General features: G+C 31.9%; 3 protein-coding genes and 1 long non-coding RNA gene across 10 annotated transcripts; 2 read left to right on the top strand and 2 right to left on the bottom strand.

Moving 5' to 3' along the window:
- The first annotated feature begins 40,750 nt into the window (after positions 1-40,750).
- On the top strand, positions 40,751-43,841 carry LOC130444133 (uncharacterized). The gene is made up of 3 exons (XR_008909914.1): positions 40,751-40,872; positions 42,931-43,089; positions 43,677-43,841. It is a non-coding gene; the product is annotated as an uncharacterized LOC130444133 (long non-coding RNA).
- Positions 43,842-53,680: 9,839 nt separating this feature from the next.
- Positions 53,681-64,127, bottom strand: LOC130443922 (V-type proton ATPase subunit B). The gene is made up of 6 exons (XM_056778821.1): positions 63,941-64,127; positions 62,771-63,058; positions 62,325-62,628; positions 62,014-62,215; positions 61,616-61,954; positions 53,681-54,707 (listed from the first exon to the last, which is right to left on the bottom strand). Exons 1-6 carry the CDS (start codon positions 64,023-64,025, stop codon positions 54,441-54,443), a joined length of 1,485 nt encoding a protein of 494 aa, XP_056634799.1. The 5' UTR covers positions 64,026-64,127; the 3' UTR covers positions 53,681-54,440.
- Positions 64,128-64,534: 407 nt separating this feature from the next.
- On the top strand, positions 64,535-122,403 carry LOC130443697 (glycerol-3-phosphate acyltransferase 1, mitochondrial). 7 transcript variants are annotated; one of them, XM_056778449.1, is made up of 14 exons: positions 64,535-64,687; positions 69,120-69,241; positions 69,298-69,365; positions 89,008-89,173; positions 104,800-104,910; positions 110,192-110,520; positions 110,639-110,872; positions 112,701-112,927; positions 112,989-113,185; positions 113,241-113,397; positions 117,258-117,442; positions 117,633-117,968; positions 118,249-118,543; positions 119,748-122,403. In XM_056778449.1, exons 4-14 carry the CDS (start codon positions 89,018-89,020, stop codon positions 119,915-119,917), a joined length of 2,397 nt encoding a protein of 798 aa, XP_056634427.1. In that variant the 5' UTR covers positions 64,535-64,687; positions 69,120-69,241; positions 69,298-69,365; positions 89,008-89,017; the 3' UTR covers positions 119,918-122,403. The 7 variants fall into 7 exon arrangements, with proteins under 7 accessions (XP_056634427.1, XP_056634429.1, XP_056634428.1 ...); XM_056778448.1 differs by lacking the exons at positions 64,535-64,687; positions 69,120-69,241; positions 69,298-69,365 and adding an exon at positions 71,761-72,168 and having other exon boundaries at positions 119,748-119,958; positions 122,115-122,403; XM_056778446.1 differs by lacking the exons at positions 64,535-64,687; positions 69,120-69,241; positions 69,298-69,365 and adding an exon at positions 82,483-82,673 and having other exon boundaries at positions 119,748-119,958; positions 122,115-122,403.
- Positions 122,404-124,423: 2,020 nt separating this feature from the next.
- Positions 124,424-125,775, bottom strand: LOC130443699 (uroporphyrinogen-III synthase-like). Its single transcript, XM_056778452.1, has 3 exons — positions 125,132-125,775; positions 124,783-125,048; positions 124,424-124,676 (listed from the first exon to the last, which is right to left on the bottom strand). Exons 1-3 carry the CDS (start codon positions 125,526-125,528, stop codon positions 124,548-124,550), a joined length of 792 nt encoding a protein of 263 aa, XP_056634430.1. The 5' UTR covers positions 125,529-125,775; the 3' UTR covers positions 124,424-124,547.
- Positions 125,776-144,179: the final 18,404 nt, after the last annotated feature.

Genomic DNA, 144,179 nt, shown 5'->3' with positions numbered 1-144,179 from the left:
TAATTCACCACACGAATAGAAAGAGTGTAAATAAAACATTAAAATACAGAATGGAGAGTGCAGTGAATTTTCTTGTTGAGTTAAATGCAATAATTGAGGGTAAACGAGTAGACATGTTTCTTAAGAAAAGTACTCTAAAATACTTTCTGAAGTGGTTTCTGTTAAAGCTAAGTTTGGATTACATACGATTAAAGTGTCATTTTAAATTAAATATTTGAACAATATTCCTGATATACCTATTTATATTTTACATAATAACATTCTTTAGTTCTATCTCTATCTCGACCTTCTTTTTCTAATGTTGGCACCTCGGAACTACTTGGGAAAAGATGGGTAAGGTGGGTCCATAACCTTTGATAGGTCGAGGTACTTCCATAAACAAGAGCTTGAACTTTAACTGTTCATTTTTGTTTCGGAAAAACTTTCATAATTTTTATATTTTAGTCAATGCAGAAAAAAAGAAGCTCAACCATGCACGAGAAGTTGGGGAAGGAACGAAAGTCCTAGAATGAATATGAGCGGATCTTATTACAATCCTGATTTAAGGTAAGGTAAAGTTAGAATATGACCATTGTTATATTTCATTTATTAAATGAAATATAAATGAATTTTATTAGTTTACAAATTCTCTCAGTTTACGTATTTACGTAACCCCTATAACAAATCAAAGTTTCGTTATCATCATTTGCATTGAATAAAATATTTTTATTTAACTTTAATTCTCACTTTTCCTTATTATTAACAATTTAAATTAATTGAGAGTGATGGTTTTTTGCGGCCAATGTAATAACAATAATGATGGTAGGAAAGTTAGAAGATTAAGTTTTGCATGTACAATGTCAAAGGATTATTTTGAATATGTTTGAGTGCCTAACTGTGGGAATTTGAACCAACAGCTCTGCTTTTATTCTCAAAAAATCTTTTAATCTATTGTCATAGAATTATAACATTATCGTGTATCATAATACAATTTCAATATTTTGAAAATAAAATGCTATTGAAGGAGGAAGAAGTCCGTGGTATTTTTTTCACATTCACCTCATTATTTACTTCTTAAAGTTAGTATAGTACTACTATAGAGTAAAATAATGATGATACGTACTGCCCTGAAACATATAATATCATTCAATATGATAAGCTCTGATTTTCTTTAACTTCAACTCAAGCAAATTGTGCTTAGCCTAAATCTTCATATGAATAACTCTTTATTTTATTTCAAACTCAAATATCAATAAATTTTCTATACAAGGAATATTCTTCTATTAAGTTCAATTTCTCCACAAGATCGTCACGATCGCATTTCTATGAATTCATGGAAGTATCTTTTTATTAAGAACACATTACGGCATTTTAAGTTCGCTGTTGTTGATGGGTGTATATCGCAGTGCTTGTGTGAAACGCGATGGGTAACAACGGTAAGAAGATCGTTTTGATAATGTTGTAAAATGACGGCAGAGATATTTGAAACTATTCCTATTGGTGACACATAGTTCAATTCAATGTAAATACTGTGTTAGGATATAGTACTTAAGAGTGGTAGATTATTGAGTAGTCATTTTTTGCTCTGTCTGTACTGGTTCTTGTTTTAAATTAAAAGCGAACTTACTTTACGAGTATAAAGGCCAATTCATGAAATTCACTTTCTTTAACAAATTCTCCATCCTATTCATAAACTTGATATCACTGCCGTTGACCTATAAATTTAGTTTTTCTACGACCGTGCGTTTTAACTCACTTTCCCGCACGCATTTTAGTTTTGAAAGTGTCACTTTCCCGCACTATTGCGGGAAAGTAAAATTATGCAAATTTTGACCTTATTAGATAGTTTTTTACTTCTGAGATTATAACTATTGTTACTACAGGTAAATAAATATTTACGAAATAGTCCATCAAATAAAATTTAAACCTTTTCTAGCTTTTTGTAGCATTTTTAATTTTTTGAAAATATAAAATAATACAGATATTTTTTTATTTAACCATGTAATTGTAACTAAAACGTCAAAGTTGTTCAAAATGTCTTGAAAGTGACCAAATATGTGCAATCTTGTTCTAAATTAAACCACATTAAACCGAATCCGATACAATAATATTAATGGATTCATCCGACGAAGAACTTCCCTAAGCCATTTTGAAGGCTGCAAATGAAACTAATTCCCAGCTGTTACCTGCCAAATGACTTAAAACCGTTGCCGTCATCGTCATCTTTATGCGACCTGCAACCGATGCCATCCTCATCGACTTCATCTACCTTCCAGCTGAAACCAAATAACTCCACTAGACCGGCAATTCTTACTAGTCTACAGAATACAACAAATTGTGTTTTCAATATTAATACTCATAATAATTAGTAGTTTCAGTTAAAGTTTTGTATATTATTATGTTTGTTGGTATAAAATAATTTTATAAAAATGGGTTGGAATAATTTTTTGTATATACGGTCGTAGAAAAAATAATGTTCCTAACTCATGCGTAAAGTGTCTTTCCCGCACTTGACGGCTCGCCCGAACTCCGTTCCGCGTCGTTCGGGACAACTGCAGTCGCGTGCGGGAAAGTATCACTTTCCGCACTTGTTAGGAAAATAACTATTGACATGTGTAATTTTGGAATGCGTGCATCGAGCGCACAGATTATATACGATATCTGCAATCCCTGTATTTACCTTGAAATGGTTATTACCGTAAATAAAAGAAGAAAAATTATACAAGACTTAACAACAGAGTAACAAAGAGTTAATACTTTCTCATCAATGTAATTATAGCCATAGTCAAATAAATTATAACGGGGATTTTACATTATACCCTTAACTAGGTAAACTTGACATATTCTACAGGTAGCTCTGGGGATTTTCAACTGCTGGGATAATTCGTAGAAATTAGTATTAAAATCATCTGATTTTGTTTAGCATCCACAGAGTAGACATTAAAATCGTGAACATATTATTGGTGCACCGATATACTATATCTATTAATATTCTTGCCTCTTCGATATTGGTGTTTTGTGATTTTTCTTTTTAAATACATTTCTTACAATGGAAGTGATATCAAGTTTTAAAGGAAAACTTTTAATTATATTAGGTGGACAACGTTACCTAATTGGACGTAAAACTGAAGAGTTTATTTACTGGAAGTATGTTCAGGAAAGAAGAAGCAAGTGTAAAGATCCACTGAAAACAACTGCAGTCAAACACGATGTGCTACAAGCAACGCCGTATGAGTGTATTCCAGATGTAGCAGATCTAACCTAACCTAACCTTCACTTCGGCAGATCAAATTTTCTTGTGCGCTTGTCGAACGATCTTTTGAATTCGACAAGGTAGTGTGCGCTAGATGCACGTAAGATTTTCTAAATGTGCATATGCGCTCCTCGCACCCCACTGTATTTTTGTGTTTTCTTTATAATCCAGTATTTATGGTCGATATTATGAAAAATTACGAGTTTTTTTTGTAAGAACAAACATGACAAACGCAAACGGATGTAAACGGCTCTTTTCTATTGCTACGAACGAACGACCGGAAAAGATAAAATTCATTTATGTTGAAAGTCACCAATGGCAGACCGGTCAGCAAACAGCGACGTCAATCGACAAATATGAATGGTCTTACGCATTTCAATGTTTTTAATTTTGTAACAGCAAACGCCAACGGCAAACAGAAAGTAAAGTTTATGAATCGGATTTTTCTAGAACCTTTCTAAAATACGACTAGTTCTTCTGTTGAAAGTCTCGTGTTAAGTTCTAATGTTAAATAAACATCTTTTTTTAATTTTTTTTAAATTCACATATGATAGGAACAATTTCTAGACCTTAACGCACTATTCACACTACCATTACACCAGCACTCACAAGTAAACTGTCTGTCGCGCGTTTCTATAACCAAATTATCATCTTCAGAGACTGAAGGTAAACAGTTCATCTTTTGTTTCTCTGACTCTCTGAGCTCTCTCAGTGTTTCTTTAGTTTCCCTCAACGGTCTTCAGAGACTGAAGGTAAACAGTTTATCTTTAGTTTCTTTCAGTCTCTGAAGACGATAAGTTGGTTATCTAAACGCGTGTCAGACAGTGTAATTGTGAGTGTTGGTGTGTTGTAGTAGTAGTCTAAACCGTGTGTTCAATATGAATATAACCAACGGTTCCAACAATTCCAATTTAATTAAATTTGAAGTTGATGATTTAACTAAATTACTAATAATGAAATTCCACGTTTTAATTATACAATTTTACTTTTTAGTATGTCCAGGAATATTACCCAATATTCAAATAATAGCAATAACCCACAGAGTTTTGTTAATAAGAGTACTTCTGGTCAGACAAACGACTCTTTTTGGCCTAGGAATGAAAATAGTCCGTTTGAAAGTACTGCAATATCCGATCCGCATTATGATCTTTTCAGAGAAGGAATCAGTAGAAACGCGGATGTGTCTAGAAGGTTAGTACGATAAAGGGGTATTGGGAAACGTATTTTGAACATAATTGTACTTTCTCGGCAAAAGTTCAGGTTTAAGGCGGTGAATACAAATGTTATTGGAGTAATTCCATAGTTTGCTTTCTTCCTCACTTTATTTTCTTATTTTCATTCATCACTTTCTTTTTGCTTCCAATCAATATTCTGTTCAGTTCAATGTCATGCTTAGAGGACTATTCAGAAAATTAGGAACGTATATTTTGGTATCTCCGGAGGCGGCATATCAGTCGGCGTCCAATCATCACAATGGGATCACTTCCATAATAAATTATAATAAATGTACAATTTGAGGAGACCAAAAAAAAGTTAAGTCAGAAAAAGGTGCTTTCAGTGCATGAGAAGAATGGACATTGTAACTAACAAACAAAGAAATGGCTGTTTCACAATAATAAGTTTTCAATTAGTTTTCCACATATTTGTCAGAAAATTTGTTGCTAGAATTACCAAATCAAATAATTTTTTTGGGAACTAAAATTGCTTACAAACCATCAAAAAAGTGGATTTCTACAACAGCCAAGGTGTGAATCGTAACTGAAGACACGTGAGGTAAGATATGTCAATTATGAAATTCAAAATTAATACTCCATCCAGTGGCAAACAATTTTCTCAAAATAACGATAATAAAGAAGATTATGGTTAATATCTTTTGGGATAGACAACGTATGTCTCTAATTGATTTCCTTGAATGTGGTTCCACAAGAACTGTAAGCGGTACCGTCCTACTGTGCAACCTTAGAAGACTAGCTCAAAGTCAGAGAGTTCAAAATTTCAAGTGTGCATAACAATGTTTGATCTAGCATGGCAAATTGCACTCAATAATTTCTTGTTCTCTCTTTCTTTTATATTTATTTTTCTTTTCTTGTGCATGGATAATCCTCATATAAATACGAGTACTATTCGAGGTTCTACCGATTTTTCTCTTCTCTTCCTTTGTTTTTCAAAGTCCTTGCTTGTTTTGGTTGTGATCGTTTATCATGATCAATTCTTTTATTATATTTTACATTATACAAAATGCTTGCTCCACTCATTCATCATTATTTACTTATTAATTATATTTCACATATTCATCTCCAAATCGTTTTTGTTCAGCGTCAATATTATAAAGAGAACTATTTAAAAAAATGATGCTTGTATGTATATGCAATACAACAGTATAGGATAAAAGCATTCAGACTTGAAGCAAGACATGAAGAATGAAGAATGTTGAAACGTTAAATAAAATATCGAACACAAATTTCCAAGTAACATCAAATTCATTGGAAAAAATATGTGTGAAGTTAGTGCGAGAATATGTGTAATGAATGAAAAAATTAAATGTTTGGCATGTACTTAGTATTATTTATTATACATGCTCATTCGTTACAGTTTTTATCGTATGTATTGAATTTGACAAAATGAATGGTAAGGACTCTACTACTGAATACTTTACAAAGTTTCATTTAAAAAATCGACGAAATTTTCACTAAACGCAGTTTGATCTAAATTTTCTGTTATTTTAGTCAGTATGGTGCGCCATCAAGTACGGCAACAAGTTCTCAATTAAGGTTTGACACTACGAATCAGCCTCCTAATAGGTCAATTCTAAAATCTCCTAATATGGACGACACTATGGAAAGCGACGGAGGAAATTACTCGATTAACAGACAAATGGAGAGTTTCAGATAATAGTGATATTCCAAAGTGAGATTTAGTATTACTTAAATTTTAAATTAGATATCAAATATTTTAGCAAATAATATTTAGAAAGTCGAGAGACCGAAAGACCCAGATATTTGAGTAAAAACTTCGTAGAAAAAATAAATGATGCATTAGTCGAAAAGTAGTTATTTTTACAAATTTCGCACTTGATTAACTAACTAATTACCGGTATTATGACAAAAATTTTCAAGCGATTTAGTTAATTTTATTTCCAATTGTTGTCTAAACCATTTTATTCAATGAACAGATTTTCTCTTCACGTGAATTATTTTATCGAACAATGTGGAAAGGTATGTATGTTTGATATGGTGACGATTCACTCAGATCTGAAAGATCTACTGTGCCTTCTCCTGCACTGGATATTTTAGAATTGGTTCCGAAACTGGTACTTTTATTGTGCCAAATCCTTTACTGAATTTCAATATATCCAGCGTACATTTAGACTAGTCTTGCTTTTCTAACCTTCAACTTTGCGTGCTGCAACCGTTATCGATCGTTGGCTCTCATATTGGCTATCATATTCATTATCATATTGACTATCAAATTCACTATCAAAATGACTATCATATTGACTTTATATTAACTACCACATTGACCATCATATTAACTTCATATTGATTTCATATTGACTTCATATTTACTATCATATTGACTATCATATTGACTTCAAATTTACTATCATATTGACTATCACATTAACTATCATTGCTTCATCTACTGCTTTGACGAAGATTTTTTAACCACCATGTTGAGCGCCGACCTATGCTTCTATTAATTATTTTATCTTACTTACCAAGAAGATCGTATTTTACAGTTAACCAAAGTATTCTAATTTACATCTCTTATTAGTGTTAAGTGTTTCAAGTGATTTGTTCATATGCCAAGTGTTTGGAACCCTATAGATCCAACTTATCTTTAAACCCACATCCCAACCACCTCCAAACGTTTGAGCAGTTCGTGCATCTGCGCCGTATAAGACCACGTCGTGCCATCAAAAAACTCAGATCAAGGTTAAGATCTACCCAGCACGCTTCAAATGTCGCGCCCTGAAATTTTTTTATGCATTACAATAAGCAAGTTTGTTTTTAGATGTATCAGGTATAACGTACTGTTAAAAGTCTCAGTGCAGATTTAGTCTGTCTTAGGTATTTTTACGATCTCTTCGTCTTAGTTTTCCAGCAGCATCTTTACTTGACTTAGCTCTACAGTATTGTCCCAGTGGTATAATCTTTTTTCGTCAGTTTCTTTTAATATTTATCGGTGCTGATTCTATAAAAAGGTAATTTGGGCCCCTTCTTTGCTAGTTCGTCCTCTACTTGAGTATTCCCAACAATGTAACTATGTGATTTTTCTAATCTAGGAATTATGTCTAAATCATTTCTTTCCTACTCTATGAGAAAAGCTCTGTCATTGGAATTAGGAAAAAATGATAAACATGGAAAATTACCCAATAATATTCCTCTGTAACTAAGACAGCCGTACACTTACTTTGAAATTGTGGAGTTATCCAAAGAAAAAAAGCTATTACAGATGTAGCTAGTTTTTTTAGACATTTCTGTTCAAATCGTTAACAATACATTGTTGAACAATAGATCTGTGTATTAAGGCGTTTGCGAGGTTTGCATAACCTCATCGTCTCTCATCTAATATAATCTAATAATCCCTCGTTCTCTAGCTTTGCGGGAGCATTCCCAAACCAATTTCGAATTAATTACAGAACAGCTCAGCACTTTATTAGCCGCTTTGCTATTCGGCGTTATTATTCTCTTTTTACTTCATATATTTTTTATTGCTCTCACAACCGCATTGGATTCAAACTGTTTGCCTTTTCGTAAGTAACTGATGCTGTGATAGGTTATTCACTTTAGTTCTCAATCACATTTAAAGTTTATTAGTCGAATTTTTCAAGGAAAAATTAGACTATTACGGTAGGCATAACTAGAAGAAAAATAGGGGGCACATCATTTTTCCCATGTTTTTTGAGACCTCCTGAACACGATTATGATGGTTTTTCGAATGTCTGTAGTTTATATATATATATATATATATATATATATATATATATATATATATATATATATATATATATCTGTCTGTAGTATATATCTATATATCTGTTTAAGCTACAATTCTTATTTTCATCTCTCGAGCAATTGCTATGGGTCCAATTTGGTTCAAAAAATTCCATCTCCACCCCTCTCCATTTTATGGTCATTTTTGTTATATTTTCTTATTTTTTGGCCAGAAAAAGTTTAACTAGAACTTCGCATGCAATTAGGGGTGATGTTGAAGAATTGTCTTTCTCAAGTTCAAAGTTTTCTCCTTCAGTTCTTCTAGCACAAAACGCCCGAAATCATTTTGATCGTTGTAATTGTTGAACTGGACCGCCTCCTATTTAATGAATAATACGAGTATGATTGTTGCTAGGGTGATTTTTTTTACTTCCCATTTTCGAAATTTCTTGTCATTATGACAATTTTTTCTTTGTTGTCAATTGGAATTGAACAAGAGGGTTCGAGACCACCGGGTCTATAGAAATTATGAATTTTCATTCGAGAGAGAGAGTTAACTTGTGAAATGAAAAGTTATTGAGGAATAGCAAATTTTCCATATAAAGAAATAAGATTGAGAATTGATATCATTTCCAAGAAATTCATTTTATGGAAAGATTTGTTTGTGTATTAGTTAAATTCTTCATTCGACGAAAAATTCGACTTTCGTGATGGAGCTCTGCTGCTCACGGCTTTTTTTCATTTACTTTTGATTTTTCTAATACTTCCGTTAATTTTATGTATTGTACCATATGCTTTCTCCAAATCCATGAAATATATTTGATTGTCTTTTCTTTGGTCACAGCATTTTTCTTTGTTAAACTATTAGTGCAAATCGTGAGTTTTGAATTTGAACCAAGATTGTGTCTCTTTTGCAGTATAGTATAAGAGCTATAAATCTATATTCCGGCTTTCTATTTTTTTGTTGTGACAAAGGTAGATTTGCACCAGTCTGAGAAAATTATTTCAGTACTGTAGTCTACATTAAAAAGTTTTACTAGTACTTTTATCTTCGTCAAAATAAATATTCAAATATATTTCAATTAAAAATTTTTTTTCAGAGTGTCCAAATATCCTATAATTTTGACATCAAACGAATTGAAAAGAATTCGAGATGAAGTTGAAGCCATACACTTAAAGCTCAGGAAATGTAAAGCGAAAAACTGCCCTTCTAATAAAAGCCTACCTAAGTCTAAATGAAATAAGTTAATAAATAATTTACTTTTATTAATAAAAAGACTGGTTATGTATCAACAAAGAGTTTTATTTGAACACAATAGTATGGAGAAGAAACAAAACTCATCGATACAGTACCCCAAGATATCAATGCATATTCGAAAAAATTCAAATATATTTACCATGCGGATATTTAATGATATTGAAATTAGACAGTAGTCAGTAGTGCGAATTTTAGTAATAACATAATGTTGATTCGGATTACGTATGCAGTTTTGTAGAGCTATGAGCGAAACTTGAAAATATAATAGAAAGTTGTTCCAGAAAATTGAAACGTTTATCAACAGGTGCCTACGAGTTAACTGAAAAATTTGTTATTCAAATAGGATAAGTAATGAACTCCTTTGGAACATAATGGAAGAAAACGATTGCGAAGCGAAAATTGAGATGGATAGGTCAGACACTACGGAAACCAGCAACAAACATAACCAGATAAGCATTTAATAAAAATACAACAGGCAGAAGAAAAATAGGCATACCTTTACGAACATCTTTCCGAGAAGAGAATAAACTGCAACAGATAAACTTAACATGGAAAGAGAGTCAATAACAGAAGAAAATGGAGAGTCCTCGTCGATAAAATTGGATGAAACCCACATAACGATGCATGAGGATAGCAACCTAATCGTTTTACCACAACTGCTGGTGTGCAGGTGATATTTACTCAACTGGGACCTATTATGACATACGGTGGATGAACTAGAGCAGTTACGTCAAGAATTAGCGTATATGGATAGCAGAATTATCAGGCGCGTACATGGTAGTTAAGTAGTCTACACACTCTACAAAAACTGTCATCAAACCGAAAGTACAGACTCTATATGAATCAGAAGATGAAATTTTTATTAAACATTTACAGTTAAAATATAACTTTGTCTTTCAGTCTATATAAATAACACCACGAAACTTATGAAAACTATTGAAGATGCAATACAGCTGAATACAGGTGCTATATGGGATAACTGCAAAATTCCCACTAGAAAGATGTTATGAATCCCAGCCGGTAAACTGGTGTTGGTAACGAAGCAATGTAGTCCTAGGAATTCAAAAACAAAATATAATTTTTTAATGCTTACTAATTTATAACGAAACAATGTTTTATTCTGAATTTCATTTTCATTCATTCATGGAGAGACTTCAAGGCTTTCGAAATGTTGCTATATTCAAAAATTCAACGGATAGTTTGGATACATAAAATAACCAACACAAAAGTGCCAAGAAGGATGAGAAAGATAAAAGAGAGCGAAGGTATATAAAATAAGAGAAGCAGTTTCAAAACTATTAGAGCATAATTCAATCAATAACAAATTTCGATAAACCAATATAATAGCCAACATTCGAGACGGATAGGCACTTTAAAAAAAGGATAGAACCATAATAATGCTAGGACCAATAATTAAAAGATATGTTTTTTCATTTGGAAGAACAAATATTTTGACACATAGTGTTATTGTCAATATAAATTGTTAATCTTGAAATAAATGAGAAGAATAAAGGATTTCAAAAGGTTTCCCACTCTATAACTTATCTTTTTTTTCTTCCTATTATTGTATATAAACATATTTTTCTATGAAGTATCAAAATTTCAATCAAAGTCATCATCATTGTCTTAAATTTTCAAATTGGGTATCTTCTTTGTGAATATATTAGGTATAAACTAAATTAGCATTGATTCACAGAATTTATTATCATATCCTTAATTTTGTTTTAGAAATTACAAACCTTTACTAAACTCCAAAGCGTTATTTGCACAGAAAGCAGAAGAGCTTAGATTGCAATTGAAGGATTTGAATCGAAATAATTTGAGCCAGTAAGTATACCTAATGAAGTTGTGTTGTGTTGGGGTAATTGTAAGAAATTCGGGACTGTAATGCTAGAGAAAGTTGGGACTGTGGAAACGCTCCCTATTGGAGGTATGGGAAATATGAATTACAGTGGCCGGGTTTGGTTTTAAAATTAAAAAAAGAGGATTCTGCGATAGATTTTATAAGAAAGAAGTTTTTAGATTGAGAGTGTAGAGACGAGATCGATACACAATGAGGAAATCCAGGCAATCGAGTGAATTTTGTCTTAAGTACATAAAAATCGCATTTATATTACCCAACCTAACCCAACCTAACACAATCTAAACTTACCTTAACTAAATTAACCAAACCTAACCTAACCTAACCTTATTTATATTGAGGGTGGAGGATCGATTCAGGCTTAAAGTTTTTTTAAGTAGTTACCAATTCTTCACTCTTCTCGATGGTCATAGTACGGAAATAGTTGTTTCTCGTGACAATGAGGCATGCTATGAGCTCATAAGATGATATACCCGATTTTTTTTATTTGGTCTCAGTCTCACAAGGGAGCTATGACCGGTTAACCTTGGTTTATCCAATTCTTTCTGGTTTTTCTCAGAAAGTACTATTCGAGTTTCCACATACATGAGGGAGCTAGACTCTAATGCATCTTTCGGCATTATAAGAGCTTCCAGGATAAACATACAAATAGAGTAGAATGAGTTTCCGTTGACTAGAAGTTTTTTGTTGAGTAATTAACCTCCGGAGGTATAAAGGAGCCATTTTCAAGTCAAAGGTTACTGTTACTAATCTGAAGATAAGACGAATTTTTATAAAAGCAGTCTACTACTCTAAGCTGAGCGCATCGGACGCTCGCATCCAACCTAGCTTTCCATATAACAATGCGGCCACTTCATCGGCCGCATCAAGGCAACCTAATATCTGGACACACGATATGGTCAAGAAAAGATTATGAAGAATTTTTCATATCTTCAACGATGACGCCAAGCTCTTCCAATATTTTCGTATGTTTTAAGTAAATTAACTTTTGTTTACATTCTGAAACAACAATGAATAAGGCAGAATACAAAATGGAAGGCGTGTAACAAGTGTAACTTATTATTTTGATTTAATCTGTTCCCTCTCAGATATCATCCTTTCTTTGTTGATTTCAATATTTATTGTGTTTTAAGTTATATATGTCTTCTTATTCTTGCACAATTTCAATGAGTGGACAGGACTATTTTCATATGCATGTGTTAACGATGCGGAACGAACTGGCAGGGCGCTTCCACAATATCGGCAGTTCGTATAACCTTTTTTGTCACGTATCGCAAAAGTTACCACTCGGAGCAACAGCGTCGGTACTGCAGATGAGTGCACTATTAGTTTTAGTGATATCGTTTTGGCATGTTAAATGTTAAAACCTGTCTATTGCTATGACCATGAGACAATAATTCAAAGTTTTTGACATTGAGTGCAAATGAAAACTATTCCTAGAGAACCTTCCAAGTTGGGATGAATGTATTGGTAACCAAGTGCAGTACTTTGAAGAATACCAATTCAAACTTCATGTTACCTTTTTACCGTGTTGTTATTGAAATGAATCACCGTGTTTTAACATCACGCCTTGTAATTTTTCATACTTTTATTTGTTTTTTCAGATACTACGATGATTTATTAAATTCACAACATCTGTTTGCAAGGAAAGCTGAAAGTTTGAGGCGAATATTGAAACAATTCGATAAGAACCCATCATGTATAATTTGTAATTCTCAAGAAATTATGAATACTATGTACTGTAAATAAACAAATTTCATCCGGTGTTTGGAAATTTTTTTAATGAATACAAAGTCAAATTATCAACACAGTTTGTCTGTATTATAACAACGTCGTTATGTCCGCATCCGCTGAAATTTGCTCTCTTGGGAATGCGTTCTTCGGATTGTTTCTATTGAATTTTTTATTTCTGAGGTATAATGGTGTAACCAAGTTTCATCTAATGTGACACAATTGAATATATACAATAATCCGTTTGAATTTTTGATGTGAGCTAGCTTCAAATTAGCAGTAATTATGCATACACCAGTTCGGATGAAATATTTACTTCATTAGCTGCCTTATGTATTTTAATTAGACGATCACTGAGTACAGGGGCACGAACTTGATCAACTTTTTCTTGTGTAGTTAGAGTCAAAAACAATCCCGAAGATCATTTGTATTCATAATCATCATCATGATGTATCTCCTAGAGCAGACGCGGCAAAAATGTATGCCTGCGCCCCCTAATTGCCAATAATTTTGAGTTTCAACATAAACTTTGCAGACGATAAAAATCAACAAAATACAAAACTACTATTGATGCGGACTTTATTAGACATTTAAATAGATTCGAATCTAAACTGTTCGTTCCTTACTTCAGCTATCATAAACCGATCGTATCAGCTTTAGAGATTGGCGATTATGGTTCTGGTAATAATGATGGTGAAAAAGTCGTCGAAATTATGGATGGAAGTTGATTTATCTGAGAGATAAACTTCTTAATGTAATATAAATTGTCATGTTTGTGTACAATAGCGCAATAAATAAATATTGTATTCTACAACATAAATGATAATACTTTTATACTGATAATTAAAGCAATTAATCAAAATTATTCCCTAGCCAGTCCAAAATATCAAAAATGCACAACGTTAATATTCAAGTTTTGTGTATTAACTGGATTTCCAGATCAACTGGATACACATTTGCTTGTTTAGATAATAAAAAAAGACACATCTTTAATCTAGGGTTGTTTTCATAATACAACTTTTAAAAATAGACAACCACTAATAAATCATTCTTTGGATCAGAGCACTTTCGTGGTGATATTTATGTAACTTTTCGTTGGTTTCTTTATTTGTTCTTCACATATATGAGTATTAAAATTAATCTATATGTGAGGCAGCTGAAATCAAAAAAGTGGCGGAAACTAACAATGTCAATATCTAAAAAGTTAGTATTTCGTCAAATCTCCCCGTATAATTTAATTTTCATTTTCTGTATAATGATAGTGTACTCATCTTGTCAACATCCAAATGTAATCAAACCAGTCTTATCATGTTTTGAAACCATTAAAATAGTACAAGTGATTAGTTATTGATTTTAGAGATGTTATTAAATTTAACAAATAAGCGATATTCAATAATTTGTTTATAAAAGCTTCTTTTTCTTATTATAAAATTCAGTAATCATTTGCCGCATACATAGTATAGTTATATCGTTGAACTTTAACTTGTAAGTAGTTTCAACCACAGGAAACGTGTTAGTACGTCTCCTTGGTGAAACTACTTTTTAGTTGAGTTTCATCTACGTCTCTCAAATATTGTGCATTGTTTCAAGTAAGTATTGTAGATTTATATAATTTATCTGTTCTATATTAAACTTTATGTCACCTCGGTAGCTATAATTTTAACCAATAGTTATAGGTAGGTATTAGAATAAATGTATATGTGATTTTTGTGGATTTCAGTTGAAAAAATATTAAGTAGCTAGGCTATTGGTGATTTATAAGAATTTTACCAATTCTCTGCTACTTAGGTTTTCTTCGACCTTAGCAACATTCCTTTTGTAGGTGGAAATAAATTATTGGAAAATATTTTTTAAGAAACATAGGAATTTCAAATAAAAATTTTATCTTACTTTCAAACTAAATTTTAATAAAACGTCGCGATAAATCATAGTAAATGGTTCCATTACATTCTTATTATATTTATGAGAATCTAAATCGATCAGTATCAAAACAAGAGCAGAAAGGTATACGTTGAGTCAACAAAAACGATAATTATTATATTAAATATAAAAATACTGTTTATGGTAAGTGCCCATATTCTATGATTGCAATAGGGAAGTCTAAAAAGAGTAGAATTTTCCGGTTTGGTTGTTAACTGTCAAAAGCTGACAGTTTAAAAGATCTGTAACCATTCAAGTTTTTGGGTTACAGCGATGAGCAGTTGGAAACGAATTCATTCCTTGAAACCAACGCGGTTTCATTACTTTTCGTTCAAAAATAATTTCAATTCATCCGAAGTAACCATTAATTGATGTAAGAAAAAATGTCTATTTGTCTTTACTATGTTTTCCCCCACGACATCATTCCTTTTTGAAATTTTATTTATATTCATGAAAATTATTATCCATCCCTCATTTGCTATAAAGTTTGTGATGCTTATAATAGACGCAAACTCTTTTGCTTCTTCTTTTGACTAGAAAAGGCACTTAAAACACTTAGCCAAATGACCAGGCTTTCTTATAGGAAGCTCTATTCCTATTCTACATTAGTTCTTTTCCTTACTTAAATAGTATGAGAAGTATCGTAGTAAAACGACTTTGAACTTGTCTCAAAATTTTCCATAACATTTTTTAATTGTTCGAATTACCAAGTACTTAAAAGTGCTTACATTATGGCAAAATATTTCAGAAATAATTCAACCGAAAAAATTGGTTTATATTTTCGTTAATAGTCGAGATCTTCATATCCATTTTGATTTAAACAGCCCCGAACAAAAGTAAGTAGCCTATTTCTAACAAATAAATATTGAGAGAAAGAGAGAAATGATTTAGTTTAAAGAAATTGTTACAATTTGTAGATAAAAGCTTGTAAAAACTAAAAAATAAACAAAAAATAACTAAATAAAGATACAAATAAAATAAAATTTCAATATACAGAAGAAAACCACAATGAGTAAAAAAATTATAGGTAATAGTAATAAGTAATAATTAGTGTATAAGTCCACAGCAAAAATTAAACCAGTTTGCAGTATGCTCAGGTATTGAATATTATTATTAGAATAGAAGTCGTTTACAAAGTAAAAGGCACATTCCAGTAAATATGCTCTCAAATTATTGCAAAATTCTCGAAAAGATGTTATGGATTTGATTTCAATTGCACTTCTTTGCATTGTAAAATATTGAGCCCTTAACTAATTCTAATAGTGGAGTAGATAGGTAAAGGTCGTTCTCCGCGTTACTCAGTGGATAGCCGTGCAACAACCTCTCAGAAATTGGAGAGTCACACCACACGTATCCCAGAAAGGAAGAGCATATCGGAGATGCGACTCAATAAGGGCATAATAGTTTGTTAAGGAGGTGAATAAGTTCCGTTCTTTTGAAATTGATCTCAGCGCAAAGCAGGAGGAACTTAATTTTTTAGATAAGGCGGAAATATGTAACTCCCATTTCAAGGAATTGTTCACAACAAGCCATGCGAATTTTACAGATTCAATGGTGGTGTTATTAAATGAAAAAGGCAGTAATGTATTTTCATATGATAAAACTTCGGTTTTAGAAACTTTGAGACAGATAAAATTAGAATCGCACCATGATTTAAAAGTTGTTACAGAGGAGTGATGACCGTTTAGGCTAGAGTAGACATTATTTAAAAACCCAAATTGATGGGTAGTAAGTCTTTTATATTTAACAGAAATGATAAAGTCCTCTTTTTGACCAATCTTTCTATGATCTTAGATAATGTGGGAAGAGTGATAATCCGATGCTTGATTTTTATCCCCTCCTTTATGCAGAGGTATAATTATAGCTGTCTTAAGGCAATTGGGAAATAGCTTAATTTATTAAAGGTTTTTAAGGCTTTTATTTTGAAACAAGAAATAAAATTTCTGCTACTAATACTAATGCTTTCAAGTTATTGGAAGTTGTAGAATTGGAAGAGCTTTCGTGATACATTGTTGTTCTTAAAGTTGATATATTGAAAGAATTTTCAGTAATTGTTCAATTAATAAATTCAAAATACAATTCGTTTTTTCTTACAAAACTATCATTTTAACACAGAAACGTCAGTTTTCATTCTAGTTTCATATTGGTATGATATATGAAATGATTTCAAGATACCGGTCGTAGGAAAAATTTATTTTGTTCTTTGTGAAAATTGTGCCAATTCTCTCTTATCATATCTTCATAGATCCAAACCAATTTGATTAATAACGACCTTGCAGGAAAACCCATTACAAAATTTTAAACCGTAATTTATCAATCTATCTATTACATACATTAGGCTAAATATAAACGCGAATGAACAAGATGAAAGATAAAAACAAATTGAAGCATACTGAAGTGACGTATCGAATCTAAATTAACAGTTATTTTGATGATACTAGATTATCCAACAAACACATCTTTTACTTTGACTGAAGAATGCTTTATTAAATTATAATAATTATATAAAACATCTACTATGTAATTATTTCTATTAAGAAAATAATTTTGTTAATTCCACTGACAGAATTTAATATCATTATACACTATTCTCGGGAACGGTTCTATTTGGTGCCCTTCATAGGTATAGTAATCGTCATCAAGAAAGCAACTATTGACGTCCGTAAAATGTTGAAAGACATCATGTCTAGATCATATTTCGAGAGGTGATAAATAAAGTATATTATAGCTTATACTCAAGAGCAAGATCGAGGGGCGGCGTGGAATTGGAAAAAAGCAACAGTCGTGGCTTAGGAATATTCGAGACTGGACCGGCACAAGAAGGACCAGTAAACTTTTTCTCTTTGCAGAAAACGGTACAACTTTTGGTGATCACTAAAGTCAAGGAATATGAAATAAAATCACGGTCTAAGGCTAAGACTTTGTAAAAACGGACAATGCCTACAGAAGTACCGAGAAACCGTATTTCTAAATCAATTAACACCTGGGTAGTCGCAACACCCAGGTCAGGCTTAAAATATTTTATTTGACATATTCTAATAAATAAGTACTAAAAACCACCAACTAATAGCTAAGTGCTATAACCGTGTGTTTTGAAGTGATCCTTGAGGTGTATAAAAATTGTTAGACTTTCTGTGGATAGTATTTATTTTGCTGATAGGAGTTTGGAAGCTAGGGTCCTATATAAGAGATATTTCTAAAGGTTCTACCAAGAAGAATATTAATATGCTCAGCAAAGTTCATGAGGTTTTTACTCGTAGATCGAAAGATTATTTTTTCTCAAATTTATCAAAATTTTGTTCAGTTCCTCGATCTTTCTAGTAAGCTTGAGTAAATTTCTCTAATATTGGATAACTTTCTGGTCTTTCTGTGAAAATTTATTTCTCGAAAACTTGCTGAAAGACAATGCTACGGCACTGTTTATGAGGAGCTACAATCTATCTCGAGCGCAATTGAAAATATCTAACTAATTCGTGCTAAGCGTGGGGTGTCAGATTTAATTTTTTAAATGCAACTTCCTCATTTGCGACGTTTCCTGTCCAATTTAATATCCCGCATTTTCAAACATTGTTCTTTTTCACCGATACATGAATGGTAATCCACACATACATACAGGTCATAATTGAATCTCACCACTTGACATGCACGGTCATGTCATCTATCAATGAAATTAATAATAAAGGCTCAAGTGCTTTATTTCGTAGATACAGTGGTGTGGTGTGCAACTGTGTTAAATTAAAGTTAACAATAAACTTTATATTGAAGCGAACTCGTTGTGTGAAAAAAAAAGTACGAAATAAGTAAGTTTATAACGGCAATTCTTGTGATTGAAAGTTAAATTTATTTTTAGACCAATATTGTATTTATCATTTTTTTTTTAATTAGTTTTACCTTATTTTGTATTCAAACTAACGTTAGCTTAATAATAATAAGCATTATTTTATCACGTATAGCAGATTATTTAAAGAAAATAATTTTATTATGACTGATTTAATAATAATAATAAAAGTTACTACGAACCAATATATATAATAATATCTTTTTTTACTTGATTGACCTATACCGATGGTCCTATTTAAAGAAACGAAAAGCGGTAAAAGAAAAAAAAATCAGTTGAACGGCATCTAATTATTAAAGTAGCTGAGTTATATTATTATAGAAAATAATGTTATAATATACTTTATATTAGAGTTCTATTAAAATAGCTAACTTCATTTAAATCACTATATTTCACTCAACGAACATACATCTTATATACGACGACACTTTTTGTTATGTATGTGGAGAATTAACTTTTAGACTCCAAATACATCTTGTGTAAAGTATTAAATTGGGCTGAATAAGAATTCAGACATATACCAATTGCTATACCAATGATTTTGACCGATTCAAAGATAATGTAAGTGATTGTGATTTCTATTTCTCCCAAACAAAAGACATTACAACCAAGTCTAAATACTAAACAGTATCCAAACTTGTCATCGGCCAATAGACCCATCCTACATATTGCCGAACTGTAAGTGTCAAAACCTCCAAATCGATCAGAGTTGAGATTCTACTCCGGAACTTGTCTAAATCAGCACAATAAGGTATGTGAAGATAGTGACCCAAATTAGGAGTCATCAACTTCAAAAATTCGCACTTATTGACAAAAAGTGATTCAAATGATTTAATACATGATCTGTCTAAAAAATTAGGCAGAGCTTGTGGGGTCTAGATTTAACGGCTGTAATTCACTTTTCCTGGGCATATGATTTAGTCTATACTAATAACGTTTCTGTTTTGATGAATTTAAAAAAAATTTTGAATAAGATCCGAATCATAAGCAATTGCTCATTGACTCCTAACATAAATAAATTTACTTCAGTGCCGGTTTCTCGTGGTTCTAACATGAAAAAGACTTAGAGATATATAAGTTTCCTTCATAAAAAAATTAAATACAGTGAACACGATAAAAAATATGTGGCGATTTTGAAATCATTGCACTTTTTCTTGGACTACAGGTCGGTTACATACAATTTAGCTGAATCCTGATGCTGATCTTCTACCACCGTTATATATAAGGGTCGACCTGTTAAAAAAACTTATAAAAGCTTTGCCTAACGATGGCAGTAGATTTGTATATAAGAAAAAGAAAAAAACTGGTAATAATTGAAGATGGAATATTTATAAATTAAAAAATACGACTGATAAAGAATCAGATGAATGGGGTAAAATTGGCCTGGAAAATTTATAAATTAATAAATTACCAAGACTAATAAAGGAACTTATCATGTCATATAAAGCTTTGGGGTGTAATGTCATTAGAAATACAAATGCTGGATTCTCATCTGAAATTTCTTTCGGCAAATTTGAGTGCTGTCAGAAACGAACAAAGCAAAAGGTTCTATCAGGACATTTCCTTAATGAAGAAGCGCTATCAAGAGAAACGGAGTCCTGGTATGCTAGTAGATTATTGTTAGAGATTAAAAAAAAAAAAACTTTTCAGAAGTCAGAAGTTGAAGTATCCGAACCATGTTGATTGTTTTCATAAGAGAATATGGTATTTGCAATTTTATTTATGTTTGCAAGTGAATTATCTATACATCCATAGACAATGTCTCTTTAAATTTGTGATATCAGCAAATAACGTCGATGAAGTTCGACAAATCAATGAACCGTATAATTTTTAGGATTTTGTAGATTTTTTACAATTTTTAATCAATCTGATGTATGGAGAATGTGATGACCGTAATGAGAAATAATGACTCTATAATATTAATAGACCGGGATCCCTCGCCCTTTTTCGTAAGTGATTACTAACAAGCTAATTTTTCGTCAGTAGCTTCATTTTGACGAGACGCCCAACATTAGCTAGTACAAAAATTTCGTAAGTGGTAGCTAACAGGGGTAATGAGAACATAATTTGTTGATTTAGTGGTTATCAAAAATTCATTACTAACTGGTTTTTTTATTTATAATTCTTATAATAATAATCTAAATTAGCCGAAAAAATATTTGTCCTACAAAATGCTAGGTTTGATCAACGAGGTCCCATTTTTGCAACATGTACTATTTACGAGGTCATGAAAAATTATTACTAACCAGCTGATTTTTTTTTTGTTGGTTAGTTAATAATTATATAATTTAACGCCCACATTGTCCTACACATTAAGTGGAACGTTTTTCTAGTCCTAGACTCCTAAGTTGTCCATACCACAGGACCATTTTTTTTTATTAGTAACTGTAGGACAAAAGTATCACGTGATACATTAGTGTGTTTTTTATCCGAATAAAACAATGTCCTACAAAAAAACTGGTATGCATCCGTAGTCCTACAATAATCGTAATTTTCCTTTTTCCTATGTGCAACATGAGGTAAAGTGAAAATATATTTATTGAAATAAATCAACTTTATTATGTAATATACATGAAAAAGTAGGTATTTTTATATAAAAAAAGTAATTAATTTTCATCTGACTCATCAGAAAAACATTCATCCTCACTACTGGCATCACTCTCCTCATCTTCATCAGTATCTTCTTCATTCTGATCTTCCGTGGTATCTAAATCTGTAATAATATGAAAAAATTAATTAATGTCGCCGAAAAATTAAAAACCAAATTTCAATAATATTAATAGGGTACCTTGCAATTGAGAAGATAATTCTTCAAAGGATGGGCTTTGAGGACCATCAAACCAATAATACTCGTATTTACCATCAATTATTGTCCATCCATAATTTTCAGGTACTTTATCTGTGGGGCACCGCATGTGTGCATTACACCATACATTGCTGATGAATACCGTTCTTTTAATTTGTTGCAACAATTCTTGTTTTGTTGGTGGCAAACTGGAAGGATCATATCCTATAATATTTTTTTTTAATACTTTTTCACTTCCACCTTTTGATCTATAGCCTTTTTCAAATAGTTCATACCGTCCTCTGTTGATATCATTTTTGGTTTTTAATGAGTACACTCTACATACATACTCTTCAATAATTCGAACTATTTCATTTGACGTTGTTAATACTGTATGATCACTTCGTAGGAGTTGAATAAAAGCCTCTTGAAAATTTTTATTTTTCTTAAAAATACTGAAAGGTCTTTTTTTTCCTTTACGGAAAAAAGCGGGATTGTAATCATTTCCTGTAAAAATATGGCATATAGCAAATGAACACGATAATTGATCTCCAAGCTTGGCATAAATTTCATTTATGTTCAGGTACATTTTTTTTTATTTGTGCTTAAATTAATTATTACTTGTATTTCATCTTTTAAATACTTGAAATTAGCCAACATTATTATTGGTATATCAGAATCTGTACAATGTATCTGCACACGATAGTTACGATTAAATTGACAAACATGGTACACAATTTTGGTGTCAGCTTCTTCATGATAACAAGAAAGATTATAATCAATAATTCTTTTTATTTTATTATCACTAGACACCTCATAAGTGTAACATTGATCATAATTAAGTTTAACAGTCTTCCCTTCAATCAAGGTAAAAAATTCATCTCTTGTCCAATCTTCAATTAAAAATTCGACAAATTTTTCTTTAAAGTTGCTACTCCTCAATAATTTGCAGAAATCCGCAGGACGATTATTGTCTCTACGTATGACGTCATACTGTGTATCCTCTTCACCTCTCAGATCATGTTCAAAATCTTTGATACTGGGTTTTTTGTACTTGTCAAATATAATATGTACTTCTTTTTTATTATATGTAAGTATTTGTAATATATGTTTCGAGATTTTACCATATCTGTTTGGAACGTTTTTCAGCGTATGTAATAAATAAAATCCATCAATTAAGTGAATGTCTGCTTCTGGAGGATTTTCAATTTCGGTTTGATATTCTAGTAATTCATTAATAATCACAGATTTAGGGGTCTTGCATATCGATCCATTAGTATGACAGAGTGAAAAAGGAACAGGAGCTAGAGGATAACTTAATGCTTTTTCTATATCAATTTTATTTTCTACTGATGCATAAAGTAAACGGCCAAAAACATCTCTTTGCATTTTAATTTCTTTGACTCTCTTTAGTTATATTAGTACGCGCATGCGTACTAATATAACTAAACTCCAATAGAAAAATGTACAGAATGAATAGATTTTTATTGTTATGAATTTCAAATTCCATTGGAGGATCAGCAAAATATACCATGCAATTTGTAGGACAATGTGGGCGTTAAATTATATAATTATTAACTAACCAACAAAAAAAAAATCAGCTGGTTAGTAATAATTTTTCATGACCTCGTAAATAGTACATGTTGCAAAAATGGGACCTCGTTGATCAAACCTAGCATTTTGTAGGACAAATATTTTTTCGGCTACTTTAGATTATTATTATAAGAATTATAAATTAAAAAACCAGTTAGTAATAAATTTTTGATAACCACTAAATCAACAAATTATGTCCTCATTACCCCTGTTAGCTACCACAATCGAGCATTTTCGTAAAGGAAATTCTTGGGCGTCTCATTGAAACGAAGCTACTCACGAAGTTTCAACTTGATACTAATTATTTTTACATCTAGTATTTGTACTACAACCTAAGAGTGTCGGACTAGAAAAACGTTCCACGTAATGTGTAGGACAATGTGGGCGTTAAATTATATAATTATTAACTAACCAACAAAAAAAAAATCAGCTGGTTAGTAATAATTTTTCATGACCTCGTAAATAATACATGTTGCAAAAATGGGACCTCGTTGATCAAACCTAGCATTTTGTAGGACAAATATTTTTTCGGCTAATTTAGATTATTATTATAAGAATTATAAATAAAAAAACCAGTTAGTAATGAATTTTTGATAACCACTAAATCAACAAATTATGTTCTCATTACCCCTGTTAGCTACCACTTACGAAATTTTTGTACTAGCTAATGTTGGGCGTCTCGTCAAAATGAAGCTACTGACGAAAAATTAGCTTGTTAGTAATCACTTACGAAAAAGGGCGAGGGATCCCGGTCTATAATTTTTTGCCCAATATCAACAAATTCATCTTCGCTTCTACACGTCCTCCCCGCTAACCTAATAATGACTATGTTCATTTTTAACTAAAATAGTATTTTTCAACATCCAGTAGTTTATGCACAGAGTAGATGGTTTACCAATTTCTGAATGTGTACCAAATAAGCCAAAATTACGTCATCCGTCATGGTTTTGCACTTTTTAAGATCCATCTATTACGTGAATGAACTATCAATACTTTCGTACCTTTTTTATTGTGGTAGCAGCTGCTACTTCAGTAATTTCGTCAGGCTCATTTTCAACCTCGCTTTCACCGCTGCTTTCCATTATTTATTGCAATAATAGTAGCCAAAAACTACTCAAACTTATAAAACGAAAAAACTCAATGTACTTGTAACATTTCGAAAAAGTCTATTCTTTATTAATGAAAAGTATTTTTAGAAGAATATTGGTGTTTATATCAAGTCGATAGGATTCAATAATATTCCAAATAGGTACTACGTCATCAGCGCCGATTGTGCAGGAGTGCGCCGATTGTGCAGGAGTGCGCCGATTGTCCAGGAGTGCGGGCGGCCAGTTTCACAAAATGCTACTGGCTAGAGTGATTGGTCGCTGTTTTGACGACAAAGAGTTGATTTACAAGGAGAAGTGTTAATTTTGGGTACCTCCCGGTGACGTTCAGCGGGTTGGCAACACTGAGTTTCTGGGAGCGCTTAGCCGATTAGACATTGCCGGAGTTACACGTTTTTTACACAGCAGAAAACCTATCATGCACAGAGGAAAACCAATTACTTTTTTACTTTTACTCAAGCTAAAGACAAATATGTGTGTTTACTTTGTAATGTGGATGTCTCTGTTGAAAGAAAGGAAATGCTTAGCTTTACTTCAAGACAGTTCACAGTGGAATTGGAAAAGATTATCCTCTGAATTCAGCTCTGAGAACGGAGAGGGTGTTGCAGATCAAATCTCAGCTAATTGAACAACACTCAACTTTTTTTAAAACACTAGATAGTAACAAGACAGCTACCGTGGCGTCATTTCGGATTTCCAAGGTCATTGCTCAACATAGCAAACCGTACGAAGATGGTGAAAGAGCTGCTAATAGTTTTGTCGCTTAGTGGGCATACAATTGAAAATGATATATTTTTAGCATTTATAAAGCTCATTGAATCTGAAAACATTCCTGTTAAGAAGCTGGTGGCTCTAGCTACGGATGGATGGTAGGAGTGGAAAAAGGATTTATTGCCTTGTGTCGTAAAGACGGTAACATACCAAAATTTTTGTCTTACCATTCCACCATACATCAGCAGTCAGTGTGTAGAAAGTACTTAAGTATGAATAATGTCATGAAAACAGTTGTCAAAATGGTAAATAAAATAAGAACACATGCACTTCGAGAACGAATATTCAGAGAACTAATTGAAGAGTTAGAATGGTTAGTATGGTGATCTGTTTCTTCATACAGTTCGTTGACTTAGTAGAGGCAGAGTTATGCAACGTTTCAAAGAGTTGCTACCTGCACTGGTGAAATTTTTGAAATATTGGGTGAGCATCTCACCGAACAGGAAGATCCCACAGGGGTACAAGTTTTTTCCTTTCTTACTGATATAACTGAAAAGTTGAATGGCTTAAGCTTGCAGCTTCAAGGCAAAGTTAAGAACATCGGTGGAATGATTTCAAGCACTTTTCTAGTCTGGAGCAGATTGTCGACAAACAAAATCCTCCACAACACTTAAGACAACAATTTGATTAACGATTCCAAGATTTTAAAAGCATATTGATTGTGGCATAGTTCTTCAACCTTTGTAGAGATCGATCCAGAAGATTTTTCAGCTTGTGTTGTTGATTTTCAGAATTACATGTATCTAAAATCCCTCTCTACAACTGAAAATGTCTGGTCTCTAGTCCCCAAAGAAAAGCATCCAATTGTGGTTCAATTTGCATAGATTGAAAGCTACATGTTCAGTGCTACATACTTGTATAAAGCATATTTTTCAAGTGTGAAATTTATAAACAACAAATATAGAAACAGACTGACTGATGAACATTTGGACAACTCCATCAGAATGGCGGCTAAAGCATACTTGTTGGCCAAAAAGAGTTCCACTCGTCACTACATTTTGGCACAAAACAATATTCTCATCAAATATTTTGAGAAAACTAATTCTCTAGTCAGGCGATCCGCGTTGATGAGAAACCAAATGTATTAAATATGAACAATAAAGTGCCCCTCTCTGTAACATAATAATCCAAATGTCTTTTCCAATCTCATTATTAAGATGTCAAATCAATAAGTTGATATGTAGTTGCTATAATAATGATGAACTGCATTCTTCTAATACCAAACGAGATTTTCATAATAATACTTGGTTACTAGGTTCATACAATGACAACGAACTTTTCGGACCAGGCCGAAAAATCTATACTTTCTCAAAGAAAAAGCATCCGGAAAATAGGTACTTTCCGGGCGGTTACTGAAAAACTAACTTATTTAATAAAAACGTAATTGAAATATGAACAACATAAAAAATTAAGATTTTTTTCCTTGATGAAAACTAGAAGGGGTAACCAAAAGTATTTGTAATTATTAAAGAAAAGCATAAGTCTGCTACTGCCTAGAATTTTAGTAGTACGGTTGTATTTGGTATTTAAATGATCTTTAACTATCGGGAATACATTGAATTTATATTTCATGTTACAGTCTATGTACTATCGAAATTTCGAATTTCAAATAATCAACGCTCTAGAAATCTTTCATAATGCACCCTAACTGCTCGCAAGCTAGCTTCAATGCAATTACAATGTAATAACACTACTAAAATGAAGTAGTTTAGTTATTTATTTATATTTGTGTCAAAGTTATATAAGATTTCTTATATCATAGTCATAAAAGCATTATTCAAGTGATGCTAAAGCTATAAATGGTCCCTACAATAGAATAATAACGTGTACAAAGGAAATAATCTTTTAATTTAAGTTAAATTAACGCGGGGATGTGGGCTTCAAATATAAGCCCAATTGTGCCTCATTAACTGACTAGTTGTTGCCATATTTTTTGTCGTGTGTTGTGTTTTCAGTTTAGTTTTGGTGCTTCGTGTTGGCAAGTTGATTTTTCCATATCTTCAGGAGAATTTCCAAATGTTTATTATTATGTAAGTGCATTGTTTAATTTTTGAAAATTATCGCTTTAACTAATCGTACATCATTTTAAAGATGTTACCATAATAGAAATCTGTGATGTGGTTAACTTTAATTGCATTCTCTTAATCGAATTACTGAGATTTTCATTATTTTCCTAGTAAGTTGAAGTTACTTTGTGAACAAAGTACGACTCAACTATCCTAGCTTAACCTTTAAATATGTGCGACCAAAAAGAGATAAAGAAGTAGAATAGAAATACAGAACTATTCTAAGACTGTAAGACTGTCACTTAAATATTCAATTATAATAAGTAGATGTACGTCATATTTGATATAAATGATTTGAAAAAAAAGCATACTACAAATATCTATGGACGAATAAAAATGTTGAATATCTTTTATATTTAATCTTACCAAAAATTAGATTAAAATGTATTCATATTGAATCGGTTTTATAATACTTTTGCATATGATACTAGTAGAGAATGAAAAGACAACAAAATATCATTTAAAATTTTTCCGTATTTTATCAATGGTTTGTAGTCCACGAGACCAAGGTAAAAATGGGTATTACCTCCAATTTCAATGAACCCCTATCTTCAAAATCTACCCTATCCCGATATGTGCTTATTACTCTTAGGGTGAAAAATACCCCTTACTGCAAAAAATCAATAAAATTATAAGTATAAGCATTTAAAGAGTAGAAAAAAACTTAAATAAAAGTTGTTTAATGCTTTAATAATTTATATTATCGTTGATTAAAGTTGAATAATAATTTTTCAGCCCAGCTTGATGTATTCCTTATAAAGCACCCCCCGTTAATATAAAATTAAATTACTTTGTGGTAGCTTATATTAAATTGACTCGTTTTGTTTGTGCTCAATTCAAATATTTTGCATCCCAAATATTTAACCCCTATAAATCGTCTCACATTTCTGGAAAAACTAAAAAAATATTTACAGACGTCGTATACAATTTTTGGATTTATTTATTTTAAATTGACATTTTCTTCATATTGTTATATTTTATATTTTAACGTTATATTTTAACTTTTATGTATCAAAAATTTTCAAGCCCTATAAATCATATCTTATTACAAAAAAAATGAAAAAATTATTTACATCTCCAATGCATACTTTCACTTATACTCCAAAGTCTACCTGCTCCAAAATTTAAAAAAAACTGTATTTAGATTTTTGTCTATATCTCGGTTAATTTTTAAACAAATTAGTAGCTCAAAACCTAGATTTATAGTGAATTTTATAACCTATAAGTTTTTTTGGAGTTAAACGTTTAAAGGGTTCGAAAATGGTATCAGTCATATGTAAGGGTATAATTTGTAAGGTAATATCTCAGTTGTTTTGGAAGTTACAAAAAATTTGGAAAAAGCAAAATATTTATTAAAAAAAATACCGACTTTTGTTTCATACATTTTTATGTATATACTATAGTTTTTTAAAAATTTTGAAAAGTAGATTATATTTTTATTGCAATTTGGGTACTATTGCTAAGGGTGAAATTAAAATTTTTTTGGACAAAAAAAATTTAAATCGATTTTATTTCGGCCATAACTTTCTTAGTTTATATGCTAGAGAGTTCCACTTACTCACATTTTAAAGCTTTTGAAAAGTACTTTGAAAAAGTTTCAATGCAATTACCTTGAAAAGTTTAACGTTTTTCCGTTACTAGACGTTGAATTTTAATAAATTTTCATTCGATAAAAATACTAAACCTTCAATAAATCATAACTCGGTTTGTCTGTTGCACTTTCCCTGATAAAATCAAAAGTATTCGAGTTATTCATATACAATCGATTGAAAAAGTGTTTTTTTCATAAATTCAAGTTCAAAACTATTGATTTTTGGAAAAAAAAATGGTAAGAACAGTTTTTGCTTCAAATTTGGACCTCTATCAATTTCTGCGGTTATTTTCAACATAATAATTTTTACCATCTACTTGGAGTGGAACTCACTCCTAGTGCAAAAGCACACATTGGCATAGGGTAGATTTTGCTTCTCCTACATGTTGTTAAAATTTCATTAAAGTCGATACAAATTCATGGAAAGCGGAGGTGAAAACTTATTTTTCGTTAAACTTGTGATAATCAGCGTCTTGATGGAATTGATTTCGACATATTTTTGTCACAACTGTTTAATTTAATAGCATGACATGATTAATATAATAATTATAAAATTTAACAACTCTTATTCTCAACCATCTCAGCGCTTCACTCTTTTTGGTTATCGAATCCCGATTAGAGTTGTTTCCTCGTTTCCTTGAAACATAATAACGACCTTATCAGGTTAAAGCAAGGTTAATTTGATTTTCCGTCATATCTATATAAGGGACCTCTCAGAATCGCCTTATTGAAAAGATAAATATTTCTTATCAGGTTATCCTGACGAGGTCCACACTAGGATCACATTAGGTTGACCCTATTGAAAATAAATGAATCAGGTTTTCCTGATCATGTTCATACAAGAAATCTCTCAGGTTTGCCTTACTGGAAAAATAATATTTTTTCCACGAAATTTGGATAAGTCATGTCTTGTGTTTTAAACCATATAATTAGAACCTCCTGTGAATTTCAATACAACAGTACTCTCATTTACTTTCAGAAATTTCTTATTCATTTGGCTGTTGAATTGGATATCAAAGTAAAGTGACAGTTCGTCAATAATATAAAGAAAAGTTAATATCAATCTAAACCACATCTAAATCTTTGCGCGAAACAAATTCCTGATTATAGTTAACATGATAATGTATAATATATGGCTTGTATTTCATCAGTGTTTATATTAGAAACGTTCGGATCTAGCGAACGTTCTCTCTCATTGGTCTACATACTGTTGTATGACATTATGACTATCAAATGTTGTCGTCGCTGGTTCTTTTTATTTATTTATTTTAAAACAAAATAAAAATTGAAGTAAATAAAATAAAAATTGAAATAAACAAAAAGACATAATTTAAATGTAGAGACCAAGAAAGTGTTTGTCGACAGAAATAATGCATTAACAATGGACAGTGTTTATAATTTGATTTTTTAGTTTATCTAGAAATGTTATCAAAGTTATGTTTATTGCTTTTATTAAATGTTTCTTGTAATATGAATTTTTCATATAAAATTTGTGGTAGATATGATTAATAGAGTATTCTTAAAAATAAATTTTCTTTGTGTGAACCTCTTATTCCTGTACAAAACAGAAGAAAAATCTAATCAGGAATATGCTAGGTAATCGAGATAAGAGCAGTCTAAGTCAATCATGATGATGACAATGTAGAGTAATCCTGATCCGAACCTTAGATAGTAATCATGATAAGGATCTTATGAGGCAATCCTGAGAAGGATCTCATAAGGCACTTATCATAAGTACCATATAAATTAATCCTGATAAAGACCATATAAGGTAAACATGATCAGGACCTCATTAGTGATCTGCGCTACATCCTCATCAGATCCAGATCTTTACCAGTTTGCGAAATTATCTAATCGAGCCCTCATAAACAATTCTAGTCAGAATGTAGATATCATTTTAAGAAATTTTTTGTTAATATGCACATTTTTCAACACAAACCATCAGCTGTAGAAAATTTTCACCAATTTTTCGAAATTTTCATAGCTCATCCCATTATTACACTTCTAAGGTTTAAAAGGTGATTTGCAACGAAAGTATGCACCTGTAATAAATTATATTTTACTTCCTATTTGAACCATAACTAAACGGAAGAGAATCATCATGACTATTAATGAGAGACACTAACATCGATGGTGAAGTAATATCTACGAGGTAGTCCGCATCCATCTAACTCTTTCTTTTCAAACTTTATTGCAGTGCTTGGCAAATACTCCACGTAACTATTTATTTGTTTAAATTAATATCTATACGGTTGAGCTGAAAAATGTGATATCTTCCGGATTATTCGTGATGCCTATGAAGAATGCGACTTATATGACCGTATCCGGCTCGAATTCCAGTAACAGATGACCGTATCCGGATTGAATGCCAGTGACCAGTCGAATTTCACGCCTGTTTAAATGAAGCAGTTAATTGGTAAGAGAAACCTAAGGCCCGTCTATATGAGCCTCTGCTAGTCTCGTACCAGGTGTTTTCGTCCATATCAGCAGGACTTTTCTTGCAGGTATACTACTAAGAGTTATAATAGCTACATTTTTAGGTACGTTAAGAATGGGTTCTGGGCACATTGGTGGTTTTGCTTGTTATTCGAGGGACCGCTTTTCCAGACTAATTGGACTTTGTAGCCACTCCCTTTAGTACAAATCCAGATCACACCGTAATGGCAATCTGAGCAGATTAAGATGTTCTATAGCGTCATTGAGTATCGCCCGTTTACATTTCATCACAACGAATACTTCGGCATGTTCCTGATGCAATAAAAATTCGCTTATTTTTGAGTTTCCTCCGCAGAAGCCTACTCCAGCCAAACTATTAATCCTAGTGCCATCTGTGTACAAGGTGTCCCTTTATTTGATATTTCGAGGTTAGAATACCCCATCGTCAGTTCTTTTTCAGTAATGTGCACCTCCAAGCCCTTCAGTTCCAGGTGCCAACAATACAATTTTCACATGGCTAGTTACTCCAGCCAACTATATCATTAGGTCCCTGGGACTAGTTGAGGCCGTTGACGTGGACCATGAAATACTAACACACTCGAGGTGCTGAATTTTGTCCAGTGGCTCTCTAGTTTTTACTTCCTCGTACAGAGCCACCAATCGACAATGTATTGAATATAATCGACTTGATGTAGTTTGATAACTGCCATTAACTGTCCATTAATTGTAGTATCATCCTTTTAAAAAGCAAATTCATAAATTGTATGAACGAGTTAACGTCATCACCGTTGTTTCCGAAAAAAGAATCTGAAGTTGTGTCAATGACAAATAGTTGCTACTTCATCTTTAGTTTCGTATTAAATACGTTTGCATGTCTTTTCGTGTACTTTCTTTCTCTGCCATGACGTAGGCAGAATTCTTCTACCGATCATGTTTTGTTCTGTTATCTGTAATATACTGGTTATTCTGAATGAACCCCTAAAAATGTTAATAGTATCATAGCATTATGAATCGAAAAATTTTGAGATATTTTTTCGTAATCAACAAGAAATGCTTATCGCTGATTACACAATATTAATTCCAATTACATAGATACATAGATTTGTTTTTTGCGCGAATAAACTATCAAAAATTTTATGTTGAAATAAAACTAAAATATTAATATTGGACCTCAATAACTAAGAATAACTTTTTCGTTGTGTGAGTGTACCTTAATAAAAACAATTTTTTATTTATAGTTGTTTATCAATTTCTGAAATTATAAAGAATTAACTGAGATCATGACAAATAACAATTAAGTAAAAACAGGTTCGGCTCTGTTTATTCTACGTATAAATTCAATAATTAAAAATGTTTATGAAAACATTGATGTAAAAGGAAATATCAAAAAAAAACATTAAGGGTTTTGGCTTCAATACATCTCTTACTTGTTCTTATATTCATACTGTTATACTAGTTGTCCGCAGGGAAGGTATACTACTTTGTTTTGCCGCCATTTTGGTAAACATTAGTGTTGACAGTTCATATTTGGCAGTCCTGAGCAGAAGTAGAAACGTGGAAAATTTATTATGAAAAAATATTCGGTAAACCAACGTGTTTTCATCGTTAAAACATTTTATCAAAATTATCATCGATTACTGTGACGATGAGAAAGTTACGTGAAAATTTTGGGAGAAACAACGTGCCAACAAGACGCACTATTTATCATGTAGTGAATGATTTCGAAGAAAGAGGGACTGTAGCTGATAGACCCAAGCATGGACCCAACGTACTGCAAGATCCGCTGAATACATTACTGCTGCTCAAGAAAGTGTTCAAAACAATCCATCAACCTCAATTCGACGCCGTGCTCAGGAGCTTGGTCTTCAAAGATCAACTTTGAACACTTTGCACAAGAATTTGCATTTGTTTCCATTTAAGATTCAGTTGACACGAGAGCTTCTTTCAGAAGACCTTTTACGCCCCCGTACATATGCCAATAGGATGACAGCTCGCCAATGACAACCTCGATTTTCACAAAAAATTCATAATGAGTGACGAAGCACATTTTCATTTGAATGGATATGTGAATAAACAGAATAGTCGGTTCTGGGCAATGGAAAACCCTCAAATTATTCATCAGTCACCCTTTATTATAATTACTGCGAGACCTCTTTCCATAACAAGTTATTTCAAGAAATGGTGATGTTGATTGGCATCCACGGTCACCTGATTCGACTGCTCCGCGTAAAATGTGTGAGAATGTAATGAAAAATGTTCTAAAAAGGGCTCGCATTTGTGAGGCTAACAGAGGCGGACATTTATCTGATATTGTATTCCGTACATACTTGCCGACATTAAATAAAACATTTATCAATATAAGATACATTCTCTTTCACTTAATCAGAATTATAAACAAACAAAGTAGTATACTTTCCCGGCAGACACCTGTTATATATAGAATGCGGCTAAATTATGGAATAAATTCATTATATCGTAAACATTTTACTTTTCGCCAAAATTCCGAATTTAATAATGTCAATTTTGACAATTACTCCGAACAGATATTTTTTCGTAGTTTACAAGTACATATTTCTCGACTTATAGCTTTATTCTTTTGAAGCTCAACTATCTTAGTGAATAAGGTACATCATCTTTTCTATAACAGAAAATACTAAACACAATTTTTATCACCACTTCATCAACGCTCACAATTACACTACACCAAATAATTTTTCAGTTAAAAATTATTTAGAACTAATCGGTAAAGCGATAAGTTTCAATTGATTATTGATCATATACTTTGAAATATATCAATAATTTACTTAACTTTTGTGTTTATAAAATAACAGATATATACCTAATTTTTAGCTAAATTGTTGCTGGAACAAGCCAATTTTCAGTATAAAAATTAATCAGATTACCCACGGTCAATAAAGAATGTTATCTAAACGCGCCTCAAACTTTATTCCAAAATATTCCGTGCTGAGTATGAATTTCACGATGAACAGTGATCATTTAGTCGTAGACTTATAACGTGAGCAAAAAGAGAACCCACCAGTTGCCAATACTTGTAACTTCAAATAAGACTTTTACGTTGAAGTTATTTCAGATCTGTATTGACTTCAGGGATTAGGTAAAATCCGTTCGAATTGTGTGGCGATTGATATAGTTGTTAAAATTGCTTATCAAATATAATATATTGTATATATATATAATTAAATATATTTAGACCATTCAAGTACAAGTTAAATGTTAGTATTTTATCTGCAGATATTTGTTAAATTGGTAGATTTGATGATGATGATCTTTCTACGTTAAAAAATTGACACGCTGCGACTATGCGTTTTATAGTCAATTTACAGTTGCAATTTCCACATTTAGACTTAAGTTTAGCATCAAATAGGTAGCTAAGGGTCCGTCGAGTATGGCCAAGACGGAAACGCGTTTGAAGAACTTCATATCTACAATTTTTCGGTAGAGCTGACCATGGTTTCACGGAGTCTTTCACTTCACGAAGCTTAGTGACCAGATCTGCCGCTTCGTTTCCTTTTAATCCAGTATGTGAGGGGTTCCAAGAAAAAGCATTCTTTTATGTATTGCAGTGGCTTGATTTTGATTGCCAAGGAATTTGTGGTATGAATGTTTTGAAGAGCTAAAGGAATCTGTGAGTATAAGGTGATTAGGTTCGTCTAACGAAGCAGCGATGTGTAGGATCGATATATTGCATATAATTGAGCAGTGAAAATGTATGATGGCTGGAGGATCTCTTAGCATATATTTGGAGGTTGGTGTAATGATAACAATACCTGTACCATCTTGAGATTTCGATGCGCCTGTGTAAATATGTACAAAGTGTTTGTAATCATCCAGTATGTTGCTAAAGAATCTTTCGATTAGTGTATGGTTGGAGTGATGTTTGTTGAATGTGGAAAGCTGGTAGTTTACAAATATTTCAGTGCCCATCTAATTCACAGTAATTGCCGAGCTGTGTAAAAGAATTAAAATTTTAAAATCGTCTATAATTTTTCGCGAAGATTATTTCACAAAACGATGCTCAAAAGACTTTTCAACGTCTTAACAAATATACGCAGCTCTATACTTTAAATTCTACAAACATTCACCTACCCGATGTGTTAGTTTTTAAATATTTACTTGGTATACGTTGTGACTATCAGAATTTGTGCAAAATCTGTGATACATACAGTAAAACCTCCAATGCTAACCATCTCTCTGTTAGTTGGATTGTCACAACGTATTTTCAATTGATAGTTACCTTTATATGTTGACCAACTCCATAAGTTGTATGTTGAGTTCTTTTCGGTGAGTTTATATGTTCATTGTTCACATCCAATATGCGCATCATTTGGGAATAACCAAGAAGGGGCGTTATTTTATTTGTTGTTCCTTTTTCTATGAATAGTTAAAAAATAAGGACGCCTTTTTGTTCGAGTGAAATGAGAAGAATATCATTCTTTTGAGAATAGATTTGTAGATAGGAATCTATAACTCTTTTGAATGCGAGTAAGATCTGTTGAATGACAGTCATAAAATTAAATTTAAGCAGAAGCTGGAATTTCATGATTTATTATATTACAGTTATTTAAACGTTTGTTATATTTTAGTTCACTAATTTATTCTTATCGTCTTTTTATGAATAATAGAGTAATAAAATGATGAAGCTTGCGTGATCCATACGTGTATCAATTCTTTCAGTACTTAGTTACAGTTAAAAGTTATACCTCGAGTGTTTTCATATCAAATAACATTTGTATAAATATGATGAATATATAGATTTCCATCTAATTGATCTGCTCATAACTTCCAAACAGCAAAAAGTGCAATGTTTTATAAAATGTTTTCTTTTTCCACAAGATATGAAGAACTTGGTATTATATACTGGTTATATATCTATCAGGCTTTGAACTTTGATTTTTAAACAACCCTACGTTGATAAAGAATAATTTTGATATAAAAACTCACTAGTATAAGTAGAACTACTTCTTACAAATCCAAATCAGAATCGGAATTAGAAGATGAAATGCTGCAAACAATATTCACAATAAGTGGCTCGGTAATAATATTGTCCAGCCTTCACATTTTCTCTTCTTTAATCATATGATTAACTGCCTTTTCCAAGTTTTGAGGATTCACATTATTCTCTCTCTATCTGTGCCCAAACCAGTTCAATCGGATTTAGTTCGCACTGACATGGTGGAGATCTAACCACCGACATTCAACGGTTTTCTGTAATTCCTCCAATTTCATATTTTGATAACATTGTAAATTGGAGATTTCCCAAAACTAAGCTTACTAATTCCACTGTGTCATAAACACTTTTACATAAATTTTTGTCAATAAATGATTTAAATCAATTAAATATTAATGTTTTCTTCAATAACTGTTAAAGTTGATCTCAAAAATTTTTTCATATTCATACTAGAATTCGCAATAGTTTCACACTGCACCTTGCAAGTTGCAATTAAACTTAACTGTTAAGAATACACAACTTACACTTTAAAACATAGGGCTTTTGACCAATCCAAACATTTTTCTATTGCCCTGTACAACTTATGGTTATAAAAGTCCGAAAACTTTTATTAGCTCAGGTATATTTATGAAAATTCTAGGAAATATTCAGATTTTTCTGTAATAAAATTTCAAATTAGCGTATTTGTCTTAGTCAGTAGGATTAAAAATATTGTACTAAATTGTATAAAAAAATCCCGCCTTTTTATGTCAACCTCTTAGCTTCAGTCTCTTTGGTGGTTAACTTATAGATGTCCTATTGTAATAATATGGATACCGTTCGCACCGAAAGGGTTAATACGATCCTGTTTATGAGAAAATGTTATCTGTGACCTATAGCTGACTGTTGATACCCTGACCCTTCATATTATTCTTTCCGATAAATGAATGTACCAATTCCAGTTAGTTATGGTGTATAGTCTCAGTGTAAATTTCTAATAATTTAAAAGGTAACATTATTCATTCTTATTAGATTATCTGATTTCGTCGTTCATTATTTGGAAAGAATATAAATGGTTAAAATAAAAAATATATTGATGAACTCTGATTTTTATCGATAAACTAAATGAAGCTTCTACGTTTTACAATAATCTAATTCCAAATCTCAATTCGAAGAAATAGTTTCATTTGTATTGTATCTCTTAATAATGTTTCATTATCGTATTACCTACCGCGTGTAAATTTATTATCTCCCCAATATTTTGAAACCGAGTGTACCGCATTTATCCATGTTTTATATAAAAAAATATTTATTCATTTTTTTCTTTTCATATGATTAGCAAATATTGTCTTTTCCAGGAAACAATCTCATTTTTGTTTATTAAGATAAATCTTTTGGTATTCTTAAGATGATTTCCACACTGCCGTTTTCTCAAGTCGTGGCTAATCCTTCATTTACAACTATTGTTTTTGGTGACTTACTGCTCACACTCCAACCGAAACAAATTTTTGTTCTAAACTTGGCAAAAAGTCAAAAAACTTAACCATTTGTGTCAACATCATGTATCATGCAATATAAAATATGCATTGTTTTAAATAGTTGATAAACCCGATTAAGTTTCTCCCTCATATGATACCAACGAGGAGACATTTTATGCATGGCTATTGAGGAAATCAAATCGTGTCAGCATTTTAGTATTATATTGGTCAGTTATCATCTCAAATCTCAAAAAATTGTGACCAAGACATTTTTGTCCGAAAATATGTTAATACACAATTTTCAAAGAGGAATACATATTTACATAACGTTTTCTCGGTTTTTTAGTTTTTTTTACGTTTAAAATAACACTCTAAATCTAATAAAACGTTCACATTAATGTTCATAATAGAGTCTATTTTCTAAATTAACAATGTCAATTTTCAAAAATTTAAAGCTGATTTAATATGATTAAATAAATTTATATTTACAGAATACATTAATATTTTCTAAAATATTCCTTTGAGAAATTTTTGTGAGAACGTCCTCAAATAGATACTTTATTACATATTACAGATCCCTTAATAGAACGAGTAACTTCAATTTAGTTTTGGATGGTATTTGCCCTCATGATAGCCAGTATCATGGAGAGATAATATCTTTTCAAATATTTAATTAATGCATCAATAATTAAGTAGTAGTGTCCAATGTCCTATATTTAAATAAAATAACCCGTATTATTTGCATTACGGTAATTTCTGTTTATCACTATATTACTTCGAATTTGAAAAATATTATTACAATGATAAAAGTGTATAAACTTTCCAAAAAGTATGTCACACCATTAGTCTTGTGGTATTGACTTTGAACATAAGGCGTCGATGATTTATTTTCGAGTAAATGAAGAAGAAATTGGTTATGATTATTCATCCTTAAGAATGATTCAGAGATGATTTTCAAATTTTAAACGTGGACTACTCAATATAGAACATGATCCCCGTTCGTGCCAATCAACAGAAGTCGTAACTGCAGACAATGAACTTGTGAGGAAAGCTGTAATAGAAGATAGACAAATCATTTATCAGCAGTTAGTAGAAATCCTAAAGATTCCCAAACGTAGTATAACATTTGCTACTTAAGTTTTGAGATAGACAAATAAAAGAAAATATTTATAATTTTATATGGCTCTATTATTTTCCAAAATATTGACAATAAGATTAATATACTATGCGTTTGCCCAATCATTTTTCCATTCCGATTGAGATCAACCACTTCTTTAGGTGTAGAAAAACGCAATGTATTTTTGATCTGTGAGGATAAGAAGAAATCATTCGGTGCCAAACAAGGACTGTACGGCGGATAACCCATTAATTCGATGTTTTACTTTACAAAGTGGATTCCAGGTGATACTTTTAATGAATCCGTCACGAGTTGTGTTATATACTCCAACTACCTTTTCGTTTATCTGAAATATACATGTCCTGAGTTGGCGCATCCTTATCTTAACGTATTAAAAATCGTCACGAGTTGTAGCGCACCCCTTTTTTATAGTCTTTAGCCTCAAAATAGGCTTTAGTTTCGGTATAAAATTTTTATCAGTGAGCATTCTCTTGAGGCCAAATCTGCAGACTACAGTGAATGCGGAAACAAATTCGAAGTCCAATTCATACAATTTTGCTATCGTTTTCTCTGATTTGTGACACGGTACATTTTCTTGATGGAACATCAATTTCTTCTTCTTCGCATGGGGCCACTTTCCGCGATTTAATCTTCCAAATGCACCAATACCACTACGTAATAGTCGCTGTGTATGGTGTACCTTTTTTTATGGAAGTGGAAGCATATTATGCCATGCGCATCCCATAATTCTCATGTCATAACCTCGCGAACTGACTGTTGCGTCTTTCCACACTTTTCGGTCGGTTCCTCACGTGCAGAATAATAGCTCTCGGTGAACCCACTTTAAGCAGAGGTTTCGAATATCCAATATGTCCAAGTTTCCGAGCTAACAAAGACATTTTTTTATAATCATTTTTAATTTTGAACATAGTCTCCATCTACATATGTGAGTAGTAGTCCAATTAGTGAACTTTAGCCATGACGATCACCAACCTAACCAAAAGGTAAGAAGGTGCGATGTCCTGATGGAAAATCACTTTCTTTTTCTTCAAATGCGGTCGCTTTTTACAATTTCTCCTTTTACTTAATCAAGAAATGATGCGTAATACCTTCGTGTTATTTTTGATAGTTGTTGAGCACAATCTCACAGTCGTCTTCACTTTTCCGATCCATGAAACTGTCGTTCTCTTTTTCGGATCAGGTTTGCTTTTTGCGTTCACAGTCTTGACTGTTTTTTTTTATTTCAGGAATGAAGTTTTGGATCCAAGTTAGATCAACATGAATAGATATACTGTCCGATTTGTTTGCTTAAATCGCGTAAACAAGTTCTGGGTAATGTTCATTCGAATGCCTTTTTGGCCCGAGGTAGGCAAAGCGACATTCAACGCATGGATGCATTCTTTTGATTTGCCGATGGCCTCTTCTATTTATCTAACCCTAATCCGACGCCGACGGTCGTCTATTACCATTCGGTGAACTTATACGATTATATCGCAGATTTTCGCAATTTTTGTCTGTCCTGAACGCTCATTATCAGTTAAGCTGAAACGGCCAAATTTCAATTCAGCTGCGATTAATTTTACGATATAAATGATAGTACAGAGTCTCCAGAAAATCCTTCACAACGACTCACTTTTACGATTGACAAACAAAAACTGTGCCTCCAAGATTGCTGAAATTTGAGTAAGAATCTCTCAACGCATGCGCGAATATATTTTCTATCTCATATTGAAGCATGCTGACATCTTTAGGTTGAGATCGAAAATACTTAAGATCCTCCTATTTTGAGATATTATAGATAACTCAAAAGATAATGTTTCACCTACCTGGACAATCCGTGTAATATAATTGTTTTTCTTGTAATTATTCAACATTACCGAACTACAAAACCGTTTATTTCGTCAATTACCGACTAGCAGACGTTCAATTTACAAGGGGTCGAATCACTTAACCTCTATCTCTCTCTTTCTACTAACTTAACGTTGAATGAGAAATATTTGAATTAGTAAGTGACCAGAGTTTAAACGCTATAGTTAAAGTTACACCTTTATTACCTACTTTATTTGCCCTGATGTATTATTCTGATCAACTCATCGTTCAATTTATTTATTAACTGACGAGATGTTTCTGTGTACATGTGAACGATACGAAAATTTAGTTATGCGGGATGACAGTGGAGAGTCTACGTAAAACCGGGAGGATGAGTAAGTTATTAATTTCAATAATCATTTTTTTCTTTTAAACAGTCTATTTCCTTAGGATAAAAAATAATTAGATCAATTGAGGTTTTTATTTTATTATATAAACAAAAATATATTGAAAGATATAAAAACCATTTTGATACACCTCAAATTTCGTAATAATGTTTTGTCAATTGACACGAATATTACACATTCCCAATAACTTCATTCGAAGATGTGGTGCCGCGGTGGTACCCTATATATGGTGTTGGAATGGGCGGTTATCTACTACCACCCAGTATACGGTATTTTGTAATATTTGCTTTGTTTCTGCGATGTAAGGTAGCGTTACTGTACACCTGACGCCAAATTTTAGTCTGCGGTCGTTTTTCTTTACTGATAACCACTATCGGCTCGTGGTTAAAATTTTAGATGGTCTGCTATCTTTCCAAATAACTTACCTGTGTCGAATTTCTATTAATGTTATCAGTTTCCATGCTGAAATAATGGATCGTTCGAACGTTTGTAACATATGTTTTAAACATAATTAACACTTCCAGTAACTTAAACATATTGAGATTGTCTACTAAGCCAAGTTATACTTCGGGACTACTTAGAGTTGCATCTAATTGAAGTGAAAAGCAAAAAAATAAGACAAGATTATCGGATTTTTCGCTTTCATCATATCCGCAAAGAGTCAATTTAAATGCCACACAAAATGCACCATTAATATACGAGGATGGTCGCAGAAGTACCTGATGGCGGTAGTTGCTTGAAAAATACCACCGTATTAGAACGTACACAATCTATACCGCATATATTTCAAGTTTGAAGACGCTACAATTTTTAGTATTTGTTTGATAGCCATTAATAATGAACGTTTACAGTGAGTTTGTAGGTATGGAAAAAATTGGTTGTCATTAAGTGATACAATACTTTTATTTGAAAGGCATTAGCCCAGCCAATATAAAAGCTGAACTAGATTCTAGACTGAGTAAGCTCCTTCGTTATTAACAGTAAAATATTGGCTAGCAGAGTTTCACCGAGGGGAAGACCAGCATCGCAGTGGTCGACCAAATGAGGTGATGACTCCAGAAATGTTGGAGACAATCCACAAAGCGTTAATGGATGAACTCAACTGAAACTGCGTGAGCTAGCAGACATAGTAGGCATTTCAAAAAGTGCGGTACATCGCATATTAACTGAAAATTTGAAGATGAGAAAGCTGTGCACAAAATGTTTGGAAATGTATCACAGATATGAAGCCAAATTTTTGCGCCATTTCATAACCATGGATGAAACAAAAGAACAGTCAAAACAATGGACTGAAAAGGGAGAACCGGTTCCAAATAAGGCAAAGCCCGTTCCATCTACAGGCAAGGTCTTGGCGTCGGCTTTTTGATACACACGTTGAAAATTTTTCATGGACTATCTTGAAGAATGAAAAACTATCAACGGCAAGTATTATGCGAACTTATTGCAACGTTTGAGCGAAGAAATCAATAGGCGCATTTGGTTAAGAAAAAAATGTTGTTTCATCATATTGCAATGGCCAAAATTTGAATTGCTATCTCCTGCACCGTATTCATTGATTTAGCTCCTGGGATTATTTTCTGTTCCCCAGACTTGAAAAAATGGTTCGGTGTTCAAATATTTTCCAGCGATGAAGAGTTAATGTCGGCAGTTAATTAATTACGTTAAAAATGTTGGGCCAGGTACTTGTGGAACTATCCTCGTATACCTATTTTTCGACATACATATATAGTTTAACCAATAAGCAAAACCAAAATTTTCCTATAAGAATATTTGGTAATGGCCTATCTTTCGTTTTAAATTCCATCTTCTATTCCTATATATTAACAAAATCTCTTGGTATTTATCAAGTTAAACGTTTTTTATACTGCACAAAATCAAACACGCTCTATTATAGTATATTGTTATTCAGTTCTAATCGTCTTTAAGAACTAGACAGTTCGGAAAGTCGCAAATAAGAGCTATTTACTCGGCACTCAACTAACGTATTTCGCATTGGTCTGAACTGAATGCTGCAATCCTTTCAATTTAATCACGCAATTGTTTTAGACTGCCGATGCCGGGACTATAACGTGGGTCGTCGTAGATTATAGAGCTGCAACAGTGTGAATATCGGGAGGTATGGGGATTTTTCAACTGATCAACTTTCATGAGTTGTTTATCAAGGTATTAGGAAGCGAATGCGAAGTATCGAAAATTTTCTTTTGGGTAAGTTATAGAAAATGTTGCACGAGTTTAGATTGTTATTATCCAAATTACGTACTACAACGCTTATGCACTATTGAGACCTAATAACTACTGAAAATACACACCGGATCCCATAGACAGCCTTGCCTGCAAGAGAGGGAATATTGTCCATGGAGGAGAATCAAGAAATAAAGTTGATATTGTCATAGTACTCGTAAATCATAAAACTTTTTTTTGAGCTAAATTTACATGTACAAATATGTTTAGACGGACTACAAACCTCAATTTTAAATGCACGACTATGTAACCAGCCGAAACATATATCTAATTATTTGTCAAAAGTAAAATTAAGAGATAAACACTATTAGTAAGTGGCATCACGGCATTATGAAATGCAAGGTGCTGCTGTAAAATTTTTCATAATTCCAACATAATGAAACAGTTAAAGTTAATCATAATTTATACCAAAAATAAAAGGTATAACAATGGGTTAATCAAGCTGTCTACTAATTAAATAACAAGACTGATGTGACAATGGGTTAATTAAGCTGTCTGCTAACAAAATAACAAGACTGATGTGAATAATCTTTTATATTGATTTCTTTCAGATTCATTACTTCTCAATTTCAATATGGCTGTCAAATAACGATATAAACTAACCAAGTTGACTATGTGCCTACCAGATGTCGCTAGTAGATATTGAGACTGGTTAGGTTGTGACAATTTTTTACAATTTCGGCAAACTCAAACAAAGAACAAACTCATACAGCAGAAACAAATAACTCGACTCAAATAAACTGTGAAGATTTTAATATAACGAAGGGCCTGTAACTAATTTCGATGAAGGTTAGTTATGCATAGTTTCAAAACAATGGATCTTAGAGATTATCATTGATAATAGTTATTTAACAACTATTAGGTCAAGTTGACTGTCAACAAAATAATGACACTCCTATTATTATATTTTATCTTGATGTCTTTCAGATTTACTAATTATAAACTGTTAAATATAGAAAGAAACAAGTATAACAGTGTGGTAACATACCAGGTGTAAACATTAATTGTGAAAATTTTATAATTTCAACAGGTTCAGACGAGTACTTGAAGGCATTCATATAATGAAGAGCGTGATTCTACGAGCAAAGTCACAACTTATGTCTAATTACACAGTTACAAAGATATATTATTTATCTAGACGATATAGCAGTGAAAATATCAAGCATTTATATAAAATTACTTACTCTGCATCTTTTTCATATAGCAGGTCCTGCATTGCAATCCGTTTCTGTTTGTTAGTCTACTACCTTAGGCAATTTACTGAGATCGTTTTGCAGTACCTGTCGTAAAGCAGGACATGAAAGCTTTCCAGAAATGTTCTCAGTCGTAGATTTAATGTTAAGATAATTATATTGCTAGCCAAGGGAGTACTGGAGATAATTAAAATTATATGTTAGCTTTTTAATTATAACTAAAATATTTCACTATGTTTTAGATCACATCATGATTTTAAACAACGACGCTAATACCGTGAAACGTTTCCCATCTTAAGCAGAGGCAAATATTCTTTACAATCCATATTTTATCTTAAGAGAAGAAGTTTCATGGTGTGAAAATGAACCGAATATATAACGGATTATCTAACATGAGACAGTTGAAAAATTGTAAAGAGATAATGTCTAATATTTTGATTTTTAAACTTAGGTCTCATTTCCATATTAAATGCATTGAACAAATAAAATTTATTTTCTCTTGAAACTTCTCCTTCTATCTGTGTCCATATCAGTTCATCTGGTTTAGTTCGCAATGATATGTTGGTGATCTAAGCTCTGTCGTTCCACCATTTTCTGCAATTTCATATTTTTTTCTCTATTTGGAATGATCACAAAGAATACAGTTGTAGATTTATTATTATTAGTATAGATGGGTAAATTAAATCTACCTACTGAGAAATTGTCGGGATGAAAATATATTTTTTAAATTATTATAATTCAGGTTACAAATTATGGCTCATACTTCATAGATGTTATCCATAGATTGATTCAAGGTTCGTTCTAACAACACTCTGAGATCTTCTAAAGTGTTCGTAGGTACATCTTTAAACAGCAACTATCACAATTTGACAATGTTGCCAAATTAGTTTTGATGAAGGCGGGTGTAGCATTTTCCATAACATGTCCACTGATTTTTTTTTCTTTTTATTCTTGTTGTTTATGTTTAACCATCAAATAGTTCTTTTCTCACAGAATCGAAACAGAACTTAATATGCTTTGAATTTATATAATTCTGTAATAATTATTTATATAACTAGTTAAATAGTTATGAAAAGAGCGATATTGTTCAACAAGAATAATATTTGCCAAAATGAGCGCCATGCAAAAAAAACGGAGAATATTGAAAAATTTTTAAAAGAGGCTGAAGGCGAAATATTTCTATTTACATAAGTATGACTTAATTTACGACTTGTTTATAATTTATTATTAAATTAATCTGTCAAGGAGTGACATAAAGTGTCACATTTGATAACGGAATTAGATAAATATTTTTCTAGCCACTTGGTTGTGGGCAATTTTTCTAAAGAATTCATGCCCTCATGGTAGTTACCGATATGAATAGACAAAAGTCAATAAACCATCTTTAACACTGGTGGTTTCTCATTTCTTCTTTTATAGTCCTCCGGTAATTTCTTTTCCATACTACAATATCGCTTCTTTATATTAAAATAAACTCTCTGGAATGCTTTTTCCAGGGTACACCTATTCCTTTTACAAGTTTTCATAGTGTGCTTCGAATCAGTTCAGGTAAATCTTTATGAACTCGACTCGTGGCAAGAACTTTGTGTATTGTCGTTTATCTTTCAAATGATTTCCTATTTGAAATTTTAGTTCTCCTAGAGCTTTACGTGCAGTTTTAAACTCGTCACATTTTCTTTTTTAATAACTCATTAAATCGTAGATTTCTCAACACCAAGCGTACTACTAACTAATTCCATTGTGTTTTTCAAAAACGTTTGTAAATAAATGAAAACAATTTAATAATAATGTTTTCCATTAACTTTTGAAAGACGGATTTTTCAGCTTTTACGGGGCACTTGCAAATTCTCCATAATCGCAATGGAATTCACAATTGACTGCATAATGCATATTGCAACTAAACTATTAAAAGTAGGTACTCCTTACTGAATGGAAAGACCTACAGTTGTATTTTCGGCGAAATTTATTAGGAAGAGATTGTTGGAATTCGAATAAAACAAATTTTCTAATATTTATTAGAAAATAGTTATCTACTTATTAAAACAAATCTTATGATACAGCTATGTAATCTTTAATACCCAGAGCATTTAACCTCGCCAAACTTCTTTCTATTGTTTTGTACAACGTATGGTTGTAAAAGACCAAAACTAGCTAATGTGCAATTATAAAAATTTGTGGAACTATTTAGATTATTTTGTAATCATATTTAAAATGACTGTACTAAGTATTGCATTAGAAATTGGGTTTTATTACTTTAGTACATAAAAATAACATTGTAAATTAACTATAGTTCACTTTATTTTCAGGAGATTCTCGAGTTAATTAAGAGTTTTACAAGGACTTATCTATTTTCTGTTCTGTTACTAAGTACTAGTGCCGCAGGAGTACATTTGACCTCCTGCTGCTCAAGTGCTTATCAATGAGATCAGATATTCATCGGCGAAAGATTGGAAATACCAGTCAAAATTAATCACAAGATCCCAAGTATTATGAATCATAAGTTCCATTTAGCTAATCGGATAAAAAATGTAAAAGATCTAAATATCTTATTAATGTTATTTGTAGATTTATTAGTATTATTATAGTTGGGTGAATTGAAACTACCAACTGAGAAATTGTCGAGATGAGATTTCTTCCATTATTAGAATGCAGGTTATGAATTATGGTTCATACTTCATAGATGTTATCAATAGATGATTTAAAGTTCGTTCTAACACTCAGAGATGTTTTAAAGTGTTCTTAGGTACATCAATAAACAACGATCATAATTTGACAACAGATTACGCTGACAATGTTGCCGAATTAGCTTTAATGAAGACAGGTGTGGTATTTTCCATATCATGTCCACAGATTTTTTTTGATCCGTTTGTTTATATTTAACCATTACATTGTTATTTATACTATAAGGGATGTAAGTAATACATCTTGTGAAGTAAATAAGACTTTTTTCCCACAGAATTTATTCTTGGATTTTTATTGACTAGATACTTTTCAAATTTCATTATGGATAACCAAATGGATATAGAAAAATCGGCAGATTTACCTGTCTGTCGCTGCTGCCAGAAAAATCGAAGAAGAGCTTTGAAAGCAACATATCAATACTTTAAAAAATTGTGCCATATAAAGACTTCTAAAGCAGTTTCAGAAATTGTACTTTTGACGTACTTTCACGAAAAATCTCCTTTATTTAAGTCTACATCAAGCTTATAGTATGCTAAAGAGCACCATTTTCATAGAGCAAAACAAAGATATTTCCAAGTATCCTAAACTTCGAGCAAACAAAAAGAATGATAAATATATGTATGTATTTTTAGTTGAAACTTAATGAATTTTTACCAGCTAAGGGTGGTAAGTTAACTTACAACACGGCGTAAAGTTGACTTACAACCTGTTGTCAAAGGCAATTCACGTCTTTTTGACTATTTCCTTCGAAAAATTTAAGCCAACCAAAAAGCTGTAATATTTTATGTTTACCTAGCAACGATCAAATTTCAGCGATAATACTGCACTAGTGCAAATTATCGATAATACTGCACTAGTGCAAATTATCGATAATTTGCACTAGTGCCAAATTTTCGTCTAGGATTAATAAACATCATTTGGTTTTAATTTTATATTTTAAGAAAAGGAACAATTATTGAAAATGCAATTAGAATATACAACTTTACTGGAGGCCGACGATGGTGTTTCTATGCTGCTTCATGTTGAAAGCGAAATCTCTTAGAATTACGGCCAGCTGTGCGACAGAAGTTTCCTTGTTCAAAGTGTATTTTCGTTCATCACAAAATTGTTGAAACTGTCGCCACGCAGAATCTCTCGACTTTTTCGTATTCAGTGGAGTTAATTTATCCACTGCGGCGTCTATTACTTGCGTGGAATTCTGCCCAAAACGTAAACTCATTTTGAAATATTTTTTCACGAACAAAACTGTTGTCAATAAGTTACCGCAGATACCAATTCAATGCCAATATGATGATCGTCAACTACGGTATAATTTAAAGAGTAACAAATTTTAAACACAGAATTAAGTTTATTTTAAATTAAATTTTTCTCAGGAAATAGTCTGCCAAAATGCCCTCTCGTGCATGTCAAATTGTCTCATAATTTCCTCGAGTGCGCATTCGCGCACTCGAGAAAATTAAATTATCGACAATTTGACATGCACTCGGGACATTAATATTGATAATTGTTTCGCCCTTCAAAGCAGTGTAAAAATATTATAGACTTAACAGGATGTGATAGTAAAAGTTATATGGATACTAGATAGTAATTCATTTTCTGCATGTTCAGATAAACAGAAAAATGTTGAGTTATAGAACTTGATTACTGTTAAATCTAGAATTATGTTAATAAAGAATATGAAACTACTGGTCTGTTATTAGGACAAGATGGCTTACAGAATAGGTTTAATTACCCCATCCTCATCAAAATCATTCAATAATCCAAGCAGATACTACCAACTTTAAACTGAACAAATGTATGTTACATAAGAGGCTATAATATTAATAACCAATGAATTTAAGGCAAGTTACAAAAAATAATAAGAAAAGTATCTTTCTTGTAGATATTCGTAAACAATTCATTTCTGGGACAAACATTTTGAAAAAATTGGCTCCCCATCAATCCAGAGCTGATGAAAAAACCCTTTACAAATTTCTCGTTTATTCCAAATTAGATTATGAAAGCTTCATTTACATGTCAGCAAACAATGATTTAAAACTCTCAATTCCTTTCACAATACTGCTTCAAGGTTTTCCTTTGGAGTTGCTATCAACTATCAATAACAACTACTTCTCATGTACTTCCAGCAACCCCATCACCAGTCATAACTAATATCAACCTCTCTGAAACAGCGTTTATACCTATATCGTCTAAATATATTACTATATATTACTTAAGCATGAAATACACCTATATTTTCTGAAATAACGATTTCTAAATATTATTAATTCCACTCACCGGAATAAAATTCAGTATACTGATGTATTTAAATTCGAGGCCGCCGTAGGGTGGACTGTAGCCAATTCACATCAGATAATTGAACAATATTGACTACCACCTTTGGCTCGCGTCTACACACACAGAGAGTTATACACAATCCTTCAAGATTTGAATTCTCCAAACAATCAGCTATATGCACAGACACTCTCGCATCAATAAACTCCTAAACAAATATAACCCTTACATCCTATTATTCAGGATAAACATGATTCTATTGTCTGGATAATCTAGATACCGTTTCACACCGGAGTATATGGGAAATAACTAGGATAAGACATTCCATACGTAACCGAAATCACTAGACAAGTTGTAACACTAAGGGCCCTCTTACACTACAGTGGCTTACCATGTTGCCTACAGGTGCTAGTTTTTACACTGAATCAAATCGAATCCTGTTACACTACGGTGACTGGCGACGTGGCGAAAAATGAGCCATTTGGGTGGAAGAAACTGCCACAGACATGGAGGCTGTTCTTAACTATATGGTGGCGGGCCACCCGGGCCGTGCCTGGTCCGCCTGTTACACTATGGTGCTCGAAAAACATAGTGCGACTCATCAGTGTGCCAAGTGTTGTGAGTGAAAATGATTTATTTTTACCTCTATAATCACTAATGTAAAGTTTCTTTCCTTTTAAAATGGGTGATGTTAGTGGTAGTGGGATAAATAAGGAAACACTTGAAGATAATGTAAAGACAGTGAATGAGATCCGACTGCTCATAATTACAAAGTTCGTCGAACAATATATAGTACAAACAAGCTTCTTTTCTTCGAAACACAGACAGAATAGGATGAACACGCACCGTTCTCTTCCTTCTTCTTCTTTTCTTTCACAGGAGTGCTAGCAACAACATGTACTCACTGTTCAATGGCATCTATGCAACTAGCAAATTGAAGATATGAAGAACCCACTTGTTAGGCCGGGCGCAAGTTGAGACGCAGTCAATACGTGCAGGGCAGCACAGTTTCTGTAACTCTTGTTGTCTAATGGGACGGCGCGACTTAAGAGGCAGACCAGAGCAGGGCAGTACTGCGCTAGACGTGGCCAATGTGGCACTCGTGAATGTCACACAGAAACTGCATCACACTCGCACAATGAGTGAATGCAAAATTGCGAGAGAATAATATTGTTTCTCAAATCCAACCAGAAGTTGATACAATAAAATGTTCGCTTCGATCTTGACTTCTGTTACAGTAGAAGTATTGTTAAGAACTCGTCATCTGGAGTGCTCAAATTTAAGTGATCCATATCAGTAAAAATTTACCTACCTTCGTCGAAATGCAGCAGTGATCTGGTTACGAAAAATGTGTCTCAATATGCGGAGGCAGCTGCGCCACACAGTTTTCTCGAAATGCCTTCCCTTGCGCTGTGCTGCCCTGCACGTGTTCACTGCGTCTTATGCTGGGTGATCGGCGACGTAGCCAGCGACCGTGTTAGTCGCAAGCTACGACACTAACCACGTTGCCGGCAACGTAACTTGCCAGTTTAGTACAACAGGGCCAAGTTACATGGAATTAAAGGGTCCATCGACTTCATAGATCTACCTCCAATGAGTCGTAGAGATACAGTATTACGCAGATTATGAATAGGGCATACTCGGCTGACACACAGGTAAACAAATAATCACAAGTTGCTAATTGGTTCTTATGTAGCGGCATACTATCAACCTTTTTCTTTTCCCTGAAAGAAGATCAGTTTTATTTTAGTTAAAGGGAAATAATTTACTGCTCATTGGTAGATTTTACATCCATACCTTAATCTGTTTGCCAGATATTTTGTTTACACAGAGACAGTTAGTTGAAAGTATAATAAGGTTATTTACCTAAAGAGTTGTTTAATCCAGCTGAGAGGTCTTCTACAGAGGCTTGCCTTGAATTTATGGATTAATCAAACCAAATTTGGGTCTTAGTATGGCCTACGTTTACCCATGTTTCGTTCAGATATTAAATTTTCCTATTCTCTTTTCAGTAGGCACTTATTTCATTAAATACTGTTGTCTCCACAATACTATTTCTGTCTGCTCAGGCAACAAACTACTTCCGCTTTTTTCAAATTTGAAATCTAATTTTTTCAATTTGTGGAATGTCGACTGTTTAATATTTGACTTACTGTCCTTATAACGGCATTTAAATTGAAATCGTCTACCATATCAATTTCATTCGAGAGTTGTATGGTTTTGAAGCCAAAAAAGAATATTCTTTTTCTTTAATCGCGCTATGGTTTTTTGAGAACCAGTGCCTTCTCAACAATCGACTGCTAATCCTTTCTGTCCTGAGCATGGTGCCTCCAACGTCGAACCCCTAGTTGCATCAGGTCCGCCTCATCAACGTCCTCCAACCAGCGAAGGCGAGGTTTTCCTCTCAGTCACCGTTCTCCAGAAACTCCATACATGGATCTACATCGATCAGTAGGCATCCTCTCCACGTATCTCAGCAACCTTAGACCTAACCTTAGACGCGCCCCCCGGATGAACGCTACCAAATCTGGCTCGCTTTACATCTGTCTCAGCTGAGCATTCTTTCGGATCCTCCAAACACCGTTCTCGCAAACAGGGCCAAAAATATTTCATAGAATCTTACGTTCCCAGTTGTCGTCGTCATAGGCTATGTCACGCATCTGTATGTGACTACGGGATGGATTATTGCCTTGTTTATTGTGAGCTTTGACCTTCGTGAGAACCCTCTAAACTTGAGCGCTCTGAAGCATCTGTTCCCCGCAGCAACTTTTATCTTGATCTCCGTTGTCATGTCATTATCTTCAGTTAGCAAGGCTTTAAGATATTTGAATTGGTGGCACAAGGGGAAGCAATGTTCTCTTACTTGGAACGTGGTTTGAGAGGTCGGGGTTCTCTTTGAGGTTCTCATGTTCATGGTTTTCTGTTCATTGATTTTGAGTCCTCTTGCTTCAGCACCTGGCTCGAACTCCCTGAGAGAGCCGTTGTGGTTCGTGCTATGATGTCAACATAATTCTTATAGACGAGGTGCCGTGTGAGCCTGTTGCAAATAGATCTTCCGGGATTCGTTCGGATGCTCCTTGCGGCACCTACCAGTGAGAAATTAAACAGTGGGACTCCCTGACGCAAGCCTGTGTTCACAGTAAAATCTGTCCCTAGAGACACCGATACCTTCACTCCGCCAGAGGCGTTCCTCTTTGTCATTCTAACCATACGCAACAGCTTCTTTGGGGCACCAAACCCAACTAGCGACTCATACTCTGGTCTCTGAAGATACTGTCATACGCCTGGAGAAAGTCAATAAAGAGGTGGTGAAGATCGACATCATAGTAGATAGTAGTAATTCAACTAAATCAGAAGTAGACTCACTTAATCAGAAATGCGCTACTTATTCTTGTCAGCATAGAACTCGTAGATGGTCTCTTGCAGTATTCTATGCAATGCTTGACATTTCAAGAGTTAATGCCTATGTGCTTTAAAAATGTGATAATGTTGATAATAAATTGTCACAAAAAAATTTCACAATATCGTTAGTAAAGAATATTTTAAGTGATCACTTGAAAAGAAGAAAGGATACGATAGAATTTTCTAATAACAATAATTTCTAATCTTTCGGCGAAAATGCTAATGAGAGTAGAGTCCAAAAAAATACAGATATGGCCTGACATGCACCATAACAGAGAAGATGTAATTTCTGCCCAAGGACTAGAGATAGAAAAGTGAAGACATTTTGCCAAAAATAGTAGTTCGTGAAGACCATTCTATTGACAAACGTGTATGTCAGGATTGTGACAAAGAATAAGTAAATGTACAATGAAAACGTCGTGTCAAAATTCTTATTTATTTATTAATTATAAGTATTATTTTGTTACAAGATGCAGTAACGAAATCATACTGTTAAGGTATCAAATTGGAATGCATCTTGGATATTCTATTTTGTTTTTGAACCATAATTACTACAATTGTTTAAGACAAATTTGCCATGGTGGTTACTGTTTCAAGTTAATTTTTAAATTTAAGACCTATGTTATTTTTTCTTGTAAACTTCTATTTTTAATACTGTTTAAACAAAGATAAACAAAAATAATACAACAATTTTCTAATCTTTTGTTTAAAATTATTGTTTTAAAATGTGGTGTTGAAACATCCCAGGATACTGATTACGTGACTGTAAAACCATGATACCAGTTGAGGGGTAATTTGAAGAAAGACTAAGAATATATGGACCATTTTCTTACTGTTTACTCTATACTATTTGAATTTTTTAAAAAATATCGGGTGTATCCCAAACAGTTAATGAATTGTTTCGCCTCCCCTTTAAATGTCTGAAAGTAACAATAAATTAGTGGTGCCCTCGACGAAAAAACGGCCTTAATATATCCACAAAGTGACTATCTAAAAATAATTCATCAAAATATGTATAGTGTTTATTCACATTTTTTACACTAATCTATTTAACATAAAATTAGATTTTTACAGTAACATCGAAAAATGTCAATACCTACATCAAGAAAAAAATCTTCATTCACCATCTAGAAATAAAATACTGAGAAAAAAGCTTCATCGAATGGTAAGAGGTAATTATATATATTGCTTTATACAATTGGGCAATGACATTTAATGGAATGTTAAATTTTCCACTTTTGGTTAACAGAAAAAAAATTACATAGGTAATATAATAATAATAAAGGATGGGGATTTTGCCAACAATAAACATCGAAAAATTTGAACTTACAAGATAAAAAATACACGATATTATCTTATATTCATCTAGAATTAATGAAATAGTGAGTAAATATTTATATACTCTTGAAATTTAATAAAATGTCCGATTGAAAAATTATATTATTGAAGACAAAAATCTATTTTTCAAGCGGACATGATTGTTGTTGTACAGAGTAGCGACTTTTAACAATATTCTTCAGTACATTTATCAAGCACGAAAGGATTAATGATACAGCCACTCTGTACGTTCATAAAAGTTGACGTATTTTTTTAAACACGTCATTTTTTAAGTAAATTATTTACAAAAATTGCATCGGCTTAAAATTATTCTGGTAAAATTATTTTTCCAAATTAAAAAATAAATTGTTGATACAATAAGTGGACATATTTTTTATAACAAACCTAACAAACTCCCTAATATATAAAGTTTTATACACATTTGAACTAGTGGCGAGAGTCTCTTGGATAAAATTCGGCCAATATGGCAGCTGGAATACGTTTCAACATTTCCTTGGGGAAGATACGGAGTAATTGCCAACCGACGTCCAAAGACTCGAAGACGGTACGGTTCTCATAGCTACCTTGACTAATAAAGTTCTTTTCGAATTTCGTCAAGAACTCGAGATAGAGAAGATCGTCGGGAGTTAAAGCTTCTTCTCCTACTACGGCCTTCATCGCTTGTACATCCTTACCAATGGCATAGCAAGCATACTAAAAAATAATTCAGGTATAAAATAAAATTCCCATGTTATTGAACATATTCAAAAACATGAAAAATAATAAGCTAAAACATAGATTACTTAAATACTCATTATCAAAATACTCATTAATTGATGAGTATTTAGAATGAATGCACAAACGTTTCATTAATGGACAATTTTCAAGAAATATGAGCCTAATTCATTGATTTTGTACTAAATGATCATCAATTGATAAGTATTTTGTTTAAAACGAGTCAAATATAGATCTGTGACTCATAAATAATGTACTGGAGACTCAGTAATGGACGATTTTCAAGAAATATGTGCCTAATTAATGGATGTTATACAAAATACCCATTAATTGATGAGTATGTTGAATGAAATTCATATAAAACGAACAAAATATAGATCGGGGACTCATAAATGACATATTGAAGACGATATTTGAGAATAACGAGCTCGATTAATCGATTTCATACAAAATACTCATTATTTACGAGTATTTTGAATGAAACGAGCAAATATAGATCAGGGACTACTTAATAATGCATTTGAAATTAATTAATGGACGATTTCCAAAAAATCTGAGCCTAATTAATTGATTTTTACTGGTCATTGATGAGTATTTTGTATAATATAAGTATAAAACTAGTCAAATATAGATCAGCGACACATCAATAATGTACTGGAGACTCAGTAATGGACAGTTTGAAGAAATCTGCGATTAACTCATCGAATTTATAGAAAATACTCATCAACTGATGAGTATTTTGAATGAAATTCATATAAACGAGCCGAATATAGATCAGAGACTTATAAATAAGTTATTGAAGATGATTTTTGAGTAAAACGCTCGATTCATTGATTTTGGTACTAAATACTCATTAATTGATGAGTATTTTGTATAATATAAGTATAAAACTAGTCAAATATAGATCAGCGACACATCAATAATGTACTGGAGACTCAGTAATGGACAGTTTGAAGAAATCTGCGATTAACTCATCGAATTTATAGAAAATACTCATCAACTGATGAGTATTTTGAATGAAATTCATATAAACGAGACGAATATAGATCAGAGACTTATAAATAAGTTATTGAAGATGATTTTTCAGTAAAACGCTCGATTCATTGATTTTGGTACTAAATACTCATTAATTGATGAGTATTTTGTATAAAATCAGTATGAAACAAGTCAAATATAGATCTGTGACTCATAAATAAAATACTCCATTACTCCCTAGATACACTGGTCAAAAAATTATCCATTAAAAAAACACATCGAGGCAAATATTTTCAAAGCAGTTTGTTGTTTACTTCTATTCTTTTAAAATGAATTTAATCATAATTTATAAATTTGATATTATCTATTGATTGTTGCTTCATTTAAATTACAAAAAATTAGATAAAGTTTTTCAATTAATCACTGATGTCAGAATAACTATAATATTGTATTGTTTTACTACAAAAAATATAATTTTCAAAATTCGTAAATCACTTATTATTTTCAATTCAGTTCAAAAAAACTCAAAAACAAATTTAAAACGTAAATTGTCCTAGACCAGATTTGAACCTGGGACCCGCAGTTAGAAAGCGCGGAACAACACTGAGCCATCAGCGTCAGAAATTAGCGTGTCGTATATCTATTTCTCAACATACCATGTTTTTCAAAGCTATAAGTTTAAGTAGCTTTTGAAACGAAATAAATTTGAGTCTAATCTATTAAAATTATTGTTTGTATGCGTAGATTTCTCAGTGTCTTGATATTTTGTGTTAAAAAACCAACTGAAAATTGATTATGAAAATGACTTTTACTTAACACTACCAGAAATTAGAGAAACTGTTGCCTCATTAAATTTATTGCCGGAAAAGTCAAAGACAGTATATAATATAGTCTATGAATATTTTTTGAACTAATAAAAGGTATTGGTTAGATTATATGTTGATATAATCTCACATTATTTTTATTATCATTCCAGTTCTCCATACGGTCATTTAGACATTTTATTCTCTTTGTTTTTATCATCTTCGTGCTCTCGTTTCTAATTTTTCTATATTTATCATAATGATCTTGTTCCTTAGTTTGTAGCCATTTCAACCTAGCTTCTTTTTCCAATTTTTATCAAAATGACGAAAAATACAGTATTTTCAATAATGTGTTGGTAACTTCAGAATGGTTAGAGATAAATATACGTGCCCTTTATGCTTTTTGATAGAAAACCAATACTGCTATTCACTGCATTAAATATGTACAGGGTGTTCCCTACCCCATTTTCTAAATTAACTTGATTGTATACTTTCTCGAATTATCCTCCAAATATAAATATTCAACACTATGGATCACGAACATTATTAAAACGAAAATGAGAAAGTTTTTATCATAAATAAGCAAAAACTTTTTCTAGTGAAGATAGCAACAACTTTTCAACTAAAGCATTTAATGATAAATACCTAGTAACAAAGGTGAAATAGTAGGTATATCTTACACATAGTTATTCCATTACATTTTGTAATTTATGGTTGCTTTATTGAAAGGGTTAACAGGTGCATATAGAAGTAATTAGTAGTCAACAAAAATATTATACACTCATGATACTCATACTATTATTAAAAGCAACTGATTAACGGTGTTTTATTTCAACTCCGGGATTCCCCGAAATTGTGCGCGGCGCTAGGTTTCTAAATACCACAGACTTAATAACACAAGAGAGCAAATTGTTCACATTTCTAGAGTGAGCCAACATTGGCCCTTCCACTTTCTACACTAGCAACTGTAGCTAAAGTGTAGCCAAATTTACAAATAGTATCGTTTATCCAGAAAAAATAAAAAAAAACAAGAGTAATTTAGTATCATTTGCAATTAACTAATAGCAAGTAGTGATTTAATTTATTTTTATAACAAATTGTTTAATAGTAAAGTCAAACTGTTCATTATGAAATAATTTCATTTTATGAATTATTCGTATGACATTTGTGTACTAAGATAAAAAGAAACATGACAACACCGTTTACAATTTTAGGCTAGTGGTAGCTGGATAAGAGATATATAAGAATTTATTTCTTGCGGCGTTGCCTTCAAGAATTTGTACATCTATAATTATTTTTTCAATTATTTGGCTATTTTGGTATATATCCGTGATTTTTCTTGAAAAAAAAATAATCAAAACCAACTTTTCACATGTAAGTGTGGTTGTGTTTTATGACAGAAAAACAAATCTATTTATTGCTAGTGGCAGAGCATTTTATTTGGATTTAGATAAACAAAACAAGAGAAGAAGCCTTAGCCGAAAATTGGTATTATTTATAAATGATAAAATAACTTCCAATTTTTATTAGATATGTACCTGATTAGGTGAAATTCACTGTTTCGACTTTTTCTTACTGTGTGAAATATACTCTCTTGTTACTTTTTTCTATTGAAATTTTTTTTAAATAATTTCACAATATAATGGAAACATATTAAAAATTCTAAAAAGTTGGCAATTGTTTTGATTTTAAATATTATCATCAGAATGACAGAAGTTACATTTCATGAGATACCCACTGTATGTTTAATTATTTTTGGCTAAACCAAGACCTTATCTTATTATTCACTTAATATATATGAATAGAAAAATGAGGATTTTAGAAATATTACAGCTTAGCTCTATTGAGATATCCGAGATATCTTTTTCCTATTTGAATCATTATAACTGTGCAAAATTAGTTGCGGAAAAATATTGTTTATAACACGACCACTATTAATTTCACACTTTCGATTGATTTTTTCAATCTCATGCGAAATTTCATTTTGTAGCCTTTGTTATATAAATATCTATTTTCTATCAAAATTATATTGGAACTTAAAATGCTCTATGTATCATATACAGGGAATTTATGTGATATGGGATGATTGGAATTATAGGGTATAGACACATATAGATACTAAATTACTATCAGTAGGTCATAATTGAAATGTTTTGTATTATATGTACTTGTGTACATATATATTTCCTATGATTTTTAACCGAGCAATTATCCTTGTGAATTTTTAAAATAAATTTCGTTAATTTAATAATTTGACTTTTCTTTATTAAATTAAATATCTAGGTTGAGCAATACAATTCTCAAAACAACTACAAAATGTTTTATTTATGATAAAATAAGTCGATACTCAGTACACCACTGGCGGCATAAGAAGGTACGCATTTTACAGCGTTGCCGGAAAGCAACTCTAAGCCGACAAGGAAAATGTTGGATCGCTTTTAAATGTATTTTATCAATGAAACATTTTGTCTTTTATGTTATTAGGTCTGTGCAAATAACATATCAGAAACAGTGTATGTAGTTATGTTGGTTAGGTGGGTACGGTGCTGTACGGATGCATTTTTATCATTGGAAATATTTGTTGACATTATTTATTATAAGTGTTCAAATTTATATAATACTATAACGATTAATACAGTGACAAATATTATGATCTTTAGTTTTTATCATTGGGGATAATAAAAATCAAGAAAAGAAAGCAACCATAAATAGCATTTCACTGGAAACTAAAATGCAAGTGATTAGAAGATTAAATTAGTGCTCAGTTTGATAACTTCAACAATAAGGAGAATTCTTAAGAATAAAGAAAAAATATTGTCATCGGCAACTGCAACTATGTCAAGCTCTGCAACTAGAATTACCCTTTCTAGATATAATATTATGGAGGCAAAGGAAAAATAACTGTCTATATGGATTGACGACAAGATTGAATGCAATATGCCATTAAGCCAATCTATCATAAGGGAAAAAGCTAGAAAATTTTCTAATTACATTCGATTGAGGCATGTGACATAAGTGAAACTTTCGTTGCTAGTCGAGGATGGATGAATAGATTTAAACATCGAAATAATCTTCACAACCTAAAAATTACAGAACAAGCAGTAAGTGGTGATGAGAAAGCGACGGCTGAATTCCCAGCAATATTAAAAACAATAATTGAACAAAGAAACTATACTCCAGTATTGGGTTTTAATGTTGATAAAACAGGCCTATTTTGGAATAGAGACCAAAATGAACATTTCTATCTCATGAAGAGAAACAAGCATCAAGATTTAAAGCTGTGAAAGATCTCTTAATACTTCTACTGAATGGTAATGCAAGAGGAGATTTCAAATTAAAACCACTACTAGTTTACCACTCCAAGAATCCAAGATCGGTGAAAGGCATGTCTAAAACATCTTTACCTGTAATTTGGGAATCTAATTAATAATCATAGATAACTAAGAAAATTCTCCAAGATTGGTTCAATGAACATTTTTGTCCGTCTGTTAAATTTTATTTTGAAATTAAAAAACTTGCACAAAAAGCACTACAATTAATTGATAATGCTCCTAGCCACCCAACAAATTTATCAGACTTAACATGCATTCCAGTCAAAGTGGTTTTCTTGGCGCCTAACACAACTGCCTTAATCCAATTGACAAAAACGTTACATCCAGTTTTAAGGCTTATTACTTGAAGCAAATATTTAAGCAAATGTTTGAAAAAACAGGCGGGAAAGAGAAGTAAACAATAAGAGCATTTTGGAAAAACTGCAATATCATGAATGCTGTAGAAAACATGGAATGATATTTCCAAGGAGTATGGGAGAACATTTGTCCAGATTTAAGTAAGATTGAAGACATTGGATACTCTGTCGATATGGATGAAATTGTGGAGTTAGCAAAATAAACTTGTTCATATGAGGTAAATGTGGAAGAAATCGAAGAAACAGGTAAAAAAACAGCAACTATTCTTTCTAATATCAAGCTCAAGGAATTAATGAGCAATAAGAAAACAAAAATATTGATAGTAGTGATTTTAATGAAGAGCAAAAAGAACTTTCCATGGCATTTGTAAAAAAGAGTTTGACATCTATAATTGAAATTATGTACCAATTTTGACAGGAGTTCACAAGAAAGATGGGGTGATATAGATGCTTTATCTACTCAAACTTCATTAGATGCCTTCTTGACAAAAAGGCAGAACATTTATTTTTGTGTGAAATAAATGTTTGGTTCTATTTTTATTAAATAAAAAAACATTATTGAATTTTTTACCTAACCAATTTTCTATCCATCTTCCCCTAACATTATTTACATTTTAAGCCTCATTAAGCACTGTTTCACTTTATGCTCTACTTTGATGGAATGTATCCCCCCCTCGTCTTACTGTATATTGTTCTAACCATTTCTAGTAGCTTATTTTTCAATAAAATGATACTATTGATCGTATAAGATATTCGAGAAGAAACAATCTGCTTTTTTTATGTACCAACATACAAATAGTATCAGCATATTTTAAAATAATATTCAAAATAACAATTGGGACAAAAAGGCGTTCATAAAAATTAATCAGTGGTGTTTATTTAGGGAATCTCAAACCTAGAGCTGTATTGAAGTCTTTTTTCCATTTCTAATCTTTCAACTCACTAGTCGGAGTCATATTCCAAACTATATATTGAAATTTAAAAAAAATTATGGTACGTATTTATGTGTATATTAGGGTACTGTGTACACTGAGACATAAAGCATCCCTTACTTGCTGTGAAACTGGGGATGCTAAGTGTGAACTTTGCATTTATATTCCAATTCTATGTAAAATTTAATTCTTTCAAAAATTTTTTTCACATATTAGGGCCATCCACTTTTCTGTATGCATGCCAATATCATTTTTCCTTTTTTAATAAGGTTTTATTTATCCTTGTAATTTATATTTTAGTGCATAAATTTTTTTCTAGAAATATATTTTTGATATTTTAGCACAACTTTTATAAAAACATTCTATATTTATTTTGAATTTGCCAAAAGTATGAAAATGTTTGTTTATAAAACTATTTATATTCTGGAAACTTCAACACACATTTAAAAATTTATAAAATGAATAGGAATCAGCACCCATTTCACTCACCAGTTGGTTGGAAACATCGGAATGGTCCTTCCTGGTCATTCCTTCACCAATAGCAGATTTCATCAAACGTGACAAAGATGGTAATACATTGATTGGTGGATAAATTTGCCTATTGTGTAATTGACGATCTACATAAATCTGCCCTTCTGTAATATATCCAGTTAAATCAGGAATGGGGTGAGTAATATCGTCGTTAGGCATAGTCAAGATGGGAATTTGAGTAATGGAACCATTTCGCCCTTCTACACGACCAGCACGTTCATAAATTGTGGCCAAATCAGTGTACATGTAACCTGGAAAACCACGACGACCGGGTACTTCCTCTCTGGCGGCAGATACCTATAAAAGCATAAATGAATCTTACTATAATATTCAAATTGATAAAATTATATACTAACCTCACGCAAGGCTTCAGCATATGAAGACATATCAGTTAAGATGACCAGTACGTGTTTTTCACATTGATAAGCTAAGAATTCAGCAGCTGTAAGTGCTAGACGGGGAGTAATAATTCTCTCAATTGTAGGGTCATTAGCCAAATTCAAGAACAAACATACATTCTCCATAGATCCATTTTCTTCGAAATCTTGTTTAAAGAACCTGAAATGATTCCAAACATAAAAATAAGGGAATTAATTTGAAAAAAAAATAGTGGAATCCTCCATAGAATGTCATGATACTCATTAGTAGATTTTTTTGGCTTTATTACCTAGCAGTTTCCATGTTAACTCCCATAGCAGCAAATACAATGGCAAAGTTATCTTCATGATCATCCAAAACAGATTTTCCTGGAACTTTGACAAGACCTGCTTGTCTACAAATTTGAGCAGCAATGTCATTGTGCGGCAAACCAGCAGCAGAGAAAATTGGAATTTTTTGACCACGAGCAATGGAGTTCATTACATCTATAGCTGTAATACCAGTTTGGATCATCTCCTCTGGATAGATACGGGACCATGGATTGATAGGCTGACCTTGGATATCTAAATAATCTTCAGCTAGAATTGGTGGACCTGAAATAGCCAACATTATATTAGTCTCAAATAGTAATATCACATTTATTCAACAACAGAACCAACTTTTTATTTAATTTAATTCTATACTTATATGAAATTAATCTTTTTAGGCAAAAGTGCGCTTTTTATACAAGCATACCTTTATCAATAGGTTTTCCTGATCCGTTGAATACTCTTCCTAACATATCCTCAGATACGGGAGTTCTAAGGATATCTCCTGTGAATTCACAAACGGTGTGTTTGGCATCAATACCTGATGTACCTTCAAATACTTGTACTACAGCTTTTGAACCACTAACTTCCAAAACTTGACCTGATCGTAAACTTCCATCTGATAATTTGAGCTGTACAATTTCATTGAATTTAGGAAACTTGACATCTTCTAGGATTACTAGAGGACCATTGACACCAGAAACTGTTTTATATGCTGAAAAATGACAGATTTCTTTAGTGTAATGCATATATTATACATAGTAATGATTTTAAACTTATACTTTCACAAAAATTGTTACCGAAATAAATTCTATTAGTAAGAATCTATTCAAACATTAATCCCCCTTAGCATTTGAATCCTTATACAGATATATGGAAGTACATAATACATTTGTACAAATCAAATGAAACAAACTTGCTAGGGTAGTGAGAAAATTTGTTGAGATAATGCATTAAATAAAACTAGATTTTTATTAGAGTGTTAAAAAAACCAAGACAACACTGAGGACTGTAATACATTGTCAAGTGACCATATTTAAAACTTACTTTTTTCACCCTATTAAGATAAAATTTATGTGGCTGACCTTGTAGTATTTTCTCGTTTTCCATTTAACCCTTTCTCATGCGTTTCTAGCATGGTAGGGCTTAAGAAGTACCTAGTATTTAATAAACAATTTAAGTGACCTTTCTATGTCTAACGAGATAGAGACAAATTAAATTTTGTAAATTATTCCTTGAATTTATTTATAATTAATTTAATTCTTTACTATTTCAAACTCAATACATAAATTTTGTATTTGAAAATTAATTTTTTACGAGGAGTGGCAGTATTTAAGATGTCACATGATAACATAAACAGCTGATCACAAGTTATATATAATGATATTATAATCATAAAGCATAATATATAGCATAAAAATACAAATCCCAGGAGGAATATTTTTAAAATATCCACTATCCCAAAAATAATCAATAATAATATAGGAAATTTTGGTCATATGACCCGATTCTTGTCCACCATTAGTTATCATGACCCACCCAATTTTGAATCTTTTTTAGAACAAAATATTGTAGTTAAAACTATTAAAACACTTACTGAGCCTTGGTTGGGATTTAAAGTCTCGAGAAACAGCTAAAACATGTTCTCGGTTGGCCTGTCTTGCCGAAATCGTCGATGCCATTTTCACTATTAACAAGACACGTCTGACATACGTCCAACAAATTCAGCTACTGCTAACTTATCGAATATTCACGTGGTATCATGTGACAAATAATGTGCGACTAAGTACTAGATGTCGCCACATGCTGCACATGTCCATAATTTTAAACAAAGAAAATATTATATACAAACAATAATATAATTGAAATAAAGGTAATTAAATCGATCAGTTTTACTAAACCAATATTATATTCAGCAAAAATTCAACTGTACAGCTGGTTGCAGCTTTCAAAACTATAGCATAAAAAGAAGACGAATGCTGCAGAAAAAATAAAGTTCTAAGAATCTTGAGTATATTGCATAGTTCTTATGATGAATTTGATAAACCTCATAATGTCAAGTGCAAAATATAATTTAGAAAGGTATATATTATGTTAAGTGTAGAACCATGTTTTACAATGTCGTTGGTATACAACCAGGTTTAATTTTCTGTAAGGTAGCTGCCTGATTAAAGAAGAATAAATTGAGAAAAGAAGATTGATGATCGTTTAGTAGTGGCTACAAATACTTGTTAAGGAAAATTATTTAAAAACTTGTGGTAGTAGTATTTCACTATATTACGATATTAATATATTAGACAATGGGTTTTTAGTCACTGTAGTTAAATTGTGCAAGGCCCAACAGGTATCTATATTCGTTTTAATATTATTTACTTTAAATTTTTTGTGACATCCCAGTTACTATTCTAGTGCCAAAATTATGGGTATGTTTTATTAATTATATTTATTATTCAATAAGAAACTCGTGACTTAACCTCTACTTTTAAGCCCATAGAAATATTTCACTGTTTTTATTTTCTTTTTAAATGGAACAAAATAAATTAAAATCCTAATTCTCAAATGAAAAATGTTACTACATTCACATTTTTTCGTACTAATTGTTCGTAAATAAGGTAATACTACTACACTAGAGTATATAGTAAAAGAAATATTCCAATGAATGTTATAGACCCAACACATTCCGACAATTTATTTGTTATAAAATTATATATGTCCCATAGAATATTTATGTTATGATTTTTTTATTTAGGAAATATTCAAACTAACTAGTGCCACTGGGTAACATGAAGTATTGGCATTTTCCAATGTCTATATGAAAAAAATATCCAATAAATGTTGAGCCTATTGCTCTAACACTAGAAAATATGGAGTGATAGAAAACAAAAAGCCAAGGAACTTTTGAATAATTTGAATCTATAAAATACACACTATCAACCCATAATTGAAACAAAATAATAATGACGAGTAATTAGTAATTTCTCTATATGAAAACATCTATATTGATAATTGTACATATGGATACTGGAGTTTAAAAAGCTAAACTACCTAAGATTTGAAACTAAATAGAGGAAGATAATTCTTTTTTGGGACATGCTATAGGAATTTGTTTTATTTTTTTTTTCTAAATTAGAATTATAATATTCTTTGTTTACATTTTCTGTAACTGCCAAGGATTTTTACAACTTTTTTTCAATACATTAATTTGTATAATTGAATGGTAGTGTTATTAAAAACTTAATTATTTTATTTTTTACAAAATAGTTGATTGCTATTAATAAGTCCCTCATTTTAATAGTTTTGAATATATTTAACAGATAATGATCACATTTGTTGTTAATGCTTGCAAAACTTTTTGTGTTTTAAAATTTATTCAAATGGAATAAACATATCTGTAAAATAATACATAAGGGTCAATCCATATGAAGTAGTCTAGAGGAGATGGTCCGACCATTTTCAATTTTTTTCAATTTTGTAAGATGATTCCTTCATGTTTGTAGGGATTTAAAACACATTAATTTTTTTTATCTTCAGCCGTTTGACATAAAAAGATAATTTTAACACTATTTAAAAGGTCATCTCTTAAGTTAAAAAATGTGTTTTAGTGTATTTGGTATATTCTTACCCTTAATATGAAAAGTACCTAATGCTAAACATACAAATTTAAGAAATAACCGTTTTCAAAAAAATATTTTTATGAGGAGTGTTTTAAACATCTCACCTTTTTGTGTGGTGGTAGTTACCTATGAATAGTTGATACAAAATTAATATCTGTCATCACTTAAGGTATCTTTTATTTCTTTCTAATTTTTTGAACTTTGAAATTTTTCATTTTTTACAGTTCAAGTGTTGATATCTCTGATGGGAAAAGAGTTAAAAATTTGAGAGTTGGCCAAGTTCTAGATTTTTTTTGTTAAGGTTTATGGGAAATATAAACTTAACTTGTTTATTTACTTGGTTTAAGTTTAATTTTTTTAGATTCAATAAAGGTTACCAAGGTAAACAAATAAAAAAATATTGTTCTTGATATATTTAATGTAGCTTTATAATTATATAATTAGAAATAAAATAGACTTAATGTAAAATATACAAGAATTAAACAAAAATTATTGTTCAGAGGCTTAATAGTTGTGTGACTTTGCATGATTGTCATGTTTTCCCCCATTTTTAAACAGTTTCTAGATTTGACCCAAGAAAATAAACAAGTCAAGTTTATATTTCCCATGAACCTTACCAAAAACACTATAACTTGGCTAACTTTCAGATTTTTAACTTCTCTCCCATCAGAGATATCAACGATTTAGCTTGATATTGAAAAATGTCAAAGTTCAAAAAATTGAAGATACTTTAAGTAATGATGGATATTAATTTTGTAATACTATTCATTGGTACCTACCACCACACAAAATGTAAGATGTTTAAACTTCAAAGTACTCCTTCTTATAAAAATCTTTTTTTGAAAACAGTTATTTCTTGAATTTATATGTTTAGCTTTAGGTACAATTTTTTCATATTAGAGGTAAGAATACACCAAATGTACTAACAACACATTTTTCAGCTTAAGATGGATTTTAAATTATTTTTCTGTCATTTAGTTTTTAGATATTCAATAAAACTCAAACGCTCCTATTGACTAAAAGTTGACCGCCCAGTCGAATAAAAATGGCTGCTATTTTCAAATGGCTGAAGATAGAAAAAAATTTATTGTGTTTTAAATATGTATAAACTTGAAGGAATGAATCATCATACAAAATTTTTAAAAAAATCAAAAATGGTCAAGTAACTAACTTCATTTATATTGGATCGCTGGGTACGGATTGACCCCTACCTGTTTCGGTAAAATGTATAGAATTGGAAATAAAAGTTGTTGATTTTTTTTGGTATCTGTCTATTTCTTAATTATAAATGCCTGCGTAATGAAATTAAATCATAAAAGCTTTTTCTTCTCTGTGTTAAAAATAAGAAATTATCAAATAGAATAAATTCGTCGAATGACATGCGCACTACGACCACACGATGCGATCCTTTAGTTGGTTTCTTTTTGAAAATATTGAAATTCTACGCCACTGTAACCTTTTTTTCTCTTTTTAATACGTTAGTTTTAAAATTACTCTCTAATTATGTCCTCAAGTATTTCTGCATGACATTATTTCCTCAAACCTGCATATTTATTCAATTGCAATAAAAGTTGCATAAAAATTATATAGTGAAAAATAATTAATGTCAAGAAAAATTATATTTTTAAATTACTATTGCAATGTGGCAGTTACTACTTAACTTTTTTTGTAATTATTGGTATTTTTTATCCAATTCAATTGTTAATTGGGGATTTTCCTTATACTGCGTTTTGCTACCTTCATATATTTCGAAAAATGAAAAATAGTTTTGACTTTTTATTCTATACAAATCAGTAAGGTGATGATTTGGACCTCGTAGTTCTCAAGCAATATGGGCACTTGGACCACTTCTAATCCAACTTCTTAATCACATTTATCTTATCGCTTATATCTTCCAAGTACTTTATAATTTTCATTATCCTATAAATAACAATAGAGGAAATATTGTGTTTCATCCTTTTCTGGTATATCTTTTTCCATGAGCTATTGTAGTGGTAGTTTACTATTTCATTGATTGGCATTGATTTGAAACCAAGATTGGTCTTAAGGAGATAACACTAATTTAAAATATTTGGGTAGGTTTGGTAGATTACATCTCTAAAGTTATGAATCTACCTCTTTAACACATTGACCTATTGATCTCTTATGTACCTGGACTGTTTACCAGTTAGGTAGCAAGTGGGGGCTATGCGGCTTACCTCCTCTGGCATTAAAAACCTTGAATGTAGTCTTTGTTTATGGATTGCCTCACATTCACAAAGGAGGTGTTCGGCGGTTTCCTTTGGTTTCTTACGGAAACAACAAAAGTTGTCAGGAGATTCTCCGATATCCATCAGATGGTAGTTCACTGAACAGTGTCCAGTAAGCATACCAGCAACTTTCCGTAGCTCGTCTTTGTTCAATGAAAAGGCATATTGAGACCAAGTGGTGGAATAGGAAGGAAATATTTTCGATTGTTTCAGACCTGTGGTCATCTCTAACCTAATAAACAAAATAAATAAAAAATTATTCATATCTGTTTGCCTTTGGACCTTACTCTGTATGCTGATAAGACGTCAACATAAATGTTTTTAAGGCGATAAAATTCGTTTCTTCCCCATCGAATAAGTGAGTAACATCCTGTAAATATGGAATAGGTCAAGAGAAGGTTCAAATGCTTTTGTATGACTATTAATACATCACAAAGCATCGTTTAGGCAACCAATTTATTTTAACTCAACATTATTGTTTTTAATAACGACCTTACCGTGTCAATAAGAAAAGGAAAATATAAACTCACATGCTAAGTGTTCTATCAAGCATCTAAAATTGAAAATTGAATTAGATTGTTATGAGTTAGTCTCCTAGGATTAGGTCAATATGAATTATGACCTTGCGTTTCGAATTCAATGTCAAGTATACTGATCTAAGACAAGAGATTCATTATTCAAATAATTGTTTGCGAATATACCAAAAATAGATATTGTTAATATAATATTCAATTTGAAAGAATTGAAAGGCAAAGTAAACTCACTGCCATGTAAATATTAAAACATTTGTAGCACAAATATAAAAACAAGTTACCGTTAAATTTACGCTATAAATATTTTTCTCTCGCCGTTGAATTTTCATAAACCCATAAATTTTTTTTCAATTAGAAGTTTAATTCAATTATTTTTTCAGTGTGTTTTAGAAATCTACAAATTTATTTACTATTTGTTAATATATGCTTATGACGAAATATGTATATTTTTCACGCCTATTTTTAAACAAAAGCTTCACGCTTCATACTACGCAAAAACCTTGTAAGTATTAATTAATTAGACTATTTTTTTGTAATGACAATGGAAGTTTTTCGTAGGAATTCATTACGGTCCTGTTCAGAATAACAGATTGTATTATTTCTTGAAGATAAAGAAAACAATACCGGTAAACAAAGATAGTATTACTTCGTTTCATTCGTGAATTTGGTGATTGTATTTAGTACGGTCTGAAGGTTTATTAATGACAATTAATTATGTCCTAATTTGTTCCATAAAAATACATTCAAATTATTTTCACTACGTACAATTTCATCAATTTTTTCATATTTTACTTTTTTATTGTTTCCTAGTGATTTAACATTTTTTTTTTATTTTATATCCAAACCTCTACTGCTTAAAGAATCACTGATATTGATGGAAATAAAATGAAAATACCTGCCTGATATAGAATCATAACTAATATACGTTAATCGCCCTTAATTGGATTGTTTCATCTCCGGATCGGCTTTTTGAACTGTATAAATTACACGAAACAGTACTGCCTTTTGATTACGAAAACATATCGCGTTTCATTGAAAAATATCACCAGTTATTGGCTAATTAGGATAACCTAGCATAAGCTTAAGTTAACTTAATCGACCTGGTGTGAATTTCTGGAACAGTTGATATTCATGATGAACACTCAGTTTACACTACTACTACACCTACACTCGCATTCACACTATCGAAATTATTACGTGCAATATTACAAAATTCTCCGCTGTGCAAGTTTTTTAGTAACTTTTAGGCAATGATAGTGTTCTGCTAATAATACTCGGAAAAAGACATTTGTGGTGCCCTTTAAATCAATTATTTCAACATTTCTCTTACGACGTCTCGGAAAAATTCATCTATTCTCCAGAGTTTAATTATCATCAGTCGAACACAACGAGGCCACATGAGTATAATTCTTCGCCAATGATAGTGTCTTTCTTCACAAACTTGGAACAAGTCATTTTTTCGTGACGTCTCCTAAAAATTCATCTATTTTGCAACATTTAATTAATATTAGTCGAGCACTTAATTATTCAGGCCCTAACGAGGACACTCAAGTCTATAATTCCTCATAATTCCTAATAATAGAGTTCTGCTGTTCTGCTACTCAAAAAAAGACATTTCTCTTATGGCGACTCGGAAAAATTCATCTATTCTGCAGCATGTAATTAGCATTAGTCGAGCATTTGATTACTCAGGCACTAACGAGGCTATACAAGTCTTTAATTCCTCGGCAATAATAGACTTCTATTGGGACAATACGGAAAAAGTCATTTTTTCAGTAGCATTTAGATGACATTGGTCGAGTACCTTATTTGTTAGGGCCAGAATAGTTAAGTGCTCAACTAATGCTTATTAAATGCTGTAGAAAAATGAATTTTTCGGAGACGTCACGAAAAGAATGGCTTTTTTCGAGTTTTCTCAGCGAAACACTATAATTATCTAAGATTTACTCAAAAACTTGCACAACAGAAAATTCTGTAGTATGGCGCTTAATTAACATTTAATTTACTGTTAATTTTCCGTTTATTACTTTTTCTGACTGCTCATATTGCTCTTCTAACTTTAGTGACTATTATCAAACGTGTGTTTCGAAAACCAAGTTATCATCTTCAAAGATTGAAGGTAAAAGATGGTTTGTTTATTGGTAGTCTAAACATTGTGTTCAGTTAACCCAATCGAAGTTAACATAAACCTAACCGCAAAATTGCGCGTTCCTCGGTCTGCTTAACATCAATTCGAATATAAATAAAAAAATGGAAAAAGTAAAAATGTGAACAACAATTATATTAGACTTTTTTCATATTGGACTTTCTTCTCTCCTTCAGTTAACTAAAAATGAGATCCCAAAAAAAAACTTTCGTTATATCACAAATCCAGTTCAGAAATCCGAACCGGAAGGCAATTAGTACAATTATCGATAAAGTCGATTTCCGTTATCTGGGCACCTACGAAAGTTTAGCTATATAAATAGAGCATTCCTTTTGCATGAAATCTAATGTAAGTGTAGCTCATTTAATTCTATGCCCCATTTAATTTTACTTAAATCAGATGTATTTGACAGATGACTGAAAATTTTGATGCTATATTTACTTGTTTTTTTGGTTACTGCTTAGTAAGAATGGTAGTTAACATTTATTTTTATTTCACTATTGTATTCACAAGTGAATTTTAGGTTAGATTACAATAAATTGAATTTTTTTGACACACACACACACACACATTCTATTTGACACACCATATCAAAGTGAGAACAACTCAACTTGAAATAGATCAATTGTAATAGGAAAGCTATGAATATCTTTTTTGTATTTCATACAGTCTGTTTATTTTTGTGTGTCTTTCAACAATTTAATTTTTGTTGCACCTGATTAATTCATAAAATACATTTTGTTCGCTTTTTAATTTGTTTTGAAAAATTGTACTGCTCTTTTTTTTAAATTCTCGGTTCTCAGCTTTTGTATCTTTCCAAATATCGTCATAGACTGGTCTAAATTTTGTGGTGGAAATGCAATAGAGATCGTTTACATCGAAACATCCGACCGTCGACTAGTGCTTTGGAACCATGTTGTTATTTATTTGCTAGACATAAATATTAAGATTTGAGCTTAGGGGGGTGCTATTGACATTTTCACATTTATAAACTGTGCTATGTGAATTAGGTACGCTATCGACGGACGCAAGTTAGAAAAAACTCTTTCATGGAACGCGAAGTTTCTATAAACTTTTTAAACTCATTGACAGTTATTTGTGTTTAGAAAATACTTTGTATTTGTTTTTGTGTGTAGTTTGAAATTTGGTAGTGACTAATTAAAAATGGTCGTATTAAACGGTTTATTTGTAACTTGGACAATGGAATCTATGTTAGAATTTACGATTTTTATGGGGTTCCTATATTGGGTATTTCCTGGTTTATTTTCAGAAGGTTTCAAAAGGTAACGAAATTTGATATTACTTAAAAAGTGATATATTTCTATTTGACGGAATCAAGTTTTCCCTAGAACTATATGAAATTTTTGTTTATTAAGTGAATTTATTGATGGTTTTTGTGATTATGAAAATATTTTGTAGTTGAATTTGGGCATAGTTTGAAGTTAGGTAGTCACTAATTTTGAAATTGATCAAATGAAACAATTTAATTGTAACTTGGACAATAGAATTTTTCTTAGAACCTACTATTTTTACAGGGGTTTTTATATTGGTTTGTCTGTAGAAGGTAACGAGTTGTTAAATTTTCTTCATAAAATTAATTGAATGAATGTTTTGTTTTGGCAGAAACCAGTTCGCGCCAAAACTATGTACAATTTTACTATTTATTAAATTTTTTATATTGTTTTAAATCTCTTAAGTTTTTGAGATTTAATGTTATTAATATTATTTCATCATACACGAAAGTGTTCAATTTGTGTTTTGATTATTACAAGGATGGTCCCAGAAGTACCTGTTCCAACAAAGAAAAGACAAATATTTTGATAAAAAAAAATATATTCATTTTTCACCGTAATCTCACTTATCACATCAACTTGTCTTTGTTGAAAAATCTTTCACAAACGAACCATTTTTTCAAGTGTGGGAACAGAAAATAGTTGTAATAACGTATGTGTGAGCTGGTGCATTGTCTTGATGAAACAACACTTTCTTCTTAGCCAAATGCGGCTGTTTTTGCTTGATTTCTCGCTCGACCGTTGCAATAAGTTCGCATAATACTCGCCGTTGATAGGCAATGAAAATTTTTGCCTTCTTTGGAGTCGGCTTTCTCTCTTCAGTCCACTGTTTTGATTGTTCTTTTGTTTCGGGTAGTGATGGACCTACGTTTCATCCATGCTTATAAAATGGTTCAAAAATTCGGCTTCATTTCTGTTACTAATTGTAAAACTCTCGATGGAAACATCTTCACGATATCTTCCAGAACCGCTTTGTAGATTTTCTTCGACATTCCTGGAGTAGTCACCTCGTTTTGTTGACCACTGCGATACTGGTCTTCGCAGGTCTACGGCTTCATTTAGACACTGCTACCCAATATTTTACTGTTGATAATCCAGGAGCAGTCTCACCCAGAATATAAAATTCAGCTTTTATCTTGGTTGGGCTAACGCCTTTCAAGTAAAAGTATCACATAACGATGACCAATTTTTTTAATATCTACAAATTCACTGAAAACGTTCACTATTGATGGCTGCCAAACAAATACTGAACAACGTGGCGTCTTCAAACTTAGAACATATGCTGTGTAGATTGGATACTTTCTAATACAGTGGTATTTTTCTAGCAACTACCACCATCTCTAGGTCAGGTACTTCTGGAACCTCCTCGTAATTCTAACACGTGGGCTGAAAAGTTCGTAGACGAGCATAGAAGAATTTGGAAGAATTTAATTTTATTATTCAATTTACTTGCTTTCGAGGGCGATATAACGATTAGAGCGGTTGTACAATTTTACTATTCCGTTTTTATAGTACGATTTGTATTTAACCTCAAAATAGGCTTCAGTTTTGGTAACTGAGAATAGGGAAAAGTCGCTGAGGTTTAGATCTGAAGAATTCGGTAGATGGGGAGACCATTCGAAGTCCAATTTATACAATTTTGCCATCGTTCTCACTTATTTTTGACACGGTCCCTTGTCTTGGTGCGACACGTCCAACACATTCATTCGATATCTTTACGGTCTAAGCCTTGGACGAATAAATGGACATAGCATGTTTGAATATAATTGAAGCCAACTTACAGTTGACCTCGGCATTGTCAAATTTCACATGAATTGTACGTTTGACAAATAATTATTTATACTTTGATAATTATTTATCTTAATTTTATTAGAAATTAATAAGAATCTGGCTTTAGTCCTCACTAAGTTTGGTGAATGGGAAATATTTTCCACAATTGATCTCAACAAAAATAATAAAAATAATTTTGCTCAAAAAGTTTGAGAAAAAATATAAGCTTCGCAACATCGCTATGTATCTGTTTTCGTTTGCGGTAAAATGGATGCCTTTGTTTACTAAATATTGAGAAAGAATTTTGAATAGATTTGTTAAAGTGAAATATATTTGAGTGTTTATATATTGTTTAGTTGACATAGTGCTAAGACAATAGGTAATTCGTGTTATGTTTGTAAAAAAGTGGATTATTTGAATCCCAACCTTTCATTCCATAGGTGAGTATCAGTGGCGTAACTCAACCTTATTTGTTAATAAATCGATTAACTTCTTACAATATAAAATTGTAGGTTTCGTACGAATGTAGAGCAAAGATAAAACTGGCTAGCTGTATTGAAAAAACAGGAAAAACATTTACCCAAAGAAGCTTATACTTTTGCTCTCATTTCAAAGCAGACGATTTTCAATGGAAAGGAAATCCTGAGAAGATTTTTTTGAAAAAGAATGTAATACCTTTATCATACTTTCAATCTGATGGCAGTACAGATGATGATGTATCTTCCAGTTAAATATATTAATTTAAGTAATTGATAAGAAAATTATCTTATTTACAAAGAATATTGTTCTCAGGCAAAAAGTTAATGTTAAATTTGGATATTAAACCAGCTACTACTTGGCAGTGTTTTGATTTAACATTTGAAAAGTATTTATTGTCTGTTTGAAAAATGTTGTTAATTCATATTGCGTATTTCAATGTTCAAAAAATTTTAAATATTTGCTTACTTATAAATTTTCACAAGACCACTTGGAACTGTTTTTTGGTGCTATTAGAAGTAGAGGTGGATTCAACAATAATCCTATTGCAAGTCAAATTGAAAATACCTTTAAGAGACTTCTAATTCACCAAGAAGTAAAAGCAGGAGATTCAGAGAATATTATTAGATTGGATTCTACTGGCATATTGCATTGTAGTAGCCAAGGACCTAGTAAGACTGATAATATTCAAAAAGATGGAGAATTTGAAAACCAATTGAAGCAAAATATTGAAGAATTTCAGTATTTAAACTCGGAATCATGGAATTTGACCGATTATGTTTTAGATGCAGTTAGTTATATTGCAGGATTTGTTGTAAAATCTTTAAGACAAATTATTAATTGCAAACACTGCTTATCTTTGAAGGAATTAGAGAAATCTTTATCTACATTGCAAGCGCAAAAAGAATTTCTCCATTTAACAAATGCTTCATATTTAGTAATAATTAAGGTATGTCGGTGTGTAGAAAAATATCTTCGATTTTTCAACCAAGCCACCAATATTTTCAACAAAAATATAAATAATTTGGAATTCGACTTTGCTTCAATATTATTTTTTTGCCAAAGATCAATGCTTTATCAACACAAGAAATTCATTTTTATCCATTTTTAAAAACATGCTTCACTTTAAATGTACACAAAACATGTATCAAATTTTTACGCGTGTCTGTTGAAGGTTAGAGATAACGGAAAATCGTACGGATTTGATACGAACGCCTATTTAAAAGTGTGATGATACCATGAAGAGTTGAAGTTACTTCTACAATGATAATTCAATCCTCTTCATTATTTTTAGACGAGAAAAAGATTTGTTGTGTCGTCCTTAATAAAGGTTTGATGATTTCTTTTGTTTCACAGATTTAAAACCTTTAGATTTGATTGATGAATAATTAAAGGTGATATACGTTACATTTTGCTGTGAACTCGTATTTTTTTGGTAACTACGCATGTTGATTTAACCATTGGCCATTGAGAGAATCATAGAATATGTTATATCTGCAAATATTGTCTGTTGTATTTGAATATCAAAAAAGGTATTGTTCTAGGTCAGAGGTCGGCAACTTTTTAAGTCAAGAGAATAAAAAATTACAATTCAAAAAATAACAGTTTTTACAGAACCATGAAATTTTTTGTTGTCAATAATAAATAGTGCATTTAAAAAATTTTTTGATAAAAAAATATTCATGAGAAAAAATATATGTGTTTTTCACAACTAATTAGTTAATATACATACATGTGTCTATGGAATTATTAGATAATTACCTATCATTTAAGTAAAAAAAAGAAACAATTAAACAATAATTCACAACTTTAACTTGTACTTCAATAACAAACAATTGGACAAACAAATTCAATGTGAGCGTTGGCTTTGCATGGTTTTAGAAAGTTTGGATAAATTTGGCTCATAACTTGTTTCTTACTATAATTTTAATTATATTCATGCAAGATAATGTTTGCTCATACGAATATATCGATCCCAAGAAAGTCAGCACTCCAAATGCCAACTTCTTCATCTCATTGTAGCAATCTGGAAGACTATTCCATATGTTGTTTATAAGAGCCTCAACTTGTAGAATTACTTTCAGAGCTGTTCATTTTTGTTGCGTTACGTTCATACATTCCTGAACCTCCAACTCTTCTCACTTGCTGTTCAACTTAGTAAATTTTCCACACCACAAAGCTTTACTTTTTAAATAGATCAATTGCATTTCTACGGATCCAGATGGCTCAATGTAGAATTCGATACTGTTTATGTTGAAAAAAATTTACTCTGAATGCTAGAGTGGTATTTTTCGTTTCTAATTGCCCAAATCTGTCAGCAAATTCGTCTTTAATTTTTTTTATATGTGTACTGAAGCAATTTGTGCCTACAGTTACACTGGTATTTATCGCTCTGAATATTTTCTGTCAACAGAATTAATTTTTCTTTGAAACAAACTAATTCTTCTACCAAAACATAGACTGATTTTCCCTTTCCCTGCAATTTTACATTTAGTTCAACATCTTGCCTTTGGAAAGCCATCGCACTTTATTATGAAGGAGGCCGAAATACTGAGTCTCCATTTTGTTTAATAACTCTTTTAAAGTGTCGATGGTAGAGTGCTTTTGACAAGATACCATTAACAATTTTTATTATCAAATTCGTAACCTCAATGAAGTGCTTCTCGGTGTATTATGCGGTGAAAGTTCAGACTTTCGTGGATAATTTTGTTCTGAAAAATCGTTGTTGTCCCTTTATTATTTCCTACTTGATACTTCGAGCTCCATCAGTTGCTATTGAAACGATTTTATTTAAATTGATCCCATTGTCTTCAAGTCATTTTTGCTTAGCATTCTCTATATCTTGCATTCTAGTTTATTCCGAGAGCGGTAGCAATTCTAGAAGTTTTTCTTTTGGATCTTGGGAAGACAAATATTTGACACAAAGAGCATTTTGTGCCGGGTCTTTCATGTCGATTGACTCATTGATAGCAAGTGATAACGCAGAATAAAGTTGAATATCTTCCACCTACAAATCTGTTACATTTGAAAACATTTTAGCTTGTACTGCTTTAGCGGATAAGGGGAAATCTTTGATCTTTTTTAAAATTTCCTCAGTTCTTTAGATGAACGTATGAAGCATTCTTGATGTATCTCACGGGGGAGGAGGCGAAAAAAAGGGAGATAGAATCGATGCCTAATCCTCGTTAATAGATTCAGAACGATTTTTATAATATTTATAAAATTAATATTATTTGCATATGGAACTAAACAGCCGTAGCTTCACATCCAAAGAACCACAAGTGGCGCGCGAGCCGCAGATTGTCTCCTTCTGCTCTAGGTGTACATATTGAAAATTATTGCACTAGGACACTTCAAAGTGTCAACTTCTTGGTCTTTATTCAATTGACTTTGATTGCTATCGAATGGGATTGAAAGTTAACTGTTTAGAGTAATTGAAGAACTTCTATTACCAGAAAAATATAATAGATTATTAATATTGAGAATTATGTAATTTAAATGGTTACTTAAGTAGAGGTAATTAGATTACGAACTAAACTAAACCAAAAGTATTTAATTAGGTGAACGAATAATCACCTGATTTATTTATTCAAAAATTCAAATATTTTATAAATACCATAATGAAATTCAAAAAGGAAGATTTAATCGCTTCCTTTGTTTTTTTTAATATATGCAATCAGATAAAATTATATATTCCTCAGTAACTATTATTTACCGCAGACAAAAAAGTGGGACAATTTTAAAAATAACAAACATGTTTTTCACAAGAGTTATATTTTCGATGTCCGAAAATATGTTTATAAAAATTTATTAAACACAAAATTACAATATTTAATGGATTGAATGAACAGAATTAATCTCATAAGCGAATTAACTACTACTATTCATTGTTTAAACCAACTACAATTCATTGTCAAGTTATTAAAATAAATGCAGATATATGTTTACGAAATATGATCTTTTTACGTCTTAATTTTAAGAATAACATGGATTTTTCTTCATTTAACTCACGGTTTGTTTTTTGGTATGTTTTAATTTTTGCATGTTTTCATAGTTTTATTTCTATTAGTATTATATCTTTTTTATCCGTCTGTCTGTCTATTTTTATGCCACCAAAAGCTTGTTTCAACATTAACGGCTGTTAAACGAAATGAGAATAATAAAAACATGAGTAGATTTTGTTGCTGGAACATGAAGCCAGAACAAAGCTGTAACAAGTAATATTTTTTAGTAATATTGAAGAAGCACATACTGGTCAGTTTCCCTTGATGCCCACTCTAGACTTTCGTTAGATGCCTCTTAGATCCTTTCGAGATAAGTCGTAGCGACTGGAGGCGGTAAAAGTGCCAACTATCCACACTGAGATTATTCAGTTGCTTTCTACGTCTCCGGCATAATAAAAATTGCACGTATCGTTACTATGTAGCAGAAAACAGAAAAGCAAGCGCGAGAGTGTGGTTGATTACCTCGCCTCTCTCCCTTGCATCGTTTGAATCACTCTTCAGAAAAGGATACGAAGTGGAACGAAAGCAAGAGTACTCAGCGCATTGTCCACACTCTCGCACCTACGTTCCCTTTTGTAGATTCAAGCCCGATCCAGACTCTCCGCGAGGAAACGCGAATTCGAGAGTGTGAACCTATGCGCTCGTGCCCTCTCGCATACCCTTGGCTCGCTTCTCTGTCTGTTTCTTTTTCGGCGTGAGTAAAAGGACGTGTGCATGAAAATAAAGTGGATGAGACGTGGGATCGGATAAGTGAAAAATTAACCTCATACGTTTTGTCACGAGGTATACCAGATTTTAATGCCGCGTTACATTATTTTTTCCATAATCGCCCAGAATCAAATGCCGATTAATGTTTGACTTTAATGCCGAAAAAATTATTTTTTTTTGTATTTGTAAGTAGGACTTAAAATGTAAAAAAAAATCATAAATGGCGACTTTTAGAAGGTATCTGAGAAAGAAAAAAAGCCTCCATTGAATCCGTTTCCGGTATAAACGTCCATTTTTTAGTAGGTATAGCGGTCAACATAATAAGAAGCTTAAGAAAGAAAAAGTCATTTAAAAATGTATTTTTCAATCAGACTATCATACATATGTGATATACACAATTAGTAACGTTGAACGAAAAAAAAATTATATTATCCAATTGAAGTGAGGCTTCAAATTTACTTTTTTCCTCTATTTACTGCTATTTATTTTCATTGTAGCATACTAATAAATTGGTTAAAACATCTTAGTTAACATCAAAAATAATCTAAAATATTTACTTGAAATACACATAATTTGTGTTACTTTGATCACGTTTTACTCATTAAAAAATACTTAAAATTTATTTTCCATCGCCTACAAATTAACTTTTGGTTTATTAGGTTTCTTTCACTTTTAATGACACGTGAAACCAGACTTTTCCATCAACTAATAAAGAAGGATTTTGAGTTGTCAAATAATTGTGCTTGCGTTGGGAAATTTATTTTGTGGAAAATATATCAAGCTACTCAAAAATGAAACAAATGAACAAATGACTCATTTTCTCTGGATGCCCCTGGTGGAACTGGGAACACTTACTTACTCGTCATTGATTTTGACAACTGTTGCGACTACGTTGTTCGAAAATACTGGCTCATTCAACTTCATAATTGCTCAGTCTTAAAATAATCATACTCACGTTGGAAACACTTGATCAAAATTTGAAAGATTTGTGCAATGACTCGAGAATTTTTACTGGCGATATGATTTCATTACTTGTCGATTTCCGCTAAACATGGCCATTTATTCCAAAATAATTATAATTGCATTGTTAAACGATTCATCTGCTTAAGATTTCATCAAGCAATTGCAGACTATCCGTAACGGCCTGTCGAGGAATCGAGCGAATTGATAGCATTTCGTCCGAATTTTTCTACATTGTATTATCTAAAGACCAGTTCATCAGCGATGATCAGACTCCCTTGACCCCTTATAAAGTTACCATTCATCGCCATTTAAAGCCATTAGGTAAAACCTATAAAAGTAATAGTGTCGTATTACATGAATTAACCGAGATTCAAGCGAACCGACCATTAGAAATATGTAAACAGCTCCTTGCCTTGTCGAAAGATGATAGTTTTATTAAACGCATTGTTACCTTAGACGAGAAATGGATTTATCTAAACAACCTGAACATGGAAAATGAGTGGTTAGCCAAAGGACAATTGCCAGATCCCGCTAAAAATAGAGGTCGATTCGGAAAGTCTTGTTTGTCTCAAAACAAGACAATGCTAAAGTTACGCGGATTAAGACCGAAGAAGTTGGTGGTATTGAACTCCTGCCACATCCAGCAATTATTGTAGACCTTGCTCCGTCAGATTACTACTATTCTTGCGTGAGAAAAGTTTTGAAACCAAAAGAGATGTTAAGCATACAGTGCGACAATTTTTTTGCATGTAAACCCAAAGAAAGGTTTTACCAAGGTTTCAATTAGACGATGGTTGTAGAAGTACCTGGCCTGACCTAGAGATAGCGGTAGTTTCTGGGAAAATACCTCGGTATTAGAAAGTCCACAATCTAGAAAGCATATGTTTTAAGTTTGAAGACGCTACGTTGTTCAGTATTGGTTTGGCAGTCATCAATAATGAACGTTTTCATATGTTGTACATATGAAAAAAATTGGTCATCGTTATGTGATACAATACTTTTATTTGAAAGGCCTTTCCCTAACCAAAATAAAAGCTGAACCAAATTCTACTCTGGGTGAGACTGCTCCTTCGTTATCAACAGTAAAATATTGGGTAGCAGAGTTTAAACGAAGCCTGATGACCTGCGAAGACCAGCATCACATTGGTCGACCAAATGAGGTGACGAATTTAGATATGAGAACGCTGTACGCAAGATGGGTGTCGCGTTTGCTCACAATGGAAAAAATACAGCGTCGTGAACATGTTTCCATCGAGGGTTTGGCAGTGTTTCACAGAAATAACGCCGAATTTCTGCGCCGCTTCATAACCATGGTTGAAACGTGCGTTCATCACTTCACACCAAAAAAAAAAAGAATAATCAAAACAACAAGGCAAAGTCCGTTTCATCTGCAGGAAGGTCATGGCGTCGGTTTATTAGGATTCCCGTGACTACCTTGAAAAAGAAAACACTTTCAACAGCAGGTATTATGCGAACTTATTGCAACGTTTGAGTGAAGAAATCGAGCAAAAACGGGCGCATTTAGCTAATAAGGAAGGTTTGTTCCAATAGGACAATGCACCAGTTCACACATCCGTTATTACAATGGCCAAAATTAATAAATCAAAGTTGGAATTGCTAGCTTATGCACCCTATTCGCCAGATTTAGCCCCTTCGGATTATTTTCTGTTGCCAGACTTGAAAAAATGGCTCGGAGGTGAAAAAGGTGATGTCTGCAGTTAATGGCTATTTTGAGGAGCTAGACATTTTTTATTATAAAAAGTATCGAACTTATTGAACATCGTCGGGAAAAGTGTATGGAGCTAAAAGTAGATTACGTTTAAAATTAATATACTTTTTTCCAAAAATTTTGTATTTTTTTTGTTGGGCCACGTACTTTTAAGATCATCCTCGTAGCTTGTTGAAATTTGGGCTGAATTTGTAGACATTATTCATATTATATCAAAATTTATGAACTGAATATTTTGTATTGTTCATATTACTTAAAATTATGAATTAAGTTCAGCTAATCTGTAATTTAACATTCATTGACTGTTAAAAAAAATTTTCATTATTTTTCTTTCTTTAGTGACTTACCCATAATAATATTTTTTTGTGTCTTAATGGTCCTATTAGGTCGAAAGACTGCTCATTTGGTTCGTAAGTAAATTAATTACCTAGAAATTGAACTAATTGGGAGTATGGAATTTTTTCAACCTTATTAATAAACTAATCAAAAATATTGTAATTCTTCGCTTGAGATGCTCCCAATTGCTTGACCTATTTATATGTACAAATTATTATCGATATCATTCACTCAACATTTCTTCCCTCACCTATATCACTTTATAGTCCATACATTTTATGTAATACTGATATAATTTAAATGTATTATGTTCGTATTGATAATTTAGTATTAATCAAATCGCCGGGGTATATACATCTAATCACCATGATACTTTTTCTAATGGGTATTTATCTATTCATTGCTATTGTTTTGATATTAACCAAATGTGGTTTTATTAATGTCTTATATGGAACGCTCCAGTTGTTTTTGGTGTTACAATTCACTTACTTTATTATACTTCTACAGGGGTAAGCTAAGTTTTATTTCTTTTTTAAATAGTAATTTTTCAAAACAATTTGGTGTTTGTATGTTTGTCGTTTTCCTTTGTTTCACAAATTTTTCCTAAAATGTTTTATTTGACTACAAGGTATGTTAGGAACATTGTGTCATATTGGTTATATTTTGAACTTTGACTTTTTAAAAACGTTACGTTCATAATTAATAATTACGAATTGTGTTGGCGGTTGAGGACTCAAAATAAAACTATCCAAGTTTTTCAAAATGCCAACGTTCCGATTTTTTATTTAATCTTTATCAACGTCAGACAAAACATAAAGAATACGTATATAAATCAACTATTTTTTTTCTTATTAATATTGAAAATATTGTTTGAAATGACGAAAAAAAAATCCTGAAAAATTTAGAGCTCTTAATATTAATATTAAGAGGTGCGGCGTCGAAAATTTCAATCTCCCATTTGATTAATGTGAGAAAAATTTTTTTCTAACTTTGAAATTTATTAACTCAAAAACTTCTCGAACTAGTTGAGTCAAAACATTTTTTGTACAGAATTGAACTTTCTACAAAAAAAGACTCTTATAATTTTTTGATAAATTTCCTTTTTCAAAAGTTATTTAACGATAATGATGGATTGATTATTTTCCGACGCAACCATCAACTTTATGATAAAATTTAATAGGAATAGAATAACTTATCTCTTATTTTTTACAGATCGTAAGTTATTTGCAAAAAAATTTTTTCAAAAAGTTATCAAAAAAATTTCTATTACAATTGGGCACTTTCTTTATTCATTATAACTAGCAATAAGTATTGTAATTGCTCTTCATTCTTAATGAAACACTTATTGTGTATTGTTCAATTAATGCAACACCACGCTCCGCCACATCATTTATGACTGTTGATTCTGTAAAAAATCGCACACTAAAACTTCCATCACTAGCACAAGAACTTACATCTTTCTCAATGAAGTCATAGGGCAAATCAAAATCTTTGAAAATAGATAGAGAATCTATCGACACAAAGTCACTCATATCTTTGTCTAATATTGCATTTAATTGTCTTTTTTTACTTCAAATTTCCTTGCCTTAACTTTCTTTCCTATCGGACAGTCAATATTTACAATTATTTTTTTTTTCACTTCAACTTCTACTTCATCATCAAAAGAAAATTATAGCTAGCGTTTCAGTTAAATACCATAGATGATTAATCATTTTTTCAGTAGCAGCTTTTGATATTTTTGCAAAAAACTGAGATCATGATTTGGAGCAAGAATAGCAGAAGGCGAAGAATACCACGGTTTTTATGTTATTTGTGGTATGAATACCTCTCGAAGGCTATTTTATTCATGTGCACTGAGTTTGAACTCGTATCTAAAAATAAATATTTTCAGACGATAAATTGCCTATGCCATCAGAGCAGGCCGGGATTTCCCGTGTAATTCGAAAAATTCACTTTTTTCCATTTTTTTCATCAACGATGACTCACGAACGTGTCAACCGATTTTGACCAGCTTAGTGGCGATCGACGTGGTTTCTTAATGTTAAGAGCTGATTAGTTATTGGAATCGGTCGGTAAAGTCGTTTAAAAGTTATTCCAAAAAACCCAGCCAAAAAATTTTTTTCCGATATTTTTGAAAATCTACCAGTCCGAATCGATCCAAACCGTAGACAAAATCTAAGTTCAGTCAAGTCCTTTCGAATGGCGTCAACCGCGATCAAATTGGTTAAGCCGTTCAAAAGTTATGGAACGTTCTAAATTTTTTGCAAATAACTTACGATCAGTAAAAAATATCGAAATTTTTTCAAGACATAGGTTATAGGAAATTAAATGTTCTACAAAAAAAGTCCTATTAAATTTTCTCATAAAGTTGATGGTTGCATCGAAAAATAGAAAAATGTAAAAATTTTAAATCAATCCATCTTTATCGTTAAATAACTTTGAAAAAAGTAAATATATCAGAAAATTGTAAGAATATTTTTTTATGGAGCAATCAATTCTCTACAAAAATATGTTCTGACTCAACTAGTCCGATGACTTGTTAAAGAGTTAATAAATTCCAAAGTTAGAAAAAAGTTTTCCCACATTAATCAAATGGGAGATGAAATTTTCGACGCGGCACCTCTTAATATTAATATTAAGAGCTCTAAATTTTTCAGGATTTTCTTCCGTCATTATTGATAAGAAAAAAAATAGTCGATTTTTTTGAAACAGTCTAATATACATATCCTCACAAAGAGATAATTCTATCAGGACTGATAGATGTATCTTAACAGGAAAATTTTATAAAATATATGTATATATGTTTTTCATTTTTTGACTGACGTCTAATTCAAAATGCCTTAGTAAAGATCACATAAAAGATCGAAACGTTGGCATTTTAACAAACTTTTAGACAGTTTTATTTTGAGTCCTCAACCCGCAGTACCATTCGAAATTACATACTAAGAAGGACAATAATATCAACAATAATAAATAATATTTAATAAATAAAATTTTAATATAAAAACTCACCAGTATAAGTGGAGTTTATCCTTACAAATCCAAATCAGAATCGATAGCAAAAGATGAACATTCGCAACAGATTTATTTTTTTTGAAACTTCTCCATTTATCTGTGGCCACGCTTGATTATAGGCATATTTTTCTAAAAGACAAGTATAACTACACTATCCATTTCTATTATACAGTTCTGAGGAAAAAAATATATCACTTGTTCGAACCATTCTCCAAAGACATCAGCGTTTATATCCTCATGGTATTCATAAAACCATTTGAACTGTCTGTGTTTTATTTCAGTCTGCGTACTTTTTCTCATAGTGGATTCAAACCAGTAGACAAATTATTTGAAAAACCTCAGTCTTCGACTTGTAACAGTTTTATATTGCCAAAAAGTATTTGGTTTCTCATTTCTTCTTTATTCCTTAGATTATTTCTTCTCCACGTTCAAATATCGGTTCTTTCTATTAAATTAGACTTTCTAGATTGCTTTTCCCAGCGAAAATCTATTTTTTTTGTTTGTTTCCAAAGCTTGCTTCGACTCATTTCAAGGTAATCCTTATCTCGAACAGTTGCAAGAACTTTGTGTACTGTCTGAAATTCTTTTCTAAAGAAGTGTACAGACGCTGAGCATATTTATCATTCTTTTTCTCAACCACAAATTCAGTGTTAAGAGGAAGAAAGTTATATCAAATATTATAGTTATAGCAAATAACATGTATATATCTTAGGGTGATCGTTAACAATTAAATTTTTTGCGACGCTCCTAAAAAGCTTCTTTTTAATGAAAAAAACTGGGAAATTTTTTTTCATGCAAAACAACACAATCTAAGTAAATTTCTTGGTATAATCATCTATTTTGGGAATTTTTCAAGAAAAAATATTTTACTTAAAATATAAAAAAATAGAACTGAAATCTATAAAAATAACAATAAATAAAAATCTAAATTAAAAAAATTTTCCCAGTTCATTTAAAGTTAAATGTTTTTATTTTAAAATTACATTAGTACAAACAATATTTATTCATTAAATAGATTTTTCACGAGTATTACGGTTCCACTAATGAAAAAAAGTTACTTTACTCACGAATTTCATACACAATTTTTTCTACGTCTGTAGACTTAAAAAAATTCGACAAAGCTTCTATCAATTTTTATTTTTTAATAGTAATATTAAAAGTACAACTGTAGGCATTATTAATTTGAAATGAAGAAGGATTTACATAACTATTGGTACTCGAATTGCCAACATTTAACGAGTTCAAAGGAATAACATCGTCTATAGTTGCATTAGTACTTACGGGATTGTTGGTAGGATCGTGAACATTTACAATGTTGCTTGAAGTCGAACTAATTGTTCCCCTTAAAATTTTCACTGTGAAATCTATTTTGTTTTTTATTGAGTCGTCTACGTAACCCTCCGCAACTGTGTCGCGCTTCTTTAGTTGAATTATATCACCACCGGAATGCACTAATAGAGACGCCGAAGAGCGTCGAAATGTATGCCCAGTGTAGTTTTTTGGATTAGGTAAATTCAAATATGTTGCAATAAGCGAGGGAATTTTTGAAAAGGTATTGATACCTACAACTTGGATTTTGCATTTTCCATTTCTATATTGCAAAAAGAAATGATCTCTTCTGACATTTGTGGGTCTTTGGATTTTATATTTTTTATGAATGTTTACTAAGCTTAATCGATTTTCAGATATTTCACCAACAACAGTAAATCTACGTTGAACATGAGTTTTTGTGTGATAATTAAAACATTTCCGGTATTATTAATATCGTTACACTTCATTTTATATAATTCCTCCTTCCACAGACCTCCTGCTATTCCGAATATTAAAGCAACCTGAAATATGTTACGAATAATATCTAAGCTTACATTAAAATTTTTTGCTGCCATACATTATGTATGAGAGAATGATCGTCTGGAGCTTGCAACACAAACTTATTAATTTCTTCAAGGGCAAATGTTTTAGATTTTTTGGGTCTATAACCAACTAATTTATTGTTCAAATATGCAATGAATTTCGACTATTTACTGATGTCTACGTCGTTGTTTACCATTAGGATGCCTTTCAGTTTTGAATAAGTCGAGGTTGAGGACTTCCACATTTTGGATTTAGTTTCAAAGTAAGCTAGTAATACTCTGTCTTGGAAACTGTTTATGCCTTTTATAAAATTTGCACGTGATAGCTGTCAAGCAAGGAAAATTATCATTCATTAATTTTGCTTTCAGGTCATATGACCTACGAAAAATTCAAGTTGTTGTTATAGCAAAGTTAAGGCATATAACAGATATAAAACTTCCCGGACCTATTATACTATATATACTGAAATATTATGACAATTTAAAAACATTTAATTCATATAAACATATTTTTGAATCCTTATCTTCGCTGTGCAAGATTTGATTTGAATTTTAATTTTTTCTTAACTTTTTAAGTCTGTTATTAATATAGTTGGCCCCTGATCCATTCTGAAACTTTCAGCATCTTTTTTTTTTATTTAGTCTATGAAATAATATTATAGTTTACCAAAGACATCGAACTAAAATAGACATATAAATTCATTAATTAATCTAAAAAAGAGCGATCAATTATGAAACTCATGATGTTTTTCATTGGCAACAATGTCTTACTATAACTAGAATGTCATCAATTGGCAATAACGCTAACAATAATTGATGAATCTAGCATACCATTTCTCTAGAGCCCGCAACATTGCACAATTTACAATTATTCTCTATTAAAATTATATTAATAATTTGTTTCTGTTGATATTGTGGACACTTTTACGTTTAAGAAAAATATTTCAGAGACTAATATCTGTTACCAATTCAACTACCATATATCTAATTATTTTTTCATTTATTAATTGACTTTCCAATAGATTGTATACGTAGGTTGCTACTTGCAACACTGATATGAATATATAAAATCTAACATTGCCATAATAAAATATGACATTTTTAAATGTGATATTGGAGTTATGTACAGATTCTTCAAACATTTATCTTGGTCAAAAAATGGAATTAAATCAAGAACATTTTCGTGTGATGAGTTTCTACGTTAATTAAACCAACAGCAATGTGCCGATGAACTCGCTTTGACTTTTAGTGATACAACACCATCTCAAGTCACCATGTTTCGCTGGTTTTCGAATTCAATCGTGGTCACACTTAGCTACAGGATTAATTTCGTGGAGGTCGTCCAAAATCGGCTATTGTGACAGAAAACTGGTGCACTATCGATTAGTTCCACTCGCATAATATATTTAATGTTGCATGAACATTTGGCTGTCAAAAAGATTTGTTCGCGTTGGATACCAAATAATTTGACAATCGCTCAAAAAAAGCTTGTGTCGATTGATGCAAATAAATATTGCAAAATTCAATCGCGGCGCTTCAAAAGACGCCTATGAGATACAACAGATGAAGAATCATGGATCTTTGTATATGAATCCGAAACTAAAGAGCAATCGACTTTATGGGTCTTTCAAGACGAGCAAAATCTAGCAAAAGTTGTTCGTGAATGAAGTACTTCGAAGCCTGATTTTTCAGAATAACTGGACATGTCGCTATCATTCCATTGGAGCAACGTAGAACGGTCAATTCTGTATTTGATAAACACGATAACTATCTTTAAATCAACCTATATTCATAATGCTTTTATCATTTCTGAAGTCTCAAATACAAAAAAAAACTTAATAATTACAACCTGACAACAATGAACAGTTATTTATAGTGATTTCAGATCTAGCTTCTCCTAAATCTATTAGTGGATGTCTTTGGCGTTTATTAATTTTTTTGCGTTCATTAAAGTGTATTTTTTTATTTGTTACAGAGTAAACAAAATGGTAGATGTAGTAACGAATCGTGTTTTCGATACGTACAATAGATTCTCACCTTCTAATACGCACAATGAGACATTTGCAACTTTATCAACGCTGAATAGATTTTCCAGAAATCGGAACTATAATAAAATTATGACTCGAGAAGGTGATGCAAAGGTAAGATATTGTAATGTTTTTTCTTATTTATCTATACTATTTCTATCGGTGGGGTGAATTTATAAACACTGTTTTTTCCTCACTTAATTTATTTAAACACTAATACTAGACTCAACTAACCTATACAGTTATGAATTGTTTACTAATACTCAACTTACTTATATATTTTATTTATATTTACTGGTTACTTCTCTATTTCGTTCCGTTCATTATGACTTTTTATCATAAACTAACTCTTGCTGTTAAAACAAGCTCGAATATATATCAGAATAGACATTTCTAGAATGTAACAAAAAAAAATATATAGAAATCCTAGAAATTAGTTTTAAAAATATAAACAACTCGCCGCTGTTTATAAAAACGTACATAGGAGCAACATCAAAGGCGCTGACAAAAGTCAAACGATTAGGCGTATTGGCTAAATTTTAGAGTTCTATTATAATTGGACATGACCGGCTTCACGGCTTAAGTCGTGGAATACTGGGTAACAATATAGTTTATTTAAAAATATACGTCAATCAAATAGAATTTTGAATTAGAAAAAATGTGAACATCAATACTTTATTATTTCGAATTACGAAGGAATTAACCAATAATTTGATACCTTAATGACGTTGAACACGAATTTGCATTTATATTAAAACTATTAAATATTAAGTACCGACATTTATTTTTCTAAAAATTGACACAAACCCAAACCAGAACCCAAAATATGACGAATACCTCTATACTAGTTATAGGGCCCCACAGTAATGCCTGTAATTTCGAAAAAAAAAATATTAGTTTCTTTGCAAATTTTTTACTTGAAAATACCACATTTAGAGCATAGTATGAGACTATGGCATTAAGTAATGGTAAATAGAAGACAATCGAACCTTTCTGGAGGGTTAATTAGAGATGATCTAATCTTAAAATTTCACAGAAGTTTTCTTTATCTGTTGGTCCCTAATTGGAAGCCCTATAAATCCTCACGGATGCAGCTTGGTATAGAGGTAAATTACCACCAATCATCATATTTTTGGCTTCCTATACGCCTCTGTCCTGTGTCGGTTCTTATGCAACCAATTTTCGATAAACAAGTTTCCTAAAAGTTCGATTGTAAATATATATACAAACAAATTTTCACACCTTATTAGAAAGCTAGAAAATAATCCTTGTATTTTGGGCATCTACAATAAATACATCCGGTATATTGAACCACAAGCTCTTGTAGAACTACCACATAACAGTTTGAAGTGAGACCCTTATTTCAGCGTGTGGAAACGCTTGGCAGCTCTTTTTCTGTATCGTGTGTAAGTCCCCTCGGAATCTAGAGAGGGCCCTCCTTTGTATATACTTGTATCGTCAATATAACACAGCAAATCACTATTCAGCGCGTCTATCACCAGGGGTAAATGACCGGACTGTTACAGGTCTGTGGCTATTGATTTTTTGTTCAGAAACCATCTTCTCACTGTCCAACAACTTACTCTCTGGAGTTGTGACTGCAGTTGAAAAGCATTGTCTTGGTTTTTTAGACTTTGACACCAATCGCCACAGTTCTCTGTCTAAGCCCTTCTTCTGAAAGGGTACCGCTCGAGTCGCTGTTTGTGACAATTTTTCCATATTGCCGTTTAATTTAACTGTTATGTCAACCTTTGCGTCGATCGTTTCACTAGAGGAATATTCTGGTCTCGTCAGTAAAGAATATCCTCATCCATTGCTGATAAGTTCAGTTGAAATGTTCCCTTACAAAAATATTGCCGATGGCCTAGGATAAATGGCGGGCTTATTACTGGTCTACGGTTATTAATTAATTTGATAGAAACATTTATTACTCTGTGGAGTTGCTGCTGCAATTAAATATCAACGTCTTTCCGGTTTTCTAAAGACTCACACAAAAAATCGGTCATCTCTCTCGGTTGGTAGTTGCTCTTAGTGTTCCAGTTCGAGATTTAGAGTAGAATTTCTTGGAAACCTCAGTAAATGTACCGAACTGTTGAACGACTCTTGTTATGTCTGGTCGTCACAGATTTCTGGCTAAGCCTTTTTTATAAAGAGATTTCCGCTTGAGCCGCTTGATGTTACTATGATGTTGTTTGGTTTACATGTCAATTTTAATATGCGAACTAATAATAATTTCTTTTGATTATTTTCGATTTTATACCAACGAGGATGTATTGATATTTAGTTAGCCTAGAGCAGTTCCATGCATAAACAAAATATTGCGTTACCATAGCAACGAACAATAACTTATTAGAAGTGTCAGTGTAAAGTTTGACGTCAAAAAAGTAAGCCCGAGTTACGCAATAAATTAAAAGAAAAATTGTGAAAATCAAAAAATTGGAGTATCGGGCCATCATCAAATACCTGTATTTAAAAGGGTTAAGATGTAAGCAGATTTATGAAGATATACTTAATACCCTTGATGATCAACGTCCTTCGTATGCGACCGTGAAAAAATGGAGTGCAAGCTTCAAACGAGGTAAATTTTCCATTGAAGATGGTGATGGTGAAAACGTTCACGATTAAACATGTCAAATTTTGTAATGGCAATCACAGATATGACATATTCTTCAATGCTGCCATGTCTCAGAACTTACGTAACAATCCTCGTATTAGCGAACGCAATTTATTATTTTATCTGTGTACGCTTTAAATTCTGCTCATCGAGACTTTGTTTAACGGTTTCTTCCCATAATTCTACGAATCTCATTTTTCTCATTGTAGAGTCGTGATTTTGATGTTTATCTTATAAAGCAAATTCAAAAATCACAGAACCAAAACTGATTAAAGTAGAAGGAACGTAATTGCATAGAATGACTCCTGCAATTGACACAAGTCTAGAGATGATTAATTCATTATATGCACATAAAACGATTAACAATGCAGACAATGCAAACAATAGTTCACGGCTTGTAATTATAATAATAGATTTATCCGCCGAAGTCATTAAAAGTACCTATATTAGTTATCTGCAAAATATTAGCGATAAAACGATCATTAAAAAATATGAAGTGAGTTGAAATTTTCTGTATTAGGAAAATATTTTTTATTAATAAAAATTGCCAAGATGTAACATTTATTTTGTTTTTGGTAACACTAACAACTATTAACTGGGATCTGATGCAATTCCTTTTTTTCATAGAAACGGCATTAGTCGTAATTGTACCCTACAATAAATTACTATTCAGTTACATTCTTTTCTAAAACGGTAATTTACAATCCTCATTTTTATAACATTAAAATAAACAGGATAAGGGGGTAATCTTAAAATTTTATGTCCATATTCCAACACGTATTTACCAATTGCTTATTTAGGTCTCATATATTACATCGTCGGTGTTGCAGATTTTCTTCGGTTTTCCTATAACCTGGTGGACCGGGTCACCAGGTAAATGGGATAGGGAATAATGCAACCGCGGTTTTACCCACCCCCGGCCTCCTCAATTTACCCGTTTCCCATTAAATAACAATGGCCAACAAGATTTTCGTAACACTGATGAGACCTTTATTTTTAAAATGGAAATATTCGTCCAATAATAGAAAAAATATTTATTAAGCTCTAACACGTACCACTTTTCAATAGTTTAATTATTCCTGTTTACATTAGTAGGTAGGTAATTTTATAAAGGGGTGGTTTATATCGATAAATTTTATGGCCAAAAATACCTAAACTGTATTATTCAGAATAATAAACATAAAAATAACATTGAAAATTAGTATTCTGTTGAGTTTCATAGTAAGTGAATACCTGGAATGAACCGTTTTGTTTTTTAGGCTGGAGCTGTCCCTTTTTCCTCCAAACTCTGTTTTTCCTTTTCTCAGCCTGAAAAAGTGCAATCACAAATAAAAACCACAACCTCAGGGGGGGTCAGGCCAATATCAGGGCCAATTACAATGAACCTAGTCACCATAAAAATTTCCTTATCCCACCCAAAATCTCCCCATCCCATCCAAAATCTCCCCAGCCAATCTCTCTCTTTCTCATATTACTTGATGCTTTCATTGCAACCAATGTCTGCTATATTGCAGCAGCTGCGGGAGGCTTGGCGTTGTTGTGGAGGAGCAATACTTCAAAAATGAGATAATCTTGAATTTTTCGTCGAATCTGTTCAATAAGCTCACACAATGTTTTCATTACGAGAAAGACGGGAATGCGCTTGATTTGCAACACGTGCACGGCTTTATTTGAGTTCGTTGTATCAAACCTTTTCTCTTGATCATAAAATATTAACTTCTCTAAACTATGCGATTAGTCTGTGGTGAATTTCCACTAGGCTCTGCACTGCGTTACTTAAAAGAGAAGCACATTCCTTTCACTCATCGTAATGACTCCTAACTTAAGCACTGGACAAGCGCGCTGATGTGATTTTCCTACTTAGGTATACCCATCAAACAACTAATAACGCCCAAAAACACAAATATATTTCCCCTGTATTAGCCACTAAAGGCTTGTTCATATTCGATTCATCTAGTATAATTTTCTGAAAACCAATGCAAATTATAATCACATGTCGAAATTGAACTGAGATGAGCTATGTCGTTGGCCTTTCATTTTAATCTTATATAATGATACCTTGTGAAAGTAAACAAACATTTATCTATTTTAATTGTCTTATAAACCATGTGTCATTAAACTTAATCTGACAAAAGTCTACAGTAACATGATTTATTACACGCACATACAACGAAAAATGAGGATAATGCAATTTCGACCTTCTAAATCACACAGAAAAATGTTTCATACTGTGACTCAAGTGGATACTTTCAAGAAGTCTTCTTTGAATCTCAATTTGATTCACGAGAAATTTCTAAAAACTAAAATTCGAAACAAATATTAATGTTTGTTAGTTATTGAAAGCAGTTTTTTTGTATCTAGTATAAACTTCTATCAATTAGATTTTAATCAATATTCATGGAAATTTATTTAAAATTATATTTATCTATTTAATAAATAAATTTAACCCAAATTTTCAATTATCGAAATTAAATCATGCTTGTCCTTTGAGCTATCAGCAATTCAATGAATGATATGTCAACATGTCCCTAACAGAGATATGATTTGTCGAACGCGTTTGATTATTTATTTTTAAGTTTTTATGACTAAAAATGTTACAAATACAGCGTGAGCGATACGGAATAAACTTTATACTTAATTTAAATGTTTTTTGATAAATATAGTGTGAAATATGTTTGTTTGAGGATTAATAACATGTTAAATCTCTTTGTACATCTTAGACCAAGGCTAAAACCGTTGGAAATTGTAAAAACTGAAAGGAAGTAGTACTGGAATGAAACCTGTTAGGAAAGGTAGCAAATATAACAATAATAAAAGGAAAAATAATTTACGGGTGATGTTAGTTTAAGAAATGAAAGAGGAAGAATTTTAGAGGGCTACAATTGAACTAAAAGTCCTATGAAAAAAAGTTGAATAGCAAAGTTGTAGTTAATAACAAGTTATACCACTTTTGGGCGCACACTGTGTTCACATAACCTCAAAATTTATGTGAAAAATTCAAATAACCAAGTTTTTGATTTTTTATTTTTATCTTTAAAAAAATATTTTTTTTCCAAATTTGGTGAAAATTTTATCTTTTTATGTCCCTAACACAATACAGAGTGAGTTTTATGGATGGAACGCCTCAATTATCTCGGAAATGGCTTGTACGATTTTTATAAATTTGTGATACGGCCGTTATTATTGTGGTATCTACATTGATGTCAGATCTTTCCTTTTTCCGGAAAAATAATGAACTTTGTTATTTCAAATTTCAGTTACACTCAATGAAAAAGGGACCAATTATTTTGTCGCCTATTATTCCAGCCCACACATTAAGTTTTTCGGGATATTGGGTGTGGGATTCACGCATCCAACGAGGATTGTTACGTGAACAGTATCTACAATTATTCCGATTTACGTTTCTATTAATACAAAAAGTGGTCTCATCACAGAACATAACATTGCTTAAAAAATTTTTCCATCATCTTCGTTAAACTTTGTTAATAATTTACTGACAGTAGATCTTGTTATGGGATTTCGGTTAGGATATAAATTATTAAAGATATTACACGTTTCTTGTTGAGCTCTACACCTATCACCATATCCTAATATCATTAAAATATCAATTAGTTCTTTTTCAGATAAACGATCCATTGTGACTTTCAATAAACTTCAACAATAATAATTTATTGAAACGTCAAATTTGTTACTGTAGCTGTCATAGCCACCTAAATGTATTATTTTAACTTCATTATTTTTACGGAAAAACGAAAGATCTGACAACAAAGCAAATATCACCATAATACCGGCCTTAGGCGTTCCAAACAAAACTCATTCTGTATAATTTCTTTGATTTAAAATATTTGTTTTTACCTTATTGTGACTAAATATAGAGAAAGTACCTTAATTTTCAATAGAAATTTCTCTCGTCAAAATATGGACTTTTAAAAAAGTTCGGTGAAATATCTACTTTCTGATGGTGTAAACAAATATTACCACCACAATGGAAAATTTTCTCAGAAAATGCAAAAAAATTAAATAAACTCAAATAGAAAAATATTTAGAAGTGAAACTTGGGTAATGGAAGAGGGACATGGAGTAAAATGACAGTACACAGTAGAAACAACCAAGGAAAATAGCAAGGGAAATGAGCACAGGATAAGAGATGATGTAATTTCACCACAAAGGACACCACAAAGCCTCATAAGGAAAGTGACAAAATCAAAAAGACATAAGAAGAGAAAATGGAAACACCCAGGGAAACTTAGTTACAACAAGTAGCACATAAAGGAGGACGACAAGGGAAAACAATACTGCAGATGAATGAAGAAGCAAAGGATCGGAAAGAGGAGAAGTAATTGATAAAGGCAAAATTAAAAGTGAAATGCCAATAATCTAACGCTCAATAAGGCACATTAAAAAAGCTATTGGAATTATATGAATAGATAATCCAAGCTTTTCAAGTTCATCAATTATCTTTGTTATAGAGGAAATATAAAATTCGAATTATTCACTTTAACTATAAATGGAGTAACCGTAAAGTATCAATTCTTGCTTTAAATCCACCTCACAGACTCTAATTTTATTTATACGAAACATTGGTTTCGTGTAAATATATGATTGCTTTTGTATAATAGAATTTATTATACGAGAAATTGAATTGGAAAGTTTAAATCTTTTTCTTTAGGCTTTTTCCCGGTTGAGAATTGCGACTCTCACAAGTGTTTTTTTAATGTGGGGAAAAGGTGGTAATTACTGGGGCCAAATATGGTCTGTAAATCTGCATCATTTTCGCACATATTAAACTCATACATTTTTCCCCATACACCTTACACAATTGGGAATGAATGTCTGCTGAAGGAAAGTTTTTTGCATACAAAAAACGAATCACAGAGCGTAATTCGCACCTGGCGTGAAACTCGAATGGAAGCTACATCTTCCCCAGCTCGCTGGGGCTGGGGCGAAAACTGGGAGAAAAGGAGCCAAGCTACACAGCAGTCTCGACAAATCTTACATAACAGCTTTCCCAGCGTCCGCAGTTCTTTGGGAACCTTCCTTTATAGAACACCCTCGTAAGAGTATCTATTAAATATTAAAAAAAAACGAATCTGAAAAGCGAGACTCTTTGGAACTAGAATTGTCAAGATTAATTATTATTCAGTCATACTTATTCAGTTTACTGGTTGTTCAAACTTCAAAGTTAATGGCAACTTATATTTTTATAGGATTGTTATAAAACTATTTAAATTTGAGAATACAGTTCTATGTCCATCCGATTATTGAGACTTTTGACAATTTTTTTTCCAAGTACCTGAATGCGCGAGTCTTTTTAGTATATATTTATAATTGTATACAAATAAATACATTTTCAACAATTTTTTTCTCTACTACTACTACTACTAGATTTATTTATTTATTAATTTTATAGTTTTCCCATGTACGAGGATTTTCTCAAAAGTTTCCGACCTTAACCTCAACGAGCGTTCGAGATGGCCCAAAGTTGCGACAACCAACGATATTTTCGAAGAAGTTCATTAATTGGTACTAGACCACCGATTAAGGTTAAAGAGAGAGTATATCGGCATATCAAAAGAAAACGTTTACTATATACTCAATTTTTTGCATATTGACCTTCAACCCTTATTTTTTATACTCTGATATTTGTCAACGATTCATGAAGTTCAGATCATCTTTGGCTTGTGAAAGTACTACCATTCATTGGCACGATCTCCTCCAATGTATCAAAGCTTCATCTACGTAGATTGTGAATAGCGTTGGCGCAGGGCCGGATTAAGATTTTTGAGGCCCGGGGCTAAAATAGTGACGGGGCCCCCTTAAGGAATTCGGAAGCCCGGAAAAACAAGAGCAATAAAAGTAATAGGCATTTTCAATAAATTAATTATACCACATATTTTCTGTACAAATAATTATTGCATACATTATCTCAAAAGTATTTATTATAACCATATTTTAGAATCTCAGTAACAATATATATATATATATATATATATATATATATATATATATATATATATATATATATTCGAGTATACATTTATATGCTCTTTTGAGTACTGCATGAAAAAGTTATTAGAATTTTTTTCTGCACTTTTGAGCTATGAAATTTTGAATGAGTTCTTCAAAATCTATTGTTTTGTAAAACAAAATTTTAAAAATAATATAGATTTGTGGTATCGAAACATCAAAAATACAGAATGTTTTCCAAATGATGGGGCCCTCTTGGACCTGGGGCCCGGGGCTATAGCCCCCCCCCAAGCCCCTAGCTTAATCCGGCCCTGCGTTGGCGATAATCTGCAGCCTTGACTCAATCCCAAGTCAACGACCAGCAAATGGGTGTTTCTATTTGTTGCCCTTTTTTTCTTGGTCAAGTGATTCAGTATAAAAATATGGTCTATACATGATATTCCTGTTCTAAACCCAGCCTGTTTGGAGCATAAAGGCATTCGAATGAACATTCCCCAGGCCATATTGACGCTTTTTAAGCAAAATGAGTCGATGTTTTGCGTTAACTTATAATTGTAGATGAAACCATTACAGTTCTGAAACAGAAAAAAGACAGTGGATTGCGAAAGGCGAACCAGCTAAAAAATGCAAAGACGATTTTATCGGAAAAGTGATTGCAAACATTTTTTGTGATAGACATGGGGTTGTGTTAATTATCTTCAAAAAACAAAACAATAACAGGAGAGTATCCCGCATTTCTTGATTGATTACAAAAGAAACACTCGAAGAAAATTAGGTCTTCTTCCATTAGGACAAACTATCTTACAATTCTTAGGTGATCACCATGGTTGAAATTCAGGAATTGGTTGACCATACACCGTATTCGCCAGATTTGGTCCCCATCGTCTTTTTCCTGTTTTTTAACTTTAAATTTTCACTTGTAGGACAGATAATTTTTTCAGACAAGGACGTAAACGCCTATTTTGAGGAGAAAGACGGTAATTATTTGACTGTCTTGACTTAGAGGAGACATAAAAATGAATTTGGGTTTGAAACTAAAGCTTCGTATAGTTTTGAAATATTCTATTTCAATAAATTTAGATCTTGATAACAATAACAAAAATTTATTTTAACCTATAACATTCTTTTAACTTTTACTCAATCCCTGTATAAGTATTGAACGTTGCACTTATAGATATTTTTCATAATACAACGTAACGTAAATATCATCATACGATGTTCATAATGACCAATCGGTGATGTGTTACAGTATCGAAGAACATAACAACGTACCCACTAATCATTTTATCTGCAATAAATGGAGCGCAAAGAAAATAAATTCCTTGGTGATAATTTCGTTTAGTAAGCTCGTAAATTTTCTTGATAACAATTAGCAACTGCTCATAAGTTTATTGTAGTCAGTTATCACTAGTTGAAAATTTCTGACGAGAAAACATTTTTATCAAGGGGCTTATTAATTTTTGATAAGATATATTGTTTACAAAGATACTCAATGTTGCCTAAATATGCAAATTTTTTCATATAAGCTTTTTGTAAACAATACCGATGATATTAATTTTTATTGTTGCCTTAATTTATGAAAAGAAATAAGTGACGCATCATTTTTAGTTGGTGAAAGTTAATTAATTTACGTAACAGCCCGTTCACACAGCATTGATCCGGCTTTTATCAAGATAATCATTTTTAAAGAATCGGGATTTTATTCTAGTTGTGTATGAAATGTTACCGCCACATTCACACAAGTCAACGGAATTGTGAATCGTAAAAAAACGGATGTATTTGCCTGCGCAATACGCTTTTGTCGACAAATCACGAATACAATTAACTTATTAATTTTTTGAAAAGCATACACAAGAACTTTTCGGAAACTATTAGCGTGTAAACCCGATAATGATAGAAATCTTCAGAAAGTAACCCGGAACACGTTCATTGTTGCTGGGAAACTGATCGAATTCATCTGGTCGTAATCATATGATATGATGATCCTTTTACGCTGGTAGACCAGTAGATAAATGCTATCAGCTGACGGGTTGTTTCATTTGTCTATGGTTTTTTGCACATTAAAAATTATTTCTTCCCCATAACTGACTATCTACTATTAATTCTTATGACTAGTAGGTTACTGAAGTTTGCGGCTTTTATACTTTTCGCAGGGTGTCACGTCCTATGACTGTGCCTGTCACTCAACGAATGTTCGTCTGCCTATCCATTTTTTAAAATTAAGCTAAGGTAATGCCGCACACATAACTCGAAGTGCGGCAAAACTGCACAAACAAAAAAAGTGCCTTCTGCATGAAATGACGGATATTCGCGAGTACTGGATTGTTGTTGTCGTCCATTTTCCCACGTGAATCTTCGAGCATTCCCAGATAACTTTGGCCCGTCACGTGACCCTAGAAAGTATGCATCCACGAGACCTCCTGCCCATACACGCACATAACACACACACAACACACACACACACCAGGCAAACTTAATTCTTTTCCAATGAAGACGTGAGGATTCTGGTCGTTCCAGTACCCACAATTATGCCGATTAACCGTACCGTTAATCTTGAAGGTTGCTTTATCCAACCACAAATTGGAATGCCGGAACTGCGGATCATCCTGACTGCATCCGAGGTACCATCGAAATCATCCTCGTGGAGGAGAAGCGAACGGGAAACTTGATAGTGCATGTATATCATCATTCGTCGTAAAGAATGATTGGATATTTGTTGATAGTCGCACTGCAGATTGATTCGGCTGCTCAATTAACGCCAGCGCCATTGTTTCCATATTTTCGTTACTTGTTTCAGATACCGGTCGTCCAGAACGCGGCACGTTGCCAACAGAGCCCGTTTTAAAGAATTTCTGGCACGTCTTCCTCACTGTCGAACGGTTTGGTAGCGGCGAAATGGAAATTGTTGTTGAAATTCGATAAACATAGTTTCGTAATCCTCGTTGGTAGGCAGATACGACGTAACCAAAAAAAAAACTCTTTCTTGAAGAGTGAACTTGCCTGACTTATGCCGACCCTGTATCTAGAATCTATTATACAACTTAATAAATATTATGGAGGAATTAACGCTCAAAAAGTAATAAAAATCGAAAGCTCTTGTAGATCATGTTTGATATTTGAAATTTACTATTAAAATTGAGCACAACAATCTACAGAAATTGAGACAGGTGAAGGTACTGTTAGAGACTTATAACCAAAGATCTGTTGAATGTATCAACTTAAGTTAAAAATATTTACGAATACTAACACGAGTCTTGTCGATCTTTGACACTTCAATGGACACCTGAAGACGATAGGAAATATCTACCCACATTCCTTACATCTGAGAGCGTAACAAATAGAAGATTGAGAGAGAAAAAACAGCTATATGACGCCATGTATTACATACATAGATAAAATAGTGCATTATGTTACTAGGAGTAAAAGGCTATCATTATCGTTGAGCCCAGATTCTGGCACTGCCGAGGCGTTAGGCGAAACATATAATGGGTCTTCTGCTCCGAGTGACATATACTATTTTCTTTCAAGCGTAAAAATAATACATTGAAATTCTTCTTGAGACATTTTTACATTATTTTGTTACTAGTACAATAATGAGCGTTCATTATTTTAATAGTAAAAGAATTTATTTCTACGATCTGTGTTTCCGAAAATAATATGGAAATTATTATAAGCTTGCAGAAAAATTATTATTTTACAAACAATTGTTATGAAACTTGTAAAATGATTAATTTTATTTAATATACCATTATAGAATGACACTCTTTTTCATCTAAAAATCGAGTTAATTCATTGACGTGTTTTATTAAATACTTTGCCATTTATTTTTTATTGAATCATGCTATGTCATCAAAAGAGAGAAGAAAGAGTATGCGAAGTTTTCTGTTAATTGGTTGATTTTTCAATGGAAAATTGTAGGAACTGATATTATCTCTTTGAGTATGTGTTACAATAAACGAGATACTTCCGCCTTTCAAGGGAGTCGTAGTTTTAGTCAGTATATAATTTTAAAGCCCGAAAGAATAACAAATTATGTGCAAGTTCTAATTGTCATTTTGAAAGTAGATTTTGAATATTTTGATTATAAACAGTCCATAAACATGCAATCACAGAAGAAACTTTCTTAAACAACTAGCTAGAAAATCTGTTCTTCCTCTTTTACATCCGCGCCTTCTTCTTACTGACTTTTTGGAGTTATAGTGTATGTAAATTTATATTAAAATACCACGAGATTCAGGCTGGATCTCCTATTATTTATTTTTTATTCGCGAAAAAAAAACTTTATGTTGCTGTTATCTATTCATACAGGGTGCGGCAGCATAACTTCCTTTTTTAAAAAGTTCGCCATTTAGTCGGTAGATGTCGTAACGGAGTGCTAGTGATCTCGTTCGAGAGGGGGGACTATAAAGTTTTGTCCCGGCACAGTTCAGTCGCCATCATGCGTTGGAACAGTGAAGAGCGTGCGTTTGCCGTTGAGGTTTACTTTTCGAGCGGATGTTCTGTGATCGCAACCCAGCGCGCGCATTTCGGAATCGCTTTAATTTAGCCCCCTTGGCCCCTGTCCCGGACCGGAAATCAATTGTTACGTGGGTCACTACGTTCAGACAAACTGCAAGTGTGACAAGACGAAGAACTGGAGTCCCTCGGCCCATTAGATCACCGGAGAACATTGAGTTAGTTAGAACTTCAGTGTTGCGATCACCACGGCGTTCTGCGCGCAAACATGCGTCTGCCCTTGGACTTTCCGATCGTTCTGTGAGGAGAATACTTCATGATGATCTTCATTTTCATCCATACAAGATGGCAATTGTGCAGGAACTTTCTGAACGTGACTTCAATTCTCGGAGGAACGCGTGTGAGGTTTTTCTGGAAGTCGTTCCTGAGGACGCTATTGTTTTTTTTAGTGATGAAGCCCATTTTCATTTGTGTGGATCCGTAAACAAACAAAACATGCGCTACTGGGCTGATACCAATCCTCGACAATTGCATCAACGGCCTTTGCATTCACCTAAAGTCACAGTGTGGTGTGCAATTTACTCACGTGGAATTATTGGTCCTGGTTCTTTGAGGAAAATGAAGTCACAGTGACAGTGAATTCGCACCGGTATGTAAACATGTTACAGGAATTTTTTTTCCCACGGCTAGATGAGTTGGACTTAGGGGACACTTGGTTCCAACAAGACGGAGCAACGGCACACACTTCAAGAACATCGATGGCTGTTTTGAGGGAACACTTCCCAGAGCGCCTTATCTCAATTAGGGGCGATTTGGAGTGGCCAGCCCGCTCTCCCGATTTGACCCCTTGTGATTATTTCCTATGGGGTTTTTTGAAATCCCGTGTGTATGTGAACCGTCCAAGGACCCTACAAGATTTGAAGACGAACATCCAGGAAGAAATTGCCAACATAACGCCTGCTATGCTGGCAAGAGTCATGACAAACGCCAGAAATCGGTTTACTCAGTGTATGGAGAATGGGGGACGTCACCTAACTGATTTGATCTTCAAAACTCAGTAAAACAAAACTTTATGTATGTGCCTGTATTATAAAAAACGAATAAAAATTTTCTGATTCATACAATAAGTTTTATTAACTTTTGAAAAAAGGAAGTTATGCTGCCGCACCCTGTACTTTTTTATGGTAATAAGGCTTGGCCACCTTGTATATAATGAAATATGTTGAATTTTTTTGAAAAAATATACTACAATATTAAAGAATTATTGAATCAAATTCAAATTAACAAATTTATGAATGAAGAATTTTTACATTAAATCGATTTTTTGCCTACGAGGTTAATTCTTTCTGTAAATATTTATTGAGCAAATCAAAAGTGCTGACTCTAATCTATACAAATTTCATTGAAACGAATGAAAACATTTCATCACACTGATGACATATTGATTTCCGAATACGTATATGCATTCCAATAATAATTACGAGAGCTGTCTGAAAAGTTTTCTACCTTAACTTGAAGAAGTTCTGCTTAACATGCTAATCTACTTAAATACACCCTTTACTTTATACTATTCTGATGTGTTCACTATGACGTCGTATTATTTACTGACACTGGTTGCTAAACTAGCGCCTATTTATATACAACGGATTTCTTGATGATTCGGATTCAAGAATCTAAACAAACAAAAACGTCTAAGTGAGTCGTTGAGTAGATTTTTCTGAATATGGAAAAAATTTGGTAGCAAACTGCCATTATATATTTGTTCTTTTAAAGGCAATACTCAGATGGAATGTACCCTTATAAGCTTTATTGTCGACTAACCAAAAAAGTATACAAAGTGGTACCGGACGACCGTCGGATTAAGGCTAGAGAGCTAGAAAATGAAAAATTGCGTCACGTCAGAACAGGATTCATGGAATGTTATGTGTGGTCAGTACTGCTGTACGGAATGGAAACTTGGAACTTGAGATCTCAAATGATCATAAAACTTGAGGCATTTGAGATGTGACCCTACAAACGCATCCTGAAGATACCCCGGACTGACGCGTTTTCGCGTTGATTGCTTTGTCTGTTCACCTTGGACCAAAAACGCATTCGAGTGAACATTTACATGATCTTATTAACGTGGTTTTAGCAAAATGAGTCGGATTTTTTGTGTATTAATTATAACTGCATTTGAAATCTAAACCACGACTACAGTACTGAAACGAAAAAAAACCGTTTTTTGGGATAATAATTGGATTGTTCATTACACATCATTGATTCATTAGGTAAAGAGAAAAATTTAAAAATGTGACTGCATTTAAAAAAGAAGAAAGTGCTTTACTATCAGGTCAATGCACCTTTGCGCACTTTGCCAAGAGTAACAGCCACCGTTTTCACCAGGACTGGCATCCAGAGATATTTCTCGTATCCTAACATTAACATTTTAGTTCAAGTGAGATTTTGAGGAAACATATGGTAACTATTATTTGGAAGAGTTAAAAAGGTTAGGGCTTCGTTGGGGCAATGTCTTAAAACAGGACTTTGTTGAAAAATGAAACAGATTATGGAAAAAAATGTCTTGTTTATTTGTTAGGTAGAACCTTCTCAGATAATCCTTTAGTAAAATTTGAAGATAACTGCGACCATACGTCTATCCTGAAAGAACCTTGAATAAATCAAAAGATGTCTTCATGAATAAATGTAACAATTTTTTTTGTAGGCTAGAGAAGATCAGTTATTGAATATTAAAAATAATGTTCCAGAAGTTCAACTTTCGAAAAAACGACCATTTATGGGTTTATGTTGTCAAAATTGTACACTAACTAGTAGGGTAAGTCACATTTATATTATTAATATAAAGTATTTAAAATACTTGTTTAACTTTCAAATTTGTCGTACATTAAGACAGGACAGCGTTGTTTATTAGAAAATATTTTATATTTATTTAAAAATAATACTAGATCTGCATTTTTAAAGTCATTTATATTTTGGGTAGCACACACAATTGAATTGAAGTTGAGGTGTTACAGAACTTACCACGTATTTTTTTTTCAAATATCCGCAAATTCGCCATTAATCGGTCAGTGAAAGGTTCGGAGATAGCAATTCTCCAATCAATTGCCTCATCAGGTGACGTCGAAATCCATTCTTAAATAACAGTTATGCTTTAGTAATCGTGTCTTTAACAGAAAGTATTTCAATTCGATTCGCTTTGATAATTCTTCGAATGTAGGCAGAGAAATTATGTCAATGGCATTAAACACGTTGTTATCATTAGCAGTTGTAAAAAATATTTCCCACTCGAAATGTATATATATGTTAGACTCGTATGCCTAATTTGCCGAAATAAATATACAGTTCGCGAAATTGTCAAAGATTAAATGATCAATGAAACATGGATCCTATTTCGGAATCTGTTTAATCTGATTTATCCATTTCGCGAACTGAGATGTTCCAAGTACTTCAGCAGATTATCATTTCTAGTTTAGCATTTCGCCAATTATGCAATGTAGAAACGCACAGACGTCGATTATAATATTTTTGGTTAAAAAATGCTATTTATTAATGAGAACAACATTTATTTTCCGAAAACAGGTCATTACTCAAATAGATATTGCATCAAGAACTACCACGACAAGCTGTTTCATTTGATCTGGCTTGCATTTAAATTTTTTATTTTGCATTGTTTTTGGTGATAAGACCTCATAAATATAAACACTCTCTAACATTTAGAAATTCTCCCACTCATTACGATTCTATTCACCGTCTTATGAGCTCTAGGTACCGTCTCAAATCGGAGTACCCGGGAATGAACTTGTGAATTAAACTTGAAAATATTTGCCAGCTAACCTCCACAGTGACATAAAATTCATAAGGTTCGTTCCAACCCATCAAAAAACCGTTCTAGGTACGGTGACGATTCTGCGCAATAGATATTACGTGTTTCAACCGGGCAGTTACCGTTATACGAATAATTCTGTTTTGTGTTCCAACCGATTTAAGTATCGTTTGTAAACCGTTCCCGGGACGGTCTTCTAGATACTTGGCTGATAGCAAGTACTGTTACAAGAACCGTGCATAGCCGGTGATTGCGTAGAAAATATCATTTAAACGCTTCCAATAACTGTTCCAAGAACAGTCGAAACTAGCAGGTTTGAACAAACCTATAATAACCAGATAACTAGGATAAGAAGTCACAACAATAAACCACATGAAATTTCACGGTACTTCAACATCGACTTTAAACATGAAGATACATAGACTACGTATTGGGCATACTCGACTGATTCATAAATATTTAATGATAGTTTTTTGCCCATGTTAGTACTGAAAAACTCAGCTCATTTAAAAACATACTATTTACAATAGTCCAATAAATGCGGCTGGGACATTTGCTCAAAGAATTTTTAAAGATTCTTCATGCAATCTAAATAATTATCGTAGTAGTTAAATTAATAAAGTTACTAATTATACCATCATTGTTCCAAGTTTCGGGACACGTTAATTCAAACTAAAAAAATCATCCAAAATTTATTATTGTAGCAAACTCTAAACTATTTTGAAGTTTATTTAGCCCACTAGAAGATGTCGCTAAGATGTTTGTGAGTCAAGGTTCTAAATTTTGATGTTATTCTAGACAGAGCCGCTTATAATATCGCGTTATTTTTAGTTTTCTATCAAATAGTAATGAAGTGGTATGTTTTGAACGAGAAATACGTGAAGGTAATCGAAAATAAATTTTTATCTGTCATTTGTTATAAATATCCAAAAATTAAGTTGATTCTTACAAAATATTAAGATTATATTTCGATATAAATATACGTGTATAGATAAAAAGAAATCTACAATACAATTTTTTAGAGAATTTTTAATCAAAAAAATACTAAAAAATAAGATTTATTGTCCGCAGTTGATGACACATAAATTAAATTGTCTTTCGCAACATCAGTTTTTGAAAAGTAAAAATGCATTAGAAAAAAAATCACACATTGATGGGCCTACTGCCTGTTTACGAAACAAATGCTCCATTTAACAGGCGCGAAATTCAACTGGTAACTGGGCTTTTAAACGGACATGGTAATCCATCTTCAATCTGTGGGCATCATGGACAACCTGGAGTACAGGTGGTGTATGGAGGAGGAACAAACTGAACACCACGTCAGCGGTGAGTGCCTAGTACTCACAAGTGCGCGGTTCAAACACTAGAGCAAGCCTCACAGTCAAAAGGTTCGAGACAAAGTGTTTGATCGGCTTTTCGAATGAAATAAATAGTGTGACTAACTAAGAAACACACGTTTTTTATACCAAAAATCGATTTCATCCATCATTGTAATCTTCTTCAAGAGTTATACAATCATGTCTTTTTTATTAAGTAGTGGTAGTTGATTTTTATTCTTGATAACTTATGGGGTGAACTATAGGGTTATTAGACACGATTTCCTTTAAAAGCACACCATTCTTTTCTTGGATTAGGAAATCTTATACAAATCAAAAATGAAAAAATATCTAAACTATACAACAAACACCGGGAATTTGGCTATAAATGTATTAAAACCGATATTATTTTGTCCTCTTTCTAAAAACATATGATTCATGTGGGCAACAAAAAAGGGGAATCAAATATAAATTTCACATAGGAAATTTTATTTTTTAAAAACTTTATAGGCACAAAAAAGTTACAATTGTACAAATGAATGAACTTAATTAATTTCAACGATTGGATTAACAAGATTCATTAAAATGATATTTACAATACTTCTATTTATAATAAAATAATTGCTGAACAATTATTGATAAAATATGATCTTTTCATGTTTTAATTTTTAAAGAAGTCCGGATTTTTCTAGATGTAGCTAACCATAAAGCTACTGCTATATTAAAAGACGGCATTAACTTTATTAAAAGCACTTTATTAATGGCGCCTTGAGCACGTGCGTATATGTCGGATTTATCACATGAAAGACCCGAAAAAAGATATAGTAACAAACGAAGATGATATGAAAAAATGTAGACAATATTTTAGAAGGAAATGATATCAACGAAGCGGACAACAAAGAGACTGAAGGACATGCAGGAGTAGTAGAAATCTAAAAAACAAAAGAAGAGATAATAGAAAAGAAATACTACAAGCAATTTAAAAAATAAAACTCTAAAATCACCAGAAATATAGATTAAATAACAAAAGAAGTGGTAAAAACGACTGAAATGGATATAACAGAGACAATAAAAATTATAATGGACACATGAAAAGGGCCAAAAGATTAACAAGTGGTAATAATTACAATATACAAGAAATGGAACACAAGAAACTACAACAATTATAAATAAATCAAATTACTAAGTAAAGACAGAATATATTTACCAGAATAGAATACATACTAAGAGAAAAACTAGATAAAAAACATAGAAAATTCAAAACAAGGATTTAGATAACAGATATAAACCTCGTAATTAGACAAGTATCTGGAAAAGTAATAAAAGAAGACGGAGAAATACAAAAAAACAATGAACGTAGAAAGGAGTTTTATATAAACACACAAAAAATTATTAGGCGAAATGTATCAAAAATGTTCAAAATATTAATGATGTATTATAAGCCCATTATTATTAACCATAATGTTACTATATGCAAAAGAAAGTAATAATGTTGAAATTTGAATTCAAACTTGAAACTATAGACAGTCTACAGATAAAAAATATGAGAATAAACGAAGACGAGACTAACACAGTGATGTATCGAAAGAAAGAAGACTTATAAGATAAAACTAGAATAAGCAAGAGTAGAGCAGGTTAAAAACAAAAGATAAACGAGAGGGCTGCAGCGAAACTAGATCATTTAAAGCAATTTAAGACACAGTTTCTAGCTAAAAAGGAAATACCAAAATAAATAAAAACAGAAATATATAATTTAATTTGGATAAGGAACATGGATACTTAATCAAGAACAAAAAAATGGAAAACAAAGTACAGAAATAAGATTTCTAAGAAAAATATAAAATAAAACAAGATATAACAAAATTAGGAATAAAATTCGAATTTAAAACCAATTCAAAAAAAAATGAGGGAAGTACTATTAGGATGAACTTACAAAAACTAAAAAAGAAGACAAGGGAGTTGGTCAGAAGAAATAAAGATGGGATAAATACAGGAACAGGATATAAAACAATAGGACAGGATGGAAACAGAAGCCCATGCAATGACTCTAAGAAGCCTTATACGTAAAAAGATAGAAAGGCATCAGCTACACTTCTTTTAAATGATTTGCCAAATTACTTTTAGTGTTAGTTTTCATATCATACGAAGAAATGAAATCAAATATAACTCATTTCCGTTATTTTATAATTATAGAAAAGTTTTAGTAATCTACTCGCGGGTAATAATTATCATTCATTCATTTGATTACTTCTCGCCTATTCTATCATCGTAAGCAATAACCACCATTACTCGCTTGTTAGAAATAAGCATTTGTTTCATCTTGTCCAATAATTTTTCTTAATTCGAATCCCGTTACGAAGGACATAATTTCGTATATTACCATATACCAAATTTTTGTTACACGTTCACCTTCTATTGTTTCAAATAACGAAACAGAATCTTTTTAACCTGCACCTTTTTGAACTAAACTATACCGATTTACATAATATTATTCTAAAACTACATGAAATTATTCTTTGTTTATATTCGTCTATGCTTAACTTTGCGAAAACACGTGAGGATTGTTTAACTTTGAACAAGTCATATTCATGATGCCGCAACAATTGTTATGTACTTTGAATTGATTATTATAACAACATTTAGGAAATTTTCGGTTAAAGACTATTAAGGTACCACATTTCGACCAATTTTAACATCATTCATAACTTTTGATAATGTACCATGAACCTTATGAAATATTTTAATGCGTTCCTACATAAGATAAATAATTTATCATTAATTTAGTACTTGTTTGGTACTGTTTGCTTGAAATAATTTTAATTTCCCATAAACAGGTAAATACTTTCTCTATAGTTTCAAATGTAGAGGATATAATTCGATAATGCATCAAGTTAAAACATTAACTATACAAAAAATGTATTATGGACAAAATGTATTGAAAAAAAAATTTTTTTCAGGAATCTCTTGTGAGTAAAACCACGGAATCACTGGTACTAAGGAATATTCTGAACTATCAACTTCCAACGAATAGTGGTTTTCTAAAGCACACTTTCTCGCATTTATATCAAATATGTCAAATCAAGACATATCAGTATCCTCAAGTAGCCGACCTCGTACTAAGAAACAATCGTTTGAAACAAGCTATCGAAAAAGCAACAGCTGAACAAGTCCAGGATGCTAATAATACCGACGAAGAATTTTACCAGATGTTATTGAAACGTAACCAAAAACGAGCGAGAAAATTATTGTTTGATATGCGGTCCACGTTATCGGATTTTTTATTGAAGTATGTGTTACGTACTTTTCATACCCATCGTATAATACAAATAGAACTTTTTATATTCAGCGTAGCACATAAATTAAATTACACTTTGTTGTCAAACTCTGTATTATATTTTTTGCAGGTTCACATCTTGGGTTCTATATAAACTACTACCTTGTTTCTTAACCTCTGTCGCAGTACATCCTGGACAAGTGGAAATGCTGAAAAAAGCTGGAAAATCGAGTCTTCCTTTGATTTTCTTACCATTGCATAAATCACATCTTGATTATATATTGATATCGTTCATTTTATTGAACAATAATATAAGATCGCCCCTTGTGGCAGCTGGTGACAACTTGAGGATACCATTTTTTGGGTCAGTATAAAAACAATTATTATAAATACAAGTCAGAAAACTGTGAGTGCAGTCATTAAAGCGAAAAATAGGCTAGAAAACGTGTTTAATATTAAGGGGTGAAATTGTAAAATGTTTTTGTAACACATTTATCTCATAATAAAATCATTTTCAACCTTAGAACCCTTGCAAACAACCCCTAAATTGAAAAAAAATTCTTTGGTATGACATAAAAAGATTTAAGTAAAGAGTAAATCATATTGTTTGTTCTCTATCTTGAATATCGAATTTTTAAGCCCAATTCGACCTTTAAAAACAACCCCCTGATAAAAAAATGTATTTGCATGAAATGAAAAGGATTCAAATTCTCAAAAATGATTATTATATTCTCAAGCTTTTCAACCCTTAAAACTACCCCTAAATTGAAACAGTAAATTTATATACTTACACATTTAAAAATAATTTAATTATAGAGTAAAAAAATTACTATTTATTGAATAAAATATAAACTCACTAGTTGTCTAAAACTGTACCAGATTAAAATAGTAATACATTTTTAAAAAATCTACAAGAGCATGACAATGCATAAAAAACCCAAAGTCATAATTTTCATTCAATTTGCGGAAATATACTGGTGACATTGTATAGCATATATATTTAAGAAATTCAAAACGGATAAATGGAGCAGGAGCAGATCACCTGACTTTTTCGTGGTTTGCCCCACTGAGCAATACACATACTTACCTTCATTAAAATGTGTTATATCTACATATATAACTCCTTCAATTTTGAGGCTATCACAACTTATGAAAAACCATTTTAAAGATAATTAAAAGAGCTACAACTTTTTTCATTACAATATATAGTGAAAAACCTTTTATTTTGAAACGGTGAAGGGTCAAAGGGCTCGAGAGACTGTGATTGCGCAGCCGCGCACTTTTTTCTTCTGTATTTGTATTCTGTTCTCCAAATTATTTCTTACTTTGCGTTTTTCCTTTCATTTATCTATGTTTCCACAACGTTTTTCTTCCTAGTATGATCTTTCTTCTTTTTTATAAGACTTGATGCCATTTGTCATCGTTTCCTTGTTCTTTTTTCAGTCTACCTTTAACTTTTTATCTTATTTTTAGTTCTCGAGTGGAATTTGTATAGTAGTGTCTCCATCGGTCTAGTATTTATTCTATATCTTCGCAGTTGATTATTTCTGTATTTGATCGCTTCTATTTGCTTTTTTTTACTTCTTAATTATTAAACTACGTCCAACATTCTTTTGTTTATCATGTGTTTTTATGATCTGTTCCCTAAATTATTTCCAACTTTGTGTTTTCCTTTCTTCTATTTTGGATTCCACAGCGTTTTTATTTGTTATCGTTTCTTTGTTTTACAGTCTACCTCTAACTTTATATCTTATTTGTAGTTCTTGAGTGGAATTTGTATCTCCATGGGGCTAGTATTCTACATCTTTACAGATGATTATTTTTATCTTTGATTGCTTCTATTTTCTTTTCTCTATTTTTATTCTTTTCTTTTTATTTTATTATTTAATTTTTTAACTATGTCCAAACTTCAATTATTCATTTTGTGTTTTTGGGATCTATTTTCTTAATGATGTGCAACTTTACGTTTTCCTTTCTATTTATTTTCACTGCATTTTTCTTCCAGATATAGTCTTTCATTGTATAAGATACTGAAAAGTTAATACCTTTTGTCATCGTTACAGATTAGAAAATTGTATTGATGATATTGAAGATAAATTCTGAAATATTTTAACTTCCAAAAATGTCCCCTACGAATATTCGATTTTAAAACGTTTTCTTTGAAATACTAGCTAATGAAATATTTTGTTTAGGTCTCTACTTCGTGGTCTCGGTGCGTTTTTCATTAAACGTCGCGTAGATCCAGTTATGGGACGAAAAGACCACATATACAAAGCTGTTTTACATTCGTATATGAATACATGTTTAAGAGCCGGACATAATATTGAATTTTTCTTGGAAGGTGGTCGTACAAGAACAGGCAAACCGTGTATGCCAAAATATGGTATTCTCAGTGTTATTGTAGAAACATTTATGGATGGTAAGTGATAAATAATACAAATGAAGAATTTTATACAAAGAAAATAATGTTTGTCTAACAGGTACTATAGAAGATGCCCTTTTGGTACCAGTAAGTGTAAATTATGAAAAACTCGTCGATGGCAATTTTATTCGGGAACAATTGGGACAACCTAAGGAAATGGAGACTTTTGGAAATGCAGTCAAGGCCATATGGAATGTTCTAAATAGTAATTACGGTATGATGAGGATAGATTTCAACCAACCTTTTTCATTGCGGGTTAGTAAATTTCGTTATATTTAATTCAGGTAATATAATTTTTTTATTTTTATAGGAACTTGTTAAAACATTCAACGTTAACCAAAAAATGGTACCTTCTGGACACAAATCTTTACAAACCCATCCAACTAGAGGGAGTTTATATGGCACAGACGTAGTATCTGAAGAACACAAATTCATTGTAGAAAGCATGTCCAAACATATAATTTATGGTAATTATATTCATTACGATCATGTGAACATGTTTCGCATTATTATTGTTGATAGAATTCAATAGTGCAGTTGTAATGCTTGAGGTGAGAGCAACCAACAGAAGGGATGAAAACACCAGAAATCTTGTATAATCATTTTATTACAATCTTATAATGAATTGCACATTTTTGACTTCTCATCATGCCTATATATCTGTGAGACTGCGTCACAAATGATTAAACATTAAGTATCTGTATTGATTTATATTAATGATTCATATTATTCCAAAACTGTTTGGTTGAAACACATGAGATATTGTTATGTTACATAACCTAAAAATCACCTTTTCTCCGCTAACTTAATTATCTTGATTTGAAATATGTTTTCTAGCTGCAGTTAATGTTGAAACTGAATGTCCTAAACAAATGTGGCTTGGCTATTAAATTGCTTTTTTATGGAAAAAGCAAGCACAAGAGGGTAAACCCTTTTACTGTGAATATGGATTTTCGAACTTCTGTAGATTGTAGTGTTCAGGAAAGACGTTCCTTGGTAGCTGATTCCACAGGTTTGCTCTGCTCCAAACAAATGAGTCCCGATAAATTGAGATTTGAGCGTCTATAAGCGCACTCTGTGTTCATGAGCCACGTCTGCCTATCGAGTAGGTCTTGCAAAAATTGCTCTAGGCGGTATTATGCTGGATAGCTCGGAAGAGTATTTGCCGTGGTAGTATCGGTTAAACAGAGTCAGGTGTGCGATCTATGCTTTAAACTGTCCAAGTTTCTGTTCAATTCTAGATCACCTATAAGTCGAACTGATCTCTTCTGTATTGATTCGACATCTTCAGGGTATGGCTATTGCGGAGTATATAGCCTTTTGGCCTTGAAGAGGGTTCCAAGTTTTTATGATGCTGCTTGGCCAAATCTTGAGCTGCAGTGCTAGCCTTCTTTCCTGGGTCTTTGCTGCATTAAACTCAATCAGATTGCTCCTACCCCACTCTAGAATGTTTTTAAAATCGGTATTGATGGTGGTGATCTGTTGATGTCTATGAATTTGGGTGTTAGCCTAGTTTATGGGGGCAGTTGATTTGAACGACGACACCAGTGTACTATCGTCGGCGAATGTACAGGAGAAAGAGATTCGGTGACAAGATGCATAACGATAACGACCTGGATGGAGGCACTAAGCCAGTCAATAAATGGGAACGACGAACCTTACGATCCTCAATTATTTAGAAGATTGTCATTCCAAACCCTGTCAAAACCCTTCGATAAGTCCAGTGCGATTACTCTAGATTCCCCATATTTCTCCATAGTTTCAGTCCATACGTCGGTGATATAGGCGTAGTGATGCTCGCAGACTTGAGATATTTCAAGATTTGCTGGTTAATGATCTTCTCCATGACCATTTCCAAGGGCTGGGACTAAAGCAATCGGACGGTAGTACCTTCTTTTCAAGTGCTGTTTCCATTATTCTGTTGCCGATACCATAGAAGGATTCGAGCCCCATGAAGGGCTTGTCTGCCCTCGCTTTAGCGAGCTTATCAGATATTTCATTTCCCTTCATTACGGTGTGTCCCGGAATCCATTGTAGGGTAACTTTATTTTTCGTGCCTAGCTTGTTTAATTTTTTCAATCCATCCCAAACGAGTTTGAATTTTATGATATTGGAGCTTAGAGCTCTAATGGCTGCTTGACTATCGGACAAGATAATAATCTCCTGTTTGCGATAGTTCTTCTCTAGATTGAACAGAACGCATTTTTCAATTGCATAGATTTCTGGTTGAAAAATGCTTGGTGCGCTGCCAGGCTTTCAGAGTCTTTCCTTCTGGACCCGTACACTCCTATTCCAGTTCTGTCTGCTGTTTTTGATCCATCCATATACTATTTAATGGCATTTCTGTTCATTTCTTGTATGGTGTTTTGACCCCACTTATTTTACAGTTACTATTATTGAGGTGAAGTTTTTCTCAAAGCTAAACTTTTTCGATGCAACGTCCTAAGGCATATCCCAGGGTTGGTCATTATTTAGGAACAGTATATCTTTGATGATTCCATCTCTGAACATTCTAAGTGATGTTTTCTCTGCCACGCTTTCTAGTGCCTTGCAGTTATTGTGTTTGTGAACGTTCAAGAATGTGTTTGAAGAACCTTTAAGAATATTCCAGAGAGAATCATATTGATGTACGAGCCCCGTCCCATTTCAGTTGGCCCACTTAGAAAAATTCGAAATTATTAAACTTTATTTTAAAATGCCAAAAAGTAACTGTTAGTAAAATGTTTTAAACTTTCAGTTTTACGTCTAAAATAGGTTTTGGATGAATATTGTCAAATATTTTGAATGATATTTAACATGATGGAAATAGATAGGTCTTATTGAAAATAATTTTTTTTGCATATACAAGGGTTCATTGTTTCCAAAATTGTGTTCAAAGTTTCATTAGGTCTAAAATACGCAAATAATAAAGTAGGCTGTGTAAGTATATTTTCACAAAATATTTTTATTTAAGTGACAGATAGATTTTTAAAATAATAAGGGTGTGTATAACTTTTAAAATGGGTAGAGGAAAAGTTATTGATGGAAAAATTCGATTAATCATAATAAACTTATTCAAAAATGGGAGAAAGAAATCAGAAATCGCGAAAGTTATGAACATCAAAATACAGTGTTCGAAACATAGTTCTCTTGTATAAATCAAATGGTTCGATTGTCACTAAACATCGGTACGTAAGAAAATCGAAATTGTCAGACAAAGATAAACGAGCGTTAAAAAGAATAATTCAATAAAACATCATCATATTTTTCTAAATTTAAATTTTCGTTACATATGCCAAGGAAAGGCCATTATTGACTCAAATTCAAAAGAAAAATAGACTTAAATGGGCCAAAGAGCATAAAAATTGGCATTTTGAACAGTGGAGCTGTATACATTGGAGTGATGAGTCTCGTTTTGAAGTTTGCGTGGGTGACGATCAAAGTAGAGTTATTCGACAAAAAAATGAAGCTTTTCATCCAGATTGTTTGAAGTGGTAAGTAAAATTTCCGGCATCTGTGATGGTGTGGGGCTCGATATCTGCAAGGGGAGTGGGAAAACCGCATTTCATAAACGGAATTGTCAATACTGAAAAGTGCCTGGATATTTTACAAGAATCATTGTTGCCAACAAGAGAAGTAACTTTAACCGCTGGAAAAGCCTTTATTTTTCAGTAAGATGGAGCAGTATGCCATAAGTCAAAAAATGCCTTAAAATGGTTCTCAGACCACAATATTCCACTTGTAGAGTGGATTTAAAGTAGTCCAGATTTATCACAAATAGAAACACTTTGACATGAAATGAAAAAGCAGTTGCATGCAAATCCAGCTAGAACTGTCATGGAATTAAAAGAAAGACTACAAAAAATTTGGGATGATTTTACTCCCAAATACTGCCAGAATTTAATAAACACCATGCCTCAAAGAATTACGGCTGTTATTAAAAATAAAGGGGATGTTACGCAATGGTAACTTTTAAAAGTATGTTTAATATTTAAGCTTTTCTGATTACATTTGGTTTTTGTTTTTTTTGGTTTGTACTTATAACATATGTTAAGACTTGTAACTCCTGTAAAAGTATAAAGTGCCCAAAACGAAACAATTTGCCGGTTTTTAATAGCTGAAAAAGCAGTAATTAGTAATTTTTTCAATTGGGCCAACTGAAATGGGCCAGGGCTCGTATTAGAATTTGAAAGAAAGTGGTCATTAAAATTTCAACTCTTCTATCACATATAGATAACATTTGATTTCCTTCATATAAAACTGATTGTATCCTTCAAGGTTTATAAAGGATTTCCAAGCAATTTTAATATAAATTACTACTACTAGTTACATAGAAATTTTCTTTTAGATTGTGCAAAATCAACTTCAGTAATGTCTACAAATGCTGTAGCATTTTTACTACTTACTAAATACAGAGAAGGTGTCAGTATTGAAAGGTTAGTTATAGCATTAGATGATTTGAAAAAAGATCTGCAATATGCTAGGAGAGATATTGGCTTCAGTGGTGATTCAATAGATGTTATAAATTATGCTGTAAGTATTTCTGAAAAAGTTTTTTGTGAGTTTATTCTATTGGAGTCATTAGTACATGTCAAAATCTCAAAATAAGCATACTAAGTTTCATATATCCCTCATGTTATAAAACAGACTGAAGAGTAACGAATCCTAGTTTTCCAAATTCAAGGAGATAATAGTTAAGATACCTACTGAACTTATCTTTCAGGTAGATATGTTAGGTCCAGGATTAGTTAGAAAAGAAAAAGTAAATAATGAAGATATAATCAAACCTATAGCGATATTGCCCAACGTCATAGAACTAGCATATTATAGTAATACTTTAGTTACACATTTTGCTCTTGAATCGGCAATTGCGATAGCGATAGAGGCTTTAGACACCACATCTGGTAGTGTGGTTTATCAAGATTTAATGGAGAACGTGCTAGAGATCTGTGATATTTTACAGTTTGAATTTTTATTTTGCAAACCATGCCAAAACATTGAAGAAGTCGTTGCCAGCTGCTTAGACGATTTGTTATATAGAAAACAAATATTTTTGGTGGTAAGTGTTATTTATTTTTAGTTGATTTAACCACTTTCTATATCTACGAAGATGGTCCCTTAAGTACCTGTCCCAACAAAGAAAACACAACAATTTTGGAAACAAATATATTTATTATTCAACGTAATCTCCTTTTAGCTCCTTATATTTTTCTTAGCGATGTTCAATAAGTTCTTAAAAAGTGTTGAAAGAAGTAACATAATTAAAAAGCCACACTCAACTATAAATTCCAGATTTTTAAAAAAATACTAAATATATAACCATATTTTTGATGTTGCAGGATGAAGATGAAGAGACAGATTTAATTAAAAGAAGCAGACGATTAGCAAAACAATTTGATGAAGACAATGAAGAAGAAAAATTTCCACAGAAAATATATAAAATGAATCCCAATAAAGAAGCAGTAGACATTTTAAAATATTTGAGAGTGCCTGTTATACCTCTATTGGAAACTTATGCTATCACTGCTTTTACATTGGAGAAATTAGTTGGTCGACAGCTGTTTGAAAATGAATTGATACATGAAGTATTAGAAGAAATGAAGGCAGAATTATCTTGTGGTGGTATAAAATATGGTAAGTAGCTTTTAAAGAAATTGCTAACGCTTTTTAATCTGCTACACTACAAAGATGGCACCACAATTATTCCTCTATTGACATAATCTTGAACATCAGAAAGTATTGGATAGTAATCTCTGGAAATAAAACTAAGATGTTCTATAATCCTAAGCATTTCTCTAAATATTGTAATAACGAAATATCCTGTATCTCATTTAATAGGAATATTTGCCATTTCAAAAATATGAATATGTTATGTCAACATTTAGAATATTACTCATTCCTGTGGTTTTTTGTTACCAGAAGATATCTAGATATACATCAAAGTAATTATGGAGTGTAGAGGTATGTATGTATATGTATATAAAGATTTGGGGTCTCTTATAAACTGCCACTAAAAGGATCTATTGTGTTCACCTCTCTTCTCTTCTGTTTCATACGCTCCTAGGTGTAGTGCGCTGGAGTTCCGTAGTGTTTCACACATCGAGAGAATGTGGATAGAGGGTTCGTCCTCTGTGCAATAAAATCTGCATGTTGCATTATATGGTGGGTCTAGTGTCTTCAGGTGTTTGTTTAGACGACAGTGCTCTGATAGAACTCCTGTTAGTATTCGTAGATTGTTCTTACTTATGTTGATATAGAGTAAAGGTAAGGAAAAGTATATAATATGGGAGAAAAGTTGAAAAAAGTGTCCAGCTGAAAACCTTCCAGAATGGCGCTGGTGTAGACAAATGGTATGGCATGAATGTAGCAAATGTAGTAGAATTGAAGTATACCGAATTTAAAAAAAATTATATCATTTGTGGTTGAACATTTTAACGACTTGTGTTATAAAATTTACCCTGATTCTAATGTGGCACCACCCGTTTCTAACTCATTTTGACGAACACTTTTACATACACTTAGACAATTTTCCTAACCTCCATAAAAATAATAAATACTGGAACTGGTACTTCTATATAGATCTTTTCAATTATTCGGATAGATGGCTTTATTAATGATATCTGTTCACTATATACTGATGTTTCTTTGTTATTAGCAAATTTACATTGTTATTTTATGCGTATAAAATAAATAATGCAGTTTAAGTATAGTAGTTTATGGCATAGCGCATTTCACTTTTTGATAAGATTATTTTTTTCTGTCAATTTTTTGTAAATTTCTGTCTTGTATTCACATTTTTCTTAGTAAAGTAGTAAATTGATTCTATTCTATTTTTCAGCTGAAAGTATATCTGTTGATACAATAAAAAATGCCCTAAAACTTTTCCAAGATTGGCATATACTAGAGTGCCATTCAGAGAAGAAATTGAGGCTATACTATCTCGTAGAAGAACGAGATAATTCTGATTCCGTTTTAGCTCTATATCAGCGAATAGAAAGATTCTTATAAAATAAATGAATTCTTGTATATGTGGATGAAGAAAACCAACGGTATTATTTCACTTGATGTTTTATTATTACTTATAAAATAGTAATCTGGATCATTCAACAACACAACTAGTAGTTTGTAACTTGGGCAAAGGTAAAAAAGATTTAGAGTCTGTATAAACTCAAAAAGAGGAAGATAGAGGGATATGGTAAAATAATTTTTGAATCGGTTGCTCTATTCGTTAATATGCTCATTTTGTGACAAGTTGTAATCTATCAAAATTATTGTGATTTTAGATATATCATTTAATAACACGTGTCAACACAAAATTTGACTTTGACTCCAATGTATAAAATTTCCATAGTTTAGGTCGTAATTACAGGAAAAAATATATATATAACATAAAATAGTTTGCTCTTGTATTTAGAAGATCGACTAAACGATATTTTTCAAAATTTGTGGTTTTAATGTTTAATTGAAGATAGTACAAATAAATATGTTTCTAATTTTTATCAAGCTTTACTATCAAAATAGCTTACAAAAAAGTGAAAAATACTTAGCTTACACTTTTACTTTTTGTTATATGTTCATAAGTACTTTCTCTCAATAATCCCCAAATATATTCTCCCATCATGTTTTCATTGTATTGGCCTTGATAACGCTTATAATGTCCTGATGAAAATGTTCTCCTTGCTCTTCTGAATATGCTCCCATATTGTTTTTAAATTTATCTAAATGGGTGTGGAGCATATGAACTTTCAATGACATCCTGCAACCCCATGGCATTAAACTTTTTTAGCATATCTTCAACTAACTTTTCGTAGTTTTCAGCTTCGTTTTTCCTAAAAATCCAGAAACTACTGTTTAAAAACTGTTCTAACTTTAAGTACGATTCAGTAACTTTGGTAATTGTTTATCAGCAAAAATTTGCCTAATTTGCTTACCAACAAAACCCCTGCTTTAACCTTTACTTTTTCAAGTATCCAAAAGCTTCTGAAGTTTGATAGAACTTTTTAACAAATTGTTTCATCAACCCTAGCTTAATGTGTAGAGGCGGCATTAACACTTTTTCCAATTCAACTATTGAATCATATTTTAAGTTTTATTTTCCGACACAAAATTCTGTTCTTACAGGCCATGACCGTTGAATATAGTGCTTAGCATCCGTTCTGTAGTCCCATAAAAAATTCGACCAATTTGAAATCTCCAATCGACTGCCAATTATACTTGTCATAATTTACTAATTTAAGCAAAATTTTAACACTTTGATAATTATTTTTTAAATGTACTAAATGGAAGAGATGGAAATTAATTTTTGTTGTGTAATGAAACAGCTTTTAAGCTTTTTATAAAGTTGTCAATGAATAAACGCCATTCGCTAGGAATGCCAATTTATTCGAACATACCTTTTATATTGTTACAAAAACAAAGTCAATTTTCTTAAAAAATGTTTCATGCTAAGTTCGCTGATCACTGTGATATTAACATCAGCATGTAAATTCCACTGTTTTAAACGTGAGCCTAAAAGCTCTTCTTTATTTTTTGGTAATTTCATATCTCTTATTAAGTCGTTTTGATGCAGGTAAAAATGCCTTATCAGAATTACTTCTGTTAAAATTAAGCGATGAGCTACTTTCAAGGTCGGGATATTCAATAGGTTTTGTATTTTTTCCTGTAAGTCTTTGACTCGGATTTACAATGCAAAAGTAGCAGTCATGGATGTGGTCTTTCGGTTCTCGCCATATTCTTGGTATTTCAAATTTCATAGACCTTTTCTCACTTCGATACTATCCTGAAATAAAGTAATAAAAATTAATATATCTATAAGATTTGATTTAAAGATAAATTAAAAATTGCCCCCTTTCCAAATATCTTTTACAATGTGGAGCCCATGTGAATGTAAAAACCCACTCTGATCACGCAGTATTTTCAAATATATTACAACTAATTGAAATTAAAAAAAAAAAATAAAATGAGTATTATTTCTATAAGTATCACAAAAGCAAACTTTATATTTAAAAAAGGTATTTTCTTTTCGTTTTTGTGTATACTTGACCGAAAAATCATAATATAAACTTTAGAACCAAGAATGAAAATTTTTTTGTTGTCGTGTAATTAATCTTTGCTTTATTGGTGCATTTGTACTTCATGAGCTTAATATTATATAAACGAATAAGTGTTAATCTACCTATATGACAAATTTTGTGTTTTGTTGTAGAGACATTGATAAATAAAATTATTCTGTGGACTCAAATATATTCTTCAATAGTATCTGTGAGTTAGTGAAAATACTGTTAAGTACCCATACCATATATTAGTTTAGTAATAGGTTTGAAGTTCTGTATAATTTTGTACATTAAGAGTTATGTGGTTGCGTTTTTTTATACAAATTGCTAAAAGAATACTGCATTTTATTAATGTGGAATACTGTGATACATGATTTGATATGTTGTCGAATTGGTATTTTCTTATACATAAAAGTTATTGAATAATAAATACTTTGATAACAATGATTTCGTTTTATTATATTAATAACCCACTTTGATAAATTGAATATTAGAATTTCATCTGATGATGGAGTGTAATACTATTCTATTTGCTAACATCGCTTTGAATTATAATATAATAAACTGGAATATAACACAACTATCGGCAATACTTTTTCCAAAACAACTAAGTTCAAGAAAAACAGTTGAAATTATGTTGTAAGTTATTTTGTAAATGGGCATTAAAGCGCCAAAGGGACCAATTTGGAATAATTTTAATACATTTTCAAGGTTTATCAAATTTATTGAACATATTAATAAGAAACTAAACAAAATTGTTATTAATGTTGTAGTTACAAGGTTTGTTATTTATTATCGTCGCGTTTCTAATTTTTAATTGACTATTTACACGTTTTTGATTAATTGTGGCTTACAATTAAATTTCAGTTTTCAACAAACATCAAAAACTAATTTCAGCCCAGAAAATAATACATCATTGTGTACTTAACACACAATGTTTACATTACACTGATACTCATAATTACACTGTTTGATGCGAGTTTCTATAACCAAGGTATCGTCTTCGAAGACTGAAGGCACACCCGTTTACTTTGTTACAGTGTTTAGTATGAATATATCATAACTCCAATCATATTTCATTTGGCTTATCATTTGCCAAGATTTTGATACACTCCTTCACAGCCATCATCACTAAAACAAAAATATTTTGACTCATTACTAAATAAAATACCGTTCCTTTGTCATTTTCCCCAGTTTTCCATTCATTTTTGGACAAGATGCTGCTTTATTTGCTCTAAAATAAGTGAATTCGATTTCTACAAATTTTATTTTGACTACTTCAGTAAATACACCTGTGAAAAAATTGTTACTGCTTCTCACAACACCTGCAGTCGCCAAAATTGATTTTGATTATTCATTGTTACCCTATAGTAGCATTGTACAAGTTTTTACTCTCTTGATATGGTTTCAGTATTCTAGATATAGTAGATTGTGTCACTCAAATTTGTTCCAAAAGTGCTATGGCATCAGCACATTCCTCAGTCTTAAGATTTCTATTCTCATGGACGTTTTGGATCTTTTCAATTCATAAAATCTTGACAGTAAGTACTTATAGCAACAAATAAAGTAATTTAACCATATAAAATTGCATTTTGATAGAATCATCTTAACGTTTGGACAATATTGTAAAAAGTACAGTGCTCTATACATCACTGTCAACACAAAAATTTTATCTCAAAACATTGAAAAGATATTGAAAATAAATATCTTTACATATTATCCAGTAAATTTTCACAAACAGCAGCCTCAGGTATAGGGAGAGTCTAGGGGGGCCGAAGACCCAGGCCTAGAGTAGATGGGACCTAGCAAAATTACTAATTTGATAATTTTTTTTATTTTAAATATTGCATTTTCTCCAAAAATTATTTGGAAATTCAAATGAAATGTAAGATATTAAGAACCCAATGGAAAGTGATTGAAGTAATGTAATTTAATCCACACACCAATTTTTTACTCTATGTAATAATGTTATATTCTAAATAATAATAAATTATATATTCCATGCATTCAAAATATAAGTTGTGACAAACTCCCACATCCCTTGGCAATTATACTGTTGCAATGTATATCACTCTACAATGGTAGGTGAGTGATTGTCACTAACAAGACTTTACATTGAAAAGGATATGAATTTTGATAAGATAATTGAAAATTTTGCCACACTTAAAACAAGAAAGAATTTTCTTAAATATAAATTTTGTATAGTTTATGAAAAAAGATTTTAATTTATTTCTACTTATAATTTATATTTAATTTTAAACTAATATATTACAATTAAAAAAGTTAATTGAGTAGATTCTTGCACCAGGCCTCTGTACTTCTAAATCCAAATCTGCAGTCCAGTATATTAATCACTCCTTCAGATCACAGATTTTTCCAATTTTTCAATCACTTAAAATCTGAATTGGATCTTTTTCTATTATTTTTCCTGTCTTGGTTTATATCAAATTGAATATAAGAATTAAATCCTTATTGATTTTAATTATAGAATTTCAAATCTCAACAAATCGTACAGATATTCATAAATATATAAAACTTTATAAACATAAACAAACTGTTTTAGACAACAAAATTTGGAATATACATTAATAAGATATTGACTTTGACAAAATAATGTCCAGTACACCTTGTGGACTTGGATGCTGCGCAACACCAAAGACCGGAAGATTTGCTTCTTTCATAGATAATTCAGTTGTAGGACCAATAGGTATTAACTGAAATAATTCAAATAAATATGTATTTCCACACAGGAATTTGAATCTATTAAATAATTTTTTGATTAGAAGAAATCAGAAATTACAGTTGTAAAACTATACTCACTTTAGAAGAAGTAAAATTCTCAACTTTTCTAAGATACTCTAATGTGCTGTGTACACCTGATGGACTAAAAAATATTACATATTCTGGAATTAGTGTGAAATTATCTGTAGCTTCTCTCATCTCATCCAAAATATTCGGATTGTTAATTGTGTCATAAGCCAAAACACTCTCAACTGTTATTTCATTTGTTCCTTTCAGTTCGCTGAATGTGTCCCTCTTTAAATTTCCATGAGGGTACAAGAATGGCATTTTATATGAACAATTTTCTGAAAAACAATTTTTTTAATCTTTCGTTCAATAAGTTGCAGCATTTAATCTGAATTATAACTTTCTATACATAAACGTCTACCTTTCAAAATAAAATTAAGAAGGTTTTCTGCACTACCAGATTCCTGTCCTTTACATTCTAATCCTAATTTTTCCAAAGCTTCCTTGGAGGTTGCTGCACCTACAGCAAAATTCTTTTTCAATTTCCATGAGGAAATATCGGCCTGTGAATTTTGATAAGCTAAATATACTGCTTGCACACATCGAGGACTAGAAAATATAATTCCTGAGTAACAATCACTACAATTAAGTTTTTTCGTCAACAATTCAAGATTTTTGTATTGGAAAACTAATGTGTTCACTTGTTTAACTGCAAAACCATTTGCCACTAAAAGTTGCTCATATTTATCTACAGATTGTTCCTTAATTTGTGTTTTTAATAATAAAACAGTGTTTACTTCGAGATATTTAGGACTCATCTTTTATTTACAACTTTTCTAAATAACCTACATAACCTTAATTTCCTTCTCCGATAATTCCTTTGATCTTCACCTTTCGAGTATTCAGTTAGTGCATGATGAATATTATTCTATGTAGCGTTATGTAAACAATTATATTATATACATTATAAAAATGTTTGTTTTTTCGTTTCTATAATTTACTGTATTCGATTAAAAACTAATTTTGAAATAAAAATTTCGTCATACTGAACTTACCGTTAAGCACAGAACATACCCTATGTTCTGTGCTGGAAACTTTAAATTTTTTGCGTTTGATAATTTTGTTTATAGTATGTAGGTTGAAACGTCTTGAACTCGAATAATTATAATTTTTCAATTATTAAAAAAATATAAATTTTGAAAGTGTACTGACAAGTAATAATTTTTATTTCCGTACATGTACAAAATATATAACTAGAAAGAAAAAATTTATTGTACTTATTGTCACATATACAAATAATAATATCTGAATTACGTGAAGTAGATACTTATAACATCGAGTTATTATTAAAGATAGGGGGAGCGAGGTATGGGAGTTTGTTGAAGTGGGTCCGAACTATTGATAGAAAGAGAAAGAACATCAGTTTACCATCCTCTATCCCTTTTTAATTTATTTAGATTGGATTTTCAATATTAACTCTATGCATAATACAACAATAAGGAGCGGCTAAAGAGAAATAGACAGTAGTAAATTGATCCTCATTGTCTTTTTTCCAATAGTATAATTCCAGTTACATATCACTCTATCTATCTTTAATATTAAGTCTACGAGTTAAAAGCAGTCAAGGCACTGATGAAAAATATAACTGTTGTCAAGTTCTGTGTCAACAAATTCCGATTTCTTGAAATATATTGTGTGAGATAAAGTTCGAAAACAATTTAAATCAAGGTGAGTTTAATGAAAATTATAATTGATTGTGGCATCTTTTTTGTTTATATTAGGATGTACAAACAAAAAGATATATTTTTAATATTTGTAGATGATGCGACAATGCAATGTGATATCTGGGCCTCCCAGAACTCGTTTGTCTACTAGACAGAAATTATTTCATGGGCTTTTTCAAGCATTCGTTTACTTATCTCTCCCTTTTGGCACAATATACTTTATACCTACCATGAGGGAAAAACGAGGTGAAGAAAGAATAAACGCTTGAATTTTAAAGTCGATTTTGTTATTCTAATTTAATAATTTACTTAAATACTTAATTCTAATTATAAATTTTGAAATAAAAATTTGAGCAGTAAACCACGAAATTTGAATAAATCTTGTCAACCATAATCCTCTTCTAATTGAAGCTACATTTAGGAGCTCTATAAATCTTATTTCAGTTCGTTTTCATTGATAACCAACTATTAGTTGTCAACGGTTTTATATCACTTATCTCTGTTGAAGTTTCTATAATAAATCTCTAGAAATTACGAATGTATCCTCTTGAAAGAACCAAGTAGAACCAATATGTCGTCTCAGGAGGAGACAACCAAAAAGTAAAATATTAGGTATCTCATTTTTATGATGAGAATATCCTCGATTCTACTGCTTAAGCTTGGCAAAACTTGGTTTGAAATAATCCGACATGAGTTGCTTAAGTAAAGAAATAGAGAAACTGCAAGCAATTCTCAACCTTTTTCAGGTTTCTTCATGTTCTCTACAATAAAAATAAGGTGAAGATTGGACATCCTGTAACGCTAATAAGACTAAGTATTCGATTTGCACTAAGTTTTAAGGTGGAAATTAGCACTCTTTCTCTTTTCCCATCCATAAGTACAATACCAATCAAAAAACTTTCCTTCACAAAAGATGTTTTTTATTTTCAAAACAAAATACAATGAACTTTAGGTTTAGGTTAGGTTTATGCGTAGTAAATAGTTATGATAACATTGTCAGATCTATGGAGCCTCCAATAGATGATTTCTGCAGAGAAGGTAATATTATTTTTAAGTGGACGTTGAAAATATTTGGTACGCACCAATGTCATAATAGGAATGCTCAAAGTTGACACTGATGTGCTATTCATTCCCTAGTTCAATTCTCAGGTAATTGGCAATTAAGACAAACAATTAATTTAAGCCTTGGAACCGAAAAACCTGGACACGAGGGATATACAAGTAATTACTAAACTGTACTTAAATCAAACTGCGTCTGTTCGCAATCAGTCCAAACTAAAAAATACAACTCAATTCCTATTCAACGTCTATTCAGAGGATATCTTTACGGAAGCCCTAAAATTTTTCCCAACGGAATAAGAGTTAACGGCACTCCTTCGATCAATTTGCGCTGATCGAATATATTATTGTGAACAAAACTAAAGCAGCCAATGAACAACTCTATATGGAAGGCGAAAGAGTCGACTACCTGGGTATAAGTGTTGACTGCTCCATAGATTACCGTATAGAAATAATGATTCGAATCGATAAAGCTCATGCTTAGTTTATCAAGATCAAGAAGTCCTCTGATATAGTGTAGAAGCTTGGACTCTCAACTCATATTACGAGCGTGGATCTACCGTAGGATGCTAAAAATATCATGAACCGTGTGACCAATGTTGATGTGATTAATGGAGAAGACAGTAGAGACCCTTAATGATGTGAAAAGTAGAGAGCTTCAATATCTTTGCTACATCATGAAAGGTCCTAATATGAGATCCTACAACTCATACCTCAGGAAGACATTGTAGGAAAAATATATATTGCAAGGTGAAGGATATATTGGCTTAGGAACCTGAGAAAATTGTTAAGATGGAGAGAGCGAGGTGTAGGAGCTTGTTCAAGTGGAACTGAACGGCTGGCAGTGAGAGAAAGAACATTGATATACCACTCCCTATATCTCTCTCTTCTACCCGGATTGGATCGAAATGACGTCGTAGTTATGTTACCTTCACATCATCTGATCCGCACCTTCAAAAGTTGAAATAGCTATGATGATAGCCAATCTCCTAAACGGAGATGGTACATGAAGAAGAAAAAGGCAAATTTAAGTAGAGATTATTTTGTCATTATATCAGGATTCAATTCTTTAGTTGTCCTATACTCTTCGTTTGTCTATGTTGAGATATAATGTAGAAAAATGAGGACAAGGACGTTGGATTTTGTTTATCATTATTATTGTGCTGCGGTATAGGTACACGAAAGAATTGTAATTTTAAGTTTATCGAAGTAGCACCATTCAATGCTTTAGTTGTATTTTGAAAACCCACAATTAGGAACTAGATTGAGGGTTAAGTTTTCATAGAAAAATATCGAACCTACACTCATATCTCCGCGTTAAAACTTCCCCCATCGACATCTATGGGGTATAAATGTCAAATTAAGGTTTGACGTATTCATTAGTGTGCTCTAAGTTATGTTTTAACGTTGGAAAAACTAAAATTAATGGTTATGAGCCAGATCTGATCAAGAAACCAAGTGACACTCTGCAAAGTGAAAATATTCTCAATCTCCAAGACCGTCCGAAAGCAGATGTTTACTAAAGAATATTAAGGTATTAAAGTATTGAGAAGATTTGAACAAGCGATAATTGGCTACTTCATTATTAAAATGCACCAGCTTTCAAAACATTGGGCAGCGATATTTAACTAACCTCCAAGTATTTCAACTTCTCCAGCTTCCAGCTGGGTTTGACTCTTTTCTGATTAACAGTGGATCTGAAATACTACTGGTTCGGTGAAAAGGTGTGGCAATTCTGCACTTGGTCTCCTAGGACTGCTCCATAAAGTAGTAACAATATATTCTAATAGGAACTACTTCGAAGGAAGTATAATGAGGAATAACATCAATGCGTAACTTGAAATAATTTGTTTCAAGTATTTTTTGCTAAGAATACATTTTGTATTAATTTTGGTTGATGGGAAACAGAAACAAGTTGAAATCTTTTCAGTTCTGAAAGCTCCGAAATTTATTTCTATTTTATATATGTATTTTCGTGCGTTTGGAGAGTATGTACCTAATTTTTCAATCAAAAGAATGATTGAAATGAATGATTTTATTGAAAGAATATCAGATTTTTGATCAGTTAAAAGATGTTATTTTAAAAAGTACTGTAATATTCCAATTGTCAATTCTTGTGATGTCATTTCTGTAGTATAGCCACTTCCAAAACTAGAAGAAATATTTAGGTGATAAACTTTCAATAATGCAAAAGTTTTAATAAATTCAAGGTGATTTTTTAAATTTGCTGGTACGAGTTTGACATTTTTAATGGTAAAGGTACTCAGAAGGTGTTGTCATACAAGTGCTAGTGAGTTATTTACAGGTACTTGAAACATTCATTTTGGTAAAAAAATGGAAAAAATTATTTTCTAAGACTTCCGATGTGGATTAAAATAAGAGCAGTGTGCCGATAAATTCGATTGGATATTTAGTAATGAAGAATGAATTTTGTCATTCAAAATCGGCTGTTGTGTCGAAAAACATCGATAGTGGGTGTAAACTGATAGATTGTTTTTTCGGAATAACTGGATATGCTCCATTAGAGCAACACAAAACGGTCAATTCTGAATGGTACAATATCATTTGTTTACTAAAAGTGTTCGACAAAATCAAGGAAACCAATCGCAGAAGACAAAGCATTCTCCAGCACGGCAACGCGAGCTCTCACACACCAATTAAAACAAAAACGTTTTTTGAACAATACATCGAATTGATGGATCATCCGCCGTTCTATTTGGCACCCAATGATTACTTCATATCAAATCATATTAAATCCAAAATAAATTGCGAGGTCAACGTTTTCCTACTCGTGAAGAAGTTGATGCGTTGAAATCACATGTTTAGGAGGTACATAAATCAGAATGTAAAAATTCTTTGACAATTGGTTCAAACGCATGAAAAAGTGTATTGATCTCAATGGAGGATAGACTGAAAAACAATAAAGCCATATCTAATTATAAATATTTGTTTTTATTTGTCTAACTAAAACTTTTTTATTTTTGTTTTCCATATACAGTTCTAAGCAAATTGCTATGTTATGTCTATCATTCAATGAGGTAGTTTTTCTTGTTTAGCGTATTTAGGTTCTTTAATTTTTTTGAAACAAAACATATTAGAAAAATTTTCTTACCTGAATAGAATCGAATTGCAGTAGGAAATCAAATAATTCATTTAAGTTTTGGAAATGGAAATAAGAAATGTCTATTATTCCACATAAATTATTTAAATAAACATGAACAAAATGAGACAGAAAACTTAATCGAATCATTGACATGCTACTTACAGTACTATATTATGTACCCAATAAGACGGAAAATATATCCATATCGCTTGTCGATTGATTGGTCACAATTTTCCGTTTCATTTACATCGAAAACCGTAAAAACGTCTAGTTTGTAAAATAGTGATGGCGAATCCCCGTTTATGCATTTCTAATGGAGGCCATCACGCTGGAAATGATGGAATGTTCTTTTGTCACCACAGGAGTGTTCATTTTCCGGTTGGATTGGCGGCCGATAAAAAAGAGCGCGCGTGCAAAGACCATGAAAACGGCGTTGTGCCTGTACCGGCCCTTGGCTTCTATGTTACTCAATTATGAGGGGCGGGATTTAGGGGATGTAACAAGGATCTTCATTGTAAATCATCTAGTAGAGTTAATAATAAGTGGAATCAATAAATACAGGTTTAGCTTTTTGCTTTACTGTTTACTCTAGTGAATGCGTTTTTAAATGTTAATGTTGTATTCATCAGACTTTTTACAGGAAAATAATTGTTATTTTAGTTTAGATGTGAAGTGCTGCTTAATATAGAGTGTCACAAATTGCGGGCCATAATATGCGGAACTAATATTTTTACGCCGCAACTTTTCCGACCGTAACAAAGTTCAGTACGTGAAGTGTAGTTTCAATTTACCTACCTTCAAACATTTGGTTATCGTTATAAGAAACTCCATATTAATTATATAGGTATATATTTTTTCTAAAGGCAAAGTTTGATGGGAAGCTCTTTTTTGTATTTACCACGAAAAGTCCCGTTACGAAAATGTTTTGCACTACACAGAAGGAAGTAGTTTGTAACGCGATTTGGCTCATTTAACAGATAAACGTTAAGGAAACAGCCTTGTCTTAACGACACCTTACGGCCCTTTAACGTAAACGATACTTAAGACGACGTCAGATCTCTATGTTCTGCACTTTTAGATAAAAAGATTTCGAGTTGACCTCTATCGTATTGTGTAGTTTGTTATTTAGCTTAGTTGCAGACGGTTTAGTTTTACGTTTACTGGATCTACTCCATTTTTAATTTGTTTGAACTAGAATAGCAAACGTTAAATTCGAGCCATATCATAAGAAACTTGATCGCTGGATTAATGAAAATTTTGAGGATTGTTATTTTCGGACCATTATCGAACTCTCTTTTCCGGAGTAATAATGATGCAAGTCCTGTTGGGTATGGCTCTTTCCTGAATAACAATTATATTGTTTATGTAACAATTACTTCGGAATTGTGTTAACATTAGAATATGATCTTAAGATCCATCAGCAATTTACATCTAACTTAAATTACTACTGTGTAAGTAGTCTTACTCTACATCATCCTTAGATTTCTGATACATTTTCTATCCTAATTAACGTACACTTGAACACACTCTGCTTTTGACAATCTCATTTCACCAACTAGAAAGGTTTAATCCTCATGAGTCTTCTATCTATTCTTCATTATTAAGGACCTGGATTACCTCAATATTGGTGTGGTGATGAAGTAAATTTTACTATAGTCTGGTTAACAGTGTCTGTATCCAGATAGTTAGGTTAGGTTAGGTTGTAGACGCTACTGTTTCGTTAGTACCTTGTTCTAGAGTCTTTGAATGATTTGTAGACTACTTTGACTAGCACAACGCCATAGCTGAAACTATCCGACCAGTATTTTGCTGTATTTGGGAATGAGATTCGTTTTTCATGTATGTATATGGATATGAGTTGTTGAACTCTATTGGTAAAGTTCACATGTATAGATTTGAATTCATTTATTATAATCCTTCACTTTTTTGTCCAAGATTGATACCTGTAATTTTTTTGTTGTTTCTTAAAGGCTATTTTTTACTGCTTGTATAGCGGTATCGTCTGCAGAGGTAACTAAAGTGTCATCTTCTAATTTAGGCTGTACAAAAGAAATAGAAGAGTGTGTGTGAGATGTAGGATTCTAGGATAACAGAGAACTGTATAGGCAAGTACATTTTCAATTTATATCACTTTTCCAAAATTTATTAAATGCCTGTGCTACTTCGAGAACTATTGTGGAAACACACTTTTTCTTCTTCTAACGACTTTTCTATGACATTTGTAATTCGGCGGATATGATCGATCGTGGAGTGACTTTCTCTAAATTCGAACTGATAAGATTGAATCAGATGATTCTTATCAATAATGGGTTTGAGCTGTTTAAGCAGCAGTTTTTCGAATAGTTTAGACAGTAAGAAGAAAAATAGGCCTGTAAGAGGCAATTTCGTGTGGGGATTACCTGGTTTAGGGATCATGATAACATCTGCTACCTTTAATATCAATGGCATTTAAGTCTAAAAAATATATTAATTTAATGTGTCAGCTTAACTATTGCGTTACTTGGTATTTGTCTTAGGATTTTACAAATTAATGAGATCAAATCTGGGAGCTTTTCGAGAATTTTGTTTTCTTTAATATTTTTAAAATTTCTTTAGGATATGCTAGCTTAATCTCTGCTTCTTGTTTGGCAAATCTTTCAGTTGATTATTTTTTGCACATTTGCCATCCTAATTGGTAGTGTTTGTATAATAGACTTTTTCATTCCTTTAGTGACTTTTAACTGTGTGTTATTTAAATTTGTCTTGTCAATAGGGGTTCTAGATTGGTGCTAATTACTCTTTAACTAACAATGGCTCTCCTCTCAAATAGTACTACTTCAGTGACAAAGCAACTAGTACGACGGGTGTGTATTCGATCACTTTTTAATTTGTTTGAACTAGAATAGAAAACGATAAGTATGATTCGTATTATGAGAAACTTGATCGCTGGATTAATGAAAATTTTGAGTTCTGAATACCATATATTTGAAGATTGTTATTTTCGGACCATTTTCGAACTCTCTTCCCCAGAGCAACCACCTTCATAGATAATAATTCTCCATCATTGAGCTGAACCTCACCTATCTTAATGAATTTGAGTGTCCAACAGCTATGACAAAACAAAAATTTTACCAGGTTCTTAAAAGCAGGTAGTTACCAGAGCCCGTCTCAAATAGAGGTCGATTCGAGCGTGTGTCTGGTGGAATTATGAAGATTTAGTGTACTTCGAAACCATTCCAGATGGTTGAGCTATAATAGCCGATGCATATAGTGGACAGCTGATACGAATGTATGAAAAATTTCCAGGTTTAGTTAACCAAAAGCGGGTTCTCTTTCAACAAGATAATTCTAAACCACATACTGTAAAAGTTACGCGAAATAAGATCGAAGGATTTCGTGGTTATGAACTTCCACCTCATCCAGCATTTAGTAGGAATATTGTACCGTCAAATTTATTCACAATCATGGCGAAATTGGTGCATTGGAAAAAATTTGAATCCAAAGGAGATGCGGACAATGCAGTGCGACAATTATGTACATCCGAGTCCAAAGATTATAAATGTGGGGACAAAAAATCCATAGAAACTGTATGTTTTAGTTCAATAATTGCTCAATAAACGGTGTATTCAATTCCGCAAAAGCTCCCTCAACGACCTTTGCCTAATAGCAGTTGTAATATCTGGTCAAAACCCAAAATTTTCTTTCAGGATGATTTTCCCTTATGAACTGTTTTAATCTAGATCTAATACAACTCTTTTTCATATATATTAGCGGTTGAAGAATTCTCAGAAGGGCAAATGTATGCTGACGAACGACCACGAGAAGATATCGTCAACTATACCAACAATTTCGAGTTTTCTGCCTTCTGGAATACACTTCTGAATTCATTTCTTCGACTTTCTGACAATAATAATTCTATTATTCGCTGTTTTACTTCCGTCAAAAGTAAAACATGACTCTTCGTCGATAATGATTTTCAAACCTATAGCGGCCGAAATCTAGTTATCACTGAGACTTCCAAGTTTTGATTTTTGTTCCAATTGTTGCTCCTCAGAATGTTTGGGTGCCGATTTTCTTGATTTTTTAACTACATTCTTTTACTTTAGAATGTTGCTCACATATTCTGCACAATTTTTGCAAACTGACTTTCCGTGAGCCGCTTTAACCAAGGCTTCCCTCTTCTTTTTTTGACATTTTTTTCTGCTTCTGCTAAACACGCTGACAGGTATTGTTTGTCTGGCTATTCCCATTCTTACAAAATAATTAACCGTAAACGATTTCTTCATCTTGACTTTGTTAATAAAACTTCTTTCATATTTGCCATTCCTCAAACTAAACTTCTAACAAATACTTGAGACATTTGATAACTGCCAAATTACAAAAAACAATTGGTAATATTCTCAGTCAAGGTCTACTTTACTTGCTAAGGTGTCAAAAGTGAACGGATTTTTTTTACCACACCCTTAATGGTACCAAAGTCTCATAGAGCTTGTTAAACATTGAGTTAAAACCATAGAATACGTTGGGTTCTGTTTTGATTATTAAGGCTCTCTTTTAGTTTGATTATTTAGTAAACAGAGGGGACATTGGAAACGGTCATTATTTATGAGACACCATCTATATATTTTAAAAGTACGATATAAACGGTATAATAATTATTACTATATATTATCATTCGAAGGAGTCGTATCCGATTTTCTTTACTAGTAACACCTTAGCTACTCTCATTTCTGTTCCACATTCACAAATCGCCAACAAACCAATATCAACTGGAGAAGACAGTTATGCGAGGAACAATCAATATTTCATAAATACGCACTAATACCAAATTGATAAATGAAAAATGATGTTTACATCTACATCATCTAACAACATCTAACAAACCCTCAGTCCACGTGCACTCATCATCTCCACTGTTTACCAATGAAATCATCGAATCGTGAACATAAATGCATTTCTATTGGCCGAAACTGTCAGAAGGCGTATGTACACAATTTCTTTGTAAAAATTCCTGTCAGACAGTCTACGATAAGCAGTGGCGTAGCTTAGTGAAATTTATTTAATTCATAAATTTCTTTAATTGAATAGAAATATGGCGTTCTCTAGACCATGAAGTCAATGAAATTGCACAGTGCAGTGAGAATAAAGACAAGTATGAATTTTTAATAAATACTTAGATCTACAAACACAGAAAGTTATTTTTAACATATTTGAATGTTTAAAAAAAGAAAATATTCAGCAATCTGATAATGCAATCATAATAAGAATTGCTGAATTAACTAGAATAAATAAATTTTCCATTTACCGAGTAGTCACGAAAGGGGTTGCTGTGGATCATTCACATAGCCGAAAAATATGTAAAGAAAAACTGGAATCAGTTGACAAAGCTACTCAAGATTTTATAATTAAAATATTTATAAAAATAATAAAATAAAGTATCTCCCCAGATGAAACAAAATTTTTGCAAGGGTTTTTATAATCTGCAATTGATATTGGACGAACTATACTTACTAACGGTAAAAACGAAATAATGTACGATATTAACGAAAGTGAAACAATTTAGTATGAATTTCAATGTTTAAATTTCCAATGAGTAACTTTTCACTTCCGACTAGTATTCATATAAACCAAACACGTTATTTTTTCCCCTAACAGAAAAAATGCTTGAGGATTTGTGTCGCAGATAAAAAGTAAAATAGAGTTTTAAAAAGTGTTAAGAACCCGGAAAAAGCTTGCAATTTGCCGAGAGAAATCCGATAATAAGCTTTTAAAAAAGTTGAAAGCTCCGAGATATTATTTTGTTGGACCCCAGGTCATAACCAGAGATGGACTCTTGAAGTTTCCAGTTGTCATTTTCAGAATACGAGGCAGGAAACGTATGGAGATTAAATATAAGTAAAACAAAAAACATCTTGGTGAAGAGTTGCTGCAATAAAAAATATTGCACAAAATACAAAGAGAAATTAATATGACGAATCCTACAAGTAGCAATGATCCTAAGATCGAATATATCAGCATAGTTGAAAGTATATCAGCATACAGGTTTTGAAAAAAACATCAATTAGAAAGCTCGAAGCTAAAGAGATGGATGGAATTAGAAAAAATATTTAAGAAGGTATCAATATATCCATCAAACCACAGAAGTTTGATTATCGAGCAAGACAAAGAATTGGACGACATGAAAAAGGAGGAAAAACAAATAGTATATGTAAAAAGTAAGTATAATATCGAAATCACTCTAGAAGAAGTGTTGTGCCGAGAGTTTTTAATAAAATTATTATTTTTCAACGTAGGACATATTTGTTAGCAATAAAATGGAACATTTTACCTGAAATCAGACTCCGTTTTTTAATGTTACAGATGAGTTGCTCTAGTGCCTCAGATATAAACATCAGTCGATGTGACATTGATGAGTCATATTTTTTAACTGTTTTAAAATCATTTTCAATTACCCTGTTAACATTTTTTCCTACATTTCTTCAAACTACATATAAACATATAAAAGTATAAATCACGCTGCAGTCGACAACTATATATTATGCTTAAGATTGTTAATAATTATTTTCTTCTGCAATCTTTAATCAGTATCAGATAGATTTTTAAATGCACCAATAGGATAAGTATTAATTTTGCAAAGGTTACAAATAGAAAAATTGATATTTTCGAATGGTTCAAATTAAAAGAAAACTGCTTGTATTTTTTTGTGAAGAAAATCTTATTTTTTCCTTCTAGGAGCAACCTCCTAATATTTTCGTGTGTTTTTCATTTTCTCGAGGGGTACAAATCATTTAAATTTTATTATCGGATGGTACAAATCAAATCAAAGCCAATCGTATACCGTTTATTTAGAAAATAATGTATTCTCCTGCCAGGATCGGCTTGATCTTGCCACCATCAGAGAACACAGATGTAGGTGGTAGTGTCTCGACAAACTATTAGTTTTTGAAAAATTGTTTTTCAGGATACCCTTTGGTGTCGATGATCGTTTTTGTTTATAACAGATATTCAAGTACTCAAATACTCAAATTATATTCCTTAATTTAGACGTTCACTATGTAAATATCATATGAGCAATGAGAATAAATCATTTTTAAACGTATATCTACCTAAAATCTAGTCGAGTGTATAGCAACCCCAAGAGGATTTCCTTTATTTAATAATGAGGGGTTAGACAATTGACAATTGCTATTAATGAGGAAATTTGACGATATGTGAACAGCTGTTAGACAAACGAACATGTTAACGGGGTTCTAAGGGTGATAAAGTTCATAACAAACGGGTGGAAAGAAGACCAATGTGCAATATAGTATAATTAATATAGCTAGTGAGTTGCACTTGAAACAGATTTGTGAGTATATAGGGTGTATCATAACGATTTAAGTTGAATTTATAAATTTACTAATAACAGTATTAACGCCTTCACATACGGTACTATACGCGTGGTTATATATTTTAAATACGCTCTTTCGGTAACATAAAATTTACCTAGATATCGTTGTTAATGCTCATATGATGGTAGCAGCGATGTGTTGAATAGCAATAAATTCAAAAAATTAGTACACAAGTACCCTCCCATACAAAATATTGAAGATAAAATGACAGAAATTCTAAAATTGAATTCCACAATTCTACTATAAAGTGACCAGTTTGTCGAGCGTTTTAATAGACTAATCAAACTGTACGTTTTGCATGTACGAAAAAGTTGTTTGGAAAGATTCAGTATTAGTTAATAAAAAAGTAAGTGTTATTAACTGTTTAATATTTTATAAATTCACTTTTCACTAACTTTTCGAACGTATTCATATTTAATTATGTAATTGTTTATTTTTTTATTGATCATTATGTAATCTTTTGTAATTATAATACATTTTGATTTTCCTATTTTCCTATTCCTTTCAATTCATTTTCTTAGTTTGAGCTTAGAACTTTTCCCGAACTTTTCATTTTTCCGTTGTTTATTTTATTGGAGATGTAACGATGTACTTGTATGTCTATTTGTTGCTGGCATAGGATCGTTCTATTTATTGCCTAATAATATTATTGTTCTCTTAGCTCTTTATTAATTTTGCCTCTATTCATCCATATGCCGATACTCTTTTTCAAATGTTTTGTTTGTATCTTCTTCTTATTATCATAAGTTTTATCGTGTTATGTTAATTTCCATCCCCATTCTTCAACTTATGCATCTTCCTTGTATATTTTGAGTTCACAATCGATACTATGTCAACTGCGGCGTGTTTTCCAACTACTTAATTGATGTCTTTGAACCTCATTCAATTATAAATGAATTTGACATTGACGCAGATATGAGGGAGTTCCTGGAAACGACATCTCAACTTGAGTCACTTCCTCAAAAACAGCAATAAACAAGTCCCTAATTCAATCCAGAGGAAGATAAACCCAAAAAAAATCTCCAGGATACGACTCTTGCAAGATCTTTCTAAAAAAGGAGTCTAATATCTGACGCAGCTGTATATTTCGATCTTAAAAACAGGCTAATTTCCGCTATCATGACAGTTGGCTCAAGTCATATTGATACCAAGGACGGACAAACCAGCTTAGAAAACTAAGACGTTTAGATCGATCAGTCTTCTGAAAATAATGTCCAAACTTCTAATGGAGAAACTTGAGCTAGCTCTGAGGACTAAGCAAGTAATACCTGATCAACAGTTTGGCTACCGATCACAGCACAATATCCTAGTACAAGTGCATTACCAAAAAAATAAATTAGTCATTTAAAAATAAAGAATAATATTCTGCTGCATTTCTAGACATATCACAGGCCTCTGACAATGTTTGGCATGATGGTTTACTATATAAGATCAGATAAAACCTCTCACATATTTCCTTATCCTAAAAACGTATCTACAAGACCGGTACTTCCAAGAAAAATTCCTAGACCAAACTATAATCTTGCATCCGATAACCTCAGCTGTGTCAAAGGCATAGGGAAGCATACTGGGACCTATTCTATATAGCTGAACTTTCTAGTAATATCAATATAACTACTATGACACTGCTGTTCTATTCTCTCACCAAGACCTATCTGCAGCATCTCTAGCACTCTAAATTAACCTTGGTGCTGTCGCATCAAAGTAAATGAAGAAAAGTTCGTCCACATTACTTTCACACGGAGAAAGGGCACATGTCTAACTGAACGCTCAACGATCATTTTTTACCAAAACAAAAGCAAATGACATATTTAGGAATACACCTAGATCACAGACTTATCTGTAGCATATACATATTCAAGAAGCATGAACAATTAGGATCGAGACTACTATAAACGATGTAAATTATCAATAATTTATTAGCCTACCAAAGCGATTATGAAACCAAAATATTATGGGATACAACTCTGAGGCGCAAATCCAAGATAGAAATTGTAGAAAGGTCTCATTCCAAAGTTTTTCAGTTTTGTAAAGACCTCTTGGTATGTACCTAATAATGTAATTGCTCAGGACACCCAAATAAAAGGAGTGAAAGAAAAGATATCCAATCTGTCTCAGAAATACGCTCTAAAACTTAACAAACATTTTAACATTCTGGCATGGAACCCAATGGTACCACTTAATCAGCGAATGCTACGTAGACGTTACACATGTGATTTACCTAATAAATTTTAGAACTGTCAGACAGAAAATTAATTTAGTAATAAGTACTGGACTATTTCCTATATGTCCTGTTGTTTGTAAAGACCCATTTGCTTATTGTAACTACTGACCCTAATCAGAAGAAAGTCCATATGGATGCGACGATGCCCTGTATTTTTTCATACACTGTTTTTCGGAATATTACCTAGATTAGTATCGTATAAGTATCTTTCAAATGATTCTGTAGAATATATGACTCATAATATCACACATGATTTACCTTTGTGTTAATATTACATTTATATTCAAATATTTGGTAACTATTTAACCGTTACCTTTATCTTTACCTAGTGTCATGTTGGAAAGAAGCCGTAAAATTCATTTTGAACCTCAGACCCAGCTTTATACTTAACCCAACGGAAAGAATGGGTAAAAGCAAGAAAAATATATATGTAGCTCAGAAAAGACTGTGGGAATTAAAAATCTGTTGTTTTTCTGAGAAAGACAGCACCACTAAACCTTCTTATAAGCCCGAGTGAGATGGAGAGTGTCTACTTAAGAATTTAAAATTCTTTTAGAGAAAATCCGTGAGAGTGTGGCACTTAAAGAGAGCCGGTTGGAAAGGATCTATGAAATGGCATTTTAAGTTGGATTAGGTTCAAATTTAAAACACTGCCAATAATACGCAGCCAAAGGGAATGAACACCAGCAAATTTAACGGATTTTTATCTTCACTAAACTTTTTGCATCGGTTGCTAGATTATTTCTTTTTTGTTATGTATAAAGGAAAGAACGATGATACGACCGACCGGTTTTACCTTTTGGAAAAAGAGATTAATTAAAAATCGGAATTAGAAGGTGAATACATTTCAAAACTTCATTATATTTACTTAGTATAAGCAACGTCTAATTTTTCATGATATAAATCTATTCAGAAAACTATGCCAGCGGATTATCGAAACGGCAATTTCAATAAAATCGATTTTAGTGCATAATTTTATGATCTACAATTTTTATCTGAGGTATTTTTATGATAAAATTTACTGCTCGCACACCTTTTTGACCTTTGACCTTAAATAAAATTTTTCCATACGCGGGTATGATGGGGAACTTTCAAATTTTATTTTCATTTATATTTTAAACAATTTTATTTATTTATCGCTGTATTTTGGAGATAAGTTGGGTCGGAATAGTTACAAGCAACAGGGTTCTTGAGCGCATGAACAGAACTTTAGAAATAATCAACACTATAAAAAGATGTAAATTAGAATACTAATGCATCTAAATGTTCTTGATTTTAGGTCTCTTCTGTTTTAAAAGTAGTTTTTCATTTGATAATTTTTAAAAGAAAGATAAATTTTGACGTTTCGACTTTTCTTTATGTCTTTATCAAAAAATTTTGACGTAAAGAAAAGTAGAAACGTCAAAATTTATCTTTCTTTTAAAAATTATCAAATGAAAAACTACTTTTAAAACAGAAGAGACCTAAAATCAAGAATATTTAGATGCATTAATATATCAAAAGGTCTAAGAAATAAGAAATTAAAGAAACTAGAATACTTTGGTCATGTGATGTGCAATCCTACAAAGTACTAACTTCTTCACTAGAAAATGCTAGGTTAAATAATGAGTAGGAAAGTCATAGGTTGGCGCACAACTTCGTGGTTGAAAAATCTTCATCAATGGTTCGGGAAATTAGCAACTCAGTTATTCCGGAGTGCAGAGGGAGATAGAGAGATTCGTTGGATAGAATTTGGTAGCATAAGGAAAATTTTAATAGGAGAAGGGTTTGTTGGAGTGAGCCCTGATATAGGAATTGCTCCTCTGCAGGGTCGTTTTTTAGTAATCTTTAGTACTCTTTTACAAACAAGCAACAATAGCTGGCCTATAAAGATAAGGTTTTTTTACACCACCAGTAGCTGGCGCTTTACGAGCGGCTTTCGTTGGTAATTGTTTATGAGGAATTTTTCCTTCAATCGATTTTCTAGCTGTGTGTTTGGCACGAGCTCTCTTTTTTTTTGTAAATATACAAGAAATTTCAATATATTACACCGTTATAATAGTTAGACAAACATACAATGAATGAGAGAAATTTAAAGAGAGGGAGAGATGCGTTGGATAGAATTTGATAGGATAAGGAAAATTTTAATAGGACGAGGATTTGTTTGAGTGGGCCCTGATATAGGAATCATGATCCAATATAAAAGCCAAAGATCGATAAAGGTCACGGCACGCGAAAAAGAAGAATGCCTGACATTTATTAGTGTTGTTTTCACTTAGTCTAGCGTTTCGAATACTCGAAAGTGATCGATCAAGATTTGTTCGATACCCAGTAAGTTTTGCTACGATATTTTATTTGTCGCCAACACGTTATTTCATATATGTTATTTGTTATTTGTATTAGTAAATATGTTTTCTATTGGACAGAAAATGAGTACATCCTTTTAATTTGGATTGCGATGAATTCAGAGAGTTCTAAAATTTATTCAATTAATCGAAATTGAGTTCTGTTGTCTAGCTACTATCATTTTCCTAGCATAGAGTACGCGTATGTCCACATTACTGCTTTCAAGCTTACGTTTGATGATGAAATCTAAGAACAAAAAGCGGTATATTATTGACTTTTCTCAAAAATTTTTATGAGAAGATTATAATTAAATTCATACAAGAGTTACTCTTTATATTTTGTTGATTTATATAAATTAATAATATTTTTCGGTAAAGTTTCTAGATACATTGTATCAGTTACTGAAGTTTGTAACTGAAATCGCTAGAGCTAGATCATTAAACAAACTAATACTTATAAATATATCGAAACGTAGTGGAAATTTCTCTGGGTCTGATTTAATTGAACAATAATTTAAAGGAGTAACAAATGGCGTAAGGGAATCATAGTAGATAGTCCATATCCAACGTTTTGTGCTAAAATAAACAGCGCGAGAGAATAGTAATAGTCAAAGTTGGCCACAGTTACTTTATCAAGTAGGCTGCTAGAATTCACAGCGCTATCTACTACTTTGCGGTAGTTACGTAGACATCATAACCAGAGGCGTAACATAATCACGACGTTCGATAGATAGTGTTGGACGCGAACATATACAAAAAAGTGCTTACTTAATAACCAATCTTTCTTATCATAAGAAATAGAGACTAGCGTCTATAATAACTTAAGGAAAGATCGAAGCTAGTCTCCAAACCGGAGGTCCACCTCATACTACTAAAGCTAGAGTAGCCTACAATAATGTGATTTAATAGTAAGTCAGATGATTGCGCATATAAAAGATTCTTATAATGAATCTTGTTAATTTTTGTTCCCAATAATGTTTTGATAGTGTTTAAATATCTTCAAAAAATTATATACATATAGAACATACCAGAAGAATTTTTTTCATACATTTATCACAGATTCTTCCTTCCCATCTTCCATTTGTTTCTATAATCTTTACCTTCTTATAAAGATCTGATTGTTTTTATCATCGATAAATTTTCTTTTCGACTTCTCCGCGGCCATTTAATATTTCTACCTATATATATTTTGTATATCAATATTTCACGTTTCTTCTTAATACATCTCAGGATTAGGCCACTTGGTCACCCATATTTTTGCATATGTTATTTGGTATTTTTTGTTATTTCACTATATCACATCAGACATATGTGAATATGTGTGTGTGTGGGTTTGTTAGATTCATCCATATTTGACTCTATTTTTATCTCAACTCTTTCGTATTTACAATTAATTACAGCCTTGTTATTTAGACAGATCTGCCATTTTCTCTTGAAATAAATTTGCCCTATTAATGTCATGACCATTTGTAGTGAAGCTACGTGTTCTACTAAATATTCGTATTTGTACTCAAATTACTAAAAATGGATCTAAGATTCTTCAAATATAATGCCTCATGCTTAGAAGTAAGATACATTTTTCTATATCATGACTGAAAACTATATTACCTTGATCCTCAACGTCGAAGAGGTTAATTTAAGATCGTATTTGGAGGAAATTCTTTT

The sequence above is a fragment of the Diorhabda sublineata genome, chromosome 5 (genome assembly GCF_026230105.1).
Source record: "Diorhabda sublineata isolate icDioSubl1.1 chromosome 5, icDioSubl1.1, whole genome shotgun sequence".
NCBI classification, from domain to species: Eukaryota; Metazoa; Arthropoda; class Insecta; order Coleoptera; family Chrysomelidae; genus Diorhabda; species Diorhabda sublineata.
This window is presented reverse-complemented; position numbering and strand designations above follow the sequence as displayed.

Bases quoted from the DNA above. Each gene is read 5' to 3' on its own strand.
- LOC130443922 (XM_056778821.1), bottom strand. From the start codon at position 64,025: ATGGCATCGACGATTTCGGCAAGACAGGCCAACCGAGAACATGTTTTA. The intron at 63,059-63,940 runs GTAAGTGTTTTA...GTCATTTTTCAG, and splicing joins TAAATCCCAACCAAGGCTCA to CATATAAAACAGTTTCTGGT. The intron at 62,216-62,324 runs GTAATAAAGCCA...GAATCATTTCAG, and splicing joins GTTAACATGGAAACTGCTAG to GTTCTTTAAACAAGATTTCG.
- LOC130443699 (XM_056778452.1), bottom strand. From the start codon at position 125,528: ATGAGTCCTAAATATCTCGAAGTAAACACTGTTTTATTATTAAAAACA. The intron at 125,049-125,131 runs GTAGACGTTTAT...ATTGTTTTTCAG, and splicing joins TCTTAATTTTATTTTGAAAG to AAAATTGTTCATATAAAATG. The intron at 124,677-124,782 runs GTGAGTATAGTT...GAATTATTTCAG, and splicing joins AGAATTTTACTTCTTCTAAA to TTAATACCTATTGGTCCTAC.
- LOC130443697 (XM_056778446.1), top strand. From the start codon at position 82,531: ATGATACTTTTTCTAATGGGTATTTATCTATTCATTGCTATTGTTTTG. The intron at 104,911-110,191 runs GTAAGTCACATT...AATTTTTTTCAG, and splicing joins ATTGTACACTAACTAGTAGG to GAATCTCTTGTGAGTAAAAC. The intron at 113,186-113,240 runs GTTAGTAAATTT...TTATTTTTATAG, and splicing joins ACCAACCTTTTTCATTGCGG to GAACTTGTTAAAACATTCAA.